The sequence below is a fragment of the Saccostrea echinata genome, unplaced genomic scaffold (genome assembly GCF_033153115.1).
Source record: "Saccostrea echinata isolate AGI-Se365-2 ecotype Australia unplaced genomic scaffold, CSIRO_AGI_Sech_v1 ptg000028l, whole genome shotgun sequence".
NCBI lineage: Eukaryota > Metazoa > Mollusca > Bivalvia > Ostreida > Ostreidae > Saccostrea > Saccostrea echinata.
The window spans coordinates 15040699-15184877 of record NW_026889777.1 but is presented as its reverse complement, the minus strand read 5'-3'; the positions used below and the strand labels follow the sequence as shown (position 1 = coordinate 15184877).

The 144179-nt window shown below is 33.2% G+C and overlaps 10 protein-coding genes across 12 annotated transcripts; 3 read left to right on the top strand and 7 right to left on the bottom strand.

The window, feature by feature from the left end:
* Window positions 1–10658: 10658 nt before the first annotated feature.
* On the top strand, window positions 10659–11849 carry LOC133193555 (neuronal acetylcholine receptor subunit alpha-7-like). The gene has a single exon (XM_061329517.1). The coding sequence runs from the start codon at window positions 10659–10661 to the stop codon at window positions 11847–11849; it is 1191 nt and encodes a 396-aa protein (XP_061185501.1).
* A 6854-nt stretch (window positions 11850–18703) lies between these two features.
* LOC133193554 (neuronal acetylcholine receptor subunit beta-3-like) lies at window positions 18704–20126 on the top strand. Its single transcript, XM_061329516.1, has 2 exons — window positions 18704–19712; window positions 20095–20126. Exons 1-2 carry the CDS (start codon window positions 18704–18706, stop codon window positions 20124–20126), a joined length of 1041 nt encoding a protein of 346 aa, XP_061185500.1.
* Window positions 20127–23936: 3810 nt separating this feature from the next.
* LOC133193807 (uncharacterized) lies at window positions 23937–29197 on the bottom strand. Its single transcript, XM_061329738.1, has 4 exons — window positions 29016–29197; window positions 26512–26699; window positions 24746–24856; window positions 23937–24594 (listed from the first exon to the last, which is right to left on the bottom strand). The coding sequence occupies exons 1-4, from the start codon at window positions 29192–29194 to the stop codon at window positions 24020–24022; spliced, it is 1053 nt and encodes a 350-aa protein (XP_061185722.1). The 5' UTR covers window positions 29195–29197; the 3' UTR covers window positions 23937–24019.
* Window positions 29198–34176: 4979 nt separating this feature from the next.
* Window positions 34177–38860, bottom strand: LOC133193806 (uncharacterized). The gene is made up of 4 exons (XM_061329737.1): window positions 38667–38860; window positions 36339–36526; window positions 34969–35073; window positions 34177–34853 (listed from the first exon to the last, which is right to left on the bottom strand). The coding sequence occupies exons 1-4, from the start codon at window positions 38828–38830 to the stop codon at window positions 34291–34293; spliced, it is 1020 nt and encodes a 339-aa protein (XP_061185721.1). The 5' UTR covers window positions 38831–38860; the 3' UTR covers window positions 34177–34290.
* Window positions 38861–48414: 9554 nt separating this feature from the next.
* On the bottom strand, window positions 48415–52609 carry LOC133194165 (uncharacterized). Its single transcript, XM_061330164.1, has 4 exons — window positions 52426–52609; window positions 51144–51331; window positions 49234–49344; window positions 48415–49143 (listed from the first exon to the last, which is right to left on the bottom strand). Exons 1-4 carry the CDS (start codon window positions 52587–52589, stop codon window positions 48572–48574), a joined length of 1035 nt encoding a protein of 344 aa, XP_061186148.1. The 5' UTR covers window positions 52590–52609; the 3' UTR covers window positions 48415–48571.
* An 8883-nt stretch (window positions 52610–61492) lies between these two features.
* LOC133194163 (demethylmenaquinone methyltransferase-like) lies at window positions 61493–95134 on the bottom strand. Of its 3 annotated transcripts, XM_061330162.1 has the most exons (5): window positions 94945–95134; window positions 79430–79541; window positions 69316–69503; window positions 63361–63471; window positions 61493–62310 (listed from the first exon to the last, which is right to left on the bottom strand). In XM_061330162.1, the coding sequence occupies exons 3-5, from the start codon at window positions 69476–69478 to the stop codon at window positions 61739–61741; spliced, it is 846 nt and encodes a 281-aa protein (XP_061186146.1). In that variant the 5' UTR covers window positions 69479–69503; window positions 79430–79541; window positions 94945–95134; the 3' UTR covers window positions 61493–61738. The 3 variants fall into 3 exon arrangements, with proteins under 3 accessions (XP_061186146.1, XP_061186144.1, XP_061186143.1); XM_061330160.1 differs by lacking the exon at window positions 79430–79541; XM_061330159.1 differs by lacking the exons at window positions 79430–79541; window positions 94945–95134 and adding an exon at window positions 75601–75789.
* A 1053-nt stretch (window positions 95135–96187) lies between these two features.
* On the bottom strand, window positions 96188–114387 carry LOC133194164 (uncharacterized). The gene is made up of 4 exons (XM_061330163.1): window positions 114216–114387; window positions 99766–99953; window positions 97093–97203; window positions 96188–97002 (listed from the first exon to the last, which is right to left on the bottom strand). The coding sequence occupies exons 1-4, from the start codon at window positions 114377–114379 to the stop codon at window positions 96431–96433; spliced, it is 1035 nt and encodes a 344-aa protein (XP_061186147.1). The 5' UTR covers window positions 114380–114387; the 3' UTR covers window positions 96188–96430.
* LOC133194167 (reticulocyte-binding protein homolog 2a-like) lies at window positions 109430–111890 on the top strand. The gene is made up of 3 exons (XM_061330166.1): window positions 109430–109587; window positions 110321–110496; window positions 111658–111890. Exons 1-3 carry the CDS (start codon window positions 109496–109498, stop codon window positions 111888–111890), a joined length of 501 nt encoding a protein of 166 aa, XP_061186150.1. The 5' UTR covers window positions 109430–109495.
* Window positions 114388–117045: 2658 nt separating the features above from the next.
* LOC133194166 (uncharacterized) lies at window positions 117046–122721 on the bottom strand. Its single transcript, XM_061330165.1, has 4 exons — window positions 122522–122721; window positions 121772–121959; window positions 120966–121076; window positions 117046–120843 (listed from the first exon to the last, which is right to left on the bottom strand). Exons 1-4 carry the CDS (start codon window positions 122683–122685, stop codon window positions 120281–120283), a joined length of 1026 nt encoding a protein of 341 aa, XP_061186149.1. The 5' UTR covers window positions 122686–122721; the 3' UTR covers window positions 117046–120280.
* Window positions 122722–130404: 7683 nt separating this feature from the next.
* On the bottom strand, window positions 130405–134905 carry LOC133193805 (uncharacterized). The gene is made up of 4 exons (XM_061329736.1): window positions 134759–134905; window positions 131597–132396; window positions 131025–131082; window positions 130405–130849 (listed from the first exon to the last, which is right to left on the bottom strand). Exons 1-4 carry the CDS (start codon window positions 134859–134861, stop codon window positions 130584–130586), a joined length of 1227 nt encoding a protein of 408 aa, XP_061185720.1. The 5' UTR covers window positions 134862–134905; the 3' UTR covers window positions 130405–130583.
* Between the last annotated feature and the right edge of the window lie 9274 nt (window positions 134906–144179).

Sequence of the window (144179 nt, the reverse complement as noted above, 5' to 3'; positions counted from 1 at the left end):
GTGGACAAATCACTTATAAATGATTGACAACTTGTATTGAATATATTGAATACCCTTTTTGACAATTGGAAACTCAGCGTCAATAATATTCCATACTTGATTGAGTTGTCACCTGATGTACCTATAATTCTTTACTATTTTTGATATGCTTTATGTGTATTATCAGAGTAAATGTAAGTCCAAGAACTTATTTTGTGACATTATTTCATACCTGTATTTGATTTGCCTTTTGAGGATACAGATTATTCAAATCGATATACATGTAGTCTTCGGTGCTGCAGTTCTCTTGTACTTTAGCTATAAAATGAATCTTAATGTATACAATTGTGTAAGATGAAAGAATATTTCAAACACTGAAACAGACTGAAACCTTAACAGACTGAAACTTTAACCAAAACCTCCTCTATAACATGCTCTCTAAACTGAAGAGTTGCAGTCATGTGAATTTTGTTCAATGATAAATACAGAGAGAATTGGCAGAATATATAAAGAAAATCTTTCCTTGGGAAATATGTTCTTGCAAACATTGAATGCTTGAGACTAGACTCACTGGCACGCAACAGCTAAAATTCTGTTGATAAATGAAGCGTATTCTGAACAAATTATTTACCCAAACAAAGGTGATGCAGTCACAAGATGACGTTCGTACCCATCGGGCACTTACACTATTCCTCTTTTATCAGCTGGTATGGTATTAACATCATTGTTCTCGAATTCAAGAAAAATCTGTTAATAAATTAATTGGAATGATGATTACAAAACTATTCCATCCAGGTATGATACAAGACACTTCGATTTCCCCCAAGAATACACAAGAAACAGGTGACATTCTCCGACTTGTTTACCTGTACTTCGACCTAAATTCTCCTCCTGGATGCTCGCATCCAAGCTTTTATGACACTCAATTCATCCACCGTACGTCGGAGAACCCTTCGGCTTTGTACAACTGCTTAATCTTTCCTTGTACGCTTTGTGTAAACCATAAACATGTGTAACCCAATACACATCTCCATGTGTGAGGTACCCGGAAGTTAATATTATCGAAAAATCTCGCGAGTCACGTGACGAGACTTACAGACCCTATTCACATTATAAAACATTGACAGTATAATAACTTTGCAGAATTTTACAACTGCTTTGAAATTGGAAGTACATGTACTTTGCACTGTAAACTCATTAAAATGTGAATTTGTAACTTGGAGTCCAATGTTATTGTCTTCTTACATAAAGCTGGGACTGATCAAAGTCACCCTTGTGACAAATTGGATAGAGTGTTTGCTCTAGAATTGCGGAATAAGGAGTTGATCCTTGCATCGCTGGTTCGTACCACTGCGGGACTTGGAGACCAGTCCTTCGGATGAGACCATATAAACCGAGGTCCCTTATCACAGTATGTGCTGGCACAAAAAGATCTCTCAGTGCTCAAAGACCATAAGTGTCAAGTACAGGTCTAAATATGCAACCCTCCACTGGCAAGTGGTGGCGTCTCAATATGAGTGAAAAATTCTTAAAGGGATGATAAACAAACAAACGAACAGACTTATAAAATGATTGAATGATTGATATGTAGATTTAAGTTACTGCTTTAAATATAGCAGCTACCTAGATGCAATGCCTACATTTCACTTAAATGATTGCATGTAAACCCTTACCAGACATAGTGTAAATCATACGGTACCAATTTTGATGCACCAGATGCACATTTCGACAAATTATGTCTCTTCAGTGATGCTCATGCCGAAAAATTGGAATCCAAAATTAAAAAGATTTTGAAGAGCTGAAAAAAGGTGAGAAAAACTTGAGCCAAATACGTCGAAGGATCAGAGCTATGCATGGGGGAGATAATCCTTAATTTTGAAATAAATTTCTAAATTTTACCACAATTAAATATATATCCGAAGTTTTAAGCTATTACCGACGTACTTAGCTTTTTGCTGTAGAGACCCTCGGGACTAACAATCGAACAGCAGAGACCTCGACCCAGGGGTCATAATTTAATTCATATACGTTACAAAGTTTGATACACCAGATGCGCATTTCGACAAATTATTGGTTTATTTCGGATCCTTCGATGTATTTAGCTCCAGTCTTTGGCAACCCCCTTTATTCAGCTCTTCAAAGGTATCTTTATTTAAATATTTCGGCATGATCATCACGGAAGAGATAATTTATCGAAATGCGCATCTGGTGCATCAAAATTGGTACCGTATATGATTTATATTCATAAATGCAAAGACCCTATTTAATTAAACAATAAAATGTTTTTTAGGTTGTTAGTGTGGGAGTGTGCAGGAAAAAAATCCTACCTTGCGTAAAAGGCTAATGCATATTTTTCTGCAATAGCTGCAACTTTAATTCGCATACTAATAAAGAAAGTATCATTTCTCATTTTATTGTTTATCTTTTTATCTGTTTAAATGAACATATAAAGTAGGTTTAAGAAGGTTAGATATTATATTTTTAATATGTACGTCATCGTATATATCATTGATGGAAGAGTCGATGCCCAAGAAATCTATACAGGTCGCTTGCTTAGCGGCGTAAAAGTATTGGTAAATGATAGTGGTTTTTTTGAGAAATAAAGGAGATAATGTCCAGTAGATGAAAATCTAAGACAAACAACAAACAAACAAATTTACCTATTTCTCATATTCCATAACATTTTTTATGCAAGAAAGCTTATTTTGGAATCAAATAGGAAGTCATCTCAGGACAATGCAGATAAGATGAATTTATATGGCAGACAAAAAGATTAAAGTTAATTTTTGCTCTTCTGGTCACAAATTTTTATTTGGAAGAAAAGATATGCAAGGGCAACATTTATTTAGCTGGGTGGAGGTTCTAACAATTATTTCAGCTATCTGAATAATAAATAATGGTCTTGGAATTTCAAAGATCAAACTCTCTGTTTTGTAATCTTTATATTGATAGGTCCATTATTTTAATGGACAAATTGTGTTTTGTTTACTTATTATAAGAAAATTTCATCAAAGTACCTGTCAGTACAAAATCTAGAACATTAGAGCGAGCATGTATGGCTAGTGTGAAAGGAAAAATCCTCATTATACAAATCTTTAAATCTGACCTTGAAGATTGATACATGTAAGTATTTTTAATTCTTAATTAGCAACACTAGCTCGGGCTCAATATCCTCTCTCTTGATCAGTATTCGAATTCGAAAAATTGAGGTGATGATCATTATTAATGTATTTAAATACATGGACCTAGAGAGTTTTCAGTAATAACTTTTGATTTGGTATAATTTCGATAAGTAGATTAGACTAAACAAACAAGAGTGTGCAATTACTAATTTTTACAAGTATGACCACCTTTACAGTGTATGTTTACTTGGTATTAAGTAACTAAATGATTGATTCCATTTTCATGAAAATTTTCAAGAGTACTTACATCAAAGTATAAGCTATTGTCAAATAAATTCCATAATATTAGACAGAATTAAGCAATAATTAACACTACTTCAACTCTAAAATCTCTAATAAATTATAAATAAAATACGGCGATATTTGTGAAAATATTGTTTACAATGTAGAATCAACAGCGACAGTGTAAAAAGCACAACAAATCTTCATCACGACTCCGTTTTTGAACAGATGAAATGTTGTCATAGGTGTCTTTCAGTTTTGTGTTCCTCTTTGCCATGTTTGCATGTTTGTTGTCCAAACACCAAATACAGATTCGTAACCGTGACTGACTGTGTCTGTTAAATATTTTTAGGGATAAAGTTTAAAATAAACGATTTTTAACCTTCAAAGAATCTTTGTACACAAATTTTCATTTATCGAACCCTTTTATATACTGTCTCAATAAATCATAAAATCGATATAAGAGTATTATTTGAATTTGTCCCTAGTAGAATGAAGATTTCTTGATTCTGTAACGTTTAATTCCCTGGCCTTTAATCCCTAGTATCAAAATATGCTTCATGTGTATTTATTGTAAACATTCTTTTTAATTTGATTTAATTTAATTTGAGATAAACAATACTTTAATATATAGTACATATATATTAAAACATAAAGTGAACCACTTATCATTGTTGTATGAGAGAGAGAGAGAGAGAGAGAGAGAGAGATTAATTCATTCTTAATTTCATATCTTGATCTTGGAAGCATAGTAGAAGAAAAAGTTTTGCCAGGAGATGTTAAACTCCTTTATTTAATAAAAGCATTCCTTTATTATATTCCAGTAATCATTTACTTATCATGATAGTGTACTCAAAAACATTATTGAATATAAATAAATATTGATAACCAAAAAAAAAAAAAAAGACAATTGTACTACTAACCCTTTAAATGGAATATTATATATTATCGATATCATAATCAATTGTTGAGACAACATTTCATAATTACAACACCTAAAAAATTGTAGTTCAAATTCTCTTTCGACTGCCTTTTGATTTCATTACAAGTAGCATGACTTTAAGAATTTGATGGTGCTGTAAGCTATATGCAATGAATGAATAAAATCATGAAAAAAATACAGTTATTAGTTTCTCATTTATTTTTTCCTTCACAATATATGGCTTAATTTTCTGTTTGATGTACATACTGAAGTTTCGATATAATATTAATATCAACTCTTAATTGCGAAATTTTTTTGAACGAATTGGAATAATGTTAATCTTTATTACAAAAATGTAAATATTTTGTTTATCTGTAACCTCATTTTATCCTTGCTTTGAATTAAGTTCCCCCGAGAGAGAGCATGTTAAAGGTCACGGCAAAAATCATCAGAGCTAATCCCTGTTTTATAACCATGTTATTCCTAATTGACCTTTAACTCGAATCTTAAATATAGTATTAAAAAATAGAGATCATTGATAAGAGAAATTTAACACTGCGTTACCGAAAGGGGACAAAATGTAGAACTCGAAAATCAGAGTAACCATTTGTTGATATCGTGAAAGGAATTACCTTCTATATAAATCTCTTTATCTGCTTTTAATGTTAACATATGTTTTTAACGGTATATAACATTAATCGTGGTACATTTTTTCACCTTTGCCCAATGTGAACTTTTCGATATTAAGTGCACAGGTACCAATTTCTTTAGTGTCTTAATCTTTATCACAGTGTATGATTAAAAATTTGTCGACAATTTTTGTAAGAAATAGAGACGATTTTTACAGGCTAATAGCTAATATATTTGCTGATTAAAATTAGTTAATCGAGAATTAAATCATATCATCAAATCATTGCCAATAACCATATTAAAACAATACATTCTGCTTACAGGTACAATGTAAGCTTCATTTATGGCGTTTATAGAGCATGTGCAAATTATTTTTTTTTAAATTAAATACACGTGTGTATTTAGCATTATTGTCAGGAAATAACAAGATCTAAAAGGACAGGACTTTTATTGTGGTATATCTAAATCTAAGATATGTAAACTAAAATTATTACTTTTACACGATAATATTTAGAATAAGCATTTTGAGAGTATTGCATTAGCAATAATAGTCCCCTACCGACAAGTGTAATCTGGTTCCCGCTAAAAATTAAAAATGCCATAATTCCGTCAAAATTCAATGAAGCGAAACGAAATGTAAAGAGATCTGTAACTCATCAAGATACACTCACATACCAAAAATCAGCTCAATATCTGCAAGCTTTTAGAAAAAGTGGGACAGACTGACAGACAGACAGAGGGACAGCTAGACGGACAGACAAATAGGCAGACGGACGGACAGACTCAGAGGAAACCTATAGTCTATAGTATATATTCTGTAGCAAATATAGTATATAGTCTGTAGCAAACCTATAGTATGTAGTTTATAGCTTTAGTATAAGAAATATTTTTTTCTTGGTCTAATATTTTTTTTAAATTTTCTTTATATCGCAAAGTTATGCTTAAGCATTGTCTTATTTACTTCTTAAATAATTTGCAAAGTGAAACGAGTGCAATAAATATTCAACAACATAATAAAATAGTTTAGCTAAAGCATTGAAACTTTTTATTGGCAATGCATATATTAATTTATGCAATTTCAGCAATTTTGAATGATCCTGACAGAAAAAAAAATATTCATTATGTTGAGCTCATGCTTCAACCAATTTATATATTGGCATTCTGAAAGACTGAAACCATGGGCGCCTGTCTAGTTTTAAGACAGTGATGTAAAAATTACACAGGACGTAAAGAAAAAATCCAGAATATTAAAGATTGCAAAAAGAGATTGTTATTGATTTGCACTGAGAATGCATTTTTTTGTTTTGTATTTAAAGAATTTACTTTGTAAAGGAGTTTATTGCAAAATGCCTACAAATTCTTTCTTTGTACTAAATGTTTTCTTGACACACTGTATTGTCTACGGATTTACCCGTATTCTTCCCGATCATGACAAGGAGCACACGGCGGGTGTGATGGTCAGCAGGGGATGTTCACTCTTCCATGGCAACTGATCCCACCTCTGATGTGTTCGGAGGTGCGTGTTTCCTCTGCTCCCGATTTGTATTGTGCTTGAATACTGTTCGTTAGCTCATTATTTCATAATATTACATCACTACATACCTTTTCCATGATTGACGTTAAATCTGTACAAAACCATTCAAATTATGTGCATAACTAAGTGACAAATAAAATTTTTCACAGGGTAATTTAATTATGAAAGAGTAATTTAATTTACCCATATCTGAAAGTCTTTTCGAAGGTAAAATTTAGAACAAGGCTAAATATCAGATTATGTGATCAATATTCTGAGCAGTTCACTAATGCCAATAAGCAGAATGTGATGAAATACACTTATTACTCCATATCATCAGCTGTAATTTTGAAATCAATTGATATTAACAACCGTCAGGGGTAGATGCATGAGTTTCAATTGGTATCTTCGATATAATCACTTCTACGTCAAGAAACAATTCGATCTTCATCACATTCGCAGAAACTTTACTCTGTTTCCTTGAAATTTTGGAATAAACTATTTGAAGAAGCTAAAGCAAGTCCATACTTAGATTCTTCAACTGCAGAATACAGGCTAGTGTTTGTGATTATGAATGTTGCCCAGCACAGACTCTTTAAATCACCATGTGTGTCAGAAGATGATTCTGACTCAACCCTTTAAATTTAAACTTGCCAACAAAGGAATAGATGCTGTGAACATTAGTAACATTCTTAATCATTTAAAAGTTCAGTCTTGCATTCCATCGTATTGCAAGGTGAAGTCATCACATTGCATGTCCTACAGATTTTCTCAAACTGTTCCTTCCTACCTTTTTAATTATACGCAATCCTTACTGCGCCTAGATACTGAACATCAAAAACAAAATCCTTTTAAGTGTTCTTGCTCCTCTTCTTTCAACTATAGTCCTGCTGGACACGTCATTACCGGTGAGGTCAATATAGTTGGAAATGAAGACCTAAAACCAATCACCTTAATATACAATTAATTACCCCTTATGAGTTCAACATGGTGAAATAAGGACCCGAGACCTGGCCCACGAGGTGACCTGACCTGACCGAGGCCGCATAGTGGCCGAGGTCAGGTCAGGTCAGCGAATGGGCCAAGTCGAGGGTCCTTATTTCACCATGTTGAACTCATAAGGGGTAATCAATTGTTTTATTATACCGATATAAGTTAAGACGTTTTTTGTAGACCTAATTACTAAAATAATCAACTGTGTATTAGACCTACGAACTGTTATTATCAGTGTTCCATCGGGATCGGGATTCGCTAGTGAACTTGTTTACTTTTCGCCTGCAAGTCTTGTAAGTTTTTGCACCGCCGATTTATTAAAACACTTTGTGATTGTCAGTAACATGCATTTTTATAAATTCACAAATACCATTCCCAAGTACAATGTCAATCTGGTGCAGACTTTTACTGTACAAAAGAGCCAAGTCTGCATTCGTTGAATTTGACATTGTAATGAAAGTTTCAATGAAAACGATAAATTTTATGACGCATCTGAAGGCTAGTCGTATTCCGTATCATAAAAAGACTATTAATACATATTTTTATAACGGCATTTTTTGTAGTAAACAATCATTATGTATAAATTTTTAATTTGAATGGAATTTAGATAAACATGCAGGTCATTTTTAGCGGTCATTATTTATAATGACCGGGTCATTATACCCTACGTGCCATGATTCCTAGGTCATTATTGCTGTAATCGGTGCTTTTGGGAGTCATTATTGAGTTCAAAAGCCTTCTAACAAGCCAGTCAAATTTGAGTATTCTTAATAGAGGTATAATAAAAAGTCCTAAATACAGGGAGTCCCGATTTTTCAATTTGTGACAAAATTTCATTTCTATTATAAACTGTCGAAGATTATGCTATACATGAAAGGGAAGACCAAAACACTTTGTCAGAATGGATTACGTATTTTTGAAATTAGAAATATATTTTTTAAAAAAAGTATTAGAAAGTTTAAGGGCAATGTACGAACCATCCATCCTTCCGTTTTCACTAAATCGGAGGTGATTTATTGATTGATTGTATGTTGTTTACGTCCCATTCAATTTTTCACTCATACAGAGACGTCACCATATACCGGTGAAGGACTTCAAATTTTGACCTTTACTCGGCACTCAGGGCCATTGAGCAGTGAGTTTTCTTTATCGTGCCAACTCCTACCGTGACACGGGGCCTCTGTTTTTAAGGTCTAATCCGAAGGACCCACAACTTTCACTTCAAAGTGCCGAGCGCTTGGCGAAGGAACAGTTGCTACCCATTTTTATCGACTTAGGCCAGTCGTGACCGTGAATCAAACACACGACCTTCCGATCACGGGGCGGGAGCTCTACAGTCTGAGCTACCGGACAGCTAAATCGGAGGTGATTAAAGAATTAGAAAGACAACAAAAACAATATGCTATGGTTCCAGCAGACAAGGCATCTAACAATATCGGCTTTGTTTGTAAGGTTTATTATTATGACTGTACTTTAAAAGAACTTGATTTTAATTCTACTTCTAGAAATCCAACGTTTTCTCACAGTTCTCTTTCTAAGGAAGAAATTCTTCAAAATCACATTTCAGTGTTTAATACCTGCATTTAATAACATTTAATCAAGGTGATATACCCTACCTTATCTTGTTTCTTAAACTTTGTAAAAATCCTTACAAATATACATTGTTGGGTCCAGCAAATGCTATACCAAGCCTCTATCTTTACTCCTTTCAAAAATATTAATTGCTGCAAAGGAGAAACTTCAGACGTACTGTGTTACAGCATATTCTAGAAGTGGTGTAAATAGATGTGGATTATCAAAAACTCCAAAGAGCCTTAAGTAAATTTAAAATCACCTATTTTTTCTAAAGTCAATAATATCAAAACGTACATTTTCACACATATATACAGTCATTCCTTGCGATGACTTCAAATAATAGGTCATCAACAAAATTACTCTGTTAAAACATCACTGTTGTTCTATGCGAAAGTACACTGAAATTGATATGAAAAGGATGCTGGAGTTCCTCATTTACAACATTTATATAGTTTTTGGAGACCAACAAACTGTTGGAATTCGATGGGAATAATTGTGCTCCTTCATTAAGATTCCCATGAGGCAGAATTCATTAAAAAACAAATACTTGAGAAGATGAAAACACTTTGATCTTCAACATTCAGATATATCATCTCAGTTAACAACAGCTACGTTCATTTATATGTGGACTCAATATATCCCAGATAACTTGAATTTGAAGCCATCACAGAGTCTGTTTCTGTTTCATAATAAAGAAATTGTATGACAAACGAGATGATTTCAGCTTTTCCATCGTCAACTTCTCTATCTATATGGTAATATTCTGCTATCACTTGCATGTGTTGTTTACGTCTCCTAACTTATTCGATACTCAGAGGCATACGATCAATTTTTAAAGAAGTTTGACAGTTTGAAGTTTTAAAGAAGTTTGATTTTACATGGATTTCGACAACCTTGTTTAAAGTCAGCATTTCGTAAATTCTATCATCGTTATGATGACCTTGTTAATAAATATAATCTATCATTAGGTCCTTGGGTCATATCATGGCTGACGTGTTTCATATGGCATAGGCTTAGCGCCCCTCCCCGATTTTGTTTTGCAAAGGTAGACATAATATAGGCATTGAACATTTAGGCTTTGCTTCTCAAACGTTTTATTGATTTAACTCCCTAGCCTTCCTCCACTTTTAATTTGCTTTCCACGCCTAAATACCGATTGGTAGGCCTTTATTTTAATTTTGACTACGGAATTTTCCGTCTACCTAATCAATACATAGGGCTTAGGGCGGGTTTAACCAGCGAACAGAGGATACTTTCTCTTCCTACTTCCTAGGCACGTGATCCCACCTCTAGAATTTCTGGGGATGCCTGTTATACCCCCTGTTCATAGATTCATTTTGATTGTAGATTTTTTGAGTTTGAACACTGTTCATTATCTTCACCTTTTCGTATTTTAAAAAGGAACATGGTCCTAGTATTGTTTCGCATAAAGTGATTAAACGTTCAAAGAGCTTTAAATAACCAGCATTTTTAGACTGTATATGAAATTGTTAATCAACCTATTATGAGTCTAATATATATGTTGTAGGCCATTTAATTCGTCAAATCTCTTTTTGTACATTCAATGAGAAATTGGTATTTGAAAACACAACTTGATCACCCGATTCTCCGTAAAAGTTGATTGCTAATTAGCAACATCAGGATGGAACTAATTCTCCGTGCTCTTCTCTGTAATTACTTTCTAGCCGGGATCGTGAGCACATACACTCTGACGGACGAGAAGAATCTACGCACATCGTTGTTGACTGGGTATGATAAAGAGCTGAGGCCGGGAACAGACAGAACATTTCCTCTTAGTGTACAGGCAGCCTTCTTTCTGTTCTCTATCAACGAATTTGATCTGAACACAGGGAAACTATCACTTACCGGTTTATTCAAAATCTCCTGGATTGATGAAAGGCTTTCCTGGAATCCTGTCATGTATAACCAGACAAACGCAACTTCATTCAAGCAAAATAAAGTATGGATTCCGAATTTTATCAATATAAATCCTTATGAAGACATAAAAGGACTTGGAAGTGATTTGATTTCAGTACGTGTGTCCTCTACCGGACACTGTGACTGGTTTGCCATTCAAGGACTTGAGGTGATATGTGATGCCGATGTGACTAAATTTCCTTTCGACTCTCAATATTGCACCATGAAATTCTTCATATGGGGTTATCTACCACACGAAATAGATGTGCAATTCAACTCGTCGGAAGCTTTTCTAACACTATATCAAGAAAATGGCATCTGGGATATTACGGATTCAACTAGCCACACACAGCTTAACTTTTATGGTTATGAAGAAATTGTTATTGGCCTTCAACTGAAACGAAGAACATCCTACTATATAGTTTTCTTGATGTTACCAAAAATAGCATTGACTTCGTTGCTGGGTTTTGTTTTTCTTCTTCCACCCGAATCTGGCGAGAGAGTGGGATTATCCACTACAGTTCTATTATCAATTGTTTTATATCTAACACTCATTCAAGATATGCTTCCTGAATCTTCAGAACCAAGCGTGTCTCTCATTGGTTACATGTTGGTGAGCTATGTTGTGAGTGGAGCCATATCAGTAATTTGTGTAATTTTCAGTTTAAGATTTCAAAGCTCTTGCCAAAAGCCTGTGCCCGGATTCATTATGAGTTTCGTCAAATTTTGTCGTAAGAGAGAGAAATCGCTTAACACGGTGGAAATTTTTGATTCAAAATCTTTGGAAATGGATGAAAATGAAGACAGTGTGACTTGGACTGAAGTTGGAAGGTTATTTGACAAAACTTGTTTCGTCATTTCATTAATTCAATTAGCATTAACGTCTACAATTTTCTTTTCACTTGCAATTTCTTAGCAACAGTTATATGGTTGATTATTATTGACTTTAATTGATTTTTGATATTAATGAGAGACTTCAGCTTAGATCTTTCTCTCTTTCTCTCTCTCTCTCTCTCGAATGTCTGAAATTCATCGATAAGATATTTTGTGGGGTGTACAACACAATGTTTTGATGCATGTATGAATCAATGAGTTATGTCTCTTTGCAAATTTCATCAACTTGAAAGTTTAATATTTCTTTTTAATTTCTAATATGTCGTCTTTTGTAAGCGAGCATTTGTTGTCTTAAATCAAAGACATAAAGCACATGTAGATGTAATTCATTGTCATCACATCGCTAACATTTTTCAAACACTTATATAAATAAAGAGAACATTTTGAATGATTTTCAAACCTTTATATTGATTCTTATTTGATTGTAAATTGGTTATAACTATACCTGTAAAACACACGACTATGATTTTGTAAAATTCTTGGAAATGTATCAAATTTGCAATGTATTAAAGTGTAAAAAAAATGATCCAATATTTATTTTTTGTAAGTCACATTATTGCAAGGAAGCAGTATGCACATGGAGAGCTTAAAAGAATAAAAAAAAATATGAAATAAATATCTGTAATGCTTTACAATAATAAAAACATTCAGGAAATTTGTACCATGAAAGTAATTTCAATCTCTTAAAGTTTTGGAAATTTTTCTTGGAGAATTTCAATAGAACAATTGGCTTCTTATGTATATGTTGTTAACATTCTTGGTAAAAATATTATCTTTTTAATTATTTTTTCCCAAAAGTTGGATGTGTTTCCGCTGTATTTATTTTTATTTGATTGATAAAATTTTAAAGTATTTTATATATTAAGGTTTAATTAAGAATAATTAACAATTAAGAATTACTTATCTTTAAAATTTTTCAACTTTGGAAATGTTTAATTCATTATCATGTACTCAAATTGCCTTAAAGTTTTAATTACTAATAAGATATTTTATATGATACGCGTATATCCAGTATTTTAAGAATAGTAATCAAGCTCAAATGCCCATTGAAACAATGAAATGGAACAATGCATAGTAAACATAGGGACAGAGCAAACACGGACCTCAAAAAAATAAAATAAATAAATAAATAAAAAAAAAAATAAAAATAAAAAAAATTATAAAAAAAAAACATAAGTGGTGGGATCAGTTGCCATGGATGAGTAAGCATCGTTTATACAGTTTTCGGGAGACGAGTTACTCTTTTCAGGTGTAGATGAAAAGTAATAAAGATGTACTAGTACCTCAGGACAAAAAAAATTAAAAAAAAAGATTAAAATTTTAAATCAAGACACAGTTATGCACATGATAGTACACAATATCCTATATTGCAATAACATTCTTGTTCTGTTTATTCGTGTTCTTGAAAACTAGTGATTAGAAAAAACACAACGGACACAACAGAACACAACGTTCCCAGGGAAATAAATATTAAACACGTGCTTTGTAAACAATATTTTGATGAGGATATTTGAATTTTGTTAACAAATATATATCTATAAACTATAGGCAGAGTATTTGAAATCAACTCGAGTAGGGGTCTAACAATTAATCCAAGCAATTAAATCCTTAAGGTTCCCGAATTACGCTTGTGGATAAACAATACAATAACGGTCATGTAGAGACTATATGTCGTGAACCTTTGTTTTGTAATTGTTTTGTTTCTAATCAGCAAAGTGATGTCTAATTACAACTAAAAAAGGTTAAGATGAAGCAAAATGACAACAAGAGGACTTTCTTACTTTTTTTGTTTATTACCGTTGTCGATTCTACTTATCAACTTCAATGCTATATCTCTCTCGGCCTTAGAAATTTAACATATTACTATAATACTCGAGTATATAACTCTATCAATTTTCCTACATTGTGGTAATTTCTAGTTTAAATTTTACAAACAAGAAATCCTCCATCTGAATTTTTATGGGATTCGCCTGAGAATCAAAATAATTTGCTCTTACCCGCAGAAATAATTAATACATGAATACATTGATATCTCATTCAATGTCTATAAGTTAAATTTCAAAGTGAATTTTCTTCCATTTCTTTGTAATGACAACTTTGTTATTTAAAAATGTATTTATACAATGTAAATATTCATTTCCCTTTCTAAGTATATACATACTTTTCTGTAAGGAAATGTTTTAAAATAACCCTTACCTGACGTTCCAAATAAAAGAATTGGAAATCTTCAACACAAACCTTAAATGTGTATCCTTTTAACTTTTTATGTACCTATTTATCAAATTAACGCAAATGACGCAAAAATGAAGTGGTTATAATAAAAGAAAACTAAACATTGCTTCATGGATTCCTGATCAATTCTAAATAATAACGAATTGCTTTTAAACCTGGGATAAATTTCAAAACTTTGACAGAGGTGGTCAGTTGTGCCGAGTGTGATATGAAATGCCCTCCTCCCTAATAATATTTTCTCAGCGGAAATTTTTTATCTTAGGCAGGGGTACCTGTCATAAGATTTCTGAAAATATTCTTTATTTACTTCCATTAATATTCAAGTTGTAATTAAAGTGTATCCTTAAAAATAATTTAATAATGAATTAAGAGGCAGTCCACCGAAAAACCAGGCAGTATTGTATTAATAGGCGGCACATCGAATGTGAGGAATATTTGATATTTTATTAAAAACAATATCAATGTAGCCCAAAAGGAATAATGTAATTGAAGATTTGTTTGATAATTGCTTATTTAGTAAAATATCCTTGTGTTTTGTGTTTTTGAATGCCCCTATATAAACCATTGAATGTAGGTCAGAAACAAAGAACTGTAATTTCTAATACATTTTTAACAGGACTATAATTCACACTTAACTAAATCTAGAAATATTTCAACTTTTTGTTTAAAAAATAAAATCGGTGGGAAAAACACTTTTGATAGTAGTTTTCTGGCAAAATATAAGGACGTTTTAATGAAATTTTGCGATGCAAGAGTTATCTCCCGTGGCATCGATAAATCTGCTCAACACCTTTTTATCGGAATCCTAGTGAAATATTTAGAATCGATACACTAAAGAAAATGATTAAACAAAAAACTAAATAATTTATTTTCAAAATATAATTCATTTTCGCCTCCAGACGTAATATTTAGATTAAAATTGGCTCTATTATTCAGGTTGAATCCACGTTTCCATTGATGTATCAGTGACGTCATATACTTGACTAATATTGCGTCACAATGAAATAATTACAAGTTTCCAGAGAAGTTTGTAAATTCTTTGCCTAAAAGTGTAAAGAAAAAGATTTAAAAAAAAAAAATGATTTTTCTTATTCTGTTTAATTACTCTTCAGAGTGCATTATTCTAAATGTTAAATAATATTTTAATATCAAAATGTATTTTATACACGGGCGGCGTCTCAGCTAGATGACGTTTTGATAAGTAATTTTATACATGTCTGGGAACTAATTTTTTTTAAACTGATTTACTAGGATATGCGTAAAAATAATTAATGAAGTGTTTATCATGAACATTTCTTATAAAATTGGGAATCAATGATGAATGTTTTAGATTTACGCAACACTTAATTCAACGAAGTTGAGATGTTTACTTCATGATATTTGTAAAAAATTAAATATATTTATCTATGCAGTCAAATCAAAATAAACAATCCGAAGTACGATTAAAAATGAAAAAAAAAAAAACCCTGAAAAATAAGTTATAAAAATATATTTATTGAGTTAAACTACTGCTGAACTCCCCACTATAATTTGGCACTAAAACGGAAGATGGTTTAGTGAAACATTACGTTTTTTTTTATTTTACTTATTTATTTTTTTTAATTTGGCGATTGAAACAATTACACACTCACATTTAATATGGAGTTTAAACATGTGACTATGTTGGCCAATTCTAAAATGTTTTCACGTTCATGAAACCAATTTTAAAAATAATGATGTCATGACCCCCCCACCCCCCCCCACCCCCGCTTTTTGCTTGCGATTTATCGGCTCTTGAATAATGATACTATGTATGAAAGAACTTATTTTCTTATTTATATAAAATCAAATTTTGTAAAAGAGGAAAAGGCTTTACAGATGACAGGTAAGAAAAAATTGGATAAAGTCGAGACTGTACACATAAAAATATTTCCTGTATTTAGGCAAGTTTAATTTCGCTACTGATAGAATTTACTCTTTAATTCCTGAGGAAATAAAAAAGAAATTTTACTTGGAAATAAGATAAATAATAAAACTAGAAAGCTGTCTGCTCTCATTTGTTGCATAATGCATGTACAAATACTTTTTTTTAAAATACCGAGTATCTATTAAGAATTCAATCAATTGTTTTACATGTAATCTTCATGTACGTAAAAGACATTAGTAATTTGAATAATATATAAATTTGAATCTATGGTTACACTCATTTAAAAACAGTTAACTGACTGAAAAGAAATAAAAGACAAGCATATTTTTCTGATGAATTAAAATGAAGAGCCAAATTTTGGAAATGTTTCTAAATTTACAGTAAAAACCGATCCCGATCCCATCGAAAATAATGCAAAATTAACAAATTTATCAAACTAAAGGCACCTGCCACCTATATAACATGTTAAAAAAATAAATCAAGTAAGTTTTTACTCATATTACAACAAAAGAGCCAGATTTAACATTACGTTATGGTATTTTTTTCTTTATATAATTCCGGTCGGGATCGGTTTCATTTGGGAAAATTATTAAAAAAAAAAAAAAAAGGTAAATTTGACTCCTTTTATTTCTTTCAATATACCTGTTCCCATTGATTTTATTGAGTGATTCAAAAGTTTGTACTTTGTATTCATAATATCATAAGAAAAAAAATCTGTCCTTCTAATGTATTGGGTTTTATAACGTAATGAAAAGTGGATACTGAATTCAAAAAGTTACTTGCTTAACTCAAATTTGGACCATATAATTTTTTCTAAAGAAGTATAAATTGGAGTCTTATTCATTAATAAAATAAAAGATAAGAGTCTATGCTATAAATAATATTCATCGACACATCCAGCTTTTGAGTATCTGTTACATATAAAACAAAACAAAAACGTAGTAATTTTTTATACCCTTATGTTGACCTTTTTGCACTTAAAATTAAGCATTTACCAAAAATAGGACTATAGGAGCACTAAAAAATTTTTTAATGTTGCCATGTGTAAACACTTGCTTTAATAAATCTACATGCAAAAAATAATTAAAATCCATGACATGCGATGTGCCACCCATTGCCTGGTTTTTCAGTGGACTGCCTCTTAATTGAATAATTAAATATATGTCAAATGATATAACAAATGATTATTTAAACAAAATGCAAGTGTTTAAGGCGAATAAAAAATCTAGTGAAGAGAAAGTCTTACAAAGAGCAGTAAATTGAGATAGATTACCACTTGAGCGGAATAATTATTATAAAACTTAATAAATTTTATAGTGGTTATAATTAAATCCTTTCAGATCAATTTCATTATTGGTCACCACCTAAAAATTTTTACGTCATATTCAAAGGATTTACAACAGACACATTAAGTACATAAATAGTAAAAAGATTCAAACAAAAAAATCTAAAATCCACAAACCATAATAGTGAGATATCTTGATTTTCCTGAATGAGTATATTGCCTCACAAACTTCGACGAAATTACATACAAAACCTATGTTTACATAAAACTGATTTATCGCTTTCATTCTGTAACTCACTTCTGAAAATATTTCTAACTGGCTTGGTACAATTCAAGTAAAAACAGTTGTTGTGACTATTGACACTAACTATAGCTTAAGGTCAAGATCTAGTAAATGACTTTAGACTAACATTTTGGTGCTAGATCCATTATGACGTCATAATCAATTTCAACTTTCTTTTTCCCGTACTTTACGGCTTTTATAGAATTATGTAGAAAATAAAGTATTTTCATGGAATTCAATTTGAAATCATGTGAAAAGTAATCCCGATACCTATATTCAATTTAATATTATTATATAGAAGAGGCCAAGAACATACAAATTACCATTTTCTGAGAGACTCTAGGCAATCTGAATACATATCCTTTGTCTAATATGGAAAAAACTCTCGTTTTCATGACTGGTTTTCTTAATTTTTCATTGAAAATGACAGTTTAAAATATGATTTTTTGTCTTGTTTACCTACAAATTATGCCCCGAAACACCTTATTTGACCAAGCTAAAGTTATAAAGCATCATTAAAGGAATTTATTTCTCGAATTTGAGAAATCTGTAGGCACCTTTCATTTACTAGATCTTGACCTTAAACGTTGATATGTTAGGAAAAATCCTGCTCATGGAGGTTAAACTGATGAGAAACTTTTGATTTACTGAAACATAATCTGAAAACATTGTAAATATGAATAATTGGACACGAAGAATGTAAATAATAATGGGGTTAATGACAAAAGGGGTAAATACAGGGGGAAAATGTAATTATTTAACCATCACTTACTCAGTGAGGCAATTTAAATCTAAATACACATATTCGTCGTTTGTTTTGAGATTTAATTGATATATGTAAATAAGTGAACCAGGAGGATAAAATGACCGTACATCCTAAATTAAAATGGTAAATAGAATCATTCCTGATTGTCATGAATTTAAATGAGATCTATTGAGATCCCAGAATGGTCTTGTAAAGTGATATCTGTCTCTTAAGGACCTCAATGTTTATAATCTTTATGATTCAAATATTTTCGTTGGTGGATATTTAATGCAAAGAGAAGTCTTTACCGCTCCAGTGAGAAATTGCAAGTGATTTGGATGACTTGGTTGTTCGATTTTTTTTTATGTGACTGAAATTAAGAAAGGACGTCTCCCAGGATTGATTGTAAATTTTGAATTTTCAGAATGGAACTATTTGTAATGGGACTTCTCTATTGTTCTATTTTGTTTGGAATGGTGAGAGCATACACTCTGACAGACGAACAGAATTTACGAACATCACTGTTGACGGGTTATGATAGTGAGTTAAGACCAGGGACTGACAGAGCATTTCGCCTTGATATAAACACATCCTTCTATCTGTTTTCTATAAATGAGTTTGATCTGAACACAGGGAAATTAACGCTGACTGGTTTCTTTGACACCAAATGGTTTGACGAAAGACTTTCTTGGAATTCAGCAAGCCACAACCAGACAAACAAAACCACAATTCCACAGAATAGATTGTGGCTTCCAAATTTTGTCAATATCAATCCTTTTGAGGAAATAAAAGGACTTGGAAATGATTTGGTTAGAGTACGTGTTTCGTCCTCTGGGATTTGTGAATGGTACGCTCTTCAAGCTTTGGAGGTTATATGTGATGCTGATGTATCCAATTTTCCTTTTGACACCCAGTACTGCACTTTGAAATTCTTTATTTGGGGTTATGAACCAACTGAGGTAAAAGTGAATTTCATGTCTGCAAATGTTATTTTGACATTGTATCAAGAAAATGGTGTCTGGGACATTGTATCGTCTACAACGTACACACAGGTAAACTTTTACGGATTTGAAGAAATAATTGTAGGATTTCATTTAAAACGAAGAACAGCTTACTACGTAACAAGTCTGATTCTGCCGATTACATCCTTCTCGTTGTTGATGGGTTTTGTTTTTGTTCTTCCTCCTGAGTCTGGTGAAAGATTGGGTTTTTCCACAACAGTTCTTTTATCAATCGTTCTCTATCTTACCTTAATCGAAGGCATGCTTCCTGAAGCTTCAGAACCTAATGTCTCCATTATTGGACACATTCTTGTAAGCTATGTTGTGAGTGGAGCCATAATTGTTGTGTTTGTTATTCTAAGTTTTAAAATTCAAAGCTGTTCTCGCAGAAAACCTGTCCCTCGATTCATTGTGAGCTTCTTTAAATGTTGTTGTAAGAAAAGGAAAATATCAAACTCGGTTGAAAATTGTGATATAAAAACTTCGCCAGTTGATGACGTCGATAACCACGTGACATGGATTGAAGTTGCAAAGTTGTTCGATACAATATGTTTTGTCCTTTCATTAATTCAATGGACTATAACTTGTATAATTTTCTTTTCTATCGTTTCTTGATGACAGTAAATGTTGATAACTTTCTATCAGGACATTTTATTGGAGAGTACTTTTCATATAAGATGTTACTAATATGTTTCCTCCAACCTCTAGCAATATTGAAATAAATATATACATTCTTTCAATGATAATTCAGTGCACAATACAGTGAAGAACCACTCTCTATCATGTCATCATTATGTTAGCTATTCTGATTCCAGTTGAAGAAAAAGGTAAAGTGCAATACTTATAGCAAAGAAGTTAAGAATACCAATGTATACGCGTACTTTACTCACTTCATTTATTGAACTTATTCACATATTGGAATATAAGTAGTAAACTTTATTTTTAAAATATATTTTGATCAATCAAGACTGCAAAATCTTTGTTTAAATTTTTATTATCAATATTTATATCTAAATAAAACTTATGGTCGTCACAAATTTTATTTTCGATCCTATATTATCCATTGAGAGATTCTTTAACATTTAAAATGTTTCTAAATACACGTAAACGTCTTGATACATTGCTACGGAAGAAAAATTATGTGTCATTATAATTTTTAATATATGTGAACAGTTACTATGAATTTGATAGTGACACGTGCATTCGATTTTTAAGAATATATAGTTTTTAAGGAAAAGTAATAGATAAAACCATTTAGTTTTCCTTTTTATGCAAAATCTAGAATAAAATCTAAAGAAAATGATAATTTCGACAGGAATTTCTTTTAATGTGTCAGAGTATATTGAAAAAATTATGATTTTTTAAAACAAATTATTTTACTTGTAGTTTTTAAAAATTAATTAATCGACAGCTTCGATATGTCTGGGTCAAGCAAAATTGAATACATTTTAGACCTTTTTGTTCAAAAATATATCGAATACTGATACCAAACTCAGTTTTACCAGGATAAGATACTATGACTGTATATATTGTGTTTAGACATGGTGTTTAAAAACTTTAAAGGACATAGGAGGGCTGTTCGGAAAATTGTGACATTCTTACTATTTCTTTTTCGTATCAATGATTTTTGGTGAAAAATTAGCATATACATTTATCAACACAAACAATATATAAAATCAAGAAATATTTCAGATTTTTTTTTCTTTTAAATGACATATTAATGTACCTATGGAAGGGGTGCCAGCGCAATTTCGAAATCAGGTATTGAAATTCTGTAACTTTTAAGGTCGAATCAGAGAATGAATGAAAATTCATGAAATTATATACATCATATTTTGAATTTTATTATTAAAAAAGCAAAGGAGTTGAACGACCATCAGTTATTACGGGCGAATTAACGTCTCTAGTCCCAAGGTGGCAAGTCCGGCAGTTTTCCTTTTGATTTAATAACCATTTCAACACTAATGGCCTGTACACTTTAATATACAGTAATGTGTTTGGTCTATATTTCAGAGAAGTTATGAAATATTCTAATAAATATCAAAATTAATTATATTACGTAAAATAAACAGGAAATAAATAAAGAGATAATCAATAATTTGTCGACATAAGCTTCAAATAATTTATAAAATAAGATGTTTATGCATGTACCAAGAGTGCCGTTATTTTAACCCTGAATTGCCCCAGTCATTTACCTCAGTGAACAGAATGCAGTGGCGGATCCAGGTATCTTGAAAAGGGGGGCGACCATTTTGGGGTCGGGATAGTGGCCCACGGCCACACAAAAAAGGATTTATTAAATCTTATGTATATTTTGGACACAAAAGGGGGCGGCCCCCTGCCCCCCCCTTTAAATCCGCCAGTGGAATTTGCAGTCTGCATGCTTGACTAATTTATAGAACTATTTTGAACATCAAAATTTATTACATCAAAATACTTGTAAGACGGAATTTTCACCTACGATTAGCATTTCATATAATTAAAGCTTCAAATTTACTTTTGTAATTTAAAGATTGTATCTAGTTTGTAACATTCTCCTTATCAATATAGTATATCTACATATACAGAAACAGTTTTGTTTGCCTGGTTCAAATTTCATAATATTAATGTTATTTTCCTTTTCAAACACATTTCTTTGATTGATTTCAAGATATCTTATACCATTCAAACTCCTACTACATGTATGTTAAATTGCAACAGAATCGTCAATGAAATCTGTTTGGTATCATTATAGTGCTAATTACCCTCTTTACATTATACGCAACTGAAAAGAACATTTGATGAAATCGATATATGGAATTTTAACAATGCTTTTCGGCTGGCTTTTGTGTATTGAATAAGTAGGTATTCAGCTGTTTAATGCTGGACAAAATCTAGAACATAACGATCATGCTGACAATTTCTGGCTAGATTGAAAAGAAAATGGGACTCTATATCTGGTCTTCACAGAAACATTTTTATCAAAAGGTGAGATAACTCACTGCTACATATATGTATTCACTTCGTTTGATGAAGTAAAAATTTGATATTTATTAGTAAATTATTTACTCCGACAAACATTTTTTTTTTATTATATTCCTTTCTCCTTTAGAGAATAACATGGAAATGGTATCAAGACTAACAAACAGCACATTTTACATGCAAATAATTTTGAACACTATTGTAAAATATATAAGAATTTTTATACTTTAAAATGTCAATCTAACCATATTAAAATTATGAATATTCCTGTGTTTATCAAAGAAAGCATATCAATGATTAAGAGACAGTTAAACATTTTATTTATAGTCTATAAATAGTCCCTATATAATCTATAAAAATGCAAACGGTTCATAATACTACATATTCACTGGATTTGAGGTCGTATTCACCGGAGGGTCAGTGAGCGTGCAGCGGCATTGTGACGTCACAATCAATACCTTAACAACGTTGAAAACAATGGTTGCAACGGCCGGAGCCAGCCGTGTATCTGAGCAGAAAAAAATGTTAGGCAAGTCTATCGCAGGATTATTTTCCAAACTTTTCGATGTTTTACACACAGCAAAAGGAAAATACGGAAGTTATAAGTTGTAATCTGGACAATTTTTTTTTTCATTTTTCAACGGTAAATGGTATAGTTATGCAGCCTTCAATGTCTTATTTATTCAAATCCTGACTATATAATATGGTTTGTTATTCACCAGAAAAATATCAATATTGACCGAGGCTTGGTTTTACAAATTAAAAAAGAAAGAAAAAACTGGGAAATTGACAAAAATAGAATTTTTGTGTAACGGGAGAGGAGAAAAATGCAGCGGACCAGACCGGGATTCCTCTAACAAAAAAATACTAAAGTAAACTATAGTTAACTATAGTTTACTATAGTTCACTATAGTAAATCAAAGTTCCAAAGTTTTTACTATAGTAAATCAAAGTTCCAAAGTTTTTACCATAGTAAATCAAAGTTCCAAAGTTTTCACTATAGTAAATCAAAGTTCCAAAGTTTTTACCATAGTAAATCAAAGTTCCAAAGTTGTTACTATAGTAAATCAAAGTTCCAAAGTTTTCACTATAGTAAATAAAAGTTCCAAAGTTTTTCTATAGTAGATCAAAGTTCCAAAGTTTTCACTATAGTAAATCAAAGTTCGAAAATTTTTACTATAGTTAATTAAAGTTTCAAAGTTTTCCCTATACTTAATCAAAGTTTCAAAGTTTTTTCATTAGTTTAACAACTTATGTATTTTTATTAATTTTTTTATTATTTAGCCGTTTTAGGGTAGAGGTGGACATGGAGTTGGTTGGGGCTGGTTTTTGTTGTACATCTTTATTTAAATATACAAAGTAGTTAATCTCCAGTCAGGTGCTCTACCAACTGAGCTATCTGGCCACCGGCGATCGAACCCGTCTGACCGCCACATTTGCATGGGCCATGCAACTTTTGGTTAATTCCTGAAAGTAATGTTTTTTTCTATATGTGAAAGTTTCTTCATGATTTCATCCAAAGATTTAAAATATGTCTTTGAAAGATAACATCATACATCAAAACTCAAAGGAGATACTTAAAACATCAATTAAATAAAGTTTGATAAAAACAGAGTGATTCAGGTCATTTTAAAACTCTGTAAGTATCAAGCCAAATCCAAAAAGGGTCGAATATAGCATCAAATGAGAAAATCACTTTTGATGTTCTTCCCACAATTTATTATGTTACAGCTCGTGCCTACATCGCATCATCTTTATGAATTTTCAAATCAGATCATTTTAATTATTGCTATTTTTTTTAAAGACAACACGCTCTTGTATTGTGTTTATGTCCTTATCGCCAATTTGTATCAACTGGAATCCATGTTCTTCTATCGTTTTCTTTTTTCGTTCGTATCCCCAACCTACACCTAGTCCATCCCCAGAGGGTCCTGATAAACTCAGAGGAAGGCAAGAAAAGAGACTCAATGGCAATTCCATCTGTGCTGTTGGATCATTAACTAGCTTGTGGGGATACGAGGATATTGGAGGGTCGTATGCTGCCCCGTATCCATCTGGTTTAAGGATCCTTTTTGTCTCTTCAAGCATGGCGTCAACCTCGAACGAATCGTGAAGAACGTCGTTTATTAGGACAAAATCAAACTTCTTCGTCCAGTCCTTTGGAAGGTCCCCACCTCTCATGCAGATAAACTGAACATTGTTCTTTTCATCTTTTTTTAGTTCTTTTTGGGCATGATCTATGGAGACCTGGTCCATGTCAACACCATAAATGCTACTTTCGGGATACAATTTGGCTATTTCTAAAGTAAACTTTCCGTAACCACACCCAAGATCAAGCAGAGAAAACTGGCTTCCTGTTAAACAGATTTGGAGAGTCAAATTAAGAAAAAGAAAAGTTAGAAAATAAGAAATAAAAACAAGCAAAACTAGTAAAAATATTTTGCAAATATATCCTTATTCAAAATACTTATAATATTAATGTAATTTTTCTTTTGCTGTAAACACCTTGTTTGAGTTCCAGTACCGGTATCAGCATATCTTTCATCCACCTCTGAATAGCTTCCGGTGTGAAGAAATGGCCCCACCAATGAAGAAAAGGCTCATAACATCCATAACCTTTAGGTTAAAAGTAAGCAAGAAGATAAAACATTTTCTACCTGAATACGTGCATTATGTAAAATATGATTCCCAATTTTAGCTCAGTTCTAACACATGGCACTGTGATATGGTACAAACTGAATCTTTACAGCTCGGGAACATAAATTTACATGTAAAACTTTTATCTCATATTGTCCAACAATATCCCATGAGACATGATTTCAATGATTCATTTACTCTATGTCAGGAGGAATTCACTAAAGCTAAGGTGGTTTGGGGAGGAAGATTTTTAAAATGATCTCATCCTAATTTATTCCTTTTTTCTTGATTATCTCCAGATAAAAGGGCATTCTCCGTAAAATTTACTATTCCATTCACGGAAGGATGTCCTTACAAGTATGGTTTAAATAGGTCCGATGGTTCATAATATGTAAACTTTACAGATGGTAGGGATGCTGATGGACGGCGGGCAACCGGTGATAAAAAAAAAAACTCGAATAAATAGTACAATTATTAGCATTATGTGAAAAATATAGCTTTGGTTTTCAGTTTCAAGAAGGACTTTCAGGAATACTTAATTGAAAAAAAATGATAGAAAATGTTAAACATGATAAACCTTGGTCAAACAAGACTTTTAGTCTTTCCTAAGCTTTGTCAAGGTGATAGAAATCTGGTGTTACTGTTTACCACCGCTATAGCCCGAACACAAGGTAATCAACATAGATAAGAATGGTAGCATATGAATAAGAAAAGAGGTAATTCTTAAGCATCGCACACTGTTAGTACGATTTTTTTGACTCAGCGCATTCAAAAAATTTTATATAGACAAAAATAAATAAACTAAATGAATAAAATAAAAAATAATGTCGATTTTTACATTCTTATAAAATTATTTTTTAAAATCTATTTCACAATTTGAGTTTCCCAAGCAGTGTGTGTTTAACGACACATAACAGCAAATAGTTATTGTTTAGATATAGATATAGATTTTTCTAAATGACGGCTATGTATTGTAAATTTAATGATGTAAATCCATTCATCCATGGTTGAAAGCCAGACATAGATGAACAGATAAAGTTCATTACGTGGTGTATATTCTGACGAAGAAAATCACCTGGCAGAGTAGTGCACTTTTCCGTCGAGTGCAAACTAATGTTAGTGTCAAAAATTGTCTTATTATAAAAGAAATAATTTAATCAAAATCTTGTCTGGTGCTATCTTTAAACCTAGATATATACGGGAATGGATTGGCTATATCGCCAATCGCCAAAATATGTACAGGAATGGAAAAGAAAACAAACTGTAAACATGAAAACAACACTGTTTAGTGAAATTATTCACTTAGGAAATAATTTCATTTTTAACTCGATAAAAAATTAATGTTGCCTACATATAGTTTTCACATATTCTTCGTAAAAGTGTCACACACGAAATTTATTCAGTTCTTTTTTAAAACAATATTTTCAAAATCTTTGTTTGACAATATACTCTCACTAAACACATATTTCAACATACTTGTCAAAGTAAGCTACATTCCTAAAAGCAAGTAATTTTTCTTAATCGAATCTTAAGCATATTTTTAACATATATTGTATGGAACATCCAAATTTATTTACGTTAGCATTTTTAATATTCGCTATACAAATGAAATTTCTAATAGACAAAAACCAGACCTCGTGGTCCTTCTTCAGACATGACGTTTTCCAGTCGAGGGATCATCTCAGTAAGAATAGGGAGGACGGCAGCAATGTTACAGCATTCTTTTACCACAGACTCGTCGTACGGAAGTGAGTATTTGCCGTCCTCGTGAATTAGGACGATTCCCGCCGAGATAAGACAACCCAACCATTCTTGTATGTACCTATAATATATGTAGAAAAATTAATTTCAATCAAGTACAAAGGGAGGTAAACTTCAAAATAAAATCTAAAGGGTAAAGGTCATAGACTAGAATAAGGAAAAACATCTGGAATTAAGTTCTCGTCCGGCACGCAGTATTCTTGGTTAGATCATTATATGGCTAAGCCTTGAAGGTACTCAAAACATATTATATAGAATATTGACAATTTTTCGATATCAGTTTTACAGAAAACATTTGCTCATGAAAGATGTTCTCTATAGCTTGTAAAATGATATAGTTACTTCATTATCTAGCGAAGCATTATATTCCAGGATCATTAGAGTGCAAGAAATAACCAGCGACTCCCCCTTCAGATAAAATAAATAAACGATATAACCTGACACTGAACTTTAGGGTTTGGTTACAAGATGAAAATATGGTACACGTACCATTTTCAAGGATATTTTATTGCATAAGTCAAAATGATTCACGATCATAAGTAATAAACATGTACTGTATCATCTCCTAAATGTAATATCCCAAGTATATCTCTACAAAGATTGATCATTGCTATTATGTGTGTACGACATTAATGTATACCACGTTGCATTTATTAGTTATCACTAAAATAGTGTAGCAATACTGCTTGACTTCGCATCCAATAAAAATTAATTTACCAGCATATCAACCATGAATGAAACAACATCCAATATTTATTTTGCACGCAATAGTGTCCGCCATTTATTTTTGCTGCGAAAGAAAGAAAAAAATATAATAAATAGCAATTAGTGAATGAAAATTTAACATAGCCATGCTGAGGTTAAATAATGCCTCATGTCTTATATGTACATGTGTCAGGCATACTCTTCATGTGTAAATTAATTATAAATTCAGTAAAACACATCTTTTGTTAATCACGTTTAGAATTATCCTCATATCATACTCATTTTAATGATGTTGATAAGCACACATACTACAAACAAACAAGTGGATGCAGGCAAGTGGACTCTGCTTTTATTTACGCTTACAGACGTCAAATAATACTAAAATTCCACAGAAACACATTTCTTAAAGATTCCAGTAAATTTTTGGCATTTTTTTTTTTAAAATTTTAATTAAACATTCCTAAAACTATTGTTTTGATATTACAAATGATAATGTACGAAGCACGGCAAAATGTTAAAAACCAAACGTGTGGGATCCAAAAATTTGCTTATCTATTCTCTATAATTTGCGATATTATTCGAAAATTTTAACCAAAATTTCTTTTTATTATTCTATTAATATGTAAATAGATTTCTGGCGTAATATTTGTAGTAATAACAGAAATATTGTGATTTTTCTCAGAAGAAAACCCAATGAAAAAATTTGCAAAAATGTCGTCTCGTTATTTCACGGAGCAGCGCACTTTTAACAAATTATGTGTTATGCTCAGAAAAACGCCAAGATAGACCCATAATATGCTTGCTTAAACATATAGTAACCCAGTAGTACTCGTATTCCGAACATATGTCTACAAAGAGAAAAAAGAGAATTTAAGACAGTTAGACCTCAGTACAAGACAATCCTGGAGGGGAGGGAAAAAGATCACTGATTAAAACGTGATCTGTACTGTGAAGAACGCGATTGAGAGTGACAGACGTCGCACAATTATTCAGAAATATCAGCAGTTTTGGGGTAAAAAAACTAAAACATACTATACTAGTTTTATAGTTTTCAAGATGGACCAGAAATGTTTATCGATGTTAATACTGGGTGGATAAGGTAAACCATACTGTATAGTATCAAACACTAAGGGAAATATTACAAAAATTAAAGCTCACATTTTTTATGTCTGTGACGTCGAAGATTTTGCTTCACCAAGACATTATGATATGTCTTGATAAATCAACCAAAATGTTATCAATTTAAAAAAATTGATTAAATAAAATGAAATTTTTATAATCATATGAGTAAACATTCTTTTATAGTATGTGCTACTTTTTGATTGATAATGACGTCAAATATTTTTTATGCAACCAATCTGTGAAATCTTTGAACGGCCCTCGTATGAATGAAAAATGGTCTTTCTGAACCAAAATATGTTAGTTTTGTTTATATGTCGTTGATTTAGTTTTGTCATGATTTTTTTTAAAAAAAGTTTGAAGAAATAAACTTTTGCTAACATTCCTGGATTCCGATTTTAGCATGACTTAAATATAAATGAATACAGAGAGGCTGGAGTCAATGATGTATTGATTGGTGCATTTTTGCACCGCATAGCAAATATGTAAAATTTCAAGTGAAGTAGGTAACTAGGTTACGTTCTTTAAATAGATATTAACAAACATGACATACCTTAACTTTTTACCTGTCTTCTGACTTAGTTCTTCTGCAGAACAGGGACTTTGTAATTTGATTAAAGTTTCAATTATTCCAACTTTGTGACCAAATGCAAAAACCAGGGTACTCAGCCCATCTCTAACAATTTGCTGTAAATCTCGGGGACGTGATGCCGACGCCATATTAAAACTCATTCGGATCACGCTCGCCCTTTTCCGTAACCGATAAAAAGATTTGTGGTTACGGAAATGGCCGAGTAGTTACGATTGATTAAAACTGTGGATTTTATTTATAATTTAGACAGTTGTGACGTATTAGAGGTATTGATGGCCTGTAATTTCACACTGCTGGTTGGTCTTTAAACAGATGGTGATATATTTATATCATAAACATACTGAAGAATTGTTATTAAAGGTGATTAAACAGACGGTTGGAAAATTTGACAGGTTTTATTAACAGCAATGAATAAATGCAATGGTTAATGAAAAGTATATTTATTAAGGACAGGCACAGATGATACTGTTCTCTCATGTTTAAGTCTACTGTAAAAACTGTCATAATAAGCTATTTTTCGATTAATGTTTCCTGCTTTTTATTGCACAATGTGAATGCTAAAGACAATTGTGGATATTTGTAAGGTAAAAACGTCATTGCTAACAACTTGTATGACAGGCTGATGCATGGAACAACAAATGATGCCAACTTTTACGACTAGATTAACCACAGACATCATCAAGGGATTTGAATATGGACATTGCAACTTTCAATTACCCCCTCCCTCCCCTTCATTTCTTTTTGTCAGGTCTCATACTGTGAAATCATCATTTTCTTTATAAACGAGATTCTTACTATATTACCTCCCAAAGAAGCATTAAATTCTAGTTGCTCTCATACATTGACCCCCCTCCCACCACCACCACCACCACACTCAAGATTTAAAATGATTTCACATTATTTCTCTTCCTGTTTAAGCATTTGTATGCCGAATAGTCGCAAATCCATTCGAGTCCATGATTATAAATTAAGTGCTTGATTGGTATAAAAATCAGCATAAGTACGGTATTGCTCATCTCTAAACGGCAGATTTAGTTAGGTTTAAGTTCTAATGAGCAACGAAACTTGATATGATATCAGGACTCTGGAATTTTTTTTAATAAAAAAAGTTTTATTATTAATTTTTTTATTGTCGTGGTATGAGTCACTGAAAAGAAAAAAAATATATTAATGATATTTTAACAAACGTTTACCGTTTGATAGCAAAACCATAAATTTCGTCTCTTTATCCAAGAAAGATTTTTAAGTAATATATAAGTCTTATTTTTCTAATCAAGGTCATTACCTGGCTTTCACAGATATCATCTATAATAACAAATGTAGATGGTACAATAAAGTAAACACACACAATTACAGACAAAAAGTTATTATTAAAAAAGACAATCTTCAATTCTAATTGTTTTATACCGAGAGTAGAATGCGCAAAAAAAAGAAGCTTATAGCATAGTAGGGAGACGCCAGTCAGAACAATTTCTGCACTTCTGTCACAGATACATTCAAGTCCATGACATTAAATAAAGTGCCCGATTGGGATAAAAATCAGATACGTACCACACTACTGCTCATTTCCAGATGGCAGATTTAGCTCAATGTGAAACCTGGAGGTTAAAGATCCACTGAGCAAGGAAACTTGAAGTGATGTCAAGACTCTGGAATTTTTTATTAAAATAAGTTGAAGCATAAGGTTGTCTGTATTGGTATATATACACATATAATTAGGGTTGTGTATAATTTTCTGTATGTTGCAACCGTTCATCCCCATATCAATAAATTAAAAAAAAAGCATTTTAATGTTTCAATGGTTTCATTTTATTTTGCATAATTTAGCAAACATTTTTGTTACTTAATGCAATGTCGACATTGTATACTAAAATGTTTTATAGTGATGCATGCATGTATTAGTTCTATGTGACCTCCATGTCATTTCAGATACTTTTTAATTGCAGTATCTTATGTCCATATAAGCGAGAATTTTTATAGCGTCAATGTCTGTTAATATTGTCATTTTGTGAATTTTAAATTTACCTGGTGGCAGTAAATTCAAAATTTACAACATGACAATAGAAACATTCTAAACAAGTAAAATGACTGCAAGTGAAATGTACTGGCATACATGTAAAGGTTTATGATGAGAAAAACGAAAAAGATAAACTGGAACGTAACAGTCATAAGAAGTGTGATATTTTGAAATGCATCTGTATTTTAAAAATATTTTCCTGTCTGCTCAAAAGATTTACAAAAATATATCAAAGAGGCTCACAGTTTAAACCCAAAACTTAATTTTGTGTTGATTTAAACAATAAGATGCTTTCTTTGGTTGTTAGTAAGGAAATTAATGTTGCAGTTGTTTAAAACAAATACATATGTTAATTTTTTCTGCAATAGCTGCAACATTATCTTCCATACATTAGTACTAATAAACAAAGACATTTTATTGTTTATATTTATAGCTGTATGAAAATCATTAAATACAGGTGTAAGTATATTAATTCTTGTTTTGATATGTATGGCATATTGCATGTTTCATTGATTGAAAAGCCACTACTCAAGGAATTTATATATACAGGTGACTTGTTTAGCAGTTTTTCAGTTTTTAAATAAGAAATAAAGGAGATAATATTCAGTGGATGAAAAGTTTTCCTAATAAACAACAAAATGGCAATATTCGCGTTTTTTTTTTAATAAAGATTAAGCTATTTTGCCTACTCAAGGTCATTACCAGACTTTCATCTAGGATAACAAAATGAAGATGGAACAATTATGTGAAAAAATGCACAATTGCAGGCAATTATTTATTATTACAAAAGATAACATCTGCGATTGTAATTGTTTTATCCTGAGAGTAAATGCGCAAAATGCAGCTTTGATCACAGTAGGGAGATGCTAGTCTGTACAACTTCTGCAAGAAATTCATAAATAGAGGAAGCAGAATTGTGAATGTGTATTTAATCTCGAAAGCCCAATGAAACGATACAAATTTGGAGCAGAGCAAACAGGGACCTCAAAATTTAGAGGTGGGATCAGATACCATGGAGGAGTGAGCATCCCCTGCCGACCGGTCACACCCACCGTGTGCTCCTTGTCATGATCGGAAAAAAAAACCCGGAAAAATCCGTAGGCAATTCAGTGTATGAATAATGGCCTAACAACTAGTATGAAAAACGCCAGTCAGCATTTGACTCAATGATAGGTTGTATGTATAGACAAAGTCATTGTGTCGACCATAAAATTTGCGAAAAGATGACTTCAAACGAAACTGTTGATAAGTTCAAAGACCAACAATAGAAATTAATACATTGTATTCATAGTACTTTAGTTCTTCCTTAGCTTTGCACACTTAAGGTCTTAATATCTTTAGTTTTAAAAAGACCCCTTTTGAAATTACAGCCAAAAGCTTAAATGATCATGATTCGATCTTTTTTTTCTTTCTCTTTCTGCTTTCTTTAGATCTTTTACAAGTTTCTTTATTTTCTTAAGTTGGGGACACAAATTCCTTGAATTACCTTGTTATGGTTACATCGTTGTCATTCAATATAGATGAACTTTTTTACTGCTTTCTTAAAAAAATCTTTCTGACTATATCTCATCTTATAACTTTATTCCTTTTAATAGAGGGCCTGAAAGTGGCATTTTGATTTTATTTTTAAGATTATAAATAAAATGGTTCATGTTTTATTTATACTTTTGCTCTTTTCCATTCGTTCTGATACATACTATGATAAATATTCATAAGCCTAATTAAGAAGATTTTGCCAGATAATCATCGCCATGGTTTATTTGATTTTATTTATTGATAGTGTGATTTTATAGCTAAATAAATGTTTATGACATTTATGGTACATTATTTACTGTTTTATAATTATTGCTCTTTATCTAAACAACTTGTACTATATAATACAAGGTTTTATTTCTGTCCCTGCGATACTCCCTAATATGGTGCGGTAAGTCCTCTCCAATTGAGAGTTGTGTGTACTTTATTTGGTGGTGTATATACATACCACGCCCCATGGTCATTATACTTGATTTGAATTATGAATTCCGTTGCAGTGCAATAATTGTTGCATTTTACACAAGATGGATCATTTCCCAAGATTTTTTTACTATAGTTACTTGAGATTTTTATGCTGGTGCAATTGGGAATTAATGGCTTTCAGTCTAAAGATATAGAAATTCTTTTCTGAAGAAACAAATATAGCCGTATAATTGAATGAGTTATTACGCAGCTCATGGCTTCTCCAAACATGATATTACTTTTTACGCAGTTCATGGCTTCTCCAACACATAGTTACAACAGTTTACTGATATTAGACGAAGTGAATGACATTATGCTAAAAGACACAAAGAAATATTAGGGACTTTCGAAAGTCAATTTTGTCCCGTGATTCTAAAAGACTCAAAGAAATTATGCACTTTTGAAAATCAATTATCTTTTACTTATAAATACTGTAAATCACTAATTTTCGTGGGGATGTAATTTTCGTAGTTTTTGAGGTACGAAGACACCCACGAATTAATGTCCACCGCGAAATGTAAAATGTCATATACTTTACAACTCAACAGTTCTTTCACGAAATCAAATCCCCGCGAACCTATAGTTTTCATCAAATAACAAAAATCTTACCACACGCAAATGTGCCATTTTACAGTATAAAAACCTACCAGTATACTCATTCTTTTATTTTACTTGTATGTCCCAATCAGCAAATCAAAAATCGTCTGAGACTTTTCGTCATGAATTTTAAAGAGAAATGTATAGGAATGTGCATTGCAAATAGAACTCAGATTTAGTATGAGCAATGACAATATGATGCGAAAATATCTGTGTATATTGCACTTAAAATGATTCGATGCATTTCTTTTTCAAAACATAATTTAAAAAATTGTTTAATTTCATTTGAATTATTATTGCATATTTGAAAATGTTATTGAAACTGAACAAACGAGCAATCCGTAATTGTTTTAAAAATGAGACCTTATGACTGAAATAAATGAATATGATCCTGGTTATTATAATTGATTTACGGGCATGACATTTTGTATTACCTGAAAATAGCCGTGACCAATTATTTAAAAAAAAAATCTTTAAAGATGTTACATGTATTTTCAAAACAACAAAGTGAAACTAAATGCAATCTTTTATTTCAAACACGTTAAATGCATAAAAATGAATCTGTTCACCGGTAGCTTTGTTTTCACTCGAGATTCGGAACGTATTCCTGGTTTCGTTGCGTATCTCTTATTTCTGGAAGGCAATACACTCTTGTATTGTGTCTGTGTCCTCGTCGCCAATCTGAATCAAGTTGAATCCATGTTCCTCTACCTTTTCCTTCCTCCGTTCGTAGCCCCATCCTACACCTAGTCCTCCCCCAGAAGGACCAGAAGAACTCATAGGAAGGCAGGAAAATAGACTCAATGGCATAAAGAACTGCGCTGATTTGTTGTCAATCAGCTTTTGGTGGTATGATGACACCGGAGGGTCGTACGCTGCCCCATGTCCGTCTGGTTTAAGGACTCGCTTTGTTTCCTCCAAGATGTCGTCTACTTCGTATGAATCATGAAGAACGTCCACCAATATGACGAAGTCAAACTTTTCCGCCCAATCGTTTGGAAGGTGTCCTCCTTTCATACAAAGAAATTGGAGGTTTTTCTGACCGCCTTTTGAGAGTTCTTTATTTGCGTGATCTATGGAGACTTGATCCATGTCAATGCCGATTACAGTACTTTCAGGGTACCGTCTTGCTATCTCTCTAGTAAGCCTACCGTAACCACACCCAAGATCTAGCAGTGTGAATTGAGTTCCTGTTATATGAAAATATCCTCGATGAAATTTCATGAAATTTATATTTTCCAAAGGTATTGAATGTTGAGGATTCTTGATTAAGCATAGTGTTACATATATTATATGAATATGAACCTGGTTTGAGGTCCAGGACAGGAATCAGCTGGTCATGAATCCACGTCACTTCCGGGTTGTGATAGGTACCCCACCACTCGAGGAAAGGGTCGTAGTAGCCATAACCTTCAATGGTTAATTTTTATAATATATAGAGAGACAATATATATTCTAAGATTAATTTCATGAACATTGAATTAGAAAAAACAATGGCTGCAAAATGACCCATCGTTATAAACTGACATGTAGCTATGTTTTTGTTCAATTCCAATTATAAAGTTTATAGTCATAGTTTAATGTCACACTTTAGTGCACAAGTTTATATTCAAGAAATAAAGTTTGCATTGTTGGTGAATATGCCAGGATAACCTCTGAGGTCGAGAAACGCTGTGTGAAATATAACAGACGAGACGTTAGCCGAGGCTTTTATACTTTAAACAATATTTCGAGACCGAAGAGGTTCTCCTGCATCATCGACGACAACAAAAACTTTATTTCTATTCTACCAACAGCTCTTAAATATGACTGATTGTTTCTTCAATATTTAACACCAAAGGGTCAACTTATTTGTTTATTTGTACATCGCAGACGATTTGAGCTTTCACTGGATTAAAAATATCTTTTAACCATTTATATATATTGTTTTAACATAATTAAATTAATATTTATTATTATAAAATTGTCAAATCAGTTGCGATTTTATTGCTTTATCAGTAAAATCATGGAGTGTAAGAATTTTAGGGAGATCCACGAAACAGCCCACTTTAGGTAAAAAAAAAGAAGGTTTATCAGCTGATCTTATAATCTTTTGGTGACATCCGTGATTTATTGGTGAATAATGTTTGATTTCGGTAATAACTGCCGTAGGATCTCAGGTAACCGTTGATTATGTGCATAAAAAATGGGGTGCAATATTTGTTGTCAAGAGCCCAGCAGGTTGTTTATTTCCAAATAAGATCGAATTCAAAGACCAATGGAATGAAAATTAATTTATTGTTTGTGCCATTTGAAAAAATAATGAGAGGAACTATTTCTATTATTTTTTCTTCATTGGGTTCAACAATAATTTCTGATTGCATGCTGTTTCGTTCAGGTGGCCAAGGTTTGGGCAATATATAAGACGAATTCATTGCGGTTTTTTTTTTCGTAATATCCCCTTTATCAGTTTATCATGTCCAACAACCTAATTTTAGTTTGACATTTTTGCCCTGGCCTATTCGAGTCTTCCGCAACCTTCAAAGAAGGCGATTTTCATTCATATTAAATTCAAACAACAAAACCATAATATTTTTTTTATCAAATATCTCGATATACAATAGTATATCATTCAAAATAACAAAAGACGCTGATGTCCACGAGCCTTTTTAGACAGCCTTTAAACACAAACAAACCTCGTGGTCCGTCTTCCGGAAGAACATTCTCTAGACGAGGGAACATCTCACTCAGAACTGGGAGTGCTGCAGCGATATTACAGCATTCCTTTATCATAGAATCCTCGTACGGAAGTGAATATTTGCCGTCCTCGTGAATTCGGACGATTCCTGTCGAGATTAGACATCCCAACCATTCTTGTATGTACCTGTAATTAAAAGAAATCTTTATTGTACTTTAAAGATATACACGCTATATAAACGCGATTTTTTTATGTGAAACAAAATTATTAAATGATTTGAGACACATGATGTGTAATAAAAATAATTACTTTCCACAAAATTTTACTAAATAGGTCCTTGTAATTACAAAACAATTAAGCAAGATCTGCAATTAAGAATTCAGCCTATTCATGAATATTGATGAAGGAAGTGCGTAAACAGTATATAGACACGCATGTCCGCGGGAAATCATAGACAACGAGGTACGTTGCATTTTGACTACGATTTTGAATAAAAGTTCAAATCTGTCATTACAGAGTAGATGGTTAATACTGGTTGTTTTTAAAGATAAGTGTCTTTAAGCATAAAACCTATGCCATCCATGTTAAAAGTTATTTTATATACCAAACGGCCTACCTCGTTTTCTTGACGCCATTTTTGTTTATCAATCTAAAAGTAGCGACGGTGTCACATGATGCATGGATTTAAATATAGGCATTACTCTTCTAGTAGGATAATAAATAATTATAATTTGATATCTTTATAATGCGTTCATTTCCAATTGTGTAATTTACAATATCTTCATAACTTTATTTGGTAAACAAAAAATAAATAAATTTCCAACTTTATCTTTTAAGTGACGCAAGTTATAGCGTGTATATCTTTAATGCTCTTGAATTTTTTTTCGTTTACACGAATTTTGCTCAATTCTCATTTCCAAGATACCTACTAAATTAACCGTTAACAACTGTTTTATTATTATCAAGGGTCATGATTTATTCGTTATTTAAAGATATCAAGACTAATTATTCATGTAAAAGGAGTCATGTATAATTAAAATTCATGAAATATTCAATGCTTAAGTTCAACTTCAAAATTATGCTTATGATATATAACCTTTTTTCTTTATTATAAAACAGACAGGACAAAAAAGACATAAAGTATAAAGCGTACATAATCGTAAAATAATAGTAAACATACTTCAAGGTAATAATTCAATTAAGATCAAAACACTAATATTAAAGATGACCGAAATTTTTCATTCTTATTTTTGATCAACAAATTGAAACTTAATCATTTAGTATATAAATTTCTTTAGTTCGTATTTATTAGAACTGTCAACAGTCACATTTATTTAATTTGAATAGAAATATGATTGTTTTTGCGCTCTGTTCCAAAGAGATTCATTCTATGTTTTTTTTTTTTTTTTTTTTTTTTTTTTTTTTTTTTTGTTTTTTGTTTTTTTTTTTTACATTCATTTGTTTTATTATAATATTAAGAAAATCAAGATATTTCTTTAAATTCAACATTCTATATTATTCATGTTCATACTTAAAAAAATTTTTAAGTAGTTTGTTCGCAAATTACTAGTATTCCACCTTTTTAAGTTGTACACATTTGTGTATTTGGTGAGTTCGAATCGTTGCTGGAGTGCAAATATTTATTATATGTGATACTGTCATATATTTCAAAGTGTTATTTACTCTGTTTGATTAAGAAAAAGTCTCACTTCTGTTTGTGCATTGATCGTTCCATCACTAGTATCATTATGTTTATTGTTCGCCCATAATATGCTTAAATACATATCAGGCCCAAAGGAAGCAATTTCAGTTTAAGGGGCACAGCCATACATTTTCAGTTGAGGGGGCGATATCAACTACCAAAAATATCTTGACAAGCAAAAAAAAAGAAAAAAGAAAAAAAAAAAGGGACATCAGACGTTTTTATTGAGGGGGCACAAGCATATAGTATCTATGTTTTCTATAGTAATCCATATATCGGCAAAATTATAACATTTACATTTATGTCGAGAAAATGGCAATTGTAAACAGCGATTTATATTAAATCTTCACTATTTGCAAACGGAGTAAATTTCCACGAACAGAATGCAAATTTTAAGAAAGACTTGATTTTTTCTTGTTACCTTAGGTTTGAAAATAAACAAAAAGTCTCTTTTCCTGAGCATTTTAACGATTTGAAATATAAAATTAAAGCCTAAAAGAGATAAGTCACTATTAACTTTGATATATCTCAATCTGATACGTAAATTTTGTTCCTGTCAGTTTTCAAAATTGAGCATGTATTACAGTTAGCTGTTTTTCAGTAACACTAAAATGTAGAACTTACCTTAACTTTTTACCTGTCTTCTTACTAAGTTCCTCTGCGGTGCAAGGATGTATTTTGATAAATTCATCAATTATTCCCACTTTGTTTCCAAAAGCCAGCACAAGCGTGCTCAATCCGTCTCTGACTACCTTCTCTAAATCTCGGGGAGATGACGCACTCGACATTGTTAGGGAAAGTAAATGTCGAAGATATCATTTGCTAGGTATGCAACTAGAGTGCACTTGGTAATGTATGGAATCCAATTCATGCTATGATTTCCTTGCAATTATCAAGGTTTAGGAAAGCTGGTTTGCGGAGCAGATAAAGGGATACAATAATTGGAAGTTGTCGCCGTTTCTTTTGAGCAATAGCATGTGTACATATAACGGAAGAGTAAATATAATTAAATGAATTTTATAAGGATTTTTTTAAAATTCCCATGGTAATTGATAGGACGTTATAATGAACCTCTTGAATAGGGAAGGAATATCTATTTAGAACAAAGTGTGTTTGTGAAACACTGATGCCCCCGTACAGCAACTTTTTGCGAAGGTTAAACTTTCTGAAATGCAAATCAAATATGTTGGTACCCAAAGTAAGGTCTTGTCCCAAGGAATATGTGTGTGAAATATGAATGCATTGAAAAGATATGGAAGATGTTAAAGTTTTTCAAAAGTAAGTCAAACATCAGGATCAAAGTCAAATGTCAAAATTAATGGTGCCCAAGGAAAGGCCTTCTCACAAGAAATACACATGTGAAATATGAAAGCCCTAGCACCAACCGTTCAAAAGATATGGCCAAGGTTATAGTTTTTCAATAGGAGATCAAACTCCAAGGTCAAGGTCAAAGGGTAAAAGTTGTTGGTATCAAAAGTAAGATCTTGTCACAAGGATTACATATGTGAAGTATAAAAGCCCTAGCATTAACCGTTCAAAAATTATGGCCAAGGTTAAAGTTTTTCAAATGTAGGTCAAACTCGTATGTCAAGGTCAAAGGGTAAAAGTTTTTGATATCTAAAGGAAGGTCTTCTCACAAGGATTACACATATGAAGTATAAAAGCCCTAGCACTAACCGTTCAAAAGTTATGGCCAAGTTTAAAGTTTTTCAAAAGTAGCTCAAACTCCTAGGTCAAGGTTAAAGGGTGAAAGTTGTTGGTCTCCAAAGGAAGGTCTTGTCACAAGGATTACTCATGTGAAATATGAAAGCCCTAGCAGCATCTGTTCAAAAGTTGTGGCCAAGGTTAAGTTTGGTAAAATTTTGTAAAACTGGGTCAAACTCCAAGGTCAAGATCAAAAGGTCAAAGATGATGGTACCCAAAGAAAGGTCTTGTCACAAAGAATATACATGTGAAATAAACAAAAGTTATGAGTAATGTTAAAGTTTTTGCGGACAAACAGACAAACAGATGAACAGAGAAACAGACAGACAGAGGGACGGACAGGACAAAAACTATATACCCCCGAATCTTCGATACGGGGGCATAAAAAACATATATACCTGCATTTCATTCAAATGAGATAATGTATCGATAAAGGGATATAACAAACGCTACAAGTTTCATCAATCACAACATGTTGTTCATGGGTTTTGATTACCCGTGCGTAACTATGTTACCACGTGTATTTGTTACCTGCGTTATCATGCGTTTTAGTTTTTATCGACATTTTGGTTTTTAAAAATCATTCAGATGACTATCGAACTTGCTGTAGATGTGGAAAGATATTATTTCGTCGACCTAAATTTACACATTTCTTACCGTCCACTGGCTTTTCGCCACGATGTGTTATCCCTTCGGAAAGAAGATCTTGGGGTGTTCATGCACTCATCGTAATAGCATAGAAAGTCATTCGACGTTTATAGTCAAGAACTTTTAATAACTGCACTTGTTTTGATTAATCATCTATTAATTATTAAATCTAACTGTTTTATATAGACCTATCCTGTTGTTCGTGAAGAGAATACACAACGCTGATTAATGTTGTTCCAGCTATGGTATGGATTAAACGGATATAGACAAGGGAGGTAACTTTTATTATATACCAATTCTGCGAATTCAACAACCGCGATCGTGTCAGAGTAGAGAAAAACGTGAAAATTACAACCCGTGAAATTAAAACCCTATACAGTATATAACACAAGCCTAGACATTATATATATAATGAATTCTGATTTTTTTTTTTTCATGGTAATTGATGGAACTTTATATTGGACTTCTTGAATAGCGGAGGAATATCAATTTAAAAATACAAAAAACAAACAAACAAACAAAAAAACTTTCCATGTATTTCATTCAATTGTAATAATATGTCGATAAATGATTCATAGTGATCCACCTTTTGTTCTTAATATGGACTCATTAATGTATTTACATTCAAACAATTCATATATGAACAATGCTTCTTTAGTTTATTAACGCAAAAATCCCAATTTTTTAAAATTTTATAGTTTCCATCAATTACATTGAGTAAGCTTGATGATTCGTGACATTCTCTCTTAAATATTTTAAAAGACTTCTTCACAGATGTGTCGTCTGTGATTTTACACAACACAGAGCATTTAAGATAAATGTTTGTATTTGTTTAGTAGCAATTTTTGGGCTGGGTAATACTGCATTTTACTTTAATGACAATAAAGTTTAATTTTTTCAAGTCTTGCTAAATATTATATCTAATCTCATACCTTTGTTAACATATCTTTATGCGTATTTTTCTAATGTGCGTTATTAATAATTCTTGAGCATAGTACGCAGTTTACGAATTTTTGAAACAAGAGAGGTAACTTTTATTATATACCAATTCTGCGAATTCAACAACCGCGATCGTGTCAGAGTAGAGAAAAACGTGAAAATTACAACCCGTGAAATTAAAACCCTATACAGTATATAACACAAGCCTAGACATTATATATATAATGAATTCTGATTTTTTTTTTTTCATGGTAATTGATGGAACTTTATATTGGACTTCTTGAATAGCGGAGGAATATCAATTTAAAAATACAAAAAACAAACAAACAAACAAAAAAACTTTCCATGTATTTCATTCAATTGTAATAATATGTCGATAAATGATTCATAGTGATCCACCTTTTGTTCTTAATATGGACTCATTAATGTATTTACATTCAAACAATTCATATATGAACAATGCTTCTTAATGTAATTAGCTGCTTGCACAGAGGGGATATGACATAACTCCGTTTTTTCTTTTCTTTTCTTTTTTTAATTTGCTTATTCTTATACCAGTTATGTGTTACTGAAAGGAACACATGGGGTTTTTTAAAATAAAAAAATGTAGAAGGTAAAGAAACAATGATCTAGAGTAAGTGCAGGATACAACTTAAGACAATGATTAACTTCATTTGATGTGGCATAAATCATCTTTTAATGTGGCGAAAAAAATTTCAGAAGAGCTAAAAGATATCCAAAAGGTTCATTTTAAGCGTTCTTTATGTGCCTTAAGCAAGTGGTGAAAGTTAGTCTTCAAGTTTCTACTTTACTTCATTTTAGTCTTATCCATAAATAATATATCAATGGAGCTTAAATCCTGATTTTTGTCAAATATTCCTGATACAGGAATACTTAACAATAATACTTAACATAAATGATATTTTAATTAACACAGGTGCAAAAATCATTTCCTTGCAATACACACGGCCGTAGGAACCGGGGGAGGGGGGCACAAGCCTGCCCCCCCCCCCCATTATTTTGCCGATATATAGAATACTATAGAAAATATAGCTTACTATATGCTCGTGTCCCCTCAATAAAAACGTCCGATGGCCTTTTTTTGTTTTGATTGTCAAGGAATTTTTGGTAGCTGATAGTGCCCCCAAACTGAAAATGTATGTCTGCCCCCCCCCCCCCCCCCCAACTGAAATTGGTTCTTACGGACCTGATACATGTGTTTTATATAAATTGAATGTAAAGAAGTTATACAGAGAACATTTATCATTGATCTTACGTTCAAACCCAGTAAAAATAAATAATTTATCAGTGACTTTATTCTTTAACAATCCATGTTTATTTCCTAAAGAATTAACTTTGAATTTTTACTCATTTTAGATTTGAGGTGTTTACATTTCAGGTGATACAAAAACCCGCCGTACACTGTGCCAGACTTTGACCTAGACACATCGATACGCAGTGCTTTTTTAACAATTTATTGAAATTTAGGTTAGCGTGCCGGGTATCGTTTCAAAAATTCGTAAACTGCGTACTATGCTCAAGAATTATTAATAACGCACATTAGAAAAATACGCATAAAGATATGTTAACAAAGGTATGAGATTAGATATAATATTTAGCAAGACTTGAAAAAATTAAACTTTATTGTCATTAAAGTAAAATGCAGTATTACCCAGCCCAAAAATTGCTACTAAACAAATACAAACATTTATCTTAAATGCTCTGTGTTGTGTAAAATCACAGACGACACATCTGTGAAGAAGTCTTTTAAAATATTTAAGAGAGAATGTCACGAATCATCAAGCTTACTCAATGTAATTGATGGAAACTATAAAATTTTAAAAAATTGGGATTTTTGCGTTAATAAACTTCTTTAACAGTTTTATCATTTGTGGTAAAATTTTAGAATGATTAGCCAAGTCGTTTACATGATAACCATATATCAAAGTAAGTAAAATACACGCTTTAGAAAAATTCAGATTCAGTCGATTTGCAGGACTTTTGCATAGTACAACAAATAAAAAATCAATAAATATTAATAAAACTGATTAAAACAATTTTTGAAAAACTAGTATTTTTATATTTTGTCTGCATGTGAACAAGAACTTTTAAATTTCTATTAGTTTCTCTATATGTATACACATAGCCTATTTTTGACCCTGATTCAGTGACTGAATTCTTAAAACAACAAGAAAATGAATATCTGATGCTATTCTTCAAAAGGAGAACATTAATATGTTGACGGTGCGACCGTAAGGGCGAGCGCAGATACCTATATTCAGTTTTATTTAGATCGGCTCTTCAAATCGCACGTGACATTTAGTACGTCTAGACTCTGACATCACAAGACGTCGCTTGTAAGTTTCATTACCAAACGAAGTCTGAACAGTGCTAATTTTAATAAAGAAGGTTTAATCTACAATGTACTGTTTATCTGCTATACATCCATCAAATCAAGGTGAGTTTATTTTTTTCTTGGAACTTCTTGTTACCACGAGAACGTTGTTTGCGGCGAGATGCAATTCGCAAAGCATTATGGGACCACAGGTAACTGCGGAAAAAAAAATCGTTTGGGTCAATGTGCAAAGTCCGAATTTTCTCTTCGCCCAGACGTTGCTAATATGTTGACGGTGCTACCGTTAGGGCGAGCGCAGATACCTTTCAGTTTTAATTAAGATCGGGCTCGTCAAACTGCACGTGATATTTGCTACGTCTAGACTCTGACGTCATATAACGTCGTATGCAAGTTGCATTACCAAAACGGAGTCTATTCAGTGCTTATTTTAATCAAGAACGTTTAATCTACTATTTATCTACTATATATCCATTAAATCGAGGTGATTTTATTTTTTGTTGAATTTTTGTTGCTACCGCGAGAACGTAATTTGCGACGAGATGCAATTCGCTAAGCATTATGGGACCACAGGTAACTGCGGAAAAAATTCATTTGGATCAATGTGCAAAGTCCGAATTTTCTCTTCGCCCAGGCGTTGCGCGGTGACGAGCGGCTTATTTCGCGCCGCTCGCTGCGCTCACTATAAGAGCTCGCAGAAACGAGCGGCGCTTTGCGCCGCTCGCTATATCTGTTTATATCAAAATTAATATTGAGAAGGATTCTTAAGTGGGCTTAAATTGAAAAGATTTTTTATCATACTGATGGGTACTTTTCCCATCTTTTATTGTAATGAATTACCTCCCTTGGAGGTTCTTCTGTGATAGAAACAAAAAATGTCGGCAACCTTTGGATGTTCTGGAGCACTGTCAGGCTCAAGGAAAATTCATGTTGTTTCAAGAGGGAAAAAGATTCATAACCTTGGAATCTTGTCAACAACAAAACCCTTTCAAAAATCAGGTAATACAATTTAAAAAAAATATTTATTTCCAAAAGCGATCACTTTCTTCCTTATCCGAATTTTCTCTATTCATCTGTTAACAGTAAACTGGTAACTAAATGCATGTAAAATCCAAATGAATTAGTTTCCATTGCTTATTATCCAACAATTCGCAACACACATTAATTTATAAATATTTTTCCTTTTTGCAGAAGTAGGCAGAAACAATTATATTCAGTTGATGCAAATATTTTAATAAAATGAATAATACACAGCTGATTCAGTGGCAATCAAGACCGACACCTATCGGACTGGTACATGTAGGTATTTTCTCTATATTTATTGTTATTGAAATGCCTAATATACCTATGTACATGTTATAATCAAAGATTTTTTAATCATTATTTAAATTTATTTTAATTAACAGTTTAAAATGTTCTTAAAGTTAAACATTAATTTGTATAAAATTAATACATTTAAAAAAAAAAAAAAGAAATTCAGGTTGCGGATCAAAGATTTTTTTTTTTTTTTTTTTTTTTTTTTTTTTTTTTTTTTTTTTTTTTTTTTTTTGGTGGATGGAGTGGGGATGGGGTGTTTTACATTAACTTTAACAGATGCCAAACATAAAAATTTTGACATGCAAGAAAAAAAAATTAAAAATCCCTGAAAAGTCTTCAATTTCAGGAGGGGGGGGGGGGTGAAAAGATACCGCCTTAAGTCAATTCTTTCAAATATATTACTATGCTTATCAATATAAGAGGGATCCTTGTTTCCTCGACAAAGGTCATTTTACTGTTACTTTTACTATGAAAGTCCGTAGATCAGATTTGCACATAGAAATTGCAAATTAATTTTACAAGGTGACAGTGTCAAACTGATTTGTTTTTAGATAAAAGATAATGCATGAATGTAATATAAATGTATTTCTGTCCTTTTTAGCTCTACAAAAGTCAAGAAAAACTCTTGTTAGCAGCAGTACAGAACTTCATATAAATTATACAGGGTAGCTCTACATGCTGCAGATACAAGCACTCTACAGATTCACCAGAATATTTAAAAAATGCTACTAGCATCTAGAAAAAAGACAATTTAGCCTTTTGCAGTTATTCACTGGTATTAACAGTCATTAATTTATAAGTAGAAAGACTTATTAAATAAAAACAGAAATATAAATCACTATTTATTTATTTGTTGTTTATGTCTCTGATCAGATGAAAAGAAATACTGTAAAATATATAATTTTTTCTTAATTTTGAGGGGTCAAATTTACAAGGTTTGGGAAAAAATATTTAATTTCATAGTTGAAGAAGTGTGGCATTGTTAAAATTTACAAAACTCCATAAAATTAATGTTTCCACGGTACAATACTGCATCATAATGTACATGCCCATGCATATAAAACCTTCCAATAGTGATCACTGACTTTTAATTCCTACCGTCCATTAAAAAGAACCATGTTGCTTAAATGTATTTTATTTCCTCCAATATTTCTCAATTTTCAAGTTAAATGGATGTGTGTCATAACATTTTGACATTCACGGAAATGTCAGTATAATTACAGGCATATTTTCAAGGTCAAACCTATAATTATAATTTTTTGTATACTTTCATAGAGAACAAAACAAAGAAAAACTGGAGACCAACACCTTCAGGTTGATATTGCGGAAGATTTTCACGTGTGGATACCGAACGGTATTCAATAGGGTTTGTACTTAAAGTTGTAAACTAAAAGATATAAAACAGATCACCAACACTTTGTGAGAATGCAGCAGTGAATTTAAATTCACTGCTGCATTCACACGAAGCTAGTGTTGGTGATCTGTTTTATATCTTTAAGTTTACTTTCATAGATAGAATGAAGAAATTATCTATTGAAACCAGTATCACTTATATTAGGCACAGATGGATCTTAAGATAATGTAAATATATTATCATGTATAATAATTATTGTATTTTTTTTCATTTGCACCTTTTAGCTCACCTGAGCTGTAAGCTCAAGTGGTTACATTTGTTCAGTGTTCGCCTGTCTGTCCAGTTGTAAACTTTTTGACCTCCTCTCCAGAACCACTAGGCCAATTTCAACCAAAAGTGTTACATAGAATTCCTGGGTAAAGGAAATCCAAGTTTATTCACAGAAAGGCCACACAATCTTTCAAGAGGGAGAAAACCATCATTTTCATATATGTAAAAGTTGTGTACTATGAACACTTTTTATAACCAATAAAAGAAAACAGGAGGTTACAGGATGTGTTTGTGAAACCCTGATGCCCCCGTATGGCAGCTTATGGCGAGGGTTGAATTCTTTCAAATGCATGACAAACTCCAAAGGTCAAGGTTAAACGGTCAGAAGTGTTGGCACCCAAAGAAAGGTCTTGTTACAAGGAATACACCTGTGAAATATGAAAGCCCTAGTTCTAACTGTTCAAAAGTTATGTCCAAGGTTAAAGTTTTTAAAAAGTAGGTCAAACTCTTAGGTCAAGGTCAAAAGGTCAAAAATATTTAAACCAGCTGAAAGGTCTTGTCACAATGAATACACATGTGAAGTATGAAAGCCCTAGCTCCAACTGTTCAAAAGTTATGGTCAAGGTTAAAGTGTGGTATTTTTTTTGTAAAAGTAGGTCAAACTCCAAGGTCAAGGTCAAGAGGTCAAATTTGGTGGTACCCAAAGAATGGTCTTGTCACAAGGAATACACCTGTGAAATATGAAAGCCATAGCCGAATTCATTCAATAGTTATGGGCTAGGTTAAAGTTAACAACAGACAGACAGACAAACAGACAGACAGGACAAAACAATATACCTTCGTGATCTTTCGATCCGGGGGCATAAATATTTTAAGTTTTCATCTGAAGCTTGATGATTCGTGACATCCTCTCTTAATAGTTAATACGATATTGTAGTGACATTTTTTTTTCTTTTTCTTTTTTTTATTGAAGAATTAACTTGGGGCGTGATGAGGGGGGATTCTTTCTCGCCTAGCTATGGAGAACTGCATGCATGCATTTTGATGTCTTGAAACCTCGCCTTCAAAGATAGATTTAGTAAATGCACATGCCTACAAACGTTTCATATTCTAAATATATATTTTAAAAAGCAAAAAAAAAAAAAAAAAAAAAAAAGATTCCTACTAAATATTTGTCAACAAAGAAAGAAACTTTCCTATATACATGTATACGTATTAACCTTAGATAAACAAGTTACACTTGCTATAAAATTAGTGAAGTTCAGGTGCTACCTAGGGAAAAAATCTGTATGATGTGAGATATTTAAGGTTTATTGATACTCTGACAATAGAGATAACTCATAATGACATAAATGTCTATCATTCCTTTATAAAATTGTCAAGCTGAAATGTCTTTTTTGTTTAAATTTGTCCAGTAAGCTATGATATAATTGTCTGTATTTTACTTATAAAATACATTTGCTTTGGAAAATCATAAGAGTTAAAGCAAAATTTAATTTGAGTGAGCAGAGAGTTTATGAAAAAGTCTGCATGATGTGAGATAGTTAACATTAATAACTCAGGGGACTTTTTGTGTTGAAGTAGGAGAGTGAGTACAATCTGAATAATGGGAACATTTTAATTTTAAACGTGATGCACATGCTTCATAACTGGTCATCAACGTACAAAATAGAATGATTATATACCGTAAATGAGTATGATAATACATTTGCTCTTTTCAGACGGGGTGAATTTTTCTTTCATGGGTAGCTAAACCATTACTTAAGATATCATAAAAGACAATGATAAACATTTTACTAGTCTGTTTAATTAATAAACACTTGTGGAATTGCGTTTAAAAATATTGATACCAAATATGATAAAAGGTTAAAAATAGCACCGAAATGAAATTGAGTCAAGAATTCCATTCACTGAAATTATCGTAGTATTCACCATGACAATTATTTACGAATTAATTTTAGAAAAAACAATTCCTTCTTGCACTGTGTCAATATCCTTTTTGCCGACCTTTATTACTCGAAATCCATGTTCTTCTATTTCCTGTTTCCGACGCTCGTAACCCCAACCAACACCGCGTCCTTCCCCCGATGGACCCGATAAACTGACCGGAAGACAATTGAAGAGGCCAAAGGGCAAATAAAACTGCGCCGACGGGTTGTTAGCTTGCTTTTGAGGATATGAGCTTACAGGGGGGTCATATGCCATTCCGTAGCCATCTGGTTTGAGGACTCGCTTCGTTTCTTTTAGAATTCCATCGACGTCGTATGCATCATGAAGTACATCGTTTACTATGACGAAATCAAATTTTTCAGTCCAATCCTGTGGGAGTTGTCCACCTTTCATATGGGTATAGATGATGTTCTTCTGCTCATTTTCTTGAAGTTCTTTGATGGCCTGATCTATGGAGACTTTATCCGAGTCGATACCGTAAATAGTACAGTTAGGGTACAATTTGGACACTTCTCTTGTATGCTTACCATAGCCACAACCAATATCTAACAGTGTAAACTCGGTCCCTGTGTAGAAGAGAAATGTTTGAACTTATATTAAAATTTATAAATTATTGTTAAGTAATATGGTTATTTTGAATATTCTCAATTTCAAACCTGGTTTAAGTTCTAATACAGGAAGCAGATTGTTTTTGTTCCACTCCTGAAGAGCTTCCGGTGTGCGGTATGTGTCTACCCACGCAAGAAAAGGGTCATAGTATCCGTAACCTGAATAAAAAGTAACGAGAAATTGCATTCGACATAGCGTCTGTTACCTGTACAAGAAAGAATATAATCAGATAGCTTTATATTTACTGACGCGTGCTGGGAAATCGATTAATTGTAGTAAATCGCTCTACTAAATTATTTTTCTCTCTTATGGAGACATCACTAGCTGGTGAAAAAACAAAATCTAGACATGCTGTAGATTAAGGCTAACAATGCAGTTAGGGGTAATAATTGTGCCAGCACCTACAGTAATAAAGGGCACTCAATTTTGAAAGTCCAGTCCGACAGAACCATGATTAACATTTGCTAATGTTGTTTGTTTGGAGAGGAATAGTGGCTTCCTATTTTACATCGTTTGTCTTACACCAGAACCTTCTGGAATCGAACTCACAGACTTCTGCAAGCAGATGTTTTACCAATAATATGAACTTGAGGTCCTATGTTAAGTGAAAAAGCTTTTTGCTCTATACCCTCTCTGATCTATTGTAACTAAAACTGTGAATAAAGCATAAACATAAAGTGGATCTGAAAAATTCCTGATCATCTCGCCTCTTAAAGAAATAACTAAATCATTAGGTTTGTCTTCCTAGGATACCATGCCATATTATTCTTTTGATTATAATCTTAAAAGGTTTAAATGTTTGGGTAGTAAGTAGATCTTCCGATTTGGCTATAAGTTACGTCATCCATCACACAAATTTAACAAATCTTCTGTTTTGTTGAAATATTTGTTTTTAAATAGACCATCGGCACATTTTAGGCCATTTTAAGAAATAAGGCACCTACTGATAGACATATTATTATATTCATTTCGTTTGTCAGAATTCTATAAAATGTTGTGATGATGAAATGTCTTAATGTCTTTCGATGTAAATCTGACATTTTCAGATATCATGCTGCACGTAACATCGATAATATTTGGTGTCCCTACCAATATCAATCGACCAGTTTGGCCGTTATATTTTAACTCTCCTTTTTTACTTTTGAATTTTTGAATCAGTCTGAAAACTTTACAGCGTTAAAGACTACTCTTTCCACATATAAATATATATATATTTAATATGAGTTCTTCGGCGATTTGTGTATAGAAGCACAGTTTTCACATACGTTCTCATTTTCATCTTTGTGGCAGAGATCATTTCAAACCGTTTTCAGCTCAGTGAAGTGACCATGCTTACTTTAAAAGAGAATTTCTTTGCAAGGTCAATAGGAAAAATCATGGGGTTTTCTGTGATTAGGAGCTCTTTAATGGAACTTTTCAATTATGAAATAATAAAATTTAACAGATCTACATTTATTATGATCTACTGTTTGTTGTATTATTTATTGAACGACCCTCGTACCAGATAATACTAGTATCTGGCAATGAAGTTTAACAAAATCTGTAATTGATAAATGACTTCATATTTTCTTGTTTTATTACATCAGTTACTGGTATTCATTTTCCTCGATCAACGTCTAGCTTCAACATCTGAGTAGATGTATATTTACATATAACAAATTATTAAAAACAATAAGTAATTTTTGCGTCGTTATAGCTGATGAAAACACTAAACACAGCGTTACGTATTACGATACAAGTTAAGCTATAAGTTGAACATTCATACGTTTTCTCACTAAATTTTATCATTTCAGGATAAATATCTAAAGATTAGAAGATAAGTGTTATAGATTTTTGTTTTTGATCGAGGTATCAAAGGAAAACTTTTTAATTCATTTCAAAATTCTTTGATGTGCTAAAACAATTTTGAGTAGTTAAAGACTCTTCTGAGATGTGAGTTTATATAACACAAACAAACCCCTTGGTCCATCTTTTGACATGACTTTCTCCAGCTGAGGAAACATTTCGCTAAATATAGGGATCACATTTGCAATTAAACCATACTTTTTAAGCAGGGATTTCTCAAATGGAAGTGAATATTTGCCGTCTTCGTGAAGTTTGACGATTCCTGCCGAGATCATGCAGCCAAGCCATTCTTGTATATACCTATTATAGAATGAATTTTCTCATATAGACTTGGTTTTACAGTATGTTTAATAAACAAGGTTTATTAATACTAAAAAGCAAGAATTTGAGATGAATTAAGAGGTAAGTGTTTAAAGAAAAAATATATTTTTTCCGTTTTTAAATGTCAAATATACGAGTATGTTTACCACAAACTTCTATATTTGGCTATTTAAATATGATACAGTGCATGACGTTTTAAAATTTCTCAATTCAGAGTATAAAGTTATAGATAAGCTTCATTCTCTTTTTCTACAAAGTAATATATTTAAACTAAAATATTTATAATAGATATGAAAAACCTGTCAGGTAAACCACAGTTAAAATAGATTGATACTGAATGTTTATGTAAAATTATTAATGACTAAGCTTCCTGTAGCTTTATATAATGAACACCCGATTACTTTTGCATAATAAACAAAGTATTTATATAGCATAAGCATATACACTTTGCCGGAATAGTGCACATGCATTCATGCTAGTGAATGATTGTTAAATTTAAAGAGATCAACATCTAAATAAAAGAAACATAATCTACTCACAGTTTCACAATTAATTCATTGCATACGAACTGACACACAAATTATTACATTTTTTTTTTTCATTTTCATAGAACAAACACGTTTACTACATAATTTCAATTTCATATAATCATACCGAATTGTATAGCTGGGTATTGTATCTTGTATCTTACAAAAGATATAGTTACATGTGTGTAGTAATATCTGCTATCTAATCTAAGAAGCCCCTAACACTCCTTGTAAGGATTATTAAAAGGGGGGTTTTGCCTTTGTTCCCAACTTCTTTTACATGTAACTCAAAATTTATAGACTTCTCATGTAGGGAGAGTGCGAAATTAGTTTTAAGAACTTGTGCCCAATTCCATTGTATATATATTACAATAAAATTATTCAATACAAACTTTTGATTGTTTTCAAAGAAAACATTGTAAATGATTATTTAAAAAGATTACGTGGGTAATATATGAGTGGTCTAGTATCGTAACAAATAGTTATCGGGTAATTCCCACTTTAACTGATAAAACAATAAAAAAAAAAAAAAAAAGCATGGCTTACCTTAACTTTTGGCCTGATTTTTGACTGAGTTCCTCTGCAGTGCAAGGATTTTTGAATTCAATGAAGGCGTCAATTATTCCAACTTTGTGACCAAAAGCAAATACAAGAGTGCTCAGTCCATCTCTTACAATTTGCTCTAAATCCCGAGGAGAATTAGATGCCATTATGGTATAAGCTAATGGACGTGTAAATCATGTAATGGGCGTTTTGGTGTATGGTGTCCTATTCGGGTCCTGGTATTTAAGTTGAAAAAATCGTTAAATTTTATATGAAAATATGCTTTTTCTTTTTCGAAATAGGGCAATGATATATCATGCAATGTTTGAAACACCAGCTTATATCACTTTGCTATGTGTTCTTGATTTCATTGTACAAAGAAATCTGATAATTATATATTTGACTAAAGGAAAAAGGTACGGTTTCATTACAAACCCGCAAACAAAAATATTGCTGATTTAATTGTCCCCTGTTTCTCCCCCAAAAATCTGTAGTAAATGCTGTACTGGCATTGTCAAATCCTAAATGGTTTTATAGGATGTGTGCATTTTCAAAATAGTTTTAAATTTTGATATTCTAGCTATAACCCATGTCGAATTTTGGTGTTTGCGAATTCTTATAGTAATACCCCATATTCGAAACCTATTGAAACAAAATTTATTTTATCTTTTAACTGTTCTTTTTTTCCTGTTTTGCAATAAATGTTTATTTTCATGACAATTTTTGTTTCTTTTATATCGTAATTTAATTTGATAAGAAAAAAATAATAAACTGTCCAAAACCTATTTTGTTGGGGCGGGGTGGGGGTGATATCTGATATAATGCAATCTCTATAATTTGTTGATACCTTGTCATTGGTCATTTGCAAAATTATTTTTGTTAAACAAACATTCTGATTGCACACACAAGTACTTTGACAATATCTATGTGGTTTTTGGAGACCAGGTCTTCCAACAATCTATTGGAATTCCCATGGGTACCAATTGCGCCCCGTTATTAGCAGAGCTTTTTTGTATTCATATGAAGCAGTATTTGTCAAAATTCTTATACGTGAAAAGAAGAAAACGCTTGCTGTGGCCTTCAACTCGACATTTAGATATATCGACGACGTATTGTCAATGTATTAGCAATGGCTATTTCCCTTCTTATGTCTATACGATATATCCCAGTGAGCTTGAGATAAAAGATCCCACAGAGTCGGACACATCTGTTTCATATTTGGATATTTTACTTGAAAAAGACGCGCCGTGTGCTCATTGTCATGATCGGGAAATAACGGAAAAATCCGTCGACAATTCAGTGTGTAAATAATGGCCTAACAATTAGTATGAAAAACATCAGTCAGCATTTGACTCAGTGATAAATTGTATTTGCTGATCATGACAAGGTCATTGTATCGACCATAGAACAAGGAGCACACGGTGGGTGTGATCGGTCGGCATTGGATGCTCACTCCTCCATGGCACCTGATTCCACCTCTGATGTTTGGAGGTCCGTGTTTGCTCTGCTCCTATTTTGTATTGTTTAATGGACTTTTGAGCTTGGATACTGTTCGTTTTCTCATATATTTCATTGTAAACTTTGTTTTTCGGAATTTATATTTCCAAGCTCTGAATAAAACACAAGGAGTCTGCAACTGTAAAGTCTACATGATTGTCGAATTTTGATTATGAGAAACTATGGAGAGGTATCAGTATCATAATTATTTATTTTTATTCCAAATGAAATAAATTATTTAGATTTTTTTTTTCTTGTTTTTATTAAAACTTCAAAATTTGCATTTTAATCAATATCGTTAATTTTTCACTTTAATTTCTTATTTAATTTAATTCTAACTTATGTTTATATGTTCCAATTTTATTTTATTTTATTAATTTTGTTTATTTGACGATGTGATATGAATCATTACCCGCGTATACACGGCTTGCGTGGATCTAGAGGGGCTTCGGTTTTTAAGGTCTCAACCGAAAAATCATTCAATTTGACTTTCAGTACCGAAGGAATAGTCACTAGCAACACGTATTTTAAACGTCTTACGTTTGGCCCGGCACAGGAACGTAGGGCAATCGAACTCTGACCTTAGATAAGATAAGATAATATTCATTTAAAGTCGGGTAATTCAAACAGAAAACATTAGCTCTGAAGAGCTATTTTCCGACTACACAATAATATTACATATAATACAACAATACGAATAAACAAGAAACAGTACTTAAAAATCACACTATTAAAATATCAACATACCCCGTAATGCATTACAATGACATATGACATAGTATTCATCACAATAAGACCAACAAACTGAAATAAACCCTGTTTACTATAATCTAAAGATAAAATTTATCGACAAGCAAAGCAATTACAACTATTTCCGTACCAACTGCTTATGTTTGATTTGAATTGGTTAAAAGTAGTAATATTTCTAAAAGATTCTGGTAAAGAGTTCCAGAGTTTTGCGGATTCATATCTAAAAGACTTCAAATCGTATGTTGTTGATCTTGTTTTTAGTAAAACAGCAGTTTTCGTATATCTAAAAGAATATGGCGTTTCTTTAATATGGATAAAATCGTGCAGGTAAGATGGGCTTTGTTTGTTTAAAATCTTAAAACATTCTATGGCCATTGTTCTAATACGCCGGAGTTTGAAGCATGGCAATTTTGATTTATCCAGAAGATAACTATATGAGTTTTTGTAGTCGTCATAGACGAAACGCAATGCTCTTTCCTGTATTTTTTCCATTTTTCTTGTCTCTCGTTCACCACAAAAATGCCAAACTAATGGGCAATAATTGAAGTTTGACATGATAAATGTATGATAGATTGTTAGTTTTCCTAATTTAGTCAGGTGAACCCCTATTCTTTTAAGTACATTCAGTTGTTGTGAAGCTTTCTTACAAATGTTTGAAATATGAGAGCTAAACTTAAGTTCAAAATCTATAGTCACGCCAAGTAATTTTACTTCGTTTCCCGGATTAATCATATTACCATCAATTTCAAAACAAAAGTTTTCCTGTTTTGTTTTCTTTCCGAGACATATAGCTTGGAATTTATCAGGATTGGCTTGCATTTGGTTATCTTCAAACCACTTAACTAGGGTTGAACAATTAGCTTCTAATGTATTTTTTAGTCAGATAATATCGTCACTCGAGTTTCAGAGAGTGTTATCATCGGCATAGTTGTAGAGGTCGCAATCAGATACAAAATGAAAAATATCATTGATAAAAATATTTAAAATAACAGGACCAAGTATTGAACCCTGTGGAACACCTTTGTACAATTCTAAAAAAAATCGCTACAAACATTACCCAGTTTCACACATTGTTTTCGATTGCTTAAATAGCTTGAAATTAAACTTGTAGCTGCATTTGTAAAACCATATGCATTTAATTTTGCTAAAACTAGATCATGTGGAATACAATCAAAGGCTTTAGATAAATCCATCATAATTGCTGCAGTATATTTTTTATGATCAAGAGCAAACTTCCAATCTTCAACAATCTTTAGCAATACACTCTGACAGCCATACCCTGGTCTAAAAGCTGATAACATGTCATTAAAATGGCAATTAAAAAAATCAGATAATTGACTGTGAATGACCCTTTCAAAAATTTTTGACAATGTAGGTAAGATACTAACGGGTCTGTAATTTCCTTTTTCCAAAATACTGTTTTTCTTATGAAGAGGAACCACTTGTGCTATTTTCATACGATCTGGAAAAAACATTATGAGATAAACAAAAATTTACAATATTAGTTACAGGGTTCAAAATATGTTCATGGCTAAGTTTAACAATCTTAGCCGAAATACCATCAATTCCAGTAGCCTTTTTCAGGTCCAATTTGTTTATGCACTTACTTACAAAATCGTTGTCTACAGGATGAAAAGAAAATGATTTAACATCATCCTTATCTTTGATACTCTCACAGATTTTAACAATGCTAGGATGTTCACTATTTACATCAACACAATCTATTCCAATATTCCTTGCAACATTAACAAAAAAGTTGTTGAAGATATTGCATACTTGAACTTGATCAGACACAAGACTTTCATTTTCAGACAGTATAATATTTTTTCTGACATTTGTACCTTTGTTGGTCAAAAATGGTTTTATTGTTTTTCTCTTTTTCGTTGGAATGTGCTTGTCGATTACTCGAGTTAAATCATTATGAAAATTATTAAAAACAATGTTTGGGTCACCTTGTAAAACACCAGAGTAAGATTCTTCAATAGATCTTAAATCTTCCATATATGAATCTAAATTTAAGCTCTTGAAGCTTCTGTAATTTCTGTATTCAGGAGTTGTTAACATGGTTTCCATTTTTAACTGTATTGCAATAATGTTGTGAACATCACTTATTCCATATTGAAATTACAATGATTTGCTATAATGTTCGTATTATTCGTTAAAACAACATCAATCTGGGACGCATTGCCTTCTTTTGTAAAGCATGTTTTACCTTTTATAACATTTTATAAATCAAATATATCACAGATATCTAGTAAAGGTTTACATTTGTTACTATCTGCTAAATCAAAATTCAAATCTCCTAGCATAAAAAAAGTATCATATTTGACAGAAATTTTGTCCAATGTTGATAAAGAATCATTTATAAATTTGCTATCTTTCATGCATGGTGGTTTGTAACAACCTAGAAAAAATTCTTTAGTAGAGTTTATTGAAATTTCAACTCCAATGGATTCTATTTCATCCGCCTCCAATTAGGGTCTGCGGGTTCCGGCGACATCGGATCTGAGATAAGCTATGATACCTTCTCCAGAGGAATTTCGGTCCGCACGCCACGTGTGATAATTATTCACGGAGAAAAGTGCATCGGGAAAAGAGGAATCTAATTTCGTTCACTAAGGAATAATAAATCGACGGTTTTGTTTGTAAGCAGTTCTTTTATGTATGTAAACTTAAATCGGAGACTGTTTATGTTCAGGTAGGCACACATAAACTTGTTTGGATTTCGTGACCTAGTTTCTAATAGTCGATCAAATATATTATATGCTTCGCCGTTATCACTTTCTAGGTCATCTGATGTAGCAGAAGTGTTCGAATTGATCTCTGAAATACATTTATTACATGACCATGTGAGATGATTTTCGTTTATCTTTATCATTTCTTCGATTTCAATACACTTCATATGGCATCTTTGTTTACAATCTACACATGTGAAAAGTTGCTGATTTCGCCTTGTTTGCTTATTGCAAATTCAGCATGGAAACTTGATCGGGCCGGGATTGAGTGATACATCCCCTGCTAGCAAAAGTCTGAGTATGAAAATATATTTGTATAGACATTCTTCTTTGACCACTCGACTATCATGGCGGGAAGTAAACAAAGGAATTCTCGCTGGGTGGATAATACTCAATACATAATCATCTAAATGTGTCGTAAAGTTTAAGCTAATAAACTCACAATCGTCATCAGCAGGATAGGTTGATCGCTTTATAAGTGTATACGTGTCATCTGTTGATTTCAGTCTGCAGAATAATATGGTGATGACCAGAGCAATCGTTGTGCCGACTGACCAGTCCGCCATCTTTGTGAAAGTACACTCTGACCTTCCCATGGCTTACTCTGACCTTCCCATGGCATACGAAACTAGCGCCTAACCGCTAGGCTAATGTGATCAGTGCCACTTTTTATTAAGAGCTAATAGAAAATTTAACTGCTATAATACCATATTTTAAAAAACAACCACTCAGTAGATGCAGATCCGTATCAATGTATAAATAAACTGCTTAAACACCTCTTTCTTCGTGGTAGACGTTGTTTAAGATCTTTTTTTAACATTTCAGTAATTTTTTTTTCAACGCAATAATTTACCAGAGTTTGATGATACTGCAAAGGAGAAGTGTGTGTGTGTGTGGGGGGGGGGGGAGGGGGGTGGATGCAGCCTATAAATGAATTTTCATATTTAAACAGCTGCAAAAGATTATTCTCCACACAAAAAAGTGGGGAGTCCTACCTTTCGCCCCCTCCTATACTTCGGCCCTGAGATTTGTTGAAGTGAATTTTTTTTATCTTAGTCCTACTTTGATAAAACAATATGATGACCTGATCCCACCTCTGATGTTTGGAGGTCCGTGTTTGCTCTGCTCCTATTTTGTATTGTTTAATGGACTTTTGAGCTTGGATACTGTTCGCTATCTCATATATTTCATTGTAAGCTTTGTTTTTCGGAATTTAAATTTCCAAGCTCTGAATAAAACACAAGGAGTCTGCAACTGTAAAGTCTACATGATTGTCGAATTTTGATTATGAGAAGCTATGGAGAGGTATCAGTACCATAATTATTATTTTTATTCTAACTTCTTTTTTTGCAAGTGAAATAAATTATTTAGATTTTTTTCTTGTTTTTATTAAAACTTCAAAATTTGTATTTTAATCGTTATCGTCAATTTTTCACTTTAATTTCTTATTTAATTTAATTCTAACTTATGTTTATATGTTCCAATTTTATTTTATTAATTTTGTTTATTTGACGATGTGATATGAATCATTACCCGCGTATACACGGCTTGCGTGGATCTAGAGGAGCTTCGGTTTTTAAGGTCTTAACCGAAAAATCATTCAATTTGACTTTCAGTACCGAAGGAATAGTCACTAGCAACACGTATTTTAAACGTCTTACGTTTGGCCCGGCACGGGAACGTAGGGCAATCGAACTCTGAACTTCCCATGGCATACGAAACTAGCGCCTAACCGCTAGGCTAATGTGATCAGTGCCACTTTTTATTAAGAGCTAATAGAAAATTTAACTGCTATAATATCATATTTTAAAAAACAACCACTCAGTAGATGCAGATCCGTATCAATGTATAAATAAACTGCTAAAACTCCTCCTTCTTCGTGGGAGACGTTGTTTCGGATCTTTTTTTAACATTTCAGTAATTTTTTTTTCAACGCAATAATTTACCAGAGTTTGATGATACTGCAAAAAAGAAGTGTGTGTGTGTGGGGGGGGGGGGGGTGGGGTGGGGGGTGGGGGGTGGATGCAGCCTATAAATGAATTTTCATATTTAAACAGCTGCAAAAGATTATTCTCCACACAAAAAAGTGGGGAGTCCTACCTTTCGCCCCCTCCTATACTTCGGCCCTGAGATTTGTTGAAGTGATTTTTTTTTATCTTAGTCCTACTTTGAAAAAATAATGTGATGACAATATCAATTTAAAGATACCTGATTTTTGTGTACAATTTAAGCAGGCTATCAAAATTGGAGGTCGTATTTATCATATTTGAAACATCATGCACCAGTGCCTTAAAAGTTAGACGAGCTCACTGTTGATCACAGTCTCACTTTTACCAAAAGAATTAGTAGTATATAGAAAAGACAGACTGAGATCAAAAGTGAACTCATCTAAATTTATGGCCCCAGGCCAGGTCCGTAGTATATAAGTAGGGTGCCAGTATATGCTATACCAATTTTAAAAAAGCTAATTCCGATTTTGCCCCATCAATTATTTTGTCGGTAAATATATACGAAAAGAAATCAAGGCTAATTTATCCACAGTAATGGCTCTTTTTTCAAGGGGGGGGGGTCAAGAAATTTTTGTTTTGTGCCCACTGCTTCCCCCCACCCCCACCCCCCAAAATTCCTTCCTATGGGCCTGAAAATGAGAAAAAACACTCAAGAATTATAGAATATGGTTTTTAAAATAATAATGAAAAATTCATGTTCCAGGGAAATATTTCTACGTTTTGTAGACTGTTCGCGCAAGATCTCTATGTACATGCATGTCTAAAAAAGGCCGTAGCGCCCCTTTTCGTTTAAATTTCATTCGGATTCCTTAATTCAACTCTTTTAGTTTTACTTTCTTATTCAAACTTTCGATTCTGCTTATAGTTGTTACCGTAAATATTGTAACACGTTAGGTAAAGTGAAACATAATTTAAATTTTAAGATAGAATCACAATACGAAGGGAAGCAAAATTGCCAAAGTAAAATAAATAAAATAAAATAAAATAAAATAAAACTGGAAAATATAAACAAGAAGTTAGAATTTAAATAAGAAATAAAAAAAATGAAGTCGCTAGAGAATCTATTTAATTTGGAAAACAAAAAGTTACAATAAAAAAAAACTAAGAACATTTAAAAAGAATTGTAGTACTGATGCCCCTCCATAGTTTTTCAAAATCGTGTAGACTTTACATTTGTAGAGTTGTGAATTGCGTTTGTGTTTTATTCAGAGCGCGGAAATATAAGTTCCGGAAAACAAAATTAACAACATCGAAAATACACACATTCATATAGCATAAACTCAAAGTCAACACAGTTGTATGTTCGGAACTACATGCTTGGATGTCAGAATTACCTAATTACATATGTTGACCATGAAACTGATACGATTACAAGATTTACAAACTTACAAGTCTGGATTTTTGAACACGATTACCCTCCATAAATGACTAGCTTATAACTAATGGGATTACCTCAATTTTTCCATAGTCAACTTTCCGTATTTATGTAGCAATATTCAAACATCACCTGCATTTGGTGTTTATGTCTCCCAACTGATTCGATACGCAGGAGATTGCTCTGAATAAGAACAAAACACTGACAAAAATCTGTTGATGTAACAAAGATTTCAACAACCCGTTTAAAGTAAGCTTTTCACAAATTCGGCCGTTATAATAACATTGCTTGCAAATTCAGCATATCTGTAGGTAGTAGTTTGATTGACATGTTTCAAACCAATTGTTAGGCCTTTTGCTTAATACTACGGAGTACTCCGTATACCTGATCAACACATAGGGCTCACTGCTGGTGTGACTGGTCGACAGGGGATGTTTACTCCTACAAGACACCTGATCCCACCCCTGATGTTTTAGCCCTTTTCACGATTTGTTTTGTTTTTCTAGATCTATGAGATTAATTACTGCTCGGTATCTTTACCTTTAACATTATATTCTAGGCATCTGACCGAGAGGCAAATACAGTCTTCATTTTGAGGGTGAATAGGCTTTCTTGTAACTTCAGAGTGATGCAAACACTTGCCGATTCGTCTTCATTGTGTCTATATCATGATTTGTTATAAAGAAAAAAAGAAAGGAAGAAAAGAATATTCAACCTTTTATCAAAGCTGGAGAATTTTCTCCTTCATGAGTATATAAAACATTAAATAACATATAAAAATCAAAAGTGAATAAAGATGTGTTAGAAGAATTACAATGTATTTATAATAAAGAACCCTGCTGGTATGAGTACATTATTGATACTGAATATAATAAAACACAATGAAAGACCCAAAATAAAATTTGGTCGGATTCACTTTAAGTGTCGTAAAACTGTGAAATGTCAACAATTTAAGAATTCGCTTTCGAGAAAACAATGCCTTCTTGCACGGTATCAGTATCTTTATCGCCAACTTTAATCACTCGAAATCCGTGTTCTTCTATTTCCTGTTTCTTGCGCTCATGTCCCCAACCAGCACCGCGTCCTTCTCCAAACGGACCCGATAAACTGACCGGAAGGCAAATGAAGAGGCTAAAGGGAAGGAAAAACTGTGCTTTTGGCTCGTTGACTTGTTTTGGGGGATAGGAAGATACAGGGGGATCATACGCCATTCCGTAGCCATCTGGTTTGAGGACTCGCTTTGTCTCTTTAAGAATTCCATCGACGTCGTATGCATCATGAAGTACATCGTTGATTAAGACGAAATCAAACTTTTCAGTCCATTCCTGTGGGAGTTGTCCACCTTTCATATGGATATAGATGATGTTCTTCTGCTCACTTTCTTGAAGTTCTTTGATGGCCTGATCTATTGAGACTTTATCCGAGTCGATACCGTAAATAGTAGAGTTAGGGTACATTTTAGCCACCTCTCTTGTATGCTTACCATAGCCACAACCAATGTCTAACAGCGTAAAATCCGTCCCTTGTTAAAAGAGAAATGTTTGAACTTAAGGTATGTCACTCGTGAAATTTGTTATATCAAGGATTTTTTGAGAAGTATATTTTAGATAAGTACTCATATAAAATGACTCAAAATCGCAAAGAAAATAGGGGGTCAGTGTGCATCTTAATGAGCTACGGTACAATGAAGTTGACCTTTTTGCACTTAAATTGTAACTCTTGTAAATTCATCTTAAATTGTAACTCTTTGGACAATCACTTTAATCTTTATCATATTTTATCAGATGTAATCATGGCAATAAATATAATCTTATTTTACGTAAAATAGTTTGAATAATCTTTATCATTGGACAAATCATGCAAATTAATGCGCATAAATTATTGTGTGACCTTTTTGCACTAAAAAGGTATCATATTTGGGGTATAAAAAATCTAAATAGGCAATAAAATATTTTCTTGTATCAAACTTTTTATGACTTAAGTGCATATCGGTTGGAAGTACCGTGTTGTTTAAAATAATGAAAGAAAAAGTTGGGGTCAGTGATGTAAATTTTGAGATATTGGACAAAATGTGCGATTTTCAGGCAAAAAAACGGTGTAAATTTTATCTTGACTTCTTGAATATATCTTCATTTCTCGGCAAAGTCTGTTGAATGAATGTACAAAATTTATTCTAAAAATATAAATTGGGACCTATATTTAATATTCCTAGCATATCATAAAGGAAAATATTCTCTAAGTAAAAATATGTGGGGCTAAAGTTCCAAGATATTAAATTTGACAAATGTGTAGATTTGAAGAATTTTCATCTAAATTTCCTTCCACCGCAAGAAATAGTCCCTCATAAATTTTGCTTCTTTATGAATTTGTGAGCAGTTTTTTTCATTGAAAGTTGAATAATTTGCATTGTTTAATTTAAACATGTTATAAAAATTGAATTGTAATAAATAGTTTTGAAGTTAAAGGTTCTGACTGAACTTTTCTAAAAAGCTGACGAGTGACATACCTAAAATTGAAATTTACAAATTATTGGTAAGTGATATGATTATTTTGAATATTCTCAATTTCAAACCTGGTTTAAGTTCTAATGCAGGAAGCAGAAGATTCTTGTTCCATTCCTGAAGAGCTTCCGGTGTACGATATGTATCCAGCCAAGCAAGAAATGGTTCATAGTATCCGTAACCTGAACAAAAAGTAACCAGAAATTTCATTCAACATAGTGTTGGTTTGGTACCTGTGCAAGTTAAAGAATAATCAAACAATTTATATTCATATATATATATATATATATATATATATATATATATATATATATATATATATATATATATATATATATATATATATATATATATATATATATATATATATATATATATATATATATATATATATATATATATATATATATATATATATCAATCAGACTGATGTCTTTTATTTCGAGCTCAAGGAGATATATCGAATCAACATAGAAATGAAAATGAATATTGCTAATTGAGAAAACATTGCCAATATATCTAAATGTCGAATTAAGGGTCACAGAAAGAAACTTCTTCGTTTCATGTGGGAGTGTTTGAAAAAGTTATATTTCATATGATTACATATAACGTGATGCAATTAGTACCAAAGGCAATTCCAACAGACTGTTGAAATCTTTGATCTATAAAAACCACATATATACTATTATTATCAGTAAATTCAAGCACCTTTTTATTATCAGCTTCGGGATATTTGTGAATTTTTCACTCATATTGAGACGCCACCACTTGCCGGTGGAGGGCTTCAAATTTATTTATATGGTTTATACTAGGGATGTCAATTTTATTCGAGTTTGAATGAGTCTTGTCAGTGACTCGTGACTGGTAAAAAGTTCAAGCGTACATCTTATAAAAACAAAAAGAGTTTGCGATAAATTTGAATATGAGATGTTTTGCAAACAAGCAATACAATCTTGAAATGATTGTTATTAATATCAGAAAGAAACAACTTAAGTTTTTTTGTTTTTTTTTAAATTACACTCATAACTATCCCCAAATATACATGTATTACAAATTTGTAACAGCTGTTTAATTAATTAATATAGTTGCATTATGCGAGATATTATGGAATTGCAGGTTGAAACTTTACAATTTGGATCTGACATCCTTTAAGGTATTCCATTGTTTGCCGAACAAAAATCGACAAGCAAATAATTTCCTGAAGTTTGAACAATAAACGAAGACCGGTTAAGTCTTACGGTTATCCTGAGTTTTACTCACGAGAACAATGATCCGTTAATAAATGAACTGAGAGGATCCATTTTTTAACCTTCAATATAAGATAACCATTAAGTAGCAATTTTTTTAAACAAATAAAACATTAAAATAATGAGCTTTACAATCAAAGAGAGTGTTATTACCAGTTGAAAGATATCGTATAATATTATACTTTCATGTAAATTAGTTGAAACTGATTCGTCGAGAAACATTTGCTAAAAAACACTATTACTTGCTTAATAATGAAGCATAGCCCTCCAGCATAGCAACAGTCGACATTGCTTGGCTACAGGTGATATTCCAAAAAAATATTGACTGAGCAAAGTTTATGCGCGCAAAGTTCAGTATAATATGTATTTGTATTACACATTCAGTATAATATAACAAATACTGCACGTAGTTGAGTGTAACATTGAAAATTTTCACCCCAAGAAAACCATTGTCAACCTAGGCGCAGCCGAGCTAGGACTCTCCAGTGATCCAAAGCCTAGCCTAACAAGGGCACTCAAGATTATAGGATTTCATTTCATAGAACCATGTCTTTCACTTTCTAATTCCAAGCGTTGGACGAAGGTACAGCTGTTGGTATCTATTTTATATTGTTTATCTTACATCCTCCGGACTCCCCCAACAAAAATTTACTATAGTTAACTATAGTAAAAACTTTGATACTTTGATTTACTATGAAGCTAAACTCTATATGTTTTTTAGATTTTAAAGCTTAAAAATCTCTTAAATTCGAGTAAAGTGTTGTAAATATTCGAAATTATTTGTGAATATACAAATAATCGTTCCATTAAATATTTAAAAAAAATGTGTATGTATGATCTAAAGAACAAAAAATATAACAACCTGAAATCCATAGAAAAAATACTTTTTATTTTTTACTATAGTAAAAAAATTTGATACTATAGTAAACTATAGTTAACTAAATGAAATATAAAGATAATGAACAGTATTCAATCTCGAAAGTCCAATGAAACGATACAAATTTGGAGCAGAGCAAACACGGACCTCAAAATTTAGAGGTACATGTAGGATCAGGTGCCGTTGAGGAGTGAGCATCCCCTGCCGACAGGTCACACTCGCCCTGGGCTCCTTGTCATGAAACTTGTTCAACTAAAGTTAGCTATACGAGGGTTGTTCGGAAAGTTCGTGGACTAGCGCCATAAAATTAAAACCGCTTAAGATACATCAATGAATTTTTTAACGTTTAATTAGCATCATCTTTCTTATTTATATAATAAATTATACACCATTAGTTTTATTTTTTAATAAATTGTTAATGTTTTTGAAAGCAATGGTATGTCCAGGCGGCGCAACCTCGAAGATTACGTTTTTTCTACCTAAATCATGTAAATGTAACTTAGAAAAATCTTCTTTTTTTTATATGAACATTCGTCTTTCAAAAATCCCGTTAATTCACTCATGTGGTATGACACAATTGTACCGTAAAAGAATGAATCTTCGTAACACTGCTTTCTCGCCCCTTTTTAAATGCAGAATTTTACCTTTTCAAATCAGAACATTGTTATATTATTGCTGAAGTCTTCAAGTATAGTCTGTATAGATACTCAAAGATTTTTTGGGGAAAGAGACTTTCAGTATACACATTATATCGATTAAATAAAATCGTATACTTCACTGTAAAATCCCGGTTTCGCCATTACAGCTATGTAGGTCATTGTATTATTTGAATGAGAAGGCGGAGCGTCTATCAAGCGTGCGATTAGTAGGAATACATTAATTCGTTAAATTATTTATACATTAAATACACATTGGAATTTGGAAACAGAACGTATAACGAAGGATACACTATTTTTCATACTTTAAAGAAACTTTAAAAAGAGAGAGAGAGAGATAATTAATCCATTTAAGCTTATTACATAATTAGAAATTTTTCATACATATATATAATTTTGCAAAATCCGAGTGCTACAACAAATACACGTAGGCGGTTGAATTATGATATAAATCTACACTCAGCGTATAAAAAATAGATAGTTAAGAAAGTGAAAATTTAAAACGTCAATTAAACGTCAGTTTATCGTCAGTATCATGGTGGATAAAGAAACATCAGTGTCAGTGTACTTTGTACAGTCCAAATAGCGTTTTTTTTTCTTCAAAAAATCCTATTTATTCATGCCAGAAAAGTTCATATGATCTTCCTCATTTAGGAATTCATTAATTGTCGAAATCCACTCCTGTACTTTTTGATTTTAACAAACTCTCTCCCTGTAGTAAGATAAATAATAAATCACTCCGAGGTATTTTTAACGCCCTTTTTCATTCGACTGATTTTTTTTTTTACTAATATCTACGTTGATCGGACATGTAAAAGGGTCATACAAATGCATGTTCTTGCTTTTAAACATTATGCTTTAAAAATACCTGCGAACATGGACTTTTTTTTACATGATCTAAAAAAAAAAATAAATTGTGAAATTTTGTGCCGATGTAAAGAGTTATAGCATTTGCGTCAGAAGAAACCTGAAGCTTCCCTCTATTCAAATTAGGGGTGCTTTTTGTGCAAATGTTTTCATCCAGTGACTTTTCATCCGATACACAGGTTTTTGAGCGCTCCGTACTTCAATTTCTTTCCCTTAAGGACTAAAGGTTTCTTCTATTGGAAGTATGCATTTGTGCACTTGTAACAAACAATTTATTTTTCTAAAGATATGATGAATCGGTGTTTTTCAAATAATGGACTATAAAATTAATGACAGTTTTAACTAAAAAAAAAAAAACCTTTCATATCTTCCAAGTCAATGAACGGAGCACTGATGTATATTTAGGAACAAGGGCAAATGTATAATATATACCCACAATAATTTAAATCTTAAAATTCTGTATTTATGAGACACAAGCAGTAAGTGCAAACTATATGCTACAGGACTTCAATATAAATTGATAGATACAGAAAAAAATCAAACAAAATCGACTGAAAATCTTAACCCATCTTAATCAAAAAAAAGTTTTCTCCCAGAATTTTAATTACCCATTTGAAAAATGATCTGACCATCGATAGCTTGCATACACTAGACACGATGTCGCATAGGTGTGTCGCATAGTGTGCTCAAAGCGTGGAAGTGAATAGATTTGAGTCACGTGTTCAGTGCTTTGTTATTCATGAGGTCAAAGACGGGTTGAAATTTGTAAACAAGGTGCCTTTACTATGGAGACAAGCACCCGTGATTTTGCACCTTTTTGGAAAATAACAAATGAGCGCAAGACTGTTTCAATTTCTTTCATGAATGTAAATGACTAGTATAACTCTTTACTTTGACCGTATATACTACAACTTGAAACACCCATGCGCTCATATGAAAAAAGGGCTTGCAAAATGGGGGTGTGGCCTAAAGTCTATGAGAAATCGATGTAAACAACATACCCCTGCTATATTAATCACATAAATACCTAATTACAGCGCAAGGAAGTAAAAATTGAAATTGAAATTAATAAACTACAATGTTTGATGGAAAGATTGAGTCAAAAATATGTAGAAAATCTTCAATTTAATTTTTCGTTAATTATAGGGGGGCCAGATTTGGACGTTTAAACGATTCATCCTTTGCAATTTTTACCCCATTCTGTAAGTTCTATGAAATTTTATTGTAAAATTTATATGAAATGTCCAAACAATTATGGGGTTGTAATGACGTCAGAAAGGGGGTGGGTTTCTTTTTCCAATATTCTATAAAGTTTCACCCTCTGGAAAAACTGGCATAGACCTAGGAAATATTTAAATGGGCTACTGAAAAATAAAATGCATTCAGAGTACTTATTTTTAAACGCCGAAAAAGATTAGAGAGACGAGAGATGTAAAAGTGAATGTCGATTTGTAGTAAGGGTGTTCAAAGTTTGTCACGCCGAAAAGTGATGTTGATCATATGTGATAGATGTTGAACGAGACAAGCAAATATGCTGTTATAATCAAGTGAGAATCTTTCAGATCTATTTACAATATTATATGTATTGAAATCAGCTGTTTATGACATTGTAAAATCATATAAACAAGACGGGTTTAAATCTTTACTTAACTCCAAGGAAACTCATCAAGATAAGTGTATGAGGTAGAGAATGCGGACATTGAAAAACAATGACGTCATGAAACTAAATGGCGACAGCGCCGGTTGATCATATCATGTCTTTTTTATTTTATGATAATTTGGTAAATATTCAAGGTATCAAGCTAAAATTTTCAACATTTCTTTAACTTTTGATGTTTTATGTTCATCAAAAATCTTGTAACCATAGACTACATAGTATTAATTTTATCGCATCAGTCCACGAACTTTTCGAACAACCCTCGTAGTAAACTATAGTCAACTATAGTATTTTTTGCTAGGGGGACCATCCGGAGCCAAATATAGAACCTTTTGAACGCAAACGCTGTATTCACGATATTTACTAAATAATATTTTACGTCCTATAGCAATACCGATTAAAAAGTAAAATACCACATATTGGTGCCTTATGAAGATATATACATGTACGTTTGTTGCAATATATACCATTTCAGATTTATAGCATATGACACTGTAAATCAAGCGTACACCTGGAGTAGACTTGATTTTTATAGGTTGTCTCACTCCTTTAATAATTTACAAAACGTTCAATATAAGTACCCAATTTTCACATCACCTTTTATTCTTTCTTTTCGCTTAGCTTCAACGTTTTATTATATATCAGTAAGTTCATGTATAAAATCTCTGAGGTGCAACGTAAAAGTGCATTATCTAAGATATTGCAATTGAACACAAACAAACCCCTTGGTCCATCTTTTGACGTGACTTTCTCGAGCATAGGAAACATTTCGCTTAATATTGGGAGCACACTGGCAACGATGCCCGACGTCTTCAACAGGGATTTCTCGAATGGAAGTGAATATTTGCCGTCTTCGTGAAGTTTGACGATTCCTGCAGAGATCATGCAACCAAGCCATTCTTGAATGTACCTGTTAGAGAACAAACATGACAAATGATCCTATTTTTTGAATTTGGGTTCATTTGTGTTACATGTATGTAAGACTTATTTTAAGCATAAATGAAGGGAGTAGGAAAACAATCGAACTTTCTGCAATTTTGAATTGCATGTGAAATGTAACTAACTCAAGCACCTTTATCAAACGCGTTTTGATATCATATGATACAACTTATGACATATTAAAATTTGTATGAACAGGTCAATGATCTTTATAACTGCAGGCAATGATATTAAGGTAGCACTGAATGTTTCAATAAAATATAGGTTCTTTATTACATGTATATGCGCAATATATTATAGGGATTTTATTGAATGTACTATTTTAAACTTGATAGAGGATAATCAATATTTCATAGTTGGATATGGAATTCATTTCCCGAGTGGGACGGTTTTTTTCCCTATATTTTCACGAGTGCAAAGCACGAATGAAAATATAAAAAAAATTGTCTCACTAGTGAAATAAATTCCATATCCAACTAGAAAACATTGAAAGTTCTGTTTATTACATTTTCTTTGATTTTACCTTTGCCTCTGTCTTTTCTTACAAAATGTAACACAGTATCGTAAGCTGTGCCGTCATAGTTGAGCGGTTGACACGTCAAAGCTTAACAATGGTGAGATTGAAAGCATTATAACATGGATTTTAGCAACATATTTGAGAAGAAATCGGCAATTTCAGTTACTACCTTTATCTAATGACAGGTCAGGAATTATTTTTTACTTACTTTGATATTATTTAACACTATGAGAGAATATCACTTTTATTCAATAAATTAATCACAGTATATCACTGTTGAAAATGTAATTAATAGATTTTCCATGCACTCTAGTGATGAATGCCAAATCAGTTACAAAGGTTTTAAAAAAGGATCTGTTGAGCCAATGACATTTTCAGTTACCATTATTAAAATACATCGTCTGTAATCAAGATTGATTCTAAACAATTGGTCACTGAAATGTTCACAATTTTAACAACACTAAAAAAACATAAAAATTAATTGAGAGCTAATATCGGTCTTACAATGATGAAATCATATTTTAAAAGGGATGTTTTAAAGACCAATTAAATAAAATTTTAATATACATTTCCTCCTTGATTTTAAATACTTCTTTCTCATACGTACCGTTCACGGTAGCTCAGTCGGTAGAGCGCTCGCTCCGTGATCGGAAGGTCGTGAGTTCGAATCTCGGCCGCGACTGACCTAAGTCGATAATAAATGGGTAGCAACTGTTCTTTCGCCATGCGCTCGGCACTTTGAAGTGAAAGTTGCGGGTCTTTCGGATGAGACCTTAAAAACCGAGGCCCCGTGTCACGGCAGGCCTTGGCACGATAAAGATCCCTCACTGCTCAATGGCCCTGAGTGCCGAGTAAAGGTCAAAATTTGAAGCCCTTCACCGGTATATGGTGACGTCTCTATATGAGTAAAAAATTCTCGAATGGGATGTAAAACAATATACAATCAATCCATCAATCTTTCTCATACGTTAAATTACGACGACCATACACAGACCTATTTACTCACTCCACATGAAAATTTAATCAGACAAGACTCAAACGTCAGCAATTCAGATCTCATGGTGTTTCATTAACTGATGATTTTGCTTGGAACCTGACCCATGAATTTCTTCCAATTGTAACTATGACATCGATACTCCATATAGTCACTAACATTTGCAATGCAGAATTTGTGTTTCAGGATATCGTCTTGCCCCCTTCCAAAATCTGACTCCAAAGAAACTATATCCTCCGACGAATTACTGATCATTGTTTTCTTCTTGGTTAGGTGTAGTTTTGTTTAGGACATTGGCAAGTCAGGGTTTTCCGGAGAAAAAAGGTTTAAAACATGGGTTTTTTCACATGAAATAGTGATTGAGAGTGATCTCCCGTGTAAAATTCTCTAAGCGGTGAAAACCAATAAAGCGTATGCTACAGAGGTAAACAAAAACACATGTACTTTCTTCATCGGGTAGAATTTCATCTAAACAGCAAGAAAGAAAAGTAGTGATGGCTTTGTTGTACATTGTATTCAGGGGTCAAAGAGCCAACAGGTCGTCATTTACTATAGTTATGCTCAGTATGCTGGGATGGGCAAAGATGTGACACATGCTGAAAGGTAGATCGACTGAGATCAATTCATAGGTTGTATGAAGGAAGCAGCATTTAGTAACTACGAATAAAAATTAAAATAAATCCATGCCAGTATTTTTATTGTGTTTCAGTCAATTCAGTCAATTGCATGTTAGAAACAATCAACCAGTCTGACTCTCTTGACCATTATGAATAATATGTAATTATAGCTGTTGAGGGAAGTAACTCAAAAATAAAGATCGGTGTCGGTATGTCCTTGTCTTGTTCTATATATACATTTTCAGCCAAAATATCTAGAAGTCATAGGAAATGAAGATACAATAATGTATATAATACAAAAACTATATGAAATAAGTGGGTTTTGGAGAAATATTATGGTGAAAAATTATGTAGGTTCCTTTTATCAACATTATACTTCGGAAATGCATTGAGAATTGCAATAACACTGATTTGACAAAATCTAAAAAAGAAGGCTGGCTTGGTAGCTTAAGCAATACAGAATATAGCCTGTTTAGTACAAGTCAACCTACTCTAAAGTTCTTGAAAAATTCTATACGATATCCAGGAACCTTGCCAATGTCCTTTTAAAAATCGTCGTCGTCTTCGAACTTTTGTTATGTTGTGTAAGTTCGTCCACTGGTTTTTTGTTTTCGTCCCAATTGTCTTCTTTTATTGATTCATTTTCTTCTGCTTAAAAAAAGGAGAGAAAGAGGAAGTTTCTCTTCGTATATTTGCTGAATATGCATGTCTTTATGGACACTTATGCAACTGTAACCTCTTATGTAACAAATGAAGTCATTAAATGATCCTTTAGGGGGTTATCTACTAGGGAAAAAGTGATCTTTTCCATCTTTGGTCATATCTTTCATTGTTGCATCTTTTTTATGTTCATTTTCCAGGTTCTTCTTCCCTCCTTAATTCATACTTGGACTCCTCTGTGTAAACGTTCAAATACCAATTTCTGGTAAGCTTCTTGGAATTTCTGTCGACACATCTTGGCCTCACTTCTTTCGCTTCTTCTTTTCGTGTCGTTTGCATTTGCCTGTGATGTTCAATTTTCATTCTGAGGACTGAGAGACAATTTCCACTCATATTGTCTTGTTTTTTCTGATGTTCTCTTGATCTGTGTTTGATCAACATATGTTATATTCACCTTTTTTCAAAAAAGTATAATACCAAGCATGTGTATCTGCTGGTAGACAATCTGTTCCCAAGGATAAATTTTGAAAAGAATGACACGTAGCTTGTGATGAGAAGGTGTCATTAAACTTTGGGCATAAAACATTTGTCGTATATAAAGTCAACCTTTATAAGAATTTCAGTAAGGTATGTTTTGACGATCCCTTTTCGGAAATCAAGTGTTAGATTTCAAAATAATGTGCAGATATTCGTACAACCTCTGATATTTTGAAAACCAGAAATAATTTGTATTTTGAAAGAAAGCAATCTCACAGGTAAAAAAAATCATATTAAAACTTTGGAAAATCTTATTTACAAATCTTCAAACGTTATATATGGAATTGAATGCAGTCGTATTAATGCTGGAGAAATCAAGTGTGCACTCAACAAGAGCATGTTGAGACACAACTTTGAAAGAAATAATGGGGATTACCAACATCTTCATAAAAAATTGTCATTCCCTCGCCCATTCTATTCTTGTAATGAGGGACAGAATTTCAGATAAAGAAATTACTATTCCATAAAAAGTCCCACTTTAAGTACTCCATTCCGTAGAGATCAGGAAACTAGGCACTGCTTTACCATACGGTAACGATGACCAAATCAATATAGTGAAGGCAATCTTTTAGGCCCACAGTGTGCCATTGTGAATGTATTGAGACTTTTTAACTAGGGATGGCAATTTCACTGGATAGCCTTTTCGAACAATCGAGGACTTTAGTCGAACAATAATCAAATGTTCGTTAAAATAATTCTTCTTATGTCAATTTATCTATATTTCCTTTTCGAACTGTAAACTGTATGTACACTTGATATTTTAATCAAGCTACTGCCACATACAACGTAATTCTCACTGAAATAGGTGGAAAATGAACAGTGCTCGATACATACAAACAATACAAATATGTAAACAGGGCATAAAATACGACCCCTGGAAATTCCAGGGGTGGAATCAGGTGTCTAGGAGGGGTAAGCATCCTCCGTCAATCGGTCACAACAGCCGTGAGCCCCATATGTTGATAACGTAGACCGTAGTCCATAGTCAAATTTAGTATAAACAACCCTGATGCAGCATTGTTGGTCGATGAAACATGAAGATTTTGTAAGCTTTCATGAATATAACATTTTTATATAAAAACTCAAAATCATCAAAGTTATTGCTGCATTTGTAGCCCCCTATAGTAGACGATATATTGATTCATGTGTGTGCGTGGTCGATGCTGAATAAAATGCACAAGCTGCACACTTGTTATGAGTCAGATAGTTTATTAACATTGGTTTTCTTTAACTGCAAGGGGTATGAAAGTAATTACAGAGGGAGATCTTATTAACTTTAAAATAATGTCAGGGGACATCAGGGGCAAGACAGTGGTAATAGGGGCAAGGTCAGGGGACGTCAGGGAGTAGACAGGGTAGTCAGGGACAACGACAGGGGATCATAGGAGGAAGTCAGAGGGAGACGGGAAAATGTCAGGGACTGACAGGGGAACGGCAGGTTTTTTTTTTTTTTTTTTTTTTTTTTTTTTTTTTTTTTTTTTTGGAATCTAAGTGGAAAATCATTACAGTAGTGTAAACAAGAACAATCTACAAGTAAGTAATTCTTTTTCTATGTTTGAAGACTTATGGAATATAGTACCAACTAATTATCAACTATCAATTATTATATTGTTATCTGACCGTTTTATCTGTTACCTGGTGATTCTAAAAACCCAGTAGTGACCAGCAATACACTAAAAAGGTGGTGTAAGTATAACTCCAATGAAGGTCGCTATATCTTAAATCGATTCTCCTTGTAATGCAGATCTGATTTTCTTTTTAGATCAACTGATTTCCCTTTCATACCAACTAAGCAGACATAAACTCGGTTAGATCAAATCGTTTGCAGTCAAAATGTAAAAGGTGGTTCGGAATACCCTAAATGACTGTAAAGTTAAGAATACTTTTATTAATTATAATTATGTAATACCGTGTGCACAGATTTCAATATTCTCTATTTTATATAAAATGGTAGTTCGATCTAACTAATGTGATTTGTGGACTTTTATGAAATCTACAAGAGATTATGCTGTGAGATTTATATGTATGGAAAAAGCACTTGGTTAGTTTAGTAGCAATTGGCTGATTGCCATGGATTTAAGCAGGGGTGCGTCCCCATTAAAACCGACAGGAAAAAAAATATATCGCATAAAGTTTTCACAGTCATACATCGATGTAACAAAGGTATAGAATAACAGTTATTTACATGTATGTGTAAGGTCTACTAATTGTCTATTCTCAGAAGCTTACGAGGGGTGTGCTCACCGGCCCCAGCTGGACATCTTTGACTTGCTGTAGAACTCGAAGGTACCCAGACTCCTTTCCATCTAATATAACCCTCTGTAACACAAGATCCTGGATTTGTGTCTATGATTTAATGGTATGTGTTTGGCATAGTCAAAACACAGTACAAAACACCCAAATTTAACTGAAAAAATGAATGCAAAGTAAGGTTACCTTAACTTTTGGCCTGATTTTTGACTGAGTTCCTCTGCAGTGCAAGGATTTTTTGAATTCAATAAAGGCGTCAATTATCCCTATTACATCTTTAGACATGTAAGAGGTATATTGTTAAACCCTCTGAAAATTCCAAAAGGTTAAACATGTTAAACCATGGTTTAGCAGCAAGTGACCGATTTTGTTAGTAGGATAGAAATAAAGTGATGATGTCGTCAGTAGCATGTAGTTCTCGGATCTGTACATACACGTACAATTAAACTCCAACTAAATTTTTTGAAAAAAAAATCAGTAAATTATTGCCCACCTTAATTTTTGGCCTGATTTTTCACTGAGTTCTTCCGCGGTGCATGGATTTTTGAATTCAATGAAGGCGTCAATTATCCCAACATTGTGACCAAAAGCAAACACAAGAGTGCTCAGTCCGTCTCTCACAATTTGCTCTAAATCCCGAGGAGGAGAACCAGACGCCATTCTTTACGTGCAAAGTGTGTAATAGTACTGTTGTACGGTGTGCTATTCGAGTCGTGATATTTTCTTATGTGAAAAAAAAATTTGTCTGTGACTTTGAATTTAAATTGAAAAAAAAATCATGCTGATGAAAGTATTTATCCCAAAAAAGAATAAATCATTCGGTGTTTGCAGTCTAAATCGTTTTGCTTAGTGCCCGATAATTTAATCATTCGATGCCAGAATTCAACTTTCCGCATGGTTCACCATACTTTTCTTTAAAAGAATAAATTTTAAGGTCAATATAACTAGGGCTTGCAGTGTGTAAAGGTTAATATAACTAGGGTTTGCAATTGTCTACAGAAAACCAAAATGTATTTCCGCACGTGGTTGGTATTTTCTTATCATTTCTTTTAAACGAAATTGGAATTAATTTTTGGTTACGTCTTATTAATGTGTTTCTACTAAAATCAAACTACAGGAATAATTTCATTGATATGCGTTACAACACAAAGGAAAATGTTTAAAATGCCAAAAAGAGGCCCATAGGCCACATCCTTCACCTGCATACTTTGGTTACAGTGAAGTAGAAACCAATTCAGTACTGAAAAGTTTAAATATATTTATGTGGTACCAACTAACCTTCCTTCCCTTGTGGGGATGATTTGAACAAACTTGTTTCCATATACATGTATCAATATCACTAATCATAGCTTTACTGTTCTTGAAAAAAAAGATATTTAAATATTTTTCCCTATATATTCCCATGTAATACTTTGATTGTCTAATGCCTGCAGTTGCCCGTATCTAAAAAAAATATATTTGCACCATTACGGAGATGCAGTGGAATTATAGCCCTCTCCTGAAAATATCAGATATTAAAAAAATCGTAGAGGGCTACAGTATTGCAGCTATAATATGACAATACACAAAAATAAATTTGAACTTACAGAAGCGACTCTATCGAAACGACCCGAATTTTAACCTGTTATATTTTCCGGAAGTGAGTATTGTCAACTCGTACATAAAATTGCAGGGTTTGAAGGTATTAAAAACGCGATATTTTAAGAACTGTATCACTGATTAACTTGAAAATGAATAGGGTTCGTCCTTTTACAATGCCACATAAGTATTAGAATGCTGAGAAATGATAGTGCAAAGGTTCTCTTTAAATCTTGCCCACAAGCTGTAACGGACACACTAACACACTAACACACACACATACGCACAGTAGCGATGCTATATTTCCTCCGCAACTAGTTGCGCGAGGGGATAGTGAATAACCGTAAAATGAAAAAGAAAATCACTGTTTAATAGGCTAATTTCAAGTAAACTTTTTGAAAGGCTCCCAAAAGAATAAACTAGAAAGATTTGATGATTCTGTGTCTCTTTGTATTCAAAATATATAAAAAGACTTTAAACTTAGCAGCCTTAGAGTTCATACATGTATATTAGATCTTTCTGTGATGCACTAGTATTTCCGCTGAAACACCTTGAAGTCCCAAGTGTATCGCCTTATAAGGTTTGATGATCAAAGGCTCCATGTTGTCCAAGATATCAATCTAAAACTTTTTTAAAATGCATAGCTACAAAATACAAAAAGGAACGCCAAATTGACCAAATTTTTGGTTAACATATCCTGAGGTCCCAAAGAACTTTATCTGGCAAGGTTTAGACCCTACATTGGATTGCTTTTAAAATATGTAGGTTAATGAAGCTCTGAACACTGTTCACAAAAAAGAGTTCTAATTCCATGGTAGTTTTATGCATTTAAAATTATCTGCCCTTTGATGTAAAATGGAAATCTACATTAAATAACACTATTCAAAATAGATTAAAATAGTCAAATTCAAATTCTGGGGAACAAGATATCAGATCTAGATAAAGCTTTTGAAAACATTATTTTCATGTGTATTACAAATTAAGTAAACAACAGTGAATTCGGTAAACCAGTACTTCCTTATCCTTGAACAATTTTCCTAGAAAAGTTTGGCTGGTACTTTTTGTTAAAAATAAGCTTGATAAACTCCATATATTCACCTTTATATGTCACCTCTTAGTCATCATTTCGTAAGTTCTATGGTCGATACAATGACCTTGTCAGCAAATACAATCTAGCACCAAGTCGAATGTTGACTGACGGTTTTCATACAAATTGTGTTAGATCATTATTTTTACACTGAATTGTCTACGGATTTTTACATTTGCCCGATCACGACAAGGAGCACACGGCGTGTGTGACTGGTCGACAGGGAATGCTTATTCTTCCATGGCACCTTGTCCAACCTCTGACTTTTTTGGAGGTCCTTGTTTGCTCTGCTCCAAAATTTGTATTATTGCTTCAATGGAGTTTTGATTACTGTTTCCTATCTTCATATTTCATGATATAATTTTCTCAAGGTCCAAACAAAAGTTTCATAAGCATTCAGAGCTTTCTTGACCTATTTTAAACGTGTATATAAACATGTAGTTTTTAAAAACTTGTCATATTTGGTCATTTAAGTGACCTTAAGACCATGTCCTTCAAAAAAGTTTTTTTTGGTTTGTATGTTGTTTAACGTCCCTCTCGAGAATTTTTCACTCATATGGAGACGCCACCACTTGCCGGTGTAGAGCTGCAAATTTTGTCCTATACTCGGCACTTACGGCCATTGAGCAGTGAGGGATCTTTTTCGTGCCAGCACCTACTGCGACACGGGACCTCGGTTTATACGGTCTCATCCGAAGGACCGGTCTCCACGTCCCACAGTGGGATTCGAACCCGCGACGTAAGGATCAACTCCTTACTTCGCGACTCTAGAGCAGACGCTCTAACCACTGCGCCACGCGGGCGACTTCAAAAAGGGTAAAGCCTTGAACAAATTAAAATCTACGGTCTCCTTTTTACGCTTAGTGGTAATCTTCCTCGTGGTCTTTGAGGTTTGTAGAAACTATTACTTTTTAAAATATTTTTTACGTTGATTACTCCTTATTTAAGAACCAGATTCTTTAATTTAAAATAAAAGTTCTTGGTCAAAGAATATTTTGTGAAAAAAAGTGATAAAAATTGACCAAAATATTTTGATACAAGGTACATCTTCAAAAAAGAATTTACATTAACCGCATAGATTATAAAAGCATTATCTCCTTGACCCTTTAATCTGGCTAAGAAGAGCTAATAAACAGGATAAAATATAGCTGCATAACTGTACCTCTCTGGTTGAGAAAATTCGGTCAGACAAAATACAGAGCTACAGATCGAAGCATTGTTAAAACCTTCAGTTTACGCCGCCGCTCTCTTCGGTTATATTTCTTGTGTTATACATGTACCTATATTCGTTCTCTCGCCAAAACGCATGGTATCCGTAAATTAACCAAAAAGTTTACTCAAAATCGTATTACTTTATTTACAAACAACTCTGAGCGGCCTTGAAATGTCAGTGTGTTTTAGATCTTCGATGGCTCGATCTATGGAGGATTTATCCGAGTCGATACCGTAAAACGTACAGTTAGGATACAGTTTGGCTGCCTCTCTTATATGCTGACCACAGCCACAACCAATATCTAACAGAGTAAATTCCGTCCCTAAGTTAAAGATAAGCATTAACATAATATTTTAAGCTTTAAGATTATTTACATAAACATAAATTAAAAAAAGCAATTATTTTAGAAACATACATTTATATTATATTGAATTCATTTTAAACCTTTTTTAAAGCTTAATATAGGAATGAGATGAATTTTGTTCCATTCTTGTAAAAACTTCTGTTGTGCGGTATGTATCCATCCACATGAGAAATGAATCAAAGTACCCGTAACCTGAAACAGAGAGTAAATCACAGGTTCAACCAAGTGCCTGTTACTCTTGCAATTTAAAAAGAGTCACATAAAACATATTTACGTAATATACATGTTTAAGCACATCAAAATTGTTAAAGCTTATGTTTGATTGATTGTTAGTTAATGATTGATTGATTATTTAATTTATTAACTCTAGCTAAACGTCCAAGCGAAATTGCTTATAGATAGCAAAAAATCGAATTTTCTACATTTAAATTCATTGATGTCATGCTCATTTATTTTGATAAGGAACACAATTCAGACGCACAAAGATTACTCTTTTTTGTATGGATTAAGGTCGTGTTGAGGAAATCTAGCTGTCTTCTTTTCGTTGTCAATCAATATGGTATTGAAAGAAGTACATAAGGTAAGAATGGAGAATACGTTGAATGAAATTTTTCCTGATCATGACAAGGAGCACACGGCGGATGTATTTGTATATGAATAGAATCAGTCATCCGAAACTTTTACATATAGAACCAATTCTGCAATGACAGAATGATCACTGAAATCTTAAATGCAGATAGTGCTTACTTTATGAACAATTATAACAAACTTTTTTGCCACTGAAACCGACGGTGGGTGTAACCGGTCGACAGGGGATGTTTTCTCCTCCATGGCACCTGATCCCACCTCTGATGTTTTTAGAGGTCTGTGTTTGCTCTGCTCCCGATTTATATTGATTCAATGGAGTTTCGAGCTTGATTTCTGATCCTTATCTCCATATTTCATTTCATCCGACTGCATACCCGGAACTCATTTCCGACGAGTCGTATTTCTTGTATTTTCTTAGTGATAACATTACTTAGCGTTTATTTGTAATGGATTGACCTGATCATTGATATTACTTTTTTTTCTCCTGACGTGGTATTACTATAATTGCATACATTTGCTAGTTATTGCGACCTAGTAACAATGACGATGCATACACCCTCCCAGGTGAGATCTGTGGCTAAATACTACGAATCGTGATGGTTAGAGGCTCATATATATATATATATATATATATATATATATATATATATATATATATATATATATATATAAGGATCTACCCTTCCTACTTTATGAATTAGTTACTTTTTCTTTCACTAGATACAATAGGGGGGGGGGGGTGTTTCCCGCCCTATTGCACATGCAAGTATTGCCTCATTTCACTTTTTTAAGGATTGTAGTATATGGAAATTTGTATTTCATGTATTAAGACAAATGAAATGAAAATGGACATTTTATTCGATGAATGGAGCTTAGACCCCCTTTACCTCTCCTACACAAACATCTACTTTCAAAATAATACATTTTCCGAAGTAGTTTCAGCCATTTTCTGATTATTAATAGTTGATTTCTGTAACGTTGGAAAACAATGCTTATTTATTGTCAATTGTTCTCTCTCTCTCTCTCTCTCTCTCTCTCTCTCTCTCTCTCTCTCTCTCTCTCTCTCTTACAAACACATAAATGTACACTTTTAATACAAGGCACTATATATATGCGCATCACCTAGTAACTTGTTGTCTTTGCACGGATTTATACAGGTATGAGGTTAGATTTTTTTCATGCTATAAAATGTAACTCTCCTCCAAGTGTACACATCGCACACTAGTATTTACATGTACGTATAATCACTAACGCATGACAAACGTGTTTCCTAATCCGTCTTCGGTATTATGGAGTATTTTCTTCTATTTGTCCGCTTTTAATTACATTGTAAGTGATTATAGAAAATTAGACCGGAGAAATTATCATTCACAAAGTAGTTAAAACACTATGCGTTCTATAATACACATATACTTAATTGTTCCGATTTTTAACTATATATAGGTGCAATAACTGGTCCCTGGAAAACTACCGAGATTTCATCAATTTGTTTTTCTACCAAAAAATCGGAAATAAAAAGAAATTATCAGTGGATTAGACATCAGACGAGGGAAGAGGCATGGACCTCCGATACACGCGCATCTGATCATTGCACGTCGGCATTCTGAATGACACAGCGACTTTTCCCCTTATAATAATTTCGAAAGGTCCATCAACTTTTTAGAAAAGGTTTGTAATCATGGAAGCGTCTTTTTCACAAAGTACTATGAGGGTTCCAGGGTTAGAAACTCCTAAAACTAAAACTCGCAAATAATTGCGAGTACCAAGACTCGCAATTTTATAAGACTACTCGCAACATTCATATAAAAGCCTTTTTAAAATTAAAATTAAATACATGTAACTTAAGGAAAAGGTAACTACTATTCAATACACAAAATACAACTACACTGTGACTTTTATTTAAATTTAACTGCAATATGAGGAATTAAACCTATGGTACTGTATTTATACATCTATTATTATAAAGTGACAAAGTTCTCACAAATTTTATGAGAGAGATTCTCAAATAAGCCATTCACAACTGTTTTTTCTTTCGAGGGTTACATTGAACCCTTTTCCCATCCCTATCATATATTTTAAGATCTCAAATAAAACACATGATCACCATTGTTGATGCTGTTCATTTGTTTTCAGCACCCTCTTGCAACTGCCGTTAAAAAAACTAGCCATGCTGATATTAAAAGAAGGGGGAAATAAAAATGTATAACCAAAAGGAAAACTATAACTAAGAAGGAGGAAGGAAAAAAATCAACACGCAAGTTTTTGCGAGTTACCTACATGTACTTTTGAACTTGCACTTTGGGAATTCTACTTCGCGTTCTTTTGTGAGTTGTATAAAGTGAATTTCAAACCCTAGGTTCTTTTGATAGATAGAATGTTCTATCGTTAAAATGATAAATGTCCTACGGACCCGGTTTAACGATAGAATGCGTTCCGTGTATTGTCAATGTAGCAAAGAAAATACGGGAGATAACTCTAACTCAGTGCATTTACTATGAAAAATCCCGAGAGTTCAGAATGTCAACATGTTGCGTAAATTTGAAACGAGTAAAAAACGTTGGTGAAAAAGTGTTGAATTCTTCCATTATATGGATTAAATTTTTAGATGAAGGTTATTTACAGTCTCAAAAAGGTTTGTTATGATTAATTTGACTGTTATTTTCAATGCAACTTCCTTAATTTTCTCCAAAATCGTTTCGGAGCGATTCTGCAATTTTTTGCTACATTGCGAGTATATGGGTGGTATTCTAACTGTGGTGAGGGTCTGTCCCGAGACACAGTTAGATTATTCTAACTATTCTTTTGATTACAAGTATCCTAATTAAAAGTAGATTTTGCAAAACATGTAAAGTATAGATCAATATAATCATCAAAATCATCACTGTTTGACATTATGTATTCATGTATAATCTTTCCACAACATTAAATACATTTTAAAGCCCTAGCCATCGTCCATTTATTTATGCTCGTTTGTGTACATCGACAACCTGTCCCACTTCCTTGCTGATATGGATACTTTTTGCGCCTCTATCGTTGGAGAGCTACAATCTCGAAACTTGCGTATTGCATGTTCGCCCAGTGTTAATCAGAAAAATGCAAGAGAATTACACGTGTAGACCCAAACCTTGGCATCAATCATCTCTTTTAAACCTTGCATTACTTTGTTGGGTTGGGCGTCATTTTTCCATTTCTTATTGGTTGCATATGCAGAAAACTGACAGCTGCGTTCCATTTTCTTCAAAAAAGTACATTTTTCTACGACTAGACTAGGGGGTCATTTTTCGATGACCACTCGGCCATTTTCCTCGTCCATGGCCGTAGGAACCGCGGGGGGGGGGGGGGGACGGGGGGCGTGACCCCCCAATAATTTTGCCGACATATAGAGTACTATAGTAAAAATAGATACTATATGCTTGTGCCCCCTCAATAAAAACGTCTGATGACCTTTTTTTTTTTTTGCTTGTCAAGGAATTTTTGTTGTTGATAGTGCCCCCTCAATTGAAAAACTGAAAATGTATGGCCGTGCCCCATCCCCCCCCCCCCCAAACTGAAATTGCTTCCTACGGGCCCGTACGAGGTCATTATTCCTCTTTACATCAGCGACAAATATGCACCGATGGATGTCAATATGTGCAGTGAAGGTAGGCTCATATTGTCGCCGACGACAATATGTACAAAACGACAATATGTACCGTTGCAAGTTGTCATTGCTAAAGATGCATGAATTCTTATGATAATGGTAAATTTCTTGTATTGTTAATGCTGTTCTTTGCCATTAGACAGAGTTTTTTTTTTTTTTTTCACTGTGTGAAAAGCGATAAGAATTTATAGATAAGCGTTGTTCATGTACAAACATATACGGTAGATGTAAAATAGGTAGTCCCTCTCTTATCTTTCTATGCATTCTGATATGCGTATTCATAATATGAAGGCATCATGATTCAACAACAGCAATGAAAATCCTTTGAAGAAATTTCAAATATAATGCTGGTGTGAAATGTTTATACGACATTGTTTTATGTTTAATATAAAAAAGTAAAAAACTAAATAAATAAATAAAATGAGTAGTGTAAAAACCAGAGTTCTGGCGCAGATACTTAACATGGAGCTCCACAGTGGAGCTGTGGAGCCAATGACGTCATAAATAACCATGGAAACGAACACACCTTCTTTACTCATGAATGATTTAAAACAATTGGTCATCATCAAAAGAAGAGATCGATAATCCTGTGACATCACTGGGTATTATATCTTGAAACAATAGGTCATAGAATTGATTGTAAAGAATGGAACTAAAGCAATTTTTTAATTTAGAATGGGAAATTCCGCAAGGTCATTGGGTCATTGTTGAAGGCAACAAAAGAAATAATATCGGTGATCAGACGAGACCCTTAAAACGATCAAGTCAATAAAGGGAACGCAAAGGGCCTTTTGTGGTCCCTAATGGGTTTTTCCATGACGTAAAACTCTGTTGTACTATCGATTAATAGTGTATTGAAAATGTGAACAATGGAGGTTTAAAAATGGGACAGTGTTGAATGAGACATTTAAATGGGGCATCAGTCAACCGAAACATTACAGGTAGAAACACGCCTCGATGAACACGGGCATTTAAATGCTTTAAGCATCAGCACTCTTCTATTCAATTTATATATTATGGGGATTGTAGTGAAACACAAATATAAATACGGCATCTTTGGACCGAAATACTACAGGTATACATATGTCTTAAATAAACATAAGTACAATTCAATGTCTACTACATCCTCATGATAATCTCATGAAGGAGAACAGGAGTAAGAATACTACTCTAAAATCTGTCGAAACGTTAAAATACACAATAAAATAAGACCACATTTGTCATACTTTTTATCAGCATTTTCCTATACTTAGAGCTAGTAGGAATTTATTGGAAGTTAATTTCATGCCATATAGTGATTATCAAGTCAACATTGTAAATGAATTCATTATTATATACAAAGGAAGCTGAATACTTTTGACAGACAGTCAAATATTAGACCTTATGAATCGGGAGAAATTCGTACAGATCTATCAATAAATGGTTTGGAATTTCCAAATGGAAAATTACCAATTTTAATGGAAAGTTACTCGGGTAATGACGTTTAAAATGAGGTAATAACGAAGAAGCCAATCAGACGACTTGTTTTTCAATTATCACCATGGAGATTGTTACAGTATAAATTGATGAACCGCATACATATAAATCTAATGTATCACATCTGCGAAAGAAGTAACACCTTATAAAGTGTTTAAGAAGAGTTTGCATTGTGGTTCAATTTTATGGAGTTGGAAATTATCTCTAAATGAGGTACGAACCATTTTATTAACTTATAATGAGTAATTAAAAGGATTCGTTAAATAATGCAATTTCTTGGGATGTGCAACGTAATTGAAAAAAAAAAAAAGATTATGAACAAACCTAAACTCGCTGCAGTGAAGTCATCTTTAGTTAGAATGGGCCTTAAAAATATACGCACAAAAAATTTTCAAACGGCTGTTTAATGTTTGGGTTTTCCAGATGAGTAATTTCACAAAGTTTCTGTTAAAAGGTCTCGACCGCTCAATTTCACCATTCAATTGTGAGATTTAAAGGTTTCATGATCGAACGGTCGAGTAAACAATTTTACTAGGTTTTTTTTTTCAATTGCATTAGCAAACTAGGCTTGATTTTATTTAGATACGTACATATGGTTATATAATGGCATAGAATTAGCTTATTTAATCATTAGGAAATAATTATTACAATTGTATTTGTTATATCTATTAATGTTGCCATTTTTACAGGGAAAAATATGCCTGCTGATCAGTTTCTGTGTGAGGATTGTGGGAAGTATTTCACTCGAATATCGAATTTACATCGACATCAGCGAACTACACATGGATCAGAATCCTCACGTTGTCCGACATGCGGTAAAAGCTTTAACAGAAGGGATAGCTATTTACGTCACATTAGAAGTCACTCCAGAATTTCAGGTCTGGAATCTCAACATGGCAATCCTGAAATGGGGAATCATTCACAAGCCTGAACAACATCGAGAAAGAAAATGTAAACCCTAATTCCAAAATTCAACTTGGCAGTGTAGATTCATCAAATAGCCCTAAAGGTAGCATTAGTGTTTTTTCCTAATATTATTCACATTATTATTGTGTAATTTTCAGACATGAAATATATCTCTGATTATTACTATTCAGCTGATGACACAAATGAATGTATCACCGAGGAAGATGCCATTGAGGGAAATTTAAAGAAAATATTCTTAGAGGCTATCGATAAAAGCAAATACGATCCTTTGACCTTCTTCAAAATCAAAGAAGAGACAATCAGATCAATTCTGAAAGAAGAACGCCTCAAAAGAAAACGAATGAAATTTTATCTTACCTTACAAGTTCGTTTCACCAAGACCAGAGGGGATCAAATTGAGCATGCTGAACCTTTTTTCCACGGACGATGTCACATAGTTCTCAAAAACGAAGACATCGAGTCTGCACTAAGAGAAAGCATCATGAAAATTGTTAACTCTTTTGTTGAATACCAAAGAGAAGGTAGTAACTGGGCACTTGATAAAGTTCTGGGAGTCAACATCCGTATCGTCCAATATAATCCGATTAAAGATTCGAGTTTCCTACCGTTGCCACCTAAATTAGCAAACAAGAAAGCCATCATCAATGTTCAGAATTCTGATCAAAAATGCTTCATGTGATCAGTGTTGGCATCTCTTTACTCTGCCACAAAAGACCCACAGCGGGTTATAAATTATGTACAACATGTGGATAGACTCGATTTTACAGACATTCCGTTCCCGGTTCGAATCGGAGACATTCCTAAATTTGAGAAAAAGAACAATATCTCTGTGAACGTGTTTGGGTATGAAAAAAGCGAAATTTATCCCCTTCATCTCACTAAAAAAAAGAAAGAGGATTAAAACATGTAGATCTCCTTGTAATTTCCAAAGAGTCAAAGCATCACTACTGTTGGATCAAAAATTTCAACAGATTGATGGGAGATCAAAACGGAGATAATAACCAATATTTCTATTGTCATTACTGTCTCCATGGTTTTACAAAAGAAAGTCTTCTCAAGAAACATGTCCCCAACTGCCAAGTACATGGTGCGCAGCGGACCGAAATGCCAACCGAGGAGGACAAATGGCTGAAGTATACAGATGTATTTAAGCAACTCACAGTTCCTTTTGTGATCTATGCTGACTTTGAGAGTGTTCTAGAGAGGCATTACGGATGTCAACGGGATCCAAGCAAGTCCTCTACCATCAAGTTGGCTCGTCATGTACCGTCTGATTTTACGTACAAAGTTGTAGGTATTTCACCAGACACCGTTGAAAATCACGTGACGTATCGGGGCCCTGATGCAGTTGAAAAGTTTATTGAGCACATGGTCAACGTGGAAGAATGCCTCGTGAATGCTCTTAAGAACCCAAAGTCGATGCATTTGTCCGACGAAGAACTTGCTGCTTTTCAATCAGCCACCCATTATGCATTTGTAGCCAAGTGCTGGGGGATGACATTGTTCGTGATCACTGTCATGTCCCTAACAAAAATTTACTATAGTTAACTATAGTTTACTATAGTTAACTATAGTGAAAACTTTGATACTTTGATTTACTATGAATCTTTATATTGGAACGTTTTTTGAGATTTCAAAGCTTAAAATCTCTAAAATTCGAAAACAGTAATGTAAAATTTCGAAATAATCTGTGAATATAGAAATAATATTTCAATTTAATATAAAAAATGTGTATGTATGAATTGAAGAACAAAAAATATAACGATCTGAAATCCATAGTAAAAATACTTTGATTTACTATAGTGAAAAAAACTTTAATACTATAGTTAACTATAGTAAACTATAGTTAACTATAGTACTTTTTTGTTAGGGGTGACGGGGAAATTCCGGAGTGCTGCTCACAGCAACTGTAATCTAAACTTTAGACTGAAAGAAAGAATTCCAGTATTCTTTCATAACCTCAAGGGTTATGATGCTCATCACATTATGACCACCATCGGCAAAATCAGGCATAAAAAGATCAGCTGCATCCCCCAGAATCACGAGAAGTACATTTCATTTTCGCTAGGAAAACTAGACTTCGTAGACACATTTCAATTTTTGTCAACTTCCCTTGACAAACTCTCTGCCAATCTCGGAAAAGAAGGCATCCACAAGTTTCCTCATCTACGAGCTTACGTTGCCTCCTCTCATCCTGGAAATGAGCAATCAAAACTCCAGTTGCTCAGTAGAAAAGGAGTTTATCCGGATCGATACATGAACTCCTTCAAAAGATTTCAGGAGTCGACACTTCCACCCCAACGGGCTTTTTACAATGATCTAGACGGAAAGACAGTGTCTGATAAAGACTATGTACATGCACAGTGGGTGTGGGATGTTTTCAAATTAAAAATTTAGGACAATACCACGATCTGTACATGGAGACGGACGTGCATCTTCTCGCAGACGTGTTTGAAAATTTCCGAAGTCTTTGTCTTGAAATGCACGGTCTCGATGCGGCTCATTTTTACACGGCCCCGGAATTAGCTTGGCAGGCCGCTCTGAAAATGACGGGTGTGGAGCTCGAGTTATTAACCGATCCGGACATGCATCTTTTCGTGGAAAAGGTGCTCAGAGGTGGTATTGCTATGATTTCTAAAAGGTACACGAAAGCCAATAATCCCTATCTAAACGATTACGATCCGCATCAACCTTCAAACTACCTGATGTACTTTTATGCCAACAATCTGTACGGGTGGGCCATGAGTCAACCTCTACCAACTCATGATTTTTTTTTGGCTTACCTCTGACGAGATAGAGACGATCGACGTCAATTTTGTCCCAACGGAGGGGGACACTGGCTATATCTTTGAAGTAGATCTGAAATATCCCTCGGAATTGCATGACTGCCACAGTGACTATCCGTTAGCTCCCGAATCATTTAAAATAAAACCAGAGATGCTTTCACCATATCAGAAAGACCTTTTAACTAGGCTTGGAATAAAAGATGGCTCTGCCACCAAGTTAGTTCCAAATCTTTTTGATAAAGAGAAATATGTCGTCCACTACAGAAATTTGCAACTCTACCTGGCTTTGGGAATGAGACTGACCAAAGTCCATCGGGTACTGTCTTTCAAACAAAGTCCTTGGTTGAAAGCTTATATGGATTTCAATACGACAATGCGAAAAGGGGCCAAAAACGAGTTTGAGAAAGATTTTTTCAAACTCATGAATAACAGTGTTTTCGGGAAGACCATGGAAAATCTGCGGAAAAGGGTGGACATTCAACTCGTTCACCAGAAGAAAAGGCTCTTAAAGCTTTCGGCTAAACCTGGGTTTAAATCCTTCAAGATCTTCAACGAAGATCTTGCTTCTGTAGAGCTTACCAAACAAAAGTTGGTCCTCAATAGACCAATTTATGTGGGGTTTTCCATTTTGGAACTTTCCAAATTATCGATGTACGATTTCCACTACAATTACATCAAGGAAAAGTATGGTGATCGCGCCGCTCTCTGCTTTACAGACACAGACTCTTTGTGCTACGACATATCCACAGAGGATGTGTATGTAGACTTGATGGAGAGTCAGCATTGCTTTGATTTCAGTGAATACCCCGAAACACATTTTCTTCATAGCAATGTCAACAAAAAGGTCTTAGGTAAAATAAAGGATGAATGTCAAGGTCATATCATGCGAGAATTCCTAGGTCTAAAGCCCAAGATGTACAGTTTCATTTACGAAAAGAAAATAGTTCAAAACGAGAACGAATTTATTTGTCAAGAAGAAAGGGTGTGATTAAGGCAGTCGTGCAATCGAGCATACAACACGAAAATTATAAAAATTGTCTTTTAAAAAAAGAGTTTTAGATGGAGTCGATGGTGACGTTCAGATCATTTAACCACCAAATATACACTGTTGTTCTAAATAAAACCAGTCTGAGTCCCTTTGATGATAAGAGGCACATTCTTAAGGACGGTATTCACACCATAGCTCATGGTCATTATAAGACATAAGATGTTTTGTACATTGTTATTATTATTATCATAGGTTTGTTATGAAACGGGTTACATGTCCATTATAGAATATAAGACATAAGATGTGCAGTCATTGTTATTATTATCCTATGTTTCTTATTAAACGATTTGTCCTATGTATAATGCATAAAAAGTCTGTATTATATGTATTCAGTGTACTCAGTGTAAATAAATGCATGAAAACAAGAATATTTTGTTTTATTTGAACACAGTCCAGCAAAGGATCGCGGGGGGGGGGGGGGGGGCACCGCCGCGGATCTTTAGGTTTCCGGAGTCCAAGGTTTCCGGAGTCCAAGGATTCCGGTGACCTTGGATTCCGGAGTTTAAAGACGCCGGAAACTAAGATTCCGGAGTCCATGTATTTCAGAGGAATTGTCGGAGGTGTACTTTTTCTCATAACGTGTTCACTTACAAACAATATGCAAATGGAGTCACGTGGAAAACATGATAAAAATAAAAACATAAATCATTTTTGCCATAACATAGGAGGACGTCAAAGGGTTAACATGAATCCTTGCAATCTATGCTCAAGTGTATACGTCTGGCCTGATAGTTTAAAAAGACATGTGAAATATAAACACGGTGTGCAGGAATCCAAAGTGCCGCAACAACAACAGCAACAACAACAGCAACAACAACAACAACTAGCTTTGCAGCAACAACAACAGCTGCCTTTGTTACTGCAACAACAACAATAACTACAACAGCTGCCTTTCTTACTGCAACAACAACAGCAACAGCAACAACAACAACAGCTGCCTTTGTTACTGCAACAACAACAACAACAGCAACAACAACAACAACAGCTGCCTTTCTTACTGCAACAACAACAACAACAGCAACAACAACAACAACAAGAGTTTGTGTTTCAACATCCTTTTACGGCTAATGTATCGGGACCCACCTGCTCCGGCAAGACTTATTTTGTGAAAACGTTGTTGCAACATTGTATGAGCAAGATTTCTCCTCCACCAGAGAGAATCTTGTGGCTCTATAAGCGATGGCAACCCCTGTATGACATCATCAAAGCCACTGTGTATCCCTCAGTCGAATTTATGCAGGGCATTCCATTAGATTTGGAGCAAGATTCGTTCATTCACCCTGGAACGAGGAATCTCGTGATACTAGACGATCTCATGTCTAAGGCGGCCAAAGATTCTAGAATCAATGAGTTGTTTACGGAGGGTAGTCATCATAGAAATTTGTCAGTTGTGGCTATCAACAAAAATCTGTACTATAACAAAGATCCCACTCAGAGACGAAATTGCCACTATCTGGTCCTGTTTAACAATCCTGTGGACAGACAGCAAGTCATGACTTTGGCTCGACAGATGTATCCCGAAAATCCTCAACACCTGCTGAGACATTTTAAAGAAACCATTTCCAAGCCTTATGGATACCTACTGATCGACTTGAAGCCGACCACACCCGAACATCTGCGCCTGCGCACAAGCGTCTTGAATTCTATAAAATCTCAACCTTTCGATGCCATCTCTCATACTCACAACGACACGCCTAGCATTCAGACGCATTCAGAGCTAGATCAATCAACAACTTATCATTCTGCAAAGCATCCTTCAGCAGATCAACTGCAATTCCCAGAAACAGCACCTACCGATCTAGACGAGATGCCTTCCTGTGACGATTGTGGTCTTGTGTTCGAAAGCATGCATGACCTCCAGAGACATGTAAAAGGATGGTGTCCCGAAAATTTTTCCCTTAAACGAAAGGGAGACAATGTGGAAATGGAGGAGGGCCAACCACCTGCAAAATGGATCCCATTCGAACCCATAGAGATGGAAGAAGATAAAGATAACCGCGAACATGAAGTTTTTAACGTTCTCATGGATAAAGCCAAAGAGAACAACGAGACGGAATGGGATCAAAAGTACGATAAATACATCAAAGAGGGATTAACCCAGGAAGAAGCCAGAGCAAAAACCGAGGAAAAGTTGAAGTCAAAAGACTTACAAGCGTTCGCTAATAACTATGCCACCCTAATCCAATACATTATACAATTAAACCAGTCCATTCATACCACTATCATGGACGTTGTAGCCGACTTCCTTTCTAAGGGTTACGGTGAAGTCCATCAGAATGGCTCTTAATAAAAATCGTCATCTCCTCGACGAAATGTGGGACGACGAAAGTGAGATGGAAACTGATGATGAGGACGACAGTGAAACAGAAGAGTCCGAGAGTGAAGACTAAAGACTAAAAGAGTGAGGAAACCTTTCAGATTTAAGATAGGGGATCATGTGCGGATAAGTCATCTACGAAACGTCTTTAATCTCGAATATGACGAAAAGTGATCAGGGGAGATATTCGTCGTTTCCGAGAGACATTTAAGAGGAGGATTGCCCATATACAGACTCAAAGACTATTTAAACGAAGAAATCAAAGGAACTTTTTATCAAAATGAATTGCAAAAAGTGGACGTTCGTGAAGATGACGTGTTTAAAGTAGAAAAAATCATAAAAACAAAAGGCCGAGGAGACAATAAACAATACCTTGTACAATGGTTACACTGGCCTTCCAAATTTAATTCGTGGGTCAATGCCAATGATGTACAAACTTATAGCTGAATCTTTTCCAAACTGTATACCTAATTTCATCATCAAAAAAGCAAGTTTGTGAATGAAATTATTTATGTATAATTAATGCATATGTCTATTAAAATTATATACATGTATGTTATTGTTTTTGCTTCATCTGAACAATAAATGTGAGATTAAAATCAGTTTGCTTGTTAATATTTTCTTTGAATTGAGTTATACATATTTTATTAGCTAAGAGTCAAAAGGATTCTTTAATCCTAGTCCTTCATTGGACTATTATTTGAAGGTTTTGTGTTCTTACTTTTGTTTATAAAAATAAACAAAAAATAAGAATTCGTTCGTATGTCATAAAAGTATTCCCATAAGATTTAAAGCCTCGTGTACCTTTGATAACTTTTTCACCTGCAAATGTTTCGGTTGACTGATGCCCCATTTAAATGTCTCATTCAACACAGTCCCATTTTAACCCTCCATTGTTCACATTTTCAATACACCATTAATCGATAGTACAACAGAGTTTTACGTTATTGAAAAGCCCTTTAGGGACCACAAAAGGCCCTTTGTGTTCCCTTTATTGACTTGATCGTTTTACCGATTTATTTCTTTTGTTTCCTTCAACAATGACCATCATTTATTTCCATGACCTTGCGAATTTCCCATTCTAAATTAAAAAATTGCTTTTGTTCCATTCTTTACAATCAATTCTATGACTATTGTTTCAAGATATAATACTCTGTGACGTCACAGGATTATCGATCTCTTCTTTTGATGATGACCAATTGTTTTAAATCATTCATGAGTAAAGAGGGCGTGTTCGTTTCCATGGTTATTTATGACGTCATTGCCTCCACAGCTCCACTGTGGAGCTCCATGTTAAGTATCTGCGCCAGAACTCTGGTTTTTACACTTACTAAAATGCTACGATCTATATGTTAAATTTACATAATTTAATTCTGGTTGTAACGCTGTATTTGATTGGATAAAAAATTTACTTTATATCGTATAAAATGGGTTGCCAACGTCACAATGACTTGCATCAAAAACGTATCGATCCGCCTGACGTTACATTCAAATTTTGTACAAATTGAAGTCATTTTTTAAGGACAATCATCTTTTTTTTCTTACACCAAATGAATGAAAATTAAATTATAAGGAATGAATTTAATAGCTACCCATTTTATACGGTATAAACTGGGTTGGAACAGTTTACGCTTTTTTATAAACCGCTTCGCGGTTTATAAAGCGTAAACTGCCCCAACATAGTTTATTCCGTATAAAATGGGTAGCTATTAAATTCATTTCTTAAAAGAATGGCTCCTACATGAATACATGATAAGGAATGCGCCCAAATTCGCGACTATTGCTACTCGTACTTTGTTGTCTTTTTTCAATAATTAACTTTTATCAACTTTTATTAATAGCAGGTCCAATTAGTCATGTTTAATGAAGAATCATGAAAAAAGTATTACAGATAAAGATGCGTTGATATTTTTTAAAGCTCTCACGCAACTCTTATCTAGTGACCGAAACAATCTCGAAGCATTACTTGTAACTTTCAAATCATAAGATCGGTGGGCTAAAACTTGTAATTTTTATATATATGCTATTTTTATATATAGCTTGTATCATTCGAGTATATCAGAGGGTGACCTGGCCCTGGGATAATGAAACATCTTAAGCTTAAGTCAAAAATACTTAGTTGCACAAAAATGTTGTAGAAGTCAAACAGACCAAAATCAAAATATTTTTTCAATATTGCTCCACAAAAGTGTTGTTATCTGCAAATTTGGAGACTAATTCAATAATTAATAAACATTTTACAAGTGGTTGAAAATTTGAATTCTTAAGTTTGTTTCATGATCCTGGGGCCTGGCCCTCGATACCGGTGTCTAAGGGGTGTGGTGGAGAGTACATTTCAAGTTGTTCCCCTGGTATCACAGTGATACCTTATTCTTCACGTATTATCACTGTTTATTACACAATTTACTTACTGCATACTGACTGACACAGAAATTATAACATATTTTTCATTTTCATAGAACAAACAGTATCATTATTTTTACTACATAACTTACAATTTCATATATATATTGTGTAATTGTATATCGGGGCATTGTATATTACAAAAGATATAGTTATGTCGTAATATCTGCTATTTAATCTAAGAAGCCTCTAACACCCCTAGTGAGGTTTATTAAAACGGGACTTTTGGTGATGCCTTTGTTGGGACTTCCCAACTTCATACAGTAATTGTATTCACAGAAAACATGTTAAATGGTTGTTAAAAAGGAGCACGCGGGTAATATATGAGTGGTCTAGCATTGTAGCAAACAGTTCTCGGGTAATTTCCACTTTAACTGATAAAACGATAAAAAAATATATATATGGCTTACCTTAACTTATGGCCTGATTTTTCACTGAGTTCCTCTGCAGTGCAAGGATTTTTTAATTTAATGAAGGCGTTAATTATCCCAACTTTGTGACCAAATGCAAACACAAGAGTCCTCAGTCCATCTCTCACAATTTGCTCAATTTGCACAATCCCGAGGAGAATTAGATGCCATTATGGTATAAACGAATGGATGTGCAAATTGTGTAGTGGGCGTTTTGGTGTATGGTGTCCTATTCGGGTCCTGGTATTGAGATAAAATAAATCGTTGAATTTTATATCAAAATATATTTCTTTTTCGAAATAAATAAATAAATGATATATATGCAATGTTCGAAACACCAGCTTATATCACTATGCTATGTGTTCTTGTTTATATTGAACAAAGAAATCTGATAATTGGATATTTGACTAAAGAAAACGGTACGGTTTCAATACAAGCCCGCAAACAAAAATATTGCTGTTAAACTGATTGCTTTCATTTGTTCAGGAGATCTTTTGTTGTCTTTTAGGCATCAGACCGAAAGAAAATTCTTTATTATCTGCCACATCTGTTTCATATTTGGATGTTTATTGACTTAAGACGATAATGACCAGCTTATTACTGACTGAATGACTTCAACTTTTCCATTGTCAACTTTCCATATTAATGTAGCAATATTCCAACATCATCTGCATTTGGTGTTTATGTCTTCCAACTGATTCGATGCGCAAGAGCATGCTCTGAGTACGAACAAACTACTGACAAATAAGTTGATGTTACAAAAGATTTCAACAACCCGTTTTAAGTCAGCTTTTTTGAAAAAACGGCCATTATAATGACCCTGCTTGCAAATTCAGCCTATCTGACGTGGTATTTTGACTGACATGTTAGGCCTTTACTTTAATACTTAATTTGAGTATGGAGTACTCCGTATACCTAATCAACACATAGGGCTCACTGCTGGTGTGACTGGTCGACAGAGAATGCTTACTCCTACAAGACACCTGATCCCACCCCTGATGTTTTAGCCCTATTCACGTTTTGTTTTGTTTTCTGGATTTACGAGATTAATTACCGCTGGTTACCTTTAACATTATATTCATATCTTCTAGGCATCTGACTGAAAGGCAAATACGGTCTTCATATTGAGGGTGAATAGGCTTTCCTTTAACTTCAGAGTGATGCAAACACTTGCCGATTCGTCTCCATTGTGTCTATTTTATGATTTTGATATAAAGAAGGAAAGAAAGAAAAAAGAAAAAAAGAATATTCAACCTTTTATCAAAGCTGGTGAATTTTCTCCTTCATGAGTATCTAAACCATTAGATAAGATATACAAATCAAAGATGAATAAAGACAGATATGTTACAACAATTACAATGTATGGGTATGTACAAGGTATGAGTACAGTTATTGATACTGAATATAAAAAAACACAATAAAAGACCCAAAATAAAATTTGGTGTGTGTTACTTTAAGTATTGTAAAAATGTAAAATGCCGATGATTTAAGGATTCGCTTTCGAAAAAACAATGCCTTCTTGCACGGTATCAGTATCTTTTTCGCCAACTTTAATCACTCGAAACCCATGTTCTTCTATTTCTTGTTTCTTGCGCTCATATCCCCAACCAACACCGCGTCCTTCTCCAAACGGACCCGATAAACTGACCGGAAGGCAAATGAAAAGGCTAAAGGGTAGGAAAAACTGTGCTTTTGGCTCGTTGACTTGTTTTTGGGGATAGGAAGATACAGGGGGATCATACGCCATTCCGTAGCCATCTGGTTTGAGGACTCGCTTAGTCTCTTTAAGAATTCCATCGACGTCGTATGCATCATGAAGTACATCGTTGATTAAGACGAAATCAAATTTTTCAGTCCAATCCTGTGGGAGTTGTCCACCTTTCATATGGATATAGATGATGTTCTTCTGCTCACTTTTTTGAAGCTCTTTGATGGCCTGATCTATGGAGACTTTATCCGAGTCGATACCGTAAATAGTACAGTTAGGGTACATTTTGGCTACCTCTCTTGTATGCTTACCATAGCCACAACCAATATCTAACAGTGTAAACTCGGTCCCTAAGTAGAAGAGAAATGTTTGAATTTAAATCGAAAATTATAAATTATTGTTAAGAAATGTGATTATTAGGAATATCCTTATTTTCAAACCTGGTTTAAGTTCTAATACAGGACGCAATAGGTTCTTGTTCCACTCCTGAAGAGCTTCCGGTGTACGGTATGTATCCAGCAAGGCAAGAAAAGGGTCATAGTATCCGTAACCTGAACAAAAGGTAACCAGAAATTACATTCAACATAGTGGTGGTTACCTGTGCAAGTTAGAGAATAATCACACAAAATATTTTCACATGATATATACGTGTACATGAAATATGTTAAAGCTTATTAACCGAAAGATCCAAGCTATGATGTATCACTCATTATGAGACGTTTTCAGCTTTTGATGTCAATTCAAAATCAATTTGGGAATATTAATAATATATGATGTTTGAAATATTTAACAATTTCCTCCTTAGAAAGGGAATTATGAATATTTTGGATTACCACTAGCTGAATTAAACCCAAATTCCTTTAAAAACATTAAAATAATGAGCCTTACAATCAAAGGCAGTTTTTTAACATGCTTTTTCACCTGGAACCAGTATATATTGATCTATCTAATCTAATCTAATTCTTTTTCACTTCTGAATTACTGAAGACAGAAGGATGGATGGTTTTCGCATTGAAACTCAACCCTTTAATGCGATACTTCAACATCCATTTGATACCTTTCATCCATTCTGACAAAGTGTAAAGGTCCTCTTTGCTATGTGTGGCCCATCGTCTGGCATAATCTTTGACAGAATTCATAATGTTCATGAAATATTGACGCCAGTTGAAAGATATGATATACGAGGGGCATTTCAAAAGTTCTGGCAAGTGGTGTGCGGTAAATTAATGAGCGTCATTATCATAAATTGAATTAAATCAATCCCTCAAAATAGTCTCCGTTGACCTGGACACACTTTTTCAGTCTTGAAATCCACGTGGAAAATGCTGCCCTATAGTCCTCTTTCGGTATACGCTTCATACACTGGAATACGGCACTTCCGACTGCATGACGACTTTCAAATCGCCGTCCTCGGAGGGCTTCTTTGATAACGGCATTCAACCAAAAATCGCATGGAGCTAGGTCAGGACTGTAGGGTGGATGTGGTAAAACGGCAATACCATTTTCCTTTAAATATTTGGTTACTACCTCTGATCTATGGGCAGGTGCGTTGTCATGGAGGAGCTTTATTCCTCTAGTACTGGTTGTTGGTCGGGTCGTTTTATAGTGCTCTACAACCTGAGACAAGACATTCTCTGCATAAAATTGACCAGTAACACTGCTGTGTTCTGGAACCGGAACTTGAGCAACAGGGCCTTTAGAATCAAAAAATAAGGCGTACATTACTCTCCGGACAGACCGGTTTCTGCGTGCAATTTGAGGCCTTGTATCATTTTCACCGATCCAAAATTTATTATTGAGCTTAGTTTCCGGTTCAAAAATATATATCCATGTTTCATCACCAATTACAATCTCATTTATTCGCTTTTGGTCACAATCTTCATAAATTGTTAGTAACTGTGAAGCCATTTCTACCCGGATGCGCTTTTGCTCTTCCGAGAGAAGATGCGGCACCCATCTAGCACAGACTTTCCTAAGCTTTAAGTTTTCCTTTAAAATACGAAAAACTGCTGACGAATTAATGTTAGTTAAGTCTGCTATTTCCTCAACTGTATATCTAGCATCATCAGCTATCGTATTTTGAACAGCGACGATTTCGTTTTCGCCATATGTACAAACTGGACGCCCCGAACGGGGGTCATCTTCAATTGATTTTCTACCCTCTTTAAACTGAACTACCCATTGTGCTATTGCTCGATATGAAAGAGCATGCTCTCTATATACTACATCTAAATCGGCTTTTATTTCTGTTGCCGTAAAGCCAAGCAATGAGCGAATTTTGCAATAGGCTCTTTGCTCAACAAAAAAATTGTTCTCCTTATCAGTCGTTTTTACGCCCATTATACAGAGTATACCTAATTATGACGTCATTTTAGCAGACCTATACGTCATTTTGAATGTAAAATGACGTCACTACTAATGCATATTTGCCTAAGCTTTACAGTGGTATCAGAGTCATTTTAATCCGTAACGTAGTTAAAATTTTATATACCAGTTGCCAGAACTTTTGAAATGCCCCTCGTACTAGTAGACTAAGACAAAAGCAGCTAGGACTCTTTAGTGGGCCAACGCCTACCCTCACAAGGGCACTCAGATTTTAAGATCTCATTTCATAGAACACCTTTCACTTGCTAATGCCAAGCGTCAGGCGAAGGAAAAGCTGTTGCTATCTATCGCATATTGTTTATCTTACGTCCTCCGGACCCCATCCGTAGTCAAACATAGAACCTTTTGAACACAGACGCTCTATTCACGATATTTACTAGTACTTATCGTCCTATAGCAATACCGATTAAAAGTAGAATACCATATATTGATGCCTTATGAAGATATATACGCTTGTTGCAATATATACCATTTCAGATCTATAGCATATGACACTGTAAATCAAGCGTACACCTTAGGTAGACTTAACTATTTATAGGTTATCTCACTTCAATAATTTACAAAACGTTTAATACAATTGCTGAATTTTCTCATCACCTTTTATTTTTTTTCTTATCACTTTGGTTCAACGTTTTCATTAAATTTCAATAAGTTCATGTATAAAATCTCTGAGGTGAAACGTAATTGTTCGTAATTATCTAAGATATGACAATTAAACACAAACAAACCCCTTGGTCCATCTTTTGACATGACTTTCTCCAGCTGAGGAAACATTTCGCTAAATATAGGGAGCACACTGGCAACGATGCCCGACGTCTTCAACAGGGATTTCTCGAAAGGAAGTGAATATTTGCCGTCTTCGTGAAGTTTGACGATTCCTGCTGAGATCATGCAGCCAAGCCATTCTTGAATGTACCTGTTAGAGATCAAATTATGTTATTTTTTTTTAATTTGGGTTCATTTGTGTTACATGTATGTAAGACCATTTTTGTGCATGGATGAAGGGAATAGAAAAAAATCGAACTTTCTGCAATTTTGAATTTGATTTCAAATTCAATTCACTCAAACACTCATATGATACAGTTTATGACATATTAAAATTTAATGGGACAGGTCAATGTTCTTTATAACTGCAGGCACGTATATCAGGCAATGCTATATTAAGATACGGAAGCACTGAATGTTTCAATAAAATATAGGTTCTTTATCATATGTGCAATATATTAAAGGGGTTTCATTGAAAGTACTTTTGTAAAGTTTATATATAGAGGATATTATATTTGTAGTTCGATATGGATTTTTTTTCACGTAAGGGACAGGATTGTTTTATATTCTCACGAGTGCTCCGCACTCGAGAAAGTATAAAAAAAAATCCTGTCTCACGAGTGAAATAAATTCCATATTCAACTACAAAACATTGAATTTTCTGTTTATTACATCCTTTTACCCCTATCTTTTCTAAGCACAGTGCCATAGGCCGCAACGTCATAGCTGAGCTTAGCAATTGTGAGATTGAAAACATTGTAACATGGAATTTAGCAACATATTTGGAAAGAAATTGGTAGTTTTAGTCTCTATCAAGACGATTTAGTAAATATCTCTATCTAATGTAAGACAAGAAATTATTTTTACTTACTTTGATATCCTTACACAATGTGAGAGAATATCACTTTGGTATCCTTTCACACTGTGAGAGAATATCACTTTTATTAAATAAATAAATCACAGTATTAATTTCACTGTTGAAAATTTGATAAATAGATTTTCCATGCATTCAACAACATTGGACAGTGATAAGTGCCAAATCAGTTACAAAGGTTTTATAAAAAGATTTGTTGAACTAATGACATTATCAGTTACCATTATAAAAATACATCGTTTATAATCAAGATTGGTTCTAAACAATGGGGAATTGAAATGTAAACAATTTTAACAACATTGAAAAAAAAGTATAAAATAATTGAGAGCTAATATCTTTCATTGATGAAATCATATTTTAAAAGGGATGTCTTAAAGACTAATTAAATAAAGATTTGGTGTAACATTCTTTCTTCATTTTAAAATCTTCTTTCTCATACGTGAAATTATGACGACCATACACAGTCCTATTTATTCACTCCACATGAAATTCGATCAGACAAGACCCAAACGTCTTCAATTAAGATCTCCCAGTGTTTCATTAATTAGCCTCAGGATGATTTTGTTTGGAACCTGGCCCATAATTTCAACCAATAGTAACTCCATAATTATAGTCACTAATACTTGCAATGCAGATTTCGTGTTTCAGGATATTGTCTTGCCCCCTTCCATTACGAAGCATTGTTTTCTTTTTTGGTTATGTATAGGTTCGGTAAATCGTCGTCATCTTCGAAGTTTTGATATGTTGTGGAAGTTCGTCCACTGGTTCTTTTTTTTCTTCCCAATTGCATTCCTGCATTGGTTCATTTTCTTCTGCTGTAAAAAATAGAGCGAAAGAGGGAGTTTCTCTTCGTATATTTGCTTAATATACATGTCTTTATGGACACTTATGCAACTGTAGTCTCTTATGTAACAAATGAAGTCATTAACTGATCCTTTCGGTGGTTATGTAAGAGGGAAAAAAGTAATCTTTTCCGTCTTTGGTCATATCATTCATTGTTGCGTCTTTTTTGTGTTCATTTTCCAGGTTCCTCTTCCCTCCTTAATTCACACTTAAACTCCACTGCGTCATATACCAATTTTCTGGTAAGCTTCTTCGCATTTTGGTCGACAATTTTGCTTCGCCTCATTTCTTTCGCTTCTTCTTTCCGTGTCGTTTGTTCTTGTCTGTGATGTTCAATTTTCATTCTGAGGACTGATAGACAATTTCCACCTTTATCTTGATTTTTTTTAATGTTCTGTTGATCTGTGTTTGATCAACATTCGTTATCTTCACTTTAAAAAAAAAGAAAAAGATTAACGATAACACACTGGCTGACACGTAGCCTGTGACGAAAAGGTGTCATTAAAGTTCGGGGAATAAAACATTTGTCGTATATACAGTTATCAGTACAACCTTAATTAGAATATTTTCAATGAGATATGTTTTGACGATCCCTGTTCCGTAATCAAGTGTTCCATTTCTAAATAAAGTGCAGAAAATCGTACAACCTCCGATATTTGAAAATCAGAAATAATTTGTATTTTGAATGAGAGCAATCTCACGGGTAAAAAAATTATTTCAAAACTTTGGAAAATCTTATTTACAAATCTTCATACGTCGTATATGGAATTGAATGCAATCTTATTCATGTTGAGGAAACCAAGGGTGTACTCAACAAGAGAATGTTTAGACACCGCTTCAAAAGAAATAATGGGGATGATCAACATCTTCATGAAAAATTGTAATCCTCCATCCATTCTATTCTTGTAGTAATTGACAGAATTTTATCAAATGAAATCACCATTTTATAAAAAAAAAAAAAAAACCTACATTAAGTACTCCATTCGTAGACAAGAAGAATAAAGGATCAGGAAACTAGGCACTTCTTTTTCATATGGTAACAACGACCACATCAATATATAATGTAGGCAATCTTTACATGTAGTCCCACAGTGTGCCAATGTGAATGTATCAAGACTTTTTGACTAGGGATGGCAATTTCACTAGATAGCCCATTCGAACAATCGGGGGCTTTAGTCGAACGAAAATTGAGTACTCGATAAAATAATTCTTCTCATGTCAATTTACCTATATTTCCTTTTTACAAACTGTTTGCACACTTGCTATTCAAATCAAGCTGCCGCCACATACAACGTAATTCTCACTGAAATATGTGGATAAGAAACAGTGATCAATATAAAAAAAACATACAAATCCGTAAACAGGGCATAAAATACAGATCCCTGGAAATTCAAAAGGTGGGATCAGGTGCCTAGGAGGAGTAAACATCCTCTGTTAACCGGTCATGCCAGCCGTGAACCCATTTATTGATCACATAGACGGCGTAGTCCATAGTCAAATTTAGTATAAACAGCTTTGATGCAGCATTGTTGGTCGGTCGATGACACATGAAAAGTTTATAAGCTTCCATGAGTATAAAATGTTTTATATAGCAAATCAAAATCAAAGTTTTAGCCGCATTTGTAGCATCCTAGCTATAGTTGAGGATATATTGATTCACATGTGTTCGTGGCCGATGCTGAATAAAATGCACAAGCTGCACACTTGTTATAAGTCAGATATTTTATTAATATTGGTTTTCTTTAAATGCAAGCGGCATGAAAGTAATTACAGAGGGGGGTCTAATGAACTTTAAAATAATGTCAGAGGACATCAGGGGCTAGACAGGGGCAAGGTCAGGGGACGTCAGGGAGTAGACAGGGTAGTCAGGGACAACGACAGGGGATCATAGGAGGAAGTCAGAGGGAGACGGGAAAATGTCAGGGACTGACAGGGGAACGGCAGGTTTTTTTTTTTTTTTTTTTTTTTTTTTTTTTTTGTTTTGTTTTGTTTTGTTTGTTTGTTTGTTTGTTTTTTTAATCTAAGTGGAAAATCATTACAGTAGTATAAATAGTAAATAATTTTTTTTATGTTTGAAGACTTATGGTAAATAGTACCAACTAATTATTTAATTATTATATTGTTATCTGACCGTTTTATCCGTTACCTGGTGATTCGAAAAGCCCATTAGTGAGTGACCCACAATACACTAAAAAAAAGGTGGTATAGTATAACTTTAATTGAGGTCGCTATATCGAAAATCGATTCGCCTTGTAATGCAGATCTGATTTTTTTTTTAGATCAACTGATTTCCCTTTCATACCAACCAACCAGATATTAACTCTGTTAAATCAAATCGTTTGCAGTCAAAATGTAAAAGGTGGTTCGGAATACCCTAAATGACTGTAATGTTTAGAATACTTTCATTGATTACAAATTATGTAATATAGTGTGCACAGATTGCAATTTACTCTATTTTATATTAAATGGTAGATCAGTCTAAGTACCTTGAAATTAGTAGAGAGAATGTGGATTTTTATGAAATCTACTAGCCATTATGCTGTGAGATTAATATGCATGGAAAAAAGCACTTGTTAGTTAAGTAGCAATTGACTGATGATTTAAAGGCCAACAATTGGGTATAAAAGCAACCAATCGGTGAAAATGGTGGAAGTTATGAATTTTCTGGTCACATTCAGATTGCAGCACTTATTTTGCAAAAATCAAGATTAAGCTATTTTATTATCATTTCAAAATTGTTATACCAGTTCCTCTCATCACTGGGCATTTATTTGTCAGACTTATTTTAAATAAAAATACTTTTTAAATTTTAATTTTGGCTTCAAAAAATTGAAGCAGGGCTGATTTTGTATTTCAAACTAGAGATTGGCAGTTTGTGGGCGTGATTTCTATTTGTTATTGTTTACACCGGACGTTGACTCACTCACATTGCAAAGCCATGTCTATCTAGTTACGGCGCCAAAATGAACCAATAATGTGTATTGGTACATGTTATTCTCTGTTAAAAGGAATAAAATATTTAGATTTACTCACATTTATTAGTAAATCCAATGTATTTCAATTTGTTCCATTTAATATGAATGGTGAATATGAAAAATAATTCCCGCAATCACAATACTGCCCAGTCTGAGTGAGAGAAAACTCAGTTTAGGTAACCATCCCTAGTGTTAGTCTTGAAATAACTCATCCCTCTGATCCAAAACAAATATTTTCACTCCAAAGTGTTCATTACATTATGTCAAAACTGAAAGCCCAGTAATATTACATGTAGAATGTCTCCTGAATAATCCTTCGATACACATGTTGTTCTTCAGTTTCATTGCACTCTGAGTCTGACCTGCTCAGCATTGAAAGGTACAGAAAGGATCATCTTAATAAATATTGAATTAGTTAAACAAGGCATAACTATTGAATTTATATAAAAACTATAATTACAAACTTTCAAATATAATGATGAGTACAATAAATTCTATTGTTTATATAGCGAGTTATTGTTAACGTGATTATAAAAACCCTTTCTGTGCCTCCTAGGCAGAGCACATTGGTAGAAAAATGCGGGAAAACATCCCCGAATCATCACCTTGAACTTCTGAATCAGTAATATTACTCCCACAGGTGGCCCATGTATGGAATGTTGTCAGGATTGGGAAACCAGCCTCTCACACATTTTATTACACAATCTGGCATTATGTCTCTGCGATGCCACACTAAATTCCTGAATCTTGGGTCTTGTTCTAATGCCCTTCTTTTTTTCTCAACATATCTAGGGTGATTCCAGATATCTCTATGATACATCATAGTCCAAAATCTTTTGTACATTTCTTTATATAAATTTCTGTTTCTTCTATGTTTTGGGTGAGGGTCAGCTTCCCACCACATCTGCCTATTTACTTCATCAGTGATACATGGTCTACAGAAACAACATATACACTCTGAACTATTAGGATCCTGTTGAATTCTGAAAGGTTCATTTACGAACTCATTGTTGTCATTTATTTCTTCTTCATGTTCTGGTGAATCGGTCTGGGTCTCACTAAAGAGTTACTATCTGAAATTACGGCTGAATCAAAATCCAAATCAAAGTGATGGAAAACACCTCTTATATTTTCTAACTGATCATCACTCAATTCCATTAAAACCTGCCGCTTGCTTGCCATTTTTAGATTTCAGATACTGTCAAAGTTTTTCGCGCGAAAATGTCAAGTTACTCTGATTTAATGCCCATTAGCAACTTTAGCCAGTGCAGATGCCATATAGTAATCAATAAATTAGTAAATAAATATAAATATTACATGTTAAATGTCATTTTTTGAAATTCCCCTGTTTTCCCCAGTTCTAAACCATTTCATGGAGGACAAATATCACTGTTTTTTTTTTATTTAAATAAAGTTATATTACGCCAATTTCTCCACCAAAGATCGCTCCATAAAATGTCACTTGGGTTCAGAGTTAATATTGAATTTTTTTTTCAGCAGCAGGATGTTTCATTTTCTTTGGTAGTGGGGTTTAAATCTTTTCCAAAAATTAAAGGTTACTTACTTAGAATTTTTTAAATAAATTAATAACAAATCTTTTGACATTTATTGAACTTTATTTGCTCTACTTTTCAATGAATTAGATCCATAATAAAACTAGAAAAATCATTTAATTTTTTCAACTTGAAATCCCCTTGCACCAATTGAAGTTGGGCTTATTGCTAGCATTCAATGATCTCTAAAGTTTCTGAATTATTACTGATCATACAATATGGATTCTACAACCAAAAAACGTCCACCTTCATTTAAAATATCAATTCCTGGAGATGACCAACAAAAAAATGAAATACTTTCTCTTCTTCATAAAGCAAGAGATATTTTAGTGAGACAGCTGAATCATCCTGTAAATAATGCAGAGATCCTAGAAAAGGTTTTGAAAACATTCTTAGAGAAATATGACAGAGAAGATGAAGAAGCAAATGTGGCTATGGCGAGCTTGGACTTGAACACATACATTCAGGTACAGGAAAAGGATTCTAACCAGAAAATTTTCCTTACTGCAGAATCATCAATAAGACGTTTAGTAAAAGTGGTGGAAAATCATTCCAAATTCTGTAATGGTGATCTTTCATTAAAAAAGATTACCGAAAAGGGATATGTTGCTGCAGCAAGATTTAATTGTAGAATTCAAAAACATCATAGCCTTTTGTGGTCTTCATCACCATACTTACCAAATAATGAATATTTGGTGAATAAAAGAGTTATTCATGGATTTGCTTGTAGTGGAATGTTGCCTGTTCATTACGTCAGATTTTCAAAGGGAGCTAAAATTGGTACCATCAACCAAAGTAATCGTGACAAATGCTTACAGAATATCTATCCATTTATTGAATCAGAATATGAAGACAGTATTAACATGGCGCTTTGGGGAGAAGTAGGATGCAGCGATGATGACGGAATTAACATCATGACAGATGCTCGGCATGGATGGCGAAAAAATGCCAAAGACTCAAGTGTTGTGGCGTTAGGAGAGAAAACACACCAGGTAATAAAGTGTGAACATGTCACCAAAGCAGACGATCCAGTATCTCAAAGACACGAGAAACTTGGAACGGAGAGAATTTACAACTATCTTGATGAGCATGTTGTTTCAGTTGATGTTCATATCCATGATCGAAATATCTCCATCAATAAATTTGTTCTAGAATTAGGAGGAACAACGAATCAAAATGATACCTGGCATGGAGTTAAAAGTATTAAAGAGAAAATGAAAAAAATTTCAAGTGGACCAGCATATCAGAAGGGGAAAACTTGGTCTGAATATCTATCTGATGTTGAACCAGTTGCCACTCACTGCCACTGGGCAATTAGAAACTGCGATCAAAATCCCCAAAAATTACAAGATCTCCTTTTGAATATCATTGAACATTATAAAGGAAATCATTCTGATTGTCATCCTACATCACGGTGCAAAACAGATCCAAATTATGAGCCATCAAGACTTGTAATATGTGATAAAGTGTCAGAAAAATTGTTACGTGGTGTAATAACTAGTTCAAAGGACAAGGTATGGTAACGGCCGAATCTGGCCCCTTATTTGATGTAAAAATCAGAACACAGTTAAAATTGTGATAGTTTGTAGTTAAGAACTTAAAATGATGCTTGTTTGAAAACCAGCACTAATTTTGATTCAAAGCTTACATGGATGCCACAAGAGGGTGCAGAAGTAGGACATTTTCACGAATTTCCTCAATTTTGGTGGAATTTCGTCAAATTTGAGATACTTTTCACTTCGGGAAACATAGAGCACAAGCTTGCCTATCTGAGATTTTTATACATATGATGCATCTGATACTAGTGTATGAAATATATAAAGGATTTGGTAGATAGGCAAGCTTGTGCTCTATGTTTTCTGAAACAAAATGTACAGAAAAATCGATGAAAATTTGCATAAAAATGAGAAAATTCGGAAATTGTCATATTTTCAGACCTTCCTGTGACCTTTGTGTATTCCATAACTTAAAACCAATACTCATTTTGTGGCAGGGGTAACAACAGGTTTCTATTGATAAACTGTTGCATCATTCTAAAAGACATTCCAAACCAGGGGCCAAAAAGGGGTCTTAGCCTATCTTGTCCTTTGTATAGATACCCACAGGATTATGTACTTGCAAAGGATACATAATAGAGAGGTTGAGATTTTTTACGCGTACGTGTACGTGTACTTGTAGTAGGTGAATCCCCTAAAATATGGTGTATTACGTCATCAATTCTCGAGTACGTTTGCTTTCTACACGTTCGGCAGAACTTGTAGGGCGGCATCTACACGTAAGTACAAACTTGTAGATTTTTCTTAAATATATAAACAATTCCTGATTGATAAAGGTATTTAATTTACAAATTTAACATAGTCAGTGTATTTTGGGAATGTTTCATATCTGATTGTGCATAAAACAGCGCCGAAATCAAAATATAAACCTTGAACGACCATTGACAGCTCTGTGAATTTAATGTAAATATTTTAGATAGATCGTGCGCCTTCAATTCAAACGGTTGTAATCTATTGTCGCCTTAGAATTTGTTCATTTGTTGATTTTTTACTGAACATTTAACATTCTAGTGTAAGTGTGACTGTGTGACATTGGGATCACTTTTCGGGGGGGGGGGGGGAGGGGGGGGAGACTCTTTACGAATGAAGTGCGCATTGTGTGTCTATTAGATTTTGCTTGTTACAACCTGATATTTTCTGAATTTTCAAGGCATTTATGTTTGTACTTTTTGGTGAACATTTACAACCATAATTGACACAGACTATATTAAAAATACATGTACAAGCACAGGGGGCTCGTGTTACCAGACCTAGCGCCTAACGTTGTAACATGTGTCATGTCATCTCATAAGAAATATTTTTTTTTTACATCATTATATTGTGTTAAACGTTATGAACTACAGTATTTATAATTTGTATGTATAGTAAGCATTCGGATGGCTCTGGATTTATAAAAATATAAAGTTGTTTTTATAAAAATACTAGTATACAGTTGTAACACCAATACAAAAATCAACCAGAACACGTTATTCACCACTCGTTTTTAAATGCATATTTATTATTTAGAATAGTAAACTGAAAGGAATCAAAATTTATATAATACATTCTCGAAGTGCACGTAAAGCACAATTTTTTTCTTTTAATCAGATCGATATAGGTAAACTGGTCCCTACACTGGCTACATACTAATAATGGACAGGAAAAAACAAGTCCGATTTTCTGATCAACATGACATCAAACTGCTAAGGTAAAAATATGTACAGTTCAAAGTACCGGTAATTGCAAAGCGAGAAAAGTTTAAAATAGACCACAAATCGACAAGTTGAAAATTATTCGATTTCATAATATTTGCAGGATTATTATTCCAAATCATATTGTTTAATTTATACAGAGAAGTCCTATCCAAAAATCCCTTTGAAGAAAAGTCAAAATGGACTGAAATAGCCAATAAAATGCCGATGGATGTTGATAATAGGCGGGTTCGCGAACAAACTCTTTTACTTATTGAACAACGACGGAAACACAATAAGATTTCCCTAAAAAAGTATGTTTAATAGTTTGGCAACTTTATTTTAAAATATTTTCATCAAAATAGGAATCAATTGGCTATTGTCTTTATTATTATTATCATTATTTTTTTTTTTTTTTTTTTTTTTTTTTTTTTTGTTAATTTATCAAATAAAGAGCTAGGTTCACTTTATGCATAAAATGGCCCTATCCTTATATCAATTAATTGACTATCACCCTCTGTCCCATTTCATATATCAAAATAAAGTAGAGACTTAGTGCTTTCATTTCCTATAACAAAATTTCTTTTTGAGAATCCAGGTATTGGAAAACAGACTTTGAGAAAATGCAATGTTCTTGAATTTTGCAGAAAACATGCGTATTTGACTACCTTCAGCAAAGAATTAAAATATGAGCACAGCCCACGATCCAAAAATTAAAACATGTTTTGTGATCTTCAGAAACAGATCTTTCATTATGTAATTGCATATTTTGGATCAGAGGTTGTGCTCTATATGAAATATTGAAAAAATACCTCAACTTTTTGCCATTTTTAAGGGATTTTACAGGATATGGGAAAAAATGACGCATTTCATGACGTCATAATGCATTGACTAGAGAAAAAATTACGTCATGTTCAATAGGTACACGATCACCAAGGGTCCAAGTTATAAATACTGCATTTTCAACCAAAACTGAGCAGTTTCGATTTTTCAGAAATTCTCAGGGCCAAAAAAGACCCTAAGTGGCTCTTGCTCTTTCTAATGCAGGTCTGGAGTAGATGAAGAGTACGGGGAGAAAGAGAATCTCATGGATGAAGCATTAGAATTATTTAATGAGGAGGAACAGAAGAAGAAGACTCTGAAAACAAAAGCGGAAAAGGAAGAAACGATCGGGAAAGACATTCGAAAACGGGCCCCTGAGAACTTAACACCTACAAAAAGCGGTAATGAATTGTTTAAGTAAATAACATAGTCTCAATAAGGCTTAATTGTTATTTGTATCTGTGGTCCCCATTACTTTGGGAATTTTGAACCTTTGTTTTAAATCTTAAATAAGAATAAAATTATAAGAGTCAACATCTGAAAATGTAAAATATAAATAAGGCCTTCCTGTAACCTATCTTTTTTTCCCCATTCAGATTAAAAGGTTGTATAAATGTGTGGGTTTTTTTTTGGTGTATTGTGTAATTCATTGAACATTTTTAATTTTTTTTTTCTCCAGTAAATATTTGTTTATTCCAAAAAAGAAAAAAAAACTACAGCAGAAAATATGTGTGCGAAAACACAGGCACTTGACGTTTTAAATCTTTCTCTTTACTGATAAAAATATCTGCATACTATATTAATAAGTATGGGGATATTTTTATCAATAAAGAGAAAGATTTAAAACGTCAGGTGCCTGTGTGCGAAAATGTCTATAAACAGCGAAACTGAACACCCCCCCCCCCCAAAAAAAAAGTCAAAAAATAATAATAAATAAATCCTACGTGAAGTAAAAGAATATAATTAAGAAAAGACCTTCTTTCACACAAAATAATAAACAATGTTTTCTTGTACGATATTAAAATTACTTAATTTGTCAATCTATATAACACTCCGCAGTCGTATAGACTGAGTTTATGTATCTTCTTTTTATAATATGTAATTTAAGTACAGCCACCCTTTTTAAATAAAGAAAACGCAGTTAAGCGGGGGGGGGGGGGGGGGGCTTGTGGTCTTGAGCTTTTAAACGTGATAGATGTAAAAACAGGCTTCTAATTTGTACGTTAATTTTTTCATAATTAAATTAAAACTCCGTTTTACCTAATGAAAGCATACTTAATACCGTCTACACTAGTCTACTAATATTTAACCGTAGAATTGGGTATTAAAAAGGAACCACTGTACTGCATTATGTTAGTGAAGCTTAAGTACATTAATCTTTCCCCAGTACATTTTCAATGCACGGTGATACAGTGACATTCCTTACACAAAAAGATGAAATTTCGCTGCATAATGTCGGTTTATTCCCAAAGCAACAACCACTGGATTTCTCATTTTTAGAACTGAATTTAATGGGGCACCTTTGCTTTTTACTATTTAATCATAATCAAAACTTGTTTCAGAGGAAGACCTCAGAAAAATGCCGAGAAAATCTTCCGTTGTCACTTATTTAAAGGAAAAGACGGAAGCAGAAATAGCAACGAAACAAGAGGAACTTGCATTGAAAAAGGAAGAATTAAAACTTGAGAGGGATAGGTTCGAACTAGAAAGACAAGAGAGGGTACAGAGACTTGAAAATGAGAAGCAGCACAATAAAATGATGATGGAGCTTCTAGCGAAATGTTTAAATAAATGACATTGATAATATATAATGACAAATCGTTTCTTTAACACAATAAATAAATAAATTTATTTTTTAAAAGATTAACAGTTTATTTTTCAGTTAAATACAAACGACATTCAATTTCATTGTTTGCTTTTCATTGATTTCATTGGTTAATTCTTTAAGACATATACTCCTCAAGAGTTGGAGGTTGCAGGCTGAAGTAATCACGTGTGACGCTTCCATATAAACAAGTATGGCAGTTTGTGAGAAGTGTCGCAACAAGGTAGTATTTAGCGACTGGTTGAAGAAAAGGTTTCTGGTTTTTTCTGTAGTCGACAAATGAAAATAACGAGAGAATTTTACCAAAACTTCATTCGACACTTGACCGTAACTTTGACATACGTTTGTTGAAAACCAACCGCTGCTCAGTTAGTACTGCTCCACGAAAGGGGCCATCAAGTGTGGTCTGAGAGGGTATGCTGGGTCGCCATACAGGGAAAATATCGTAACGTCGGGGAGAGTCATGTTTTCTTCTAACATTGGCATTAATCCACTCATTCTAAGCATAGCCGCATCATGGTGTTTTGCTTCGACAGGCCCATACATGTGAATTATCAATCCGTTCGGAATTGTAATTGACTGAAATTTAAGTCCATGTAAGCGTTTGTGGCCACTATAAACAACTTTCTGATGTTTCAATGGTCTGCAAATTGGTCTCACTGTACCATCTATGAATCCCCAACAATGGGATAAACGTGAACCAATGTCAGAAATAGCTTCAGCGTACTCACGTAGTTTCATTTCGCTCAATAAGAGTTGATCAAATTCCCTCAACTTGAATGCAGGTTTGTCAAAAATGAAATTCAGAACAGTGTTAACGATGTAGGAAATTTCAGATTTTGAACTACCAAATAAAGGCACCATATCGTCGAGCCGATTTGGGTAAGCTAGGCGACGTAGTAATATGAACAAACCTTCTGTTCCAGATGTTCTAGTACCGTTGGGACAAACAAAGTGAGATGGAATCTGTAAAGCATGACAAAGACGGTGTATGTCGTCCCTTTTGAATCGAAAATATGAAATAAATTGATCTTCGGTAAAATCTTCTACACGAAGAGATGGTACGTTTTCATGGCCTTCACAACATGTGGAAAGCAAAAGCAAATCATCATCCCCCGTTATACAGGATCAGCTATATTTTCCATTTTGTGAGAAAAAACGTCATGATGTTGCGTAAATAACGTCACAATGATTTTTAACACGTGCGTGCTACACGTAATAAATCTCAACCGTATTTCTCACCTTACGTGTACGTGTACTTGTAAGTATTTTATTACACGTACGCGTACCCGTACACGTAAGCAATCTCAACCCCTCTATTATGTAGAAAGTTTCAACAATACTATGAACATGTTTCAGGACAAAAGAATTGCATTTAGTGACAAGGGATACAGAGCGCGATCAAATCTAGCAGTCTGTCATTGGAACGAAAATGTGGACGGAGAGTTCACCTCTGTATGGAATCCACCCAGAGCAAATGCTCCAAGAAGTAGAAAAGGAAAAAAAGATCTACAAACCCCTTACATTCAACTACAGAGAAAACATCTGGAAAAGACAAATATCTGCACTTTTCACTTAAAGTTGAATCATAAATGTCTTCAAATAAGTAATTTATAAAATATACAGTGAAACAGATATTAATTATAAATATTTTAAAAAAATCTTGTAAGTTCAAGCAGTTTTTTTTAAATTCAGGATTATTTAGTAGATTGAGCCCTCTAAGCAAAGTGATTCTTTACACTGAAAGAAGAATATCGTCTGCTAGAGTGCACGTGTAGATTGTAGCATGTGGTAATGTTTGTGTGACTGATAACAATTCTAAATTTAAACTGCAGAGGAGTGAGCCATGCCTCCTTGCCATATATGCTTAATTGCCGTCGAGGTGTAAAATTTTCTAGGTCACTACCGGCCTTTTTAAGCAGGGGTGCTCCCGGCGTGCGTCCCCACTAAAACAGAAAAAAATATATATCACATAATACATCGATGTAATAATCGATGCAATAAAGGTAGAATAGCAGCCATTTACGTGTAAGGTCTTCTAATTGCCAATTTTCACACGCTCACGGGGGAAGAACTCTAGGGTCCTCACCGGACTTTGTACTTGATTTTCTTTGGACCTCGACTGTACCCAGACCCCATGCCTTCTAATATAATCCCCTCCTCCTCTAACACCATTAAGATCCTGGGTTTGCGCCAGTGGTTAAGTGGTATGTGATTGTGGTTAAGTGGTATGTGGTTGGCAGAGTATTGAAAACCCATATTTAATTGACAAATTATTAATAAAGTACGGTTTACCTCAACTTTTGGCCTGATTTTTCACTGAGTTCTTCCGCGGTGCATGGATTTTTGAATTCAATGAAGGCATCAATTATCCCAACTTTGTGACCAAAAGCAAACACAAGAGTGCTCAGTCCATCTCTCACAATTTGCTCTAAATCCCGACTAGAACCAGACGCCATTCTTTACGTGTAAATTGTAACAGCACTGTTGTACGGTGTGCTATTCGAGTCATGATATTTTCTAATGTGAAAAAGTTGTCCGCGACTTTGAATTTTAAATAATGCTGATCAAAGTATTTATCAAAAAAATATATTTATATCATGCCGTGTTTGCAGTCTAATAATTAAATCATTCGATACCAGAATTCAACTTTCCCCATGGTTCACCATACTTTTCTTTAAAAGAATAAACTTTAAGGTTATTATAACTAGGACTTGCAATTGTCTACAGAAATCTCATACTCAAAACCAAAATGTATTTCTGCACGTGGTTGGTATTTTCTTATCATTTCTATTAAACGAAGTTGTAATTTATTTATGGTTACGTCTTATTCATGTGTTTCTATGAAAACCTACTTAAATCAAACTACAGGAATTATTTAATTGATATAAGTTACAACACAAAGGAAAATGAATAAAATGCCATAAAAGAGGCACATGGACACCTCGTTCGCCTGCATACTTTGGTTAGAGAAAAATAGAAACCAGTCCAGTACTGAAAAGTTTAAATATATTTATGTGGTACCAACTAACACCACCCAACCCCCTTCCCTTGGGGGGGGGGGATGATTTGAACAAACTTGTTTCTATACATCAATTTTATCACTAATCATAGCTTTACTGTTCTTGAGAAAAAAATCCTATATATCCCCATGTAATACATTGATTGCTTAATGTGGCCTAAACCTACATCCAGGGGTCATGATTTAAACAAACTTGAATATACACTATCTGAAGATACCTCTGTATTAATATGGCTAGTCATGGCTCTGCTGTTCTTGAGAAGACAATTTTAAAGACATTTCCTATATATTCCTATGTATAACTTTGATCCACCGGTGGTCATTATTTAAACAAACTGTAATCAACCTGATAATGCTTCTATATTATTATGATTAATCATGGCTTTGCTGTTCTTCTTCAGAAAATTTTTAAATACTTTTCCTACATATTCTAATGTAAAAAACTTTTATCCCCTATTGTGGCTCCATCCTTCCCCCGGGGGTCGCAATTTGTACACTACCTGAGAATGTTTCTATATTAATGACTAATCATGACTTTGCTGTTCTTGAGAATAAGATTTATGAAGATATTTCCTTTATATTCCTGATTAAAAAATTTATCCCCAGTTGTGGCCCCACCCCAACCCCAGATGTTATAATTCCAATAAACAATACTCTAGCGCCCAGTGATACATCGAATCTCTAGGTCTGGCCACCTATACTTCATAGTGTTCGAATATATGTAGGTTAAAATATTTCAAAATGAATAACCGTAAAATTAAAAAGAAACTATGTAATATTTTTAAGTAAACTTATTGAATGGCTCCAAAAAGAATAAACTGGAAAGATTTGATGATTCTTGGCCTCTTAGTATTCAAAATATATAGCTAGAAAGACTTTAAACTTAGCAGCCTTCAAGTTCATAAATTAGGTTTTTTCTGTGACATACTAGTATTTCCGCTGAAACACTTTGAAGCCCCAAGTGTATGGCCTTATAAGGTTTGATGATCAAAGGTTCCGTTTTTTCCAAGACATCCATCTAAAACTGTTTAAAAATGCATAGCTGCAAAATACAAAAAGGAAACGCCACATTTACCAAATTTTCGGTTAACATATCCTGAGGTCCCAAAGAAATTTATCTGCCAAGGTTTAGACCCTACATCGGATTGCTTTTAATATATGTAGGTTAAGGAATCTCTGAACACTGTTCACAAAAAGAGTTCTAATTCCATGGTAGTTTTATGCATTTAACATTATCTGCCCTTTGATGTAAAATGGAAATCTACATTAAATAACACAATTCAAAATAGATTAAATTAGTCAAATTCAAATTCTGGGGATCAAGATTTCAAACCTAACTAAAAATTTTGATTACATTATTTTCATGTATATTACAAATTAAGTAGACAACAGTTAATTCTGTAAATCAATACTTCATTATCCTTGAACATTTTTTCCCAGAGAAGTTTGGCTGGTGCCTTTTGTTGAAAATAAGCATTATAAACTACACATGTACACCTTTATATGTCACCTCTTACAGTCAATATTTCGCGAATTCTATTTTCAGATACAATGACCTTGTCAGCAAATACAATCTAGCACCATGCCGAATGTTGACTGACGGTTTTCATATTTAGGCCATTAATTTCACACTGAATTGTCTACGGATTTTTCCGTTTGCCCGATCACGACAAGGAGCACACGGCGGTTGTGACTGGTTGACATGGGATGCATATTCCTCCATGGCACCTGATCCTACCTCTCGCGTTCTAAGAAGTCCGTGTTTGCTCTGCTCCAAATTTGTATTATTGTTTCAATGGACTTTTGATTACTGTTCGTTATCTGCATAATTCATGATATACTTTTCACAAAGTCCAAAAAAAAATTTTCATTAGTATTCAGAGCTTTCTTAACCTATTTTAAACGTGTATATAAACATGTAGTTTTAAAAACATGTCATGTTTGGTCATTTAAGTGACCTTAAAACCATGTCCTTCAGAAAGGGTAAAGCCTTGAACAAATTAAATCTATGGTCTCCTGTTTACGCTTAGTGGTAATCTTTATCGACCTTTGAGGTTTGTAGAAACTTCTACTTTTTAAAATATTTTCTACGTTGATTTCACCTTAAGAGTTAGATTCTTTAATTTATAATGAAAGTTCTTGGTCAAAGAATATTTTGTGAAAAAGAGTGATAAAAATTGACCAAAATATTATGATACAAGGTACATCTTCACAAAAAAGTTTACATTAACCGCACAGATTATAAAATCATTATCTCCTTGACCCTTTAATCTGGCTAAGAAGAGCTACAAACCGGATAAAATATAGCTGCATAACTGTACCTCTCTGGTTGAGAAATTCGGACAGACAAGATAGAGAGCTAGATATGGGTGAATTAAAAAAAAAATGACCAAACGCATATTTATCAATCCACACTAAAAATACAGGCAATAAAAATAGATTTCTAAGTCTCAGCATATGTCTTTAGATAGTGTCTAAATACCTACCAAATATCTCGTTGATATCTCAATTAACAAAAATGTTATGCCCAAAAATGATGCTAAAATTGTCAGGAGTGCAACACCTTTTTGTGACATTTTGAAATTTCAATATTTTTTGGAGAACTGTGAAATAAAAAAACAATGCTTCGTGTTGAAAATAAAGACTTTCCTGATAATATTCAAAGTATTTAGCTTTAAATGTGGACTGTCATAACTTTTGTTTAATAAAGTTGTAGTCATGACTGATGTTTAAAAAAATGTTGTATCATGTCAGGAGTGCAACAGATAAAAATGTAGTGTTGCCAAAAAAACATCAATTGTAAAATTCTGATAGAAAATTAAGACAAAAAAGAATTTTGGAAGTGTAAAATAATAACTGATATACATTTTAAAACTTAAAAATGTTATATAAATCACAAGCAGCATTAATGAGAGTCAAGTACATGTGCATATCCAAAAATGTCAGGAGGCAAACATTTGATGTTTTGCTCCCAAGCATGAAAAAACTATTGTCATTATATAATTTTCTGATTTTTATTTTGGAAAATAAAGACACAAAGAACATTTTTACCAAATAGATTTATCAATTACAGGATCTGTCTGTGCTTCAGATCCATATTTCTATGGTCAGGAGTGCAACATATTTTTTTAAAGATTCAAGTTGTGTGTCGAAAAGACTTCTATTCATGCTTAGAGGTATTCATTAATTAATAATGATCTTTTTGTATAATTTAATGCTAAATTATTGATAGTTTTATTATTAAAATCCTTCCTTTTTCAATTTTATCAATTCGGATGTGTTTTTATCTTTTTTGTGATTTTTTTCAATGAACGTTAAAAATAAACACACTAAAACATTGTCATTAAATTCAAGTAATTCCTCCTCAACTTCACTGAAACAACAGAACAAGTTCTTATGTAATTTTCACTTCACAATTCTACTTTAAAGTCCCCAATGCTTTTGGTCAGGAGTGCAACAAAAATGTCAGAATTATAAATCATCCACTAAGAATAAAAATAAAGAAAAAATGATGAGTAGAATTTTTCTGGTGGGTTACTGTGTTTGTCCTCTAAAGAAAAATATGCTTTAAAATATATTTTATCTTCTAAATATACATTTAAGCTAGTTTTTTGGCATAAAATAGGGTATAATTCCAGATAAAATGCGAACTTTAAATACTATCATCTGTTTTAATTATGAAGTATTGGACTATAAGTATTGCACAATTTCATTACCACTTGATGTTGCCAACTCTTTATGAATTTTTGTGTTCTATGGTTTTAATTTTAAACTTTACTGCAGTCAGGAGTACAAAAAAACTGCTTTATAATTACTGATGCTTTTTAACTACCTTTACTAAAAAATAAGTTGAAAAAAATGCTTGATACTATTTGATGTTCAAAACACTATGTCTATCAACAAATTAGAAAAATTTTACAATCAATTCAGGGAATAGTTTTCATCATTTCACATATATTTTGAATAAAATTTATATATATTACACTTTGCAAATAATCATGTTTTAAGGTGTCTTCAAAATATGAAAAACCTGCTGTAAACGATGAAAAATATCAACACGACAGATTGATTCACAAAGTAAGAATGGGTTATTGTGTGTTATAATTTTTAAAACAATGTTAAATAAAATACATATCAGATGTCAGGAGTGCAACACAATAATGTAACATAGGGTCACTTCAAAATCTAGTATTTTTTGTAAGAGAACTCGTATATAACAATTCTTTTTTGGCTTAGATTTAAAGAGTTGACTTGAATGGACAAAAAAGTGAATTTTGGGGAATTTTATTGCTTCATATTTTTTTCATATTTTTTTCAAATTAAAACTTTTCAAACCAGAATTGAAAAAATAATGTAAAATAACAATCAAAAAGCCAATTTTTTGTCACATGTAGAAGAGAAGATACTCATTCAAGCTCTAGATTTAATCATTTATACCCATTTTACCATTTTGAAGCATAAAAAACTATAATTTCTTGTGATTATGTATTTTAGAAAGTCTTTTAAGGTGTAATGATATTTTATTTTTTCAAAAGAAATTTTACTCATAGAAATTCTGAAACTTTTTAAACCAATTGTCTATTCTATTGCCACTTCAGGATTTTAAACTAGAATGCATTTGCAATATGATGATATAAGTGAAAAATATGTTATAAGTAGTTGAATTTTGCCAAAAAAATTCAGTTTGGTGGTCATTTTTTTTTAATTCACCCATATCAAAGAATTGTTAAAACCTTCAATTTACGCCGCCGCTGTTTTGTCGCTAGCTTCGGTTTTATTTTTTGTGTTATACATGTACATATATTCGTTCTCTCGCCAAAACGCATGGAATCCGTAAATTAACCAAACATTTTACTCAAAATCGTATTACTTTATTTACAAACAACCCTGAGCGGCCTTGAATTGTCAGTTTTAAAAATTCGCATTCCGACGTACTTGTTGGGGTCATAATAATTATACATATAACACACCCGAGTTTATATCTAATTTCATTTTATACTCACATTGCCTTCTTTTAAAGACAATATGGATAATATATATGGAGAAATGTGTCCCCCCTTTAAAAAATCTTTAAGATTTTCCCGGCATGTGCTTCCTTTGATAGACGTATTTAAAATCCGAAGCGAGCGACAAAAATAAAAAAAAGCTTCAGCGTAAATCGAAAGATTTTTACATTCTTGGACTTGTACTCATGTATTTTATCTGTCCGAATATTCTCAACCAGAAAACTACAGTTTTGAGGCTAGATAAAATACTAAAATATAATTCAGGAAAAACATTACGTTTTCTTTAAGTTTAGTAGTCTGTATTGCAAAAATATGGCAGTAATTTTGAAAAATCACTTTTGGAAAATAATGCCAGCTTGCACTGCTTCAGTATCTTTTTCGCCAATCTTTATCACTCGAAATCCATGTTCTTCTATTTCTTGTTTCTTGCGCTCGTAACCCCAGCCGACTCCGCGTCCTTCACCCGAAGGATCCGATAAACAGGCGGGAAGACAAGTAAAGAGACCAAAAGGAAAAAATAACTGTGCTGTAGGATTGTTAGCTTGCTTTTGGGGGTCTGAGGACACTGGGGGGTCGTACGTTATTCCATAACCATCTGGTTTTAGGACTCTCTTCGTCTCTTTAAGAATTCCTTTGACGTCGGACGCAACATGAAGTACTTCGTTCATTAAGACAAAATCAAACTTTTCACTCCAGTCCTGTGGGAGTTGTTCCCCTCTCATATGGGTATAGATGATGTTATTCTGGTCACAGTGTTTTAGATCTTCGATTGCTCGATCTATGGAGGATTTATCCGAGTCGATACCGTAAAACGTACAGTTAGGATACAGTTTAGCTGTCTCTCTTATATGCTGACCACAGCCACAACCAATATCTAACAGTGTAAATTCGGTCCCTGTGTTAAAGATAAGCATTAATATATTATTTTAAGCTTTTAGATTATTTACATAAACATAAATAAAAAATAACAATTATTTTAGAAACACACATTTATATTATATTGAATTCATTTTTAACCTTTTCTAAAGCTTAATATAGGAATGAGATGAATTTTGTTCCATTCTTGAAAAACTTCTGTTGTGCGGTATGTATCCATCCACGTGAGAAATGAATCAAAGTACCCGTAACCTGAAACAGAGAGTAAATCACAGGTTCAACCAAGTGCCTGTTACTCTTACAATTTAAAAAGAGTCACATAAAACATATTTACGTAATATACATGTTTAAGCACATCAAATTTGTTAAAGTTTATGTTTGATTGACTGTTAGTTAATGATTGATTGTTTATTTAATTTATTAACTCAAGCGAAATTTTACTCATATCAGAACGTTACCAACTTATGAGGTGCATCATTACACCAACGCTTTAACAGCTGAGCATTTAAGTTAAAGATAGTTATCAGATGGCTTAATACGACTGCTAAATTCATGTATCGGTTCTTTCACTTAGGACATCATGATTCCACGACATCTTGTTCTATGGACTAGTAAGCATACAGATCTTCTTGGTAGTAAATAAGTTTGTATAATGTACATGTAGATAAAGATAAACCTGGTAGAACAAAACTTAATGCTAAACATAGACAGGGTATATTCCTAACTACCTGTGTGTTCTAACGTTTCTCTCATCTCAAGATTTGTATTACTTTGAACAAAAAAGCTCGGTCACCATTTTCGTTGTCCATATCAAAATAAGTATGTAACAACTAGACATTAACCAGTGCACGCAATCGAATAGATACATGTTCTATCATGTTAAACAAAGTAAACATGCATGCATAGTTAATGTCCATATATGGTACGTCTTCAACAACATGACACACCTTTTGGTCCATCTTTTGTCATGACATTCTCCAGCTGAGGAAACATCTCGCTAAATACCGGGATCACGCTGGCAGCATGACCCCATCTCTTCAGGAGAGGTTTCTCGTATGGAAGTGAGTATTTGCCGTCCTCGTGAATTTTGACAATACCTGCCGAAATCATGCACCCAAGCCATTCTTGTGTGTACCTGATTGATAGCAAAAAATCGAATAAAATTTAAATCCATTGATGTCATATTCTTTAATTTTAATAAGCAACATAATTCAGACGCACAAAGATTACTCTTTTTTGTATGGATTAAGGTCGTGTTGAGAAAATCTAACTTTCTTCTTTTCGTTGTCCATTAATTCTCCTGACGTGGTATTACTATAATTGCATACATTTGATAGTTATTGCGACCTAGTAACAATGATGATGTAACACATTCACCCACCCAGGTGAGATCTGTGGCTAAATACTACGAATCGTGATCAGAGGCTTGTATATATGGGCTCGAGAAACTAAGATTAGTGGAGAGAAATATAGCGGACAAAGTCATGTTAGAGGTATATTTTTAGACCCTCTGAAAATTTCAAAAGGTGAAAGATGTATTATAATCCATGGTTTAGTAGCAAGTGGCTGATTTTGTTCGTACAATAGTGATTAAGTGATAATGTCGTCAGTAGCATGTGGTTCTCGGGTCTGTACATTCACGCACAGGTTGAACTCTAACTGAAAATTTTTTAAAAAATCAGTAAAGTATTGCCCACCTTAATTTTTGGCCTGATTTTTCACTGAGTTCTTCCGCGGTGCATGGATTTTTTAATTCAATGAAGGCCTCAATTATCCCAACTTTGTGACCAAAAGCAAACACAAGAGTGCTCAGTCCGTCTTTCACAATTTGCTCTAAATCCCGACAAGAACCAGACGCCATTGTTTGAAAGAGTAGGCCCTCGTAGACATGCAAATTGTGCAGTTAGCAATTCGTTGTATGGTGTCCTATTTGTGTCGTTGTGTCTTGGCTGAAAAAAATGCTTTAATCTGAAATTTTCATTTAAAAAGCCATGGTAAGTGGATACACCTTAAAATAAATTTTAAAAGAATAAGTATATCATGCCTACTTATTAGTTTGTGTTGTGTTTATGTGTATTTCAGGTTTTTATAATCATGGTGCCTACTTGTACTAAATATTCCATATTGTAGTATTGTTGTGTTTTTATCATCTTCACAACGTCAGGAGTCCAGTCGAGATCACAGGACCTCTGGCAAACTTCGTCCGATTTTTTATGGGCCATCTTCTCTCATTGAAAAGCTCCTATCATATTCGGGCTCTCGTAAGTTGACATAAGAAAAAAAAATAAACAGAAAGTAAACAGTTGACACCTCATTGCACGTGTTAAAAGCTGTTTGTCATCGAAAGGCTTAATGTGATTTTAAAAAATCATTTTTTTTATTTCCCTGAAAGACATCAGTCCGTAAAAAATCGAATAAAGTTTGTCAAGGGTTCCATGACCACAAGTCGAATCAGGACCCTTGAAGTTGTTAGGATGTGTTTTTGTGTGATTCAGGTTTATAGCGGTACCTACCTATTAAATCGTTGTTACTTGGTAAGTTAATTATGTTTATGTGTATTTCAGATATATTACGGTGCCTATATCTATATGTATTCCTTTTTGAAACGTTGCATATATTTGTACGTAAGATATGACTTCAGATATTCCATCGTCAACATTCCTTATTAATGTTGTAATATTCTGCTATCACTTGCATTTGCTGTTTATATTTCCCAACTTATTAGATACTTTAGATCAAAACCTGAGTACGATCAATATTTAAACCGAGGCAGGCTTCAGGCAGATAAGTTGAGGTTACACAGATTTCAAAAACCTCGTCTAAAGTCAGCATAATGACCTTGTTAGGAAATTTAACCTATCATTGGGTCAATTTTGTCTGACATATTTCATACTAATAGCTAGACCTTTGTTTTTATACTAAATTTCACTACGTATACGGAATATTCCGTCTACCTGATCAATAGATAGGGTCTTGAAGAAAATTAACCTTGGCCATGACCTTTTGACCTTAGAGTTTAACCTACTTTAACCTTGGCCATAACTTTCATACTTCCTATCCATGTGTAATCCATGGACACGACTTTCTCTGGATACAAATATTTTTGACCTTGGCATTTGAGCTTAACCTTCTTTTGAAAAACTTTAACATTGCTCATAACTTTTGAACGGTCAATGCTATGGCTGTCATATTTCACATGTGTATTCCTTGTGACAAGACCTTTCCTTGGATACCAACAACTTTGACCTGTGACCTTGGAGTTTGACTAACTTTTGAAAAATTTAATCTTGGTCATAAATTTTAAACGCTTGGTGCTAGAGCTTTCATACTTCACATCTGTAATCCTTGGTACAAGACCTTGACTTGAATACAAACAATTTTGACCTTTTAACGTTGACCTTGGAGTCTAACTTTTGAACGATTTATTTAAGAGAGCGCTTTCATCGAATTTCATCACATGATTATTTCATGTGACATGACCTTGCTTTGGGTACATTTTTTTTTTTTATCTTTTGGCGTTGGAGTTTGACCTACATTTGAAAACTTTCACCCTTGAACATAATTTCTGAATGGTTGCTGCACAGACTTTCATGTTTCACTGATGTATTCCTTGTTATAAGACCTATCTTTGGGTACCACAAAATTTTAATCTCTTGACCTTGGATTTTGACTTGCATTTGAGAAACTTCATCCATTGCCATGAGCTGCCATACGGGGGTATAGGTGTTTCAAAAGCATATTTAATTGTTAGAGTAAATAATATGATAATGATATGAGTCTTATTTGATAATTAGACTTGCTTAATCTTCGCTAGCCATGGGTTTCCAATCTAAAATCTCCCCTACAACTGCACTTTCTTTGCCCCACACACAAGAAATTTGCTAATGATATGAGAACCATTGCCTATATATCAGCGACTCCGTGTCTTGTGTCCCCGCCGACCATATACCCTTTGTTATTGAGGAAATTGTGAGAAAAGAATAAGAGCAGCTAGTATAGAGATTAAGTGATTATAATATCTGTGGTCTTTACAAAGCTTTTGATCAATATGTACATCCATTCTCCTTCAAAATTCCTTGACTTAGTAAAAACAAGAGGCCCAAGGGCCTTAACGGTCACCTGAGTATAATACAACAATTTAGAAGTTGAATACACTGATAGATGAAGCTTTGTTGCCCTAAAGCAAGAGAAGTAGGAAGATCAGGATCAACAAAATAATTAGTCTAGTATTCAGTATCAACTCATAAATTAAGTTCTAATCTGTCCCCCACTTAACACTATCACCATGCAGACTATTAACAAACTATTAGTGCTTCTGTACTATTTTTAAACCCATATTAAGACCTCTAGTATTGACCTCTCTTATGGTCTTTGAAGAACTTTTAATAAGATAAGTTATTTTTGTCTCATTTTTATTTATCTATTACTTACAGGTCTACCTGATTATTAAAACTAAGAAAATACTTTTTGAATTATATGATAAACATTCTTGCATAATTATCTTATTCTATTAACCTTTCAAATACATTATTTACAGTGATTAATTATCAAAGGTGAACGGAAAAGGGGAATAACTTCTCTCAGTAGAATACAAATTAATAGAGCCCTGCCCAAGACTAGAATGCTTAAACAAATGGTCCAGATGTTCAAAAATCTGGTAGAAATACGCTTACTTATATCATTTAAACTTTTACTCAGTTTTCTTCCAATATGCCCAGAAGCAGAGAAGAATTTCACAGGTACAATGCATTTTCACTACAGATTCAACAAAGCCTTACCCTAACACCAGAACCCAAGACAAAGGGTCAAAAAATTTAAAAGCCCGCCCCCCATTATGCCAGAACCCCTGACCCTAGGACCACAAGATTTAAAAATTCTGTTCAAAGCTCCCATTTTCATCATAGCTAAGCAATTTATTTATCAGCTCAACACTAAGGAGCAGACAGGATTAATTACTGATTAATTAATAGAATTAATGCTTTTTCACTATATAATCAATAGAGCCCCCCCCCCCTTTCCTCAAGAACCCCAAAAACTAAGGCCATATATTTAAAAATTTTGGAAGAGGCATCCTTGCCTATCATAATCTTGCACTTAGTTTGTTTAGATAATCTCCAGTAGCAGAGAAGAAGATTTTCAAAGAATTAATGCATTTTCACTATATAATCAATAGAGTGCTGCCCTAACACCAGAACCCCTGACCCTGGGGCCATGAAATTCACAATTTTTGAAAAGGCATCCTTATGCATCAAAACCATGCACTTAGTTTGTTTAAATAATCTCCAGTAGCAGAGAAGAAGATTTTCAAAGAATCAATGCATTTTCACTATATAATCAATAGAGCCCCACCCTAACACCAGAACCCCTGACCCTGGGGCCAAGAAATTCACAATTTTTGAAAAGGCATCCTTATGCATCATAACCATGCACTTTGTTTGTTTAAATAATACCCTGGAGCAGAGAAGATTTTCAAAGAATTAATGCATTTTCACTATATAATCAATAGAGCCCCGCCCTAACATCAGAACCCCTGACCCAGGGGCAATGGCTTTCACATTTGGAAGAGGCCCACCTCCTCATCATAACTATGTACTTAGTTTATCACCCTAATGCCCAGGAGCAGAGGAGAAGATTTTCAAAGAAATAATGCATTTTCACTGTATAGTCAATAGAGCCCCGCCCTAACACCAGAACCCCTGACCCTGGGGCCATGAAATTCACAATTTTGGAAGAGGCTCTCTTGCTCATCATAACTATGTACTTAGTTACTTTATTTAATACCCAGGAGCACAGAAGAAGATTTTCAAAGAAATAATGCACTTTTACTATATGATCTATATAGCCCCACCCTGGGGCCAGAACCCCTGACCCTGGGGCCATGAATTTCACAATTTCAGAAGAGGCATTCTTGCTCATCATAACTATGTACTTAGTTACTTTATTTAATACCCAGGAGCACAGAGGAGGATTTTCAAAGAAATAATGCACTTTCACTATATGATCTATATAGCCCCACCCTGGGGCCAGAACCCCTGACCCTGGGGCCATGAAATTCACAATTTCAGAAGAGGCATTCTTGCTCATCATAACTATGTACTTAGTTACTTTATTTAATACCCAGGAGCAGAGAAGAAGATTTTCAAAGAAATAATGCACTTTCACTATATGATCTATATAGCCCCACCCTGGGGCCAGAACCCCTGACCCTGGGGTCATGAATTTCACAATTTCGGAAGAGGCATTCTTGCTCATCATAACTATGTACTTAGTTACTTTATTTAATACCCAGGAGCACAGAAGAAGATTTTCAAAGAATTAATGCATTTTCACTATATAATCAATAGAGCCCCGCCCTAACACCAGAACCCCTGACCCAGGGGCCATGAATTTCACAATTTTGGAAGAGGCACTCTTGCTCTTCATAACTATGTACTTAGTTACTTTATTTAATACTCAGGAGCAGAGAAGAAGATTTTCAAAGAAATAATGCACTTTCACTATATGATCTATATAGCCCCACCCTGGGGTCATGAATTTCACAATTTCGGAAGAGGCATTCTTGCTCATCATAATTATGTACTTAGTTACTTTATTTACTACCCAGGAGCACAGAAGAAGATTTTCAAAGAATTAATGCATTTTCACTATATAATCAATAGAGCCCCGCCCTAACACCAGAACCCCTGACCCAGGGGCCATGAATTTCACAATTTTGGAAGAGGCACTCTTGCTCTTCATAACTATGTACTTAGTTACTTTATTTAATACTCAGGAGCAGAGAAGAAGATTTTCAAAGAAATAATGCACTTTCACTATATGATCTATATAGCCCCACCCTGGGCCAGAACCCCTGACCCTGGGGCCATGAATTTCACAATTTTGGTAGAGGCATTCTTGCTCATCATAACTATGTACTTAGTTACTTTATTTAATACCCAGGAGCACAGAAGAAGATTTTCAAAGAATTAATGCATTTTCACTATATAATCAATAGAGCCCCGCCCTAACACCAGAACCCCTGACCCAGGGGCCATGAATTTCACAATTTTGGAAGAGGCACTCTTGCTCTTCATAACTATGTACTTAGTTACTTTATTTAATACCCAGGAGCAGAGAAGAAGATTTTCAAAGAAATAATGCACTTTCACTATATGATCTATATAGCCCCACCCTGGGGCCAGAACCCCTGACCCTGGGGCCATGAATTTCACAATTTTGGTAGAGGGCTCAATGCTTGTTACAATGATGCCAACAGTTTGACTGCTTGATGTCCTGGAGTAAAGAAGAAGATTTTTAAAGATTGCATTATTTTTGGTGGTTTTAGCCCCACCCCTCAGGCCCCAGGGGGGCAGGGACCATGAAATTCACAATTTTTGTTCCCCTTCACCCATAGATGCTATATGCCAAATTTGGTTGAAATTGGTTGAGCGGTTTCAGAGAAGAAGCTAAAAATGTTCAAATGTTAACACACGACGCACGCCGACAGACGAGAACGGATAGCAATAGGTCACCTGAGTGACTCAGGTGACCTAAAAAACCCATTAAAATATGGAGGTCATAAGTTTGACAAGCTGCAGATCTGTATCCCACTGGTCTGAAAAAAAAATCGGCTTTTTTCATATGAGGTACCCATATCCAAGTTTTAAAGCTACATTATTTTAACGTTTCAACAAAAGATACTAGTGCAAAATTCTAATTATAGTCATGTACCTAAAGAAAAAAACCCTTTAAGTTGGGCTAAACGAGAGCTCTTTATTTTTAGTAAGTAGTTATAATCACTATTGTCTACTGAATACAATGACAAGAACTTCTTTCACTCCTTTATTCTTTGTGTATATGAAATTTAACTAAATGTCATCATAAAAGAATATTGAAAAATCTAAAATTTCATATTATTTTGGCCAAACTCCTATCTATCTAACAATTTTTAACTATACATGAATCAATGCAAATTGCTTTATTTCCTGGTATCAAGTTACATGTATCTTTTCATTACTATATGCATTATTTGTTGAGTTAAAGCCATCCTTTAAACAAAAATAATGATTGATTACAAATATACATCTTTCATACATCTCGTGTACCATCCTTCCTTTTACAATACAAAGTAATGTGTTTTGCTAGCACACGTAAGTGAGAAAATGTTTAAATAATAAATTTTATAATTAAAAACAGATTTATATAAACAAGATACATATATATGTATAACAATGAATATAGTAAATATGACGCAAAATTTAAACCGTTCAATGCAAGAAAGGAAAAAAAAATGCTGTGTTTCCATTCACCAAAAGCAATAGCCATTGAGTGGAATTAAAAAATTTAAAGAAACAAGGAAAAATAAATTGTGAGGATAAAATATTTTTTAAAAATCATTTCTTTAACATTCTTGTTTCGTACGATATTAAACATAATTATTATCAATATTGATTTTACTGTCAAATGTAATGATGATTTCTTGACATACTAGGCCCATTATTCACAATGCTTGCCCGATTTTCTTGGTAATGACCAGCAACCTGATGAGATACAGAGATAGCATATAATATACATGTTCTAGTACTTATGATGAATGATTTATAAGCAAGCAACAGGTACAGATCGCATTTAATTTTACATGTGAAACTTTTCTAACAAGAACAGGACAGACAATCAATTAAAAAAACTTAAATCTGATGAGAATTTAATTTAAATAAAAATTTTGAAAAACATTAAGCATTAAAGTTGCTCTTCAAAAAAAAACTTTTGAACATGTGGTAATTTGTAAAAATACTTCCATTTTGCATGTCTGTTTGTTTTTTAATTCTTCAATGAATAACATTAACTTTTGGTCTCCCTTTTTGTTTTGAACAAATGATTCCACAAAGAATTCAAATTGAAACTTTTAGCACTCTTAGCATACACCAAAGACTCAGATTATAAGTTTGTTTTTTTCTTTCCAGATGCAATGTGGAGCTCATTGTAATGGGAAATCTGATAACATGCACTTTCACAATATATTTTTGTTTTTTAGATTTAAAGTAACAAAAAAAAATAATAAAACAATAGAACTGAGGAGAAGAAGCAAGAAAAATACTGAATAAATATATTGGCACTTGCTAAATGTCATGTCATGAGTCTCACAAATTAAGGACAGATAATACAAACAAAAGAATGGATGCCTCGATTGGTATATATTTTTAGACCTATTTTGGTTGTAAATTATGCAAACATTAAATTTCTAAAATATGAAGAATTTTCATTCAACTCTAAAATATTGTGAAACTTTGAATGAAAAATTAAAATCTATGTGGTTAAAAGTATTCATTTTACTTCTATAAACATGACTTCAGTTATTTTCATGATTTTTGATAAAAGTTGTTTGTATCATCTGTCCTTAAGATAATATTGTAACCTGATTTATTGCCATAACTTAATTTAAAAAATCACATGTGAAAATAGCCATATTATAATTTTGTTTGTTTCCTCCTTTTTGAATGAAATTATCCTATCTCCCATTAGAAAAAAAACTGACAAAAATTTATTCAATTTCTACAATTTTGTTTAATATATGTAAATATGCATTAATAAAAGTTCAATTTAAAAGATTCTTTGCATATAGACTTCAATCAAAACATTCAAAATTATATCAAAAAATAGAATATAATCTTTAAACCAATTTATTTGTCAAAATGATATAATGGGAAACAAACAAAATTTTACATGTAAATCTGCCAAACTTTTACAGAAATACGATGAGTTTCACTTCATTCACTTTCATTATGGCACCCAATTGCCAAAATCCTGAGCCATTTTCTTAACACTGTCTTCTTTCTGATGATGTTGATGACTTGGCATCTGAAAACAGTCTACTGGAAAAGCACTGACAGTCTTGTTAAAAAGGCTAATGCTAAACTCGAGACACCCCACCACCAAAAACTTATGATCCTCCAGAACTGTGACCTTGGAGGTCATGTTTAGAAATCCTATACAGATGTCTGCGACTTTGGAATGAGAACTGAGACAAATCTTGGGAGCTGGTTCAACTAGAATAAAAATTTGTAATTTTTTATGAATTATGTCAATATATTGAGTGTAAAACTTCAAAACTCCTTCAAAATTTTAGGGGTGTAATATCACTACATTCATGGTTTTTAATAAGTTAAAAATTAATAAACAGGAAAATTCCTGGATGTTGAGAGAGAGAGAGAGAGATCTTACCTGGAATTTGCTTTTTATAAACTGGTTTCTTATCCATTGAAAATCTAAAATCCAGCTCCTGTAATATAAATTTTATGTTATATTTCAATAGCCAATAAATGAAGCATCTTTAGAAAAGTATCAAACTGCAAATGTGTACTAAGTAAGGTGTAACATCTATTGAAACAAAAAAATAAGATGTCTTGAGTTTTTTAGACATATTATTTTACTCGTATTTGATGTGACTGCTACTGAACCATATCATATACTGTAAACCAACTATTTTTTGCATCATCTTTTTTTTTTTTGCTATTCGTCAGTTTGAAATCAATCAGCAACGATTAATTTTCGTGACTGAGGAAACATTCTCTACAAAAACAAAGCAAAATAAATGGTTCATGGCAATTGATATCTGCAAGTCAAAGTAGGTCACAAAACTTGCGAATATTTCTGGCACGCGAATAATAGTTGGTTTACAGTAATCAGAAATGAACAATTTGAATAAGAACAAAATAAAATGTTCATCAATGTACATGTAGTGCTTTATTTGAAATTATTCGTGAAAAATCTAAAGAGTCCTGTGAATATTTTACCTGAGATTTGGACATAAATGTAATATTGGCACATCCTGTCATGTTGACTTGAATTCTTTTGTGAGTCACTCTAGAACAACACATACACTCGTAATCTCGACAATCACAAAATCCGACCCTATTTTCCATCACTACCTTACGTAAGGCGACAGTCTGGTTTCCCTCAGTCACATTGCTCTTTACTGGAAGCAGTTTCGGATAATTAACATCTATTTTCTCCTGCTTACTTAAATGATTGGTGTCTTTCATCACTTGACTGAGATCGTCCATTGTCAATTGTAATTTCCACACATCTGGGACATAAATAAATTTTATTGGATTTAATGTCTTTATCATTCCGAGCTGAGAAAGTTTTTCCATAGTCTTATTTTTCATCTTTTCACCTAAGTCCAGTGTTTTATTTTTCAGTTTCTCTCCAATTTTTAACACTTTTTCGAAATTCCCCTCCTGCTTTGCTTTTACCGTTTGAGTTATATTTTTACTTTCCTGCTTTAATTTTGAGTTGTCTTTCTTTTCCTCCTTGGCATCGCTCTTTTTGCTTTCGAGATTTGTTTTGCTCCCTGAGCTCACTTTGTCTTCCTGTTTTTTGGGAGAAGAAGTGATGGGAGCTTTTGTTTTATCCTCCCTATGGGGTGGGGGTTGGAGAACCTCATCCCTCCTAGGAGGGGGCTGTATCACCCCACTATTTTTTGCATTATGTATGGCCTCTGTAGCTTTTCTCACTGTTTCCTGAACCTTTTTTTGACCCTGATGTGCTGATGCTTCTCTACTCTGACTTGCAGACTGGACGACTTGATGTTCTACAAAGTATATAAACCAACAGACTACATTTTATAATCTCGACCAAATTTGTTAGATAATATTTATTTAAATGTACATAAGTAATCAGTACAAAATTTGTCTAGGAATTATTTCTGGATGTATTTGATTTACGAGGGGTGATCAAAAAGTTCGCAAACTATCTCTATATTTACAAAACCACAATTCAGATCAGAATGAAATTTGGCACACATATAGTCATACACATATTCTATAAATAGCAGGTGTTATATAACATTTTGCTCCGTGTTTGTGAAGTCACAATGTGAAAATGACGTCAATATGTAGGTCACTTGTGACAAAAAATGGTTGACTCAGTTGTACTCGAGCAACGAACGGCTGTCAAGTTTAACGTATAGCTTGGAAATTCCTTTGCAGTGGAATATGACAATTTGTACAAGGTTTACGAAGACAAAAAACTTACCAGAAGTTCAATCATTAATTGGATTGATTGTTTTAGTGAAGGTAGGGAGATGGTTAAAAATGATGTTTGTTCTGTTGCCCAGCGAAAGCAAGCCAGGGAAAAGATGTGTCCTTAGTTGAGCAATTTGTTATGAAAGATCACCAAGTTACAATTAGAAAAATAGTTGAATATCTTGACAATAAAATAATTATTTAATCCGTAAAATATCGTTTACTTTAAACATATGAGATATAATAAAAAGAAGTCGTCCATACTTTATCCATATCGGATCAACGACGCTCCCGAGACAGAAAACTCAGGTTCTGATGATCACCATGCTAATTCTGGGAAGGGATATCCTTATCCACCCATCCTATTGCCGAGATTTGGCCATTTCTGATGGATGGACTGTTCTTGTTATAAAAAATAACTTGCATGGTAAAAAATATAAGACTCGGAAAAATCTTTTAGCTTCTGTGAACAGAACGCCACGGAGTATGTCACATGACCACCTAGATCATGTGATTCGCGCATGGGCAGAACAATGGCAGATGTGCATTATAATCGGAGAGGATTACGTTCAAAAATGATGAGCACTGAAACCTCATTTTATTTCTTTTAAGGAAGTAATTCAATTAGTTCGCGAACTTTTTGATCACCCCTCGTAGTTAACAAACTTTAAATAAAATTCATATGCATAAAATTTTATTTTAAAGTATATGGTAGATTCCTTATTTTTCACGAGTACAGTGTACTTATTATCATGAAATGGCTCTTTAAAGTCAAATCACAAGAGCAAAAATTTGTAAGTGGACGGTTGATCAAAATTTTACAAGGATTTTAGCACCACAGAAATAAAAGCAAATAATTTTATTTCGTGAGTGGTGCTTATTGCCAAATTACATGATAATTAATTTCTCATATATATTTAGGAATCTAGAGTATTGACAATATTACATCTGAATGATATGTTCTTATAATTAAAGCAAGCGCAGCTAGCTTTTTGACAACACCAGGGCAAGGAGAAAATTTGGACTTTGCACATCTTTTTTTCAGTAACCTCCGGACCCTCAATCCTATGTGAATTGCATCTAGTCGCAAACTACTTTCTCATGGTAATATTGCTAAAAGTTCACAAAAAATAATCTCACCTTGATTTAATGGATATTGCAGATAGATAGTAGATTAAACATTCTATTTTTAAATTTGCACTTTTTTGCAATATTTTGTTATATGTGTCAGTATCATACCACAACTCTTACTATCATGTATATGGCAGGATGCACGAATCAATAATGAATACCTGAATACCAATACATCAATATACATATATCAATCCGCCTTAACTGCAAACATAAAAGAAGTTCAGCAAGTTGTTTAACAGATTTAAAGGGCATTTAACTATGGAATGCAATGAATGGTACATGTAGACAAGCTAACATTACACTATTTAGCCTGTGCTCTGTTGAGCAAACAATGTTTTATTTGTATTGCTATCACAACTATGGATATCTCATCAGATAGATTTCATCTTCTAAAAAATTATATATAAAACACCTAGGCCTACATGAAATTCCATGCAGATTTTTCAATGAAAATAGGACACGCAAATCAATCTTGTGGTAACTGGTTTTTGCAATTAGGCTCCTAATTTGATTGTACAATAGCATGGAAGTAAGAATGTGGACATTTCGAAATTTATCGATAAAATCAGGGACCTATAAACTGAAAAACAGAAAATTTATTATTGTTAAGATATAGGTCACAGTCAGTAACACGTTTCAGAAACGGCAGTTTTGGAACATAAACCTGGCATACACACACGTCGTTCTAACGCCCACCTATGCTCTGGTAATGTACAGCTGTCATGTTCGATGACGAATCATCGAGGAAATTCTAGCTAATAATATTGAAAATTCATTACACAAGTATGTGATTACCTGATGAAAAGGACAATATATAATAAAACAACCAGAGCGTAGTTGCACACAATAACAAGAATAAAATGTGCTTTCTTCGATACATAAGGCGGAGAAAGCCCATTTTGTGGATTCACACCATGTTTACATCATATCTGGTTCTCAGGTGGAAAAAACCAGTTTATTATATAATTTAAAAAACCTGTCTTCAGGTGGCCCATATAATTCCGGATAAATGCTCCTTATTTACTTTCTAAATAACATTTTATAACTAAAAAGCAGTGTCAAAAAGTCGTTGCAGTAAGAAAAATACCGGTAATATCACAGGTACTTGGGTCTTGGTTTATAAATATGTATGTACCTTATTGATATGTAAAAAAAAGTACTTTTTTTACATATCAATAAGGTACATACATATTTATAAGCCAAGATCCAAGTACATGTACCTGTGGGTAATATCACAAAGGCATTTATACTTAGACTTTTCATAAACCATTCACAGGGAATCTGGATCGAGCTATAATATGTTCCCCCCCCCCCGGTCCCCTTGCCCTTTCCATCGTTTTTCAGACTTAATTTGCTCATCAATTATTTATCTATAAAATAATTAAATTGCACTTTAAATGTAAATTTTAAAATGACCTTAAATACCACATTTATTTATTTAAAAAAAGACTAATATACCTTTCTCAAAGCTTTCTACGATGTGCAATACATTGTGAATATGTTTTTATCTCATTTATTTATTTTTTATGCATGTCCATGCAGTAGTTACTATTGCACATGAAAAATCTTCTTCAAAAATAAATAAATAAGAATGACTGGTGCACACATCTCCATGATTACATTGGTTACGACAAATTTCGTCAACATCCCCACCAAGCCTGAAATATAGCATGTATAGGGAGAAATAGTATTCTATAACCTTGATGAAAACGTTTTCAAGACTTCATTAATCAAAGTGAAAAAGGGAATCAGGATTCATCTATTACTTTTTTGCATATCTAATTTCGCTTTCGGTCATCGCAAAAAATCCAATTTTTTGACGAAATACAATAAAGTTTTAGATCTGAATTATAATTATAATGATATGACAATATTAAATACTGTTAAATGGACATTGACAATTATTGCTTCCAGGCTGTATCAACAAATATCACGCTTAAAAAGGCTAAAGCAGCCACTGACTCAAAGCTTAAATTTATGAGCATGAAAAATATTTGTTTGCATAATTTATATATGTTAACAGTGATTTTGCTCTTTTAATTGCACTTGACATGCATTTTATTTTTATTACTGTAGTGGTCATTTGAGGCAATTTCTACGTATACATATCTCAAATTCGAAGCATAAAACACGCGCGCTGGCAATACTACTTCTTTTGAGGTCACAGTAGGTTAACATGTATGGCAATACATTGTGAATATATTTATTTATTTATTTATTTTAAAAAAAAGATATATGAACACTCCAAGCAGTATATCCTGCAAAATATAAAGCATGAAAATATATACACGTAGATATAATCTTTAGGGTATATATAATGGTAAGGGGAAGTCCACAGAGATGAAAACAAAGCCTTCAGAATCCAATCATAAATTTACACTGAGTAATACCCTTCAAGCTGAATTCGTATCAATTTTACATTGTAAATATTTATAATTAGCACACCGCCGCCATGTATTTGACACGAGATGCATGTAACTGTCAGTCATTATAAGACATAATGAATATTTATCGTTAGTAATCATGTCTTCTCGTACTTTCTCACCAAAGCCTACCATTGTTTACATGTAGAAACATGAGCCCTGGGAGGTGACCAGTTTGTGCTGTCATTAATGACCCTAAATCACAACAAGGACTGAACGAGAAAACACACAGCCCCCATAAACATCAACATGATTTCCAACTTTTTGGGGAAGTTCGCCAGAATAGTAACAAGAAAAGAAAAACAGGGTGGTAGGGGTGTTACCAACTGTCGCTTAATCGTTCATCTCTTAATGGATCCTTGGAAATGATGATTTCATAATTGACCTTAAGGTGTGTCCTGATCTCATGAAGTTGAACGTCCATATCTAACCCGAACACCCATATCTTTCTGAACGCAGCCTAGACTTATAAAGAAAAAGAAACATGTATTTCCTGCTTAACTAATTTTTTTTCTAGTAAAAACTCATATGCAAATTAATTGGTATGCTTGGATGTACCTGTATTAAAATAGGGTCCACAATTGCCCATGCTACAATTTAAAATTTATGAATCATAAACTGTTCGAAGGGACGGTAAGTTTTTGACCAATATTATATATTTTAGCGCAGTTCGCCTAGAAGATTTGATGGTTCACCATGACCTAGTTTCAATTTACTGTCACCGCATTTTATTTGAAAGGTGTGAAAACAAATGACCTCTTTGACATATCTAGATCCCGGCTCTCACATACGATACGATATGAATCACTTCATCCTGGTACCAAAGATTCTTTTATTGCAAACGTGACACTTAAATCAATAAAAGAAAAGGATGTTTGTCGTAGCCCACATAGGTCACGATAAATGCTATATTATAAACAAGAAAGTTTTTGCAAAATTTATTGTTTAAGTTTGTCTGTAAAATCTGGAAATAAAAACCATTCAAAGCTATAGTGACCCTTTAAATTTTCTGCCAGACATACCAGTATAACCAAGGTTTATTGGTATTTTCAATTCGGTTTACGAGATGAATATTGTGTTCAAGAAAAGAACCTATAAAGACAACAATGTTCTGAAACTCATACGGGAAAACTACATTATATTGTTTAAAGTCTGGCAAAATTACAGATGGTTTCTCTAGACCAGAAAAGAATGACCAGGAGGAACTCTGCTGGACAAAACTGACCAAAAGTGCAGTCCATCATTTCGGAAAAATGCTTCAATGTCAGTATTTCCGAAGTCTGCAATTCTGGATCCTCCCCATAAACTTTTATTTGCAATCTAGAAACAAGTTTACTGTTGTATTGTCGCTATGGTACATGTACAGTTGGTGTTACCAGTCGACAAGGGATGCTTTCTCCTCTTAGGCACCTGATCCCACCTCTAGTGTTTCCCCCGAGTCTGTGTCTTTTGCCCTGTTAAATTTAGTGTTGTTTACAGCATTTTTTTTTTCAAAATAAATTATCACTGTTCTATACATTCACAATTTTCATTGGTATACATTTATATGAAAAATAACTTGAAGGATATCCACTAATACATTGTAGTTCTATAAGGGGTCGTTTTGGTATTTACTGCCATTTAGTGATATCTTCTATTCGAATAGGTGATATCACGTATTCAAATTGGTAATATCACCTATTCAGCTTTTGAATTGGTAATAATTACCAATTCGAATAGGTGATATAACCTATTCAAATCAAATAGGTGATATCACCTTTTCAAACCATGTATAAAATAACAACTGCTCCCAAGACTATACATTACTCTATACAGGAAGTAAACGTTTCTGTTTCATATACATAATTAATAATAACAGGGAGAAGGTATCAATAAATATAGAAAAAGTGATTGTAATTAAGTAAAATAATTTCACAACGATCTATAACATATGGTGTTTTAAATTGTATCAGATTATAACACAGGGGAAAAGGGCAGACCGAATTTGCTTAGGGTCAATCAAAATCTAGTTTCACGTGTGTAAATTGAGTTGTTCTATGAACGTTTTTCTGCATACTTATTATTTATGAACAGTGCCCCCTCCATGTCCTCCCTTTGTGCCCAAAAATGTGATCTTACAACGAATCTTTAGTGTATTTGATCAAAGCAATTCTGAAATAGTAGAGGATGTGGCTTAGATAAAGTTCAAAAATCCAGAGAAACTTTTAGTTATACTCTTTTTGAAAAGTTTGTTCAAGAAGATGAAGTACTTGGTAGTTGAAATTTTGGTACATGTATTTTTCACTTCTTTCGGGTTTGCAAAATTCTCTAACTTGGAACATGCATTGTTCAATACGTGTAGTTTACATATGGCACATATATAGTTTACTTATGGCAAAATAAATAAATAAATAAATAAATAAATAAATAAATAAATAAATGTTACACATGTAAACAGACAAATAAAAAACTTGACTTTTAATGCAAAAAAAATCGTATGTACTGTTTGTTGACCAGTACATGCTGTACAACATATAAGCATATAACCAATAATATTAATGATTATGGATCGTTATAATTACTAATCATGATTAAGGAAAAACAGTCTGAAAGGAATTGATGACACTAATATATCTTGATCTGATAGCTATGCCGCCCAGAGTTCATATATTAAAAAATTCCTTAATTGCCAACTCATGTTTTAGCTGTATGTAATATCTCTGTCTTGGATCTTGTTTTGAATTATTTTTGTCCTTATTCACAAGAAAAAATCTAATTGAAGTATTTGATCAGGTATATTTGACCATGATACAGGTCAAACATTCCAACTTGATTCTGTCACAGATTACTAAGGTTTACTTGAGTCAGTCATCATATAAGGCACACTGTGTCACCTACAAGGTAAACTTAGCCACTATCAGACTCTTTACATATTGTAGAAGTAAATTTAAATTCTATTTTTATCACATCAAAAGGCACACCAAGGGGATGTTAATTTGTTGATTTGTTTTATGTTTTATTTTTTTAAATGAACCAGAAAATAGAGGGAGAGTGGAATCTAAAGCGGTCAAGTACCACCTTGTAACTTATCAATGGTTTCATATGAAGTATTCCAGTGTCGAGCAAACTTAAGGTAGAGGCTAATTTCTTTATATAAATTGTTGCACTTGACTATCAGAAAGAAAACAGACCAGATATTCAAGAAATTGAAACTATATCAGATAACTTATATCCATGCAGTGCGTCTTATTTCATCATATGGGTGGCGATATCCTTACTAATACATAGATATATTATCTTTTTGATCTCAAATTGATAGAAAGGTAACTTCAAAATAAAAGAAAAAAAAATAAACAAAAACAATCCTTTTAATATTGTTTAAAAAGAAGTACTAATAGAATGTAGATTTGATGATCTCATAATGAAATATTACTGAAATTAACATGATACTTACAAAGTACAAGTAAGCCTCTTCAGATGATGGTTTGAACATCGATTTCTCGAACAATACCATGGATACGTCCAAGCGATTTGGACGTCCCAAACATTTTTTGTTGAAGTATTTTACCCTCAATATCTCGAATACACGGATATCTCGGTCCCAATTAGTCCGAGATATGGAGGTTTTACTGTAATTTTTTGAGTTTTTATTTTCACAAGAAAAAGAGCTAAATGATCATGATCTTCAAGTGATCGTTTAGGGGCGGCTAACAGTTCACGGTAAAAACTATAATTTTTATATGACCCATTTAAGCTAACAACTTGTTAAGGAGGGATTCTTGTCTAGTTTCTGACTAGATGAAATATTCAAAGTATATTTGCTTATATGTTTTATATATTTAGATGTAAGAGATTTAAAAGATCATATTTTTCTTTCCTTGTCACAATTGTACAACTTTGAATAGAAATGGTAAACTGAGTTTGAAATCTAGCAGGGACTATATTTTTGGCAGAATGGCGGCGTATGAAAATATCTTCTTTTCTGCCTCTCAAAATAATTATAGAACAATGAATTTAATTATAATTTTTACACAATCAAAGACTTGGAAAATTTTTTAAGGTATGTCACTCGTGAAATTAGTTATATCAAGGATTTTTTGAGAAGTATATTTTGGATAAGTACTCATATAGTATGACTCAAAATCGCAGAGAAAATGGGAGGTCAGTGTGCATCTAACTGAGCTACGGTACAATTAAGTTGACCTTTTTGCACTTAAATTGTAACTCTTTGGTTAATCACTTTAACCGTTATCATATTTTATAAGATGTAACCATGGCAATAAACATAATCTTATTTTACGTAAAATAGTTTGAATAATATTTATCATTGAACAAATCATGCAAATTAATGCGCGTAAATTATTGTGTGACCTTTTTGCACTAAAAAGTCTCATATTTGGGGTATTAAAAATCTAAATAGGCAATAGAATATTTTCTTGTATCAAACTTTTTACGACTTATTTGCTGAACGGTCAAAAGTATCGAGTAGTTTAAAATAATGAAAGAAAAAGTTGGGGTCAGTGATGTAAATTTTGAAATATTGGTCAAATTATGTGATTTTCAGGCAAAAAACTGTGTAAATTTTATCTCGACTTCCTTAATATATCTTCATTTCTTGGCAATGTTTGTTGAGCGAAGGTGTAAATTTTGTTATAAAAATATAAATTGAGACCTATATTTAATATTCCAGGCATATCATAACGGAAAGTATTCTCTGAGTAAAAGTATGTGAGGCTTAAGTTCCAAGATATTAAATTTAAAAAATGTGTAGATTTGCAGAATTTTCTGCTAAATATCCTTCCGCCACAAGAAATAGTCCCTTATAAATCTTGCTTCTTTGTGAATTTTTGAGCAGTTTTTTAATTGAATGTTGAACATTTTACATTGTTTAATTTAAATATGTTATAAAGATTGAATTGTAATAAATAGTTTTTAAGTAAGAGGTTCTGACTGAAATTTTCAAAATGGCTGACGAGTGACATACCTTAAATGTAAGTTAAATTAATAATAAGGGACTGATTTTCCAAACAAACCACAATTATGTTAGCTTTTAAAAGCTTCCAATCTAAGTTTAGATTTGAGCCAAAAATCAGTAATAAGTGTTTTTTCTCTCTTAGTAAACGGTCAAAACTTTTTGTTTTTATATCATTTTGTATCTTTATGTGACAATTTTACCATACGTGAAAATAAGAAAAATTTAAATATAGGAAGCATGTAAAAATAACTAAAATATCTTAAAATTTTAAGTAAAATAGAGAAAATTCGGATTAATCAATATCCATTTTAGCTAAATTATTTATGTCAATTGGGTAATATCATCTTATAGACCCTATGTGGTAATATCTCTTTATGCAAAAAGAAAAACATTTAATTTATTGAAATAGAAGTAGGCATCGCATGATTGGCAACAGTATTTTTTTATTCTTAATGTCCAGGGTACTGACCTTGACCTGACCTTGCCTCTAATATAAAACGGTCAAATTTAATCTAACTGATACCATCACTTAGTGATATCGTCTTCTTGATTCTGTGAAAATTTCATTGATTTTTAAATATAAGAAATAAGTGTTCTTATGAGAAGAATCCCTCCTTAAGCAAATGGAATGTATAAGACAAACAATAATCTGCATAAATGAATGTAAGCAGATAAATATATTTGATGGTATATTATCCCTCAGTTATTTAAAATGTCTTTATTTCATTAAAATTAATTTTAATTTTGTTGACAAAATTCACAATAAGTCTGACTTAATATTTTAAGTCAAAGTCCACACCCTGTATTTCTTATAAATTATTTCTTATAAATAAACTCCATCACATTTCTAAAAATAGGTAGCAACTGTTCCTTCGTCAAGCGCTCGGTACTTTGAAGTGAAAGTTGCGGGTCCTTCGGATGAGACCTTAAAACCGAGAACCCGTGTCACGGTAAGCATTGGCACGATAAAGAACCGTCACTGCTCAATGGCCCTGAGTGCCGAGTAAAGTGCTAAATTTGAAGCCCTTTACCGGCATACGGTGACCTCTCTATATGAGTGAAAAATTCTCGAACGGGACGTTAAACTACATACAATCAAACAATCTTCACAGTTTCCAAACTGCTTGATAATTTTAAAAAAATATTATTTGTACGTACAATGCCCAAAATGGAAAATATCAAACGATATCCTCCTATTTGTTCATGTTGTCCTTTCAGCAACAGTCTTGCCATTACTGGTGATATGAATACTATAGTTACCACTGAGGATCCTTTTGCATGAATAACAGCCTTTGTGTTGCTAGGTTTGTCATGAATTTAGTTTTGATAGAACGGATATTGAATGAGTTCCATTCCCGCTGAAGTGACTTTCACATAATCTATGTATGTTTCAGCCTTTGGCCTGTTTTCCTCACAATCCTATTGCTCCACAGTAACCTTACATGCCTTAAACTGAATTTTAATCGGGGTCATTTCCAGGCTGCTTAGTATACAAAGTACATGCACTTTTTTGTGCTTATCGGGAGATGTTAGTATCACGTGTCCTTGATCAATATTTCCCAGAAAATGATTTGTATGTATTATTTAACAACATGATATAACTCATAATCATATACAAAAGCACAAGAGAGTTTCTCAGACGGAATGTAGTTTCCACAATTTCGTCGTCATGGAATAATCCTGATTCCAACCCACATTTAAACTTTTGGGGTCAAGGAAGATTGGACTCAAAACATGCCAACAACTTATAAATTAAAAGATACATTTTACATCCAAAGCGCTTTAGCAGAATTAGTGCTCAATTCCAAAAAGGTTCTGGTAAATCTCACTTTATACTTAATTGCATTAAGGTTGTTATTCGTGCAGAAAGGGGAGAATGGGTAATATAAAGTAAATCAATTATTTACACATAACTCTGCTTACCCGATCAAGCCATCATAATGGCTCAAGGCTGGTGAAAGAGGTATACTTAATACTCTATGGCACCTGATCTGGTATTTTCAGGGATCCATGTGTGCTTTGTTCTTAATTTGTAATCTTTAATTGGATTTTTAGGTTTGATTTCTGTTCGTTGTTTTCACATTTCATTGTTGTGTGGGGAAGATGAGCAGAAATTTAAATAAAGAATAGTATTGTCTTGAAACCTACTGCTGACAGAAAGCCTCTAGATACTTATCAATATATGTAGGAAATTAAAAAAAAAAGAGAGAAAATTTGTAGTTTTTTTATGAATGATTACCCAAATGTATTTTTGATTATGAAAAACCAAACAAAAATGCTTATTTTGTGTATTTGTGAAGTAACGTTTGAAATTTATTAAATGATAGCCAAAGTAACAAACATAAAAAATTCTTTTCATCAAAATTATGATGAAGATAGCGCTTGTCATTTTGATATGTAAATAAAGAACGTGCCCAGACAACCTTATGTCTTATGACACACATATTTTATCCCGCAAAGGATCATTATTTTAAAATAATGGATGCACTTGGTCTAACCTAACTTCTCTTTCCTTAACTTGTCAGAATGCAAACATGTTAAAAGAAAGAAAACAGGCAAAATATATAAAGGATGTCGAATTATGCGAACTATGCCAAAAAGAATATGCTTGACACTTCACAAATAATGAACTTCTTTGCTCTTACGATGGATAGTAGGTTATGTACCATTCACGCCTTAAGAACAAGGTAATGTTATATGATGTTGTGTGACAGATATGATGGTTTTGCCATACGACTACAGATTTTATTGTTCCTTCAAATGAAAAAAAAAGAAATTTGAATATGTTTGTAACGGTCATTGGAAGATTTAGGAGCCTCCTTGGAAAGAGGTTTCCTTG

Bases quoted from the DNA above. Each gene is read 5' to 3' on its own strand.
- LOC133194163 (XM_061330159.1), bottom strand. From the start codon at position 75,767: ATGGCGTCTGGTTCTCCTCCTCGGGATTTAGAGCAAATTGTGAGAGAC. The intron at 69,504-75,600 runs GTGGGCAATAAT...GTTCTCTAACAG, and splicing joins AAATCAGGCCAAAAATTAAG to GTACATTCAAGAATGGCTTG. The intron at 63,472-69,315 runs GTTTGTTTGTGT...CTTTTTGTTCAG, and splicing joins GTCAAAAGATGGACCAAGGG to GTTACGGATACTATGAACCA.
- LOC133194165 (XM_061330164.1), bottom strand. From the start codon at position 52,589: ATGGCATCTAATTCTCCTCGGGATTTAGAGCAAATTGTAAGAGATGGA. The intron at 51,332-52,425 runs GTAAGCCATGCT...ATTCTATAATAG, and splicing joins AAATCAGGCCAAAAGTTAAG to GTATATACAAGAATGGCTTG. The intron at 49,345-51,143 runs GTTTGTTTGTGT...CTTTTTATTCAG, and splicing joins GTCAAAAGATGGACCAAGGG to GTTACGGATACTATGACCCT.
- LOC133194166 (XM_061330165.1), bottom strand. From the start codon at position 122,685: ATGGCGTCTGGTTCTTGTCGGGATTTAGAGCAAATTGTGAAAGACGGA. The intron at 121,960-122,521 runs GTGGGCAATACT...GCTATCAATCAG, and splicing joins AAATCAGGCCAAAAATTAAG to GTACACACAAGAATGGCTTG. The intron at 120,844-120,965 runs GTTAAAAATGAA...TCTTTAACACAG, and splicing joins TATATTAAGCTTTAGAAAAG to GGACCGAATTTACACTGTTA.
- LOC133194167 (XM_061330166.1), top strand. From the start codon at position 109,496: ATGCCGATGGATGTTGATAATAGGCGGGTTCGCGAACAAACTCTTTTA. The intron at 109,588-110,320 runs GTATGTTTAATA...TTTCTAATGCAG, and splicing joins AATAAGATTTCCCTAAAAAA to GTCTGGAGTAGATGAAGAGT. The intron at 110,497-111,657 runs GTAATGAATTGT...AACTTGTTTCAG, and splicing joins CTTAACACCTACAAAAAGCG to AGGAAGACCTCAGAAAAATG.
- LOC133193554 (XM_061329516.1), top strand. From the start codon at position 18,704: ATGGAACTATTTGTAATGGGACTTCTCTATTGTTCTATTTTGTTTGGA. The intron at 19,713-20,094 runs GTAAGAAAAGGA...TTCTGATTCCAG, and splicing joins GAGCTTCTTTAAATGTTGTT to TTGAAGAAAAAGGTAAAGTG.
- LOC133193807 (XM_061329738.1), bottom strand. From the start codon at position 29,194: ATGAGTTTTAATATGGCGTCGGCATCACGTCCCCGAGATTTACAGCAA. The intron at 24,857-26,511 runs GTCTGGTTTTTG...TTTAACCTAAAG, and splicing joins GTCTGAAGAAGGACCACGAG to GTTATGGATGTTATGAGCCT. The intron at 24,595-24,745 runs GTGTTTACAGCA...TCTGTTTAACAG, and splicing joins GGTACTGGAACTCAAACAAG to GAAGCCAGTTTTCTCTGCTT.
- LOC133194164 (XM_061330163.1), bottom strand. From the start codon at position 114,379: ATGGCGTCTGGTTCTAGTCGGGATTTAGAGCAAATTGTGAGAGATGGA. The intron at 97,204-99,765 runs GTTTGTTTGTGT...CCTTTTGTTCAG, and splicing joins GTCAAAAGATGGACCAAGGG to GTTACGGATACTATGACCCT. The intron at 97,003-97,092 runs GTTTGAAAATAA...TCTTCTACTTAG, and splicing joins TGTATTAGAACTTAAACCAG to GGACCGAGTTTACACTGTTA.
- LOC133193555 (XM_061329517.1), top strand. From the start codon at position 10,659: ATGGAACTAATTCTCCGTGCTCTTCTCTGTAATTACTTTCTAGCCGGG.
- LOC133193805 (XM_061329736.1), bottom strand. From the start codon at position 134,861: ATGGGCTTTCTCCGCCTTATGTATCGAAGAAAGCACATTTTATTCTTG. The intron at 131,083-131,596 runs GTAAAATATTCA...TTTATATTACAG, and splicing joins CATTTATGTCCAAATCTCAG to GAGCTGGATTTTAGATTTTC. The intron at 130,850-131,024 runs GTAAGATCTCTC...TTTTTATTCTAG, and splicing joins TTATAAAAAGCAAATTCCAG to TTGAACCAGCTCCCAAGATT.
- LOC133193806 (XM_061329737.1), bottom strand. From the start codon at position 38,830: ATGTCGAGTGCGTCATCTCCCCGAGATTTAGAGAAGGTAGTCAGAGAC. The intron at 35,074-36,338 runs GTTTGTTTGTGT...TAACCATTGAAG, and splicing joins TCCGGAAGACGGACCACGAG to GTTATGGCTACTACGACCCT. The intron at 34,854-34,968 runs GTTCATATTCAT...TTCATATAACAG, and splicing joins TGTCCTGGACCTCAAACCAG to GAACTCAATTCACACTGCTA.